At 38.9% G+C, this 126,898-nt stretch overlaps 5 protein-coding genes across 5 annotated transcripts; 2 read left to right on the top strand and 3 right to left on the bottom strand.

Moving 5' to 3' along the window:
• Nucleotides 1–8,408: 8,408 nt before the first annotated feature.
• LOC110171276 (transmembrane protein 198-like) lies at nucleotides 8,409–62,725 on the top strand. The gene is made up of 5 exons (XM_020936966.2): nucleotides 8,409–8,926; nucleotides 56,911–57,211; nucleotides 59,659–60,234; nucleotides 60,696–60,844; nucleotides 60,995–62,725. Exons 2-5 carry the CDS (start codon nucleotides 57,067–57,069, stop codon nucleotides 61,142–61,144), a joined length of 1,020 nt encoding a protein of 339 aa, XP_020792625.1. The 5' UTR covers nucleotides 8,409–8,926; nucleotides 56,911–57,066; the 3' UTR covers nucleotides 61,145–62,725.
• Nucleotides 62,726–66,241: 3,516 nt separating this feature from the next.
• On the bottom strand, nucleotides 66,242–75,841 carry mmp19 (matrix metallopeptidase 19). The gene is made up of 9 exons (XM_020937004.2): nucleotides 75,631–75,841; nucleotides 74,272–74,348; nucleotides 74,075–74,205; nucleotides 72,932–73,144; nucleotides 72,221–72,466; nucleotides 71,232–71,348; nucleotides 70,878–71,042; nucleotides 69,995–70,122; nucleotides 66,242–68,389 (listed from the first exon to the last, which is right to left on the bottom strand). Exons 1-9 carry the CDS (start codon nucleotides 75,724–75,726, stop codon nucleotides 68,159–68,161), a joined length of 1,404 nt encoding a protein of 467 aa, XP_020792663.1. The 5' UTR covers nucleotides 75,727–75,841; the 3' UTR covers nucleotides 66,242–68,158.
• A 10,615-nt stretch (nucleotides 75,842–86,456) lies between these two features.
• On the bottom strand, nucleotides 86,457–96,502 carry suox (sulfite oxidase). Its single transcript, XM_020937014.2, has 5 exons — nucleotides 96,401–96,502; nucleotides 93,552–93,634; nucleotides 91,891–92,050; nucleotides 90,646–90,942; nucleotides 86,457–88,361 (listed from the first exon to the last, which is right to left on the bottom strand). Exons 2-5 carry the CDS (start codon nucleotides 93,608–93,610, stop codon nucleotides 87,111–87,113), a joined length of 1,767 nt encoding a protein of 588 aa, XP_020792673.1. The 5' UTR covers nucleotides 93,611–93,634; nucleotides 96,401–96,502; the 3' UTR covers nucleotides 86,457–87,110.
• A 9,341-nt stretch (nucleotides 96,503–105,843) lies between these two features.
• On the bottom strand, nucleotides 105,844–113,606 carry mcrs1 (microspherule protein 1). Its single transcript, XM_020937002.2, has 14 exons — nucleotides 113,441–113,606; nucleotides 110,919–111,076; nucleotides 110,338–110,476; nucleotides 110,059–110,223; nucleotides 109,632–109,741; nucleotides 109,431–109,539; nucleotides 109,087–109,225; nucleotides 108,634–108,709; nucleotides 108,472–108,500; nucleotides 108,238–108,330; nucleotides 107,803–107,885; nucleotides 107,639–107,726; nucleotides 107,020–107,147; nucleotides 105,844–106,101 (listed from the first exon to the last, which is right to left on the bottom strand). The coding sequence occupies exons 2-14, from the start codon at nucleotides 111,074–111,076 to the stop codon at nucleotides 106,015–106,017; spliced, it is 1,404 nt and encodes a 467-aa protein (XP_020792661.1). The 5' UTR covers nucleotides 113,441–113,606; the 3' UTR covers nucleotides 105,844–106,014.
• A 1,814-nt stretch (nucleotides 113,607–115,420) lies between these two features.
• On the top strand, nucleotides 115,421–123,412 carry LOC110171319 (probable E3 ubiquitin-protein ligase TRIML1). Its single transcript, XM_020937020.2, has 4 exons — nucleotides 115,421–115,653; nucleotides 118,715–119,389; nucleotides 120,984–121,175; nucleotides 122,022–123,412. Exons 2-4 carry the CDS (start codon nucleotides 118,724–118,726, stop codon nucleotides 122,814–122,816), a joined length of 1,653 nt encoding a protein of 550 aa, XP_020792679.1. The 5' UTR covers nucleotides 115,421–115,653; nucleotides 118,715–118,723; the 3' UTR covers nucleotides 122,817–123,412.
• The last annotated feature ends 3,486 nt before the right edge of the window (nucleotides 123,413–126,898 follow it).

Below are 126,898 nucleotides of genomic sequence, written 5' to 3'. Positions count from 1 at the left end.
GGTAGCAGTAGTAGTATTAATAGCAGTAGAAGTAGTAGTTGTAGTAGTAGTAGTAATAGTAGTAGTGGTAGTGGAAGTAGTAGTAGAAGCAGCAGAAATATTAGTAGCACTTTGGTCAAACTTGTTTTTAAAGTATGTTACAAATAAAGTAACAAAAGTAATTGCTGTAGTAGTAGCAGTAATAGTATTAGTAGCAGTGGGAGTAGTAGTTGTAGTAGTAAAAGTAGTAGTAGTGGTAGTAGTAGTAGTAGAAGTAATAGTAGAAGCAGTAGCAGAAGTAGTAGTAGCACTTTGGTCCACCTTGTTGTTAAAGTACATTACAAATAAAGTCATAGAAATAATTGCTGTAGTAGTAGTAGTAGTAGTGGTAATATTAGTAGCAGTAGGAGTAGTAGTTGCAGTAGCAGTGGTAGTAGTAGTGGTAGTAGTAGTAGAAGCAGTAACAGAAATAGTAGTAGGAGCACTTTTGTCAACCTTGTTTTTGAAGTGTGTTACAAATAAAGTAGCCAAGGTAATAATTGCTGTACTACTACTAGTGGTAGTGATGGTGGTAGCAGTAGTAGTATTAGTAGCAGTAAGAGTAGTAGTTGTAGTAGTGGTAGTGGTAGTAGTAGTAGAAGTAGTAGTAGCACTTTGGTCAACCTAGTTTTTAAAGTGTGTTACAAATAAAGTAGCAGATGTAGTAAATGCAGTAGTAGTAGTAGTAGTAGTAGTAGTAGTAGTAGTAGTAGTAGTAGTAGTAGTAGTAGTAGTAGTAGTAGTAGTAGTAGCAGTAGGAGTAGTAGTTGTAGTAGTAATAGTAGTAGTAGCAGGGGCAGGGGCAATAATAGTAGAAGTAGTAGTAGCACTTTGGTCAACCTCATTGTTAAATTATGCTACAAATAAAGTAGCAGAAGTAATTGCTGTAGTAGTATTTAGTAGTATTAGTAGCAGTAGTAGTTGTAGTAGCAATAGTTGTAGTGGTAGTAGTGGAAGTAGTAGTAGGAGCAGCAGCAGAAGTAGTAGCAGGAACACTTTGTCAACCTTGTTTTTGAAGTGTGTTACAAATAAAGAAGCAGAAGTAGTAAGTGACGTAGTAGTAGCAGTAGCAGTTAAAGTGGGAGTGTAGGTGCAGTAGTAGTAGAAGCAGTAGTAGCATTTTGATCAAACTTGTTTTAAAATTGTGTTATGAATAAAGTTGCAGCAGTAATTTCCAAAGCAGTAGTGTAGTAGCATTAGTAGTAGTAGTAGTAGCAGTAGCAGTAGCAGTAGCAGCAGCAGCAGCAGTAGTAGCAGCAGTAGTAGTAGTAGCAGTAGCAGTACTAGCAGCAGCAGTAGTAGTCATAGCTTTTATCATTAGACTATTTGACCTATTTGTGGTTGCAGTTGCCAAAGAAATTTGTTCTTAAGTAAACTCTATGCATCTTTACAGCAGATTAACCCACTTACTTCAAGAGCCTCCTCAGGTTGTATTGGATAAGAGAAGCTTTATTTGTGCAACACACAAGTGTTGCAACACAAATCAAATTAAGAGACTAAATAGAGTAGAAATACACTATATAGGCCTAGAAAACTACTATGTTCAGTGAGTAGCCTGTGCGTACTTAGATTTTGACTTAGAGAAACTTTATTGATCCACAAGGGAAATTATTTGGATCTTTATCTAATGCAAAATTATGCAAAAATGGCAAACAAATGTGGCAAAAACAGCTATGAAAATGAAATGTTATATTTAAAGAGTTATATTAAGATTGACTGAATTTTGTTTTGCAAATACATCAGTTACTCCAAAAATACATGACTTAAAGATCCTGTCTTACACACATTTGACTTTTATGAGTCTTAGGTCATGTTAGAATGCTGTTACCTCCTCACAAACCTGGAGTTGTGTTTTGTTTCATTCACCAATGTTTGAGTAACACTTATTACCTATTGTTAGTCTGTGTAGGGGTAGTTTTCAAGCTACAATTATAGTTTCCTTTTACCTTTTGTTTAGCAGCGACTGCCAGTTTCAGGGCTGAAATTATCCACATAATTCTAGTGAAGGTGTATGGAGTGTATGGAAAACACAGTGGAGCACTTCCTCTATTACTACATCACATGACATGAGATGATAAATTAAACTAGAAATTGCACATAAACATACTGACAGCAAAGATTTCAAAAATTATTGCTATATTATGTAAAATTAAAAACTCTCTTAATCATAATGCACTTAAAGTATTATATTACGCTCTCGTCCTTCCATATCTTAACTATTGCAAGGAAATATGAGGGAATAATTATAAAACAAATGTCAATTCCATTTTCTTATTGCAAAAAAAAGCTATTAGAATTGTCAATAATGCAGACTATGCCCCAACAAATGCTCTTTTTATTAAATTAAATACATCAAAATTACATGATCTTGTTGATCTCAATACTGCAATTGTGATGTTTAAGGCACATAACAATATTCTCCCTCAGAGAATCCAGGAGATGTTCAAACCCACAGAGAGTGAGGACAGTCTGAGAGGATCGAGCCTCTTTCAAAAAGCTCACGTGAGGACCAGCCTGAAAAGTCGATGCGCCTCCATCAGAGGAGTTCATCTGTGGAACAGTCTGGATCAAACTTTAAAAGAGAGAAAAAAAGAGAACTATAGAGAAATACAATAAATCATATTTTACCTCATGAAACTTACAGATTAACTATAACCCTCAATTATACAATCTGTCTGTGTATTTATATACCAATAAGTATGAATACTAACATAACATGGTCTCTGTGTGTGTGTGTGTGTATGAATATCGGCATATATTGGATGCACTCAAAAGATGAGTTTTGTTTTGTTTTTTGTAAATAGTTCTGCCGTCTTGTCTCCTGTTCTATATGTTAATGGTGTTAGGCAAAATAAGTGTTAAAATTTCAGCCTAAACCCCTTCAGTCTGTAAAATACATAATTTCTGTGTTAAATCTTTGTAGTATGATGTATGATTATGTTAATTGACCGAAGAAAATAAACTTACAGTAAACTAACATCACAAGGTGGAGCAGAATGGTTTCAGTTTGAGAGAAGAACTCAGTCTAAATATAGAGGGTTTGCATGTAAAACATGTATGAATGAAACAAAACACACAAGTCCAGGCATGTTTGTATGGGCCTTTTAACGTATCACCAGATGTTTTTGAAGATCAGTTTCATTTTTACATAAACCTGCACCAAAAATTACATCTAAAATTGGGTGATCTGACTTTTATTGGCCAAAATAAACAATTCCAGTTATGTAATATCAGTGGCCTAAAACGTTGGCAAACATGTTTAATCTTTGCATAATGTTTTTTAATGAGATGCAGCTCCACACTGGGCAGAGCTGTTGTCATTTAAATGTTAACGTCTGGGAGTTGCTGTCGGGCCTGGGTGCAGCTTGCGTTGTCACCAGTTGCTGACCTTTGACCCCTTTATCAGTTGCTGCAGTAAATATGCAGAAACCAGAAACTCAGCATCTTTCAGGCCTCAAATACCAGTTCTCTGTGTGTGGTAATAGGAGTGATTTGTGTGTGTTGTCCACTGGTGGAAGGTAATGAAGTAATATTTTTTAGGTATCTGTACTTTACTGAAGTACATATTATAGTGGATAATTTTAACTTTTACTTCACTACATTTGAGAGCGTGTGTCTGTACTTTCTACTCCACAACATTTTAGATCTCGACTGGAAAGTAAAAAGTACTTTTGTTTATGATTTGAGACCTGCTGAAATGGCAGAGATTTATTTTTAGCATCTTTAATTTGATATTCCATCCCAAATTTGAGCAAACCAAACACACAAAAACACAAAACAGCTTAAAAAAAGAAAGAAAAATCAATTGAATCACTTAAAATCCACTAAACCTATTATCAAAATCATTACATTTCATCCTTTAATTGTTCTAAAACACAATACTTGTACCTTTTACTCTTTAAGTACATTTTTAAACAGGTACTTTAATGCTTTTACTTAAGTACATTTTTTCACGTGATACTTTTTTTGTCCCTGTATCTGTACTTTTACAGATAACAGTACAGTAACAAAACTGAGTACTTCATCCACTACTGTTGGTGTTGTCTTACTATTTATATTGTCTGATGGTGGTTTTCAGATTCATACTTCCAGATGGTGACAAGAGACAGTTTTTCCTATTATCATATCCAAAAGGTAAATTCACAAATGTTGAACCTGACCTTTAATACGAACGTTTTAGCAATTGCTGGTTTTAAGATACATCACACCATTCTGTAGGCCAATATTATTTAATACAAATGGGGGGCAGCTGCAGTTAAAATGTATTTTTTGCTGTTACATAGCAAGTTAATGGGTTTAGTCACTGGTAAAGATGGGACAAAATCTCGTGCCACAAGATCTAGTGCACACATACTAAAAATGATTTCCTCCTCATGCTTTTATGTTTGGATTAAAAAAACAGAGCACTGGGGAGTTACATTTTTGAGCGTAGTCCCAAAAAGCACTGCTACAGTAACAAAAGAAATATTAAATAAAGTAAATCAAAAATGGTGAGGCTATGTTGTGATCTCATCTGAACCTGGCTTGAGTAGTGCTTCATATTAAAACTGATGGCCAATGCACACAACTTGAAATATATATTTGCAATCATAAAACCCCTTCAGACTGGAATAGATTACCCACACCCTTAAGAAGTTTAACTTTTTTTCTGTTCATTTAAATTGCCTTTGTTTTCATCTCTCAAAACTCCTTGTTTACATTTTTGGTTTGCTTTTTTTCTTTTTCAGTTTGTTCTACTATTACTTTTTCATTTGTTTACATCATTGTTATATAATGTACTCTATTTTTTATAAATCAAATACTGCCGCAGGAGTTGAGGGAGCATGTCTGTCTTCTGTGTTTGTGTGTGTGTGTTTTTTTAATGTAAACCTGTAAGTTTTGTATTCTGTCTATTGTATTGGACTGTATTGTATTATGTATTACTAATATTTTGTGTTTTTTGGGCCCCCTCGACAACAAGATGGCACATCCCAAGGGGCATTTCTATAAAATAAATAAATACATTCCTTAAGATTTTAGTTTAGTTGAATCAGAAGTTTTATTTCCATTGTCAGTGTACAACATTCACAAACTAGGAGCTTACAGTATGGGCAGAGAAATGCAAAAATATCATTGTAAATATTAATTGTTGTAGTTTATGACTTTAAAGCCTTCTGCCCAGTTAAAGACTAAAATCTCTGCACTTTATTTTACAGTAAATGGTGTAATATAGGGTTTTTAATGGGTTTTGTCTTGACATGTTTTGTATATCTGTATTTATTATAATGTTTATTGGTATATACTTTGGCTTTTTTTTTTTTTTTTTTTTCCAACTGGTTGTGTGCTAGCCTATATACTGTAAACCATTGTTTTCCAAAGACTGGGTCGCGTCCCTCAGGTGGGTCGCAAGAGAATGTTTTTGGGTCGCTTTGTCACGATCTGCATGTAGGTCTGTGATATACAATTCTAGTTGTATTCTCCTCCTGCACCCGAACTGGAACGTGCTACAAAAACTCAGACAGGCCCGCCTATCTCATTAGAAATGTTGAAATGTTAAGACATGTTTTGTATAATTTCTAAACATTTTGTAATTATTTTACTGACTATTTTGTTCCAGTATTTTTGGTTCAGTTGAAAGTTGAAAAGAAAAAGAAATGGGCTTCCATTTAATGTCCAAATAGGCGACTTGTAGATCCTTTTATTGCTGCTTTGACTGTTTTTCATTGTGTAAAACTTGAGTAATACTAATTGTTCAGACACGATCACTCAGTCAACAATAAAATATCCTTATTAATGTTCAATAATGATCAATCCGCCTTTATTTTGTGATATATGAATAATGCCTATTGACTTGGGTCGTGAAGGTTTGTGACTTTTAAAATATGGGTCCCCAGAAAAAAAGTTTGGAAAACACTGCTGTAAATAAAGTGGGTTTGGATTTTGGATTGACATGTAGCTTATGTTTTCAGAGGTGAATATTATAGGCTATCCATGGGTTTCAGAATGATGAAAGATTAGGACTGTTGCCATAGCAATAAACAACACATAATATTGTATCTTTTGAATGGTAAAAAGTCCCCTACATAGGCTAATGACAGGAAACTAAAATCTATGAAGTCAAAACAAAATTACTAATGCGAAATTCTTGAATAAACTTTAAAGGGCCCATATTAGGCTATTCTTTGATCTGTTATAATGTCGTTTCCTCGTCACACACAGACCTGGAGTTTTGTTTGTTTCATTCACACAAGTTTAACACACACAAATCCTGGATATTTAGGCTGAGTTCTTCTCTCATACAAACAACACGGTTCCACTTTGTGATGTCATGTGGTAATACAGGAAGTGCTCCATACACCTTCAACAGAATAATTTGGATGATTTCAGCTCCAGAATTGTCAATCTCTACTGAACTAAAGGTAAAAGGAGCCGTTTACTTGACAATTATCACGACATGAGATGTACTCAAACATGAGCGAATGAAGCAAAACATAACTCTGGGTATGTTTTTGATCGGGGAGCAACTTTCTAACATGGCTTAAAGCTCCTAAGAGCCTAATTTTGCCTAATATGGGTCTTTTAATTTTAATGTAGACTATGTATTTTTTAACTGCCATTATTTATTATCAAGTAAAACTTTCATACTGATAATGCTAGGTTAAATAACTAAATGATTCTACTTTCTTTCCTTCTTATTCAATGCATAGGGTGAACTGACATCTCTGTCCCAGTTTTGAGCCCTGTGTCCCCTGCAGAGGTGGGTCCAAGTTGTTTTGCAAGTCTCAAATAAGTCTCAAGTCTTTGACCTCAAGTCCGAGTCATGTCCCAAGTCAAAGACAGGCAAGTCTAAATCGAGTTGCGAGTCACTGGCCCATAAGTCCACATCAAGTCCAAGTCGTCTACTCTGAGCTTCAAGTCATTTCAAGTCTTTAAACCAAAGTACCAAATATAGCTTAGATTTTTGCAATTTATATGAATTTTAAACTAAATTCTACAGATAAAATCATAGTATATTTATATATGAATATATAAGAGTTGTAGAACTTTTTTTTTTCCTTTTTAAATGTTTTGACAAGATCTTAGTGTGAATCATTACAGTCAGAATAGAAAGAATTCAGATTTAAAAGTGCTTCTCAAGTCTTCTGAAGTCACAGGCCTCAAGTCTGAGTCAAGTACCAAGTCACTGACCTTCAAGTTTAAGTCGAGTCTCAAATCTTTGTCCATTTTATCAAGTCAAGTCTCAAGTCCTAAAAATAGAGACTCACGCCTGACTTGAGTCCAAGTCACGACTTGCAAGGCCCCAGCTCTGGTAAAGAGAGTCATACATTGTCATATGTTTCAGGAAAATGCAGAAAAGCTGCTTGAAAATGACCAAAGCACAAAGAAAATGTGACTATACTGACTCACATGATGTTAGTCATGAATGGGCCGATTGAAAAACAATTTTCCTTACTTACGCACTCGTTTCACTGTTTTATTATTATCAACCAACACAAACCGAGAGTGTCCCAGTTTTTGATTTTGACAATGTGGTCACCCAACTACAAATATACACAGTAGCGGAGCAATTTGGGGGCCCTCACTATAATGCACAGTTTTTTTTTGTTTGGTTTTTTTAATATATATTTTTTTATATTTAAAAAAAATATATATTTATTGTCTGTTCTTATTGTTGTTGTTGTTGATTTTTGTTGTTTGTTTTTTCATGAGACATGCACGTCTTTATTTGAACTGGGGTGGATTGGAAACTTGTGTCATTAGTTAGGTAGCCTACTAGATAACCAGAGCTAAATTAGTTTTATTGTTTTTGCTAGTACAATTACATTTTTTGTTTACAATGATTATGATTGTGCTGTGATTATGTTCAAAATCAGGGTCAGGCTGACTAGTCTATTCTAACATGGGGATGCTTTCACAGTTAAAATAAATTTGACAATCAGATTCTATTTTGATGTTGTTGTTTTTTTTTTTGTTTAACAGTAAAATACTCTCATTTAATGTCATATTGAAAGAAAATCACATTGCTCTGAGGCCTGGGCCATTTGTGGCACTGAGGGCGATTGGTTAGGGGTCCCTCCAGGTTCGGGGACCCTAAGCGGCCGCCTACTATTGCCTAATGGTAGCACCGCCTCTGAGTATACACTAAAAGTAACCTATGTATTTGTACTTTGGGCCCATATCCAAGTGAATATATGCTTTCCCCTGTGTGTTTTGGAGAGAGAGGACGGTTCTAACTTGCTTCCCATTACTTCTCATAAAAAGTGAAAAGGTTGTAAAATGGATAGCCTATAAGCTGTTATTATGATAATTATTAGGTCGTCTCCATAGGCTAACCCGGGATCCTCCAGCCAGCCCCCTCCTTCCTCCTCCTTCCTCCTCCTCCTCCCCCCGCTCCCACAAACCAACGGCTCGGCTTGGATGGAGCGATCAGCCCCGCAAAGCCTCACGAAGGGGGAACCTCTCTTTTCTCTCCTCTGGTCCTCTTTTGTTATTTTGACCGCGTTTTCACCAACAACCCAAGCAAAGAAGAGAGAAAAAAAAGATTAAGTAGTAGAACAGGGGCGGCCTTTCGCTTCGATTCTCCCCGGAGGAGGTGGGACTCTTTCGGGCTTCATCGTGGCGTCAACTGCAGGACCTCCAGAAAAGTTCGCTAAAGTTTGGGAGACGCTGAGTCACACTGCTTCTTTTTCAGCTAAATTGCCTGACTCACAAAGATAAAACATGGTGTAATTTAACCCCACAATTTCAAGAAAGAGCCCGCGGGTAAGACGAGTTGAAAGAACCGGTTTTCCTTCGTCCCCTAGCCGCGCGGAGAGCCTGGATGGTCGGCTGTTTTTTCCTGCTTCACACGGCGGCTGCGGAGACTTGTCACGGAGGAGTGAACTGACTGCAAAACTACTTCCCAAGCAAGCTCCACACGGGCAAATAGGTAAGTTTTAAGCCACGTAAATACAATAAAAAGGCTATTCTTGGGTTTGATAAAAGGGAACTCAAACTTAACCCACTTCTAAAGATGTCATATGCTTTGAATACATTGTAAAGCAACTACAAAAGCCCATGTTAACCTGGACTTCAATGATTCAAGTCTTGGCTCTAAAAATTAAATGGGACACGTTGCTTTTGGGGTTTCATGTCTGCAAAATAAACCATACTGCAAAAAAGATTGACCCAAATTTAAGATATAAACACTTAAATCTATCAGAAAATGACTTAAAACTAGTGAAATGATCTGTCCATGCAGCAAGATCAAGTTATCTTAAAATAAATTACCTTTAGACTAGAATTAAGCTGTCTCAGAACTAGTAAGTAGATAATCAACCTGAAAACAAGATGAAATAACCAGATATAAGTTTTAAAATCTTGGCCAGATCAGAGAAATTTGCAGTGCAAGTAGTTAAGTATACATTTGTATCTGTGCATTAAGTGCGTTAAATTGGATACTTTTTACTTTTACTTCACTGTATTTGAGTGAAGATATCTGTATTTTTGAAAACTGGACTGACAAGTTAAAAAGTATTTTTTATTGTTTATTGTACCTGCTGAAAAGTCAAATTTAGGGTTAGTTCATAATTTGAGGAAACAAAAACATACAAATAAAAGTAGAAAATGATCAATTATTAATAACAAAATTCAGCACAAAAATTACTACATTTGAAGCTTTATTAGACCTCAAAATCTGCATGAAATACTTTAACTTTTTACTCTTTTAAGTGCATTTTTAAACTGTTACTTCAGCAGATTCAGCTTTTGCTTGAGCAGATTTTTTCACATGATACTTTCACTTGAGTGTTGTTTTGTTCCAGTATCTGTACTTTTACTTAACAAAATGGAGTACTTCTTTATTTTAGCCACATTTTAGCCTGATTCATCGTCTCTGTTTTAGCACGGGGAGGCGCAGTGATTTGGGATAATTAAGACATTATTGGTGACCACTCATCCACGTTTCCAGGTACTTGGACTCTAAAGAAGGTCAAAGGTTCAACTACTTAGCAGACTCAACAGGAGCTTTTCTTCTCACATTAAATAAGTTAATTACTAGTTTTGAAGTGGTTTTCATGTTGGCTGATATTTTCTGGAGTTGTTTCGGTCCAATTTTACACTTTATTTTGTGATAATTTGCTATTGTAGTGCAATAAAAAGTTGTTTTGTTCAAATTTCTGGTATATAATTTTGAATACGACAATGCCGGTTGTTTTAGACATAATAAAAAATGTAATTGCTGTATAATTTCAGTTTTATTTGAAGATAGTTCTATGCTGCTTTGAAAGTTGTGGTGTTGGCATGAGTTGAATTAGGTAGTCAAGTTCTTTTATGGTACTTTTGATTCCTGGTTTAGTCCTGGTTTAAGCCTAGTTCAGTCCTGGTTTAATCCAGGTTCAGTCCTCCTGGTTCAGGTTTAGTTTAGTCCTAATATATTCATGGTATATTTCTGACTTTAGTCCTGGTTCAATCCTGGTTAATTCCTTGTTTGGTGCTGATGTAGACCTGATTAGTCCTTGTTTAGTCCTGGTTTGGTTTTGGTTCTGTCCTGTTTAGTCCTGTTTTTATTAGTTCTGTTTTTACTTTGCAGTCCTGGTTTAATCCTGGTTCAGTCCTGGTTCCGTCCTAGTTCAATCCTGGTCCAGTCCTGGCCCAGTCGTGGCCCAGTCCTGGCCCAGTCCTAGTTTAGTGCTTTTCTCTTGGAACTTTGTTTTGGCTGAGTTCTGTCTTTCATCTTTGTTTGGTCTTATTTTATGATCGCTTTAGTCAGTTGGTCACATTTGTGTTCTTGTTTAGTCCTGGTTTGGTTTTGATTTTGTCTTGTTTTAGTTCTGTTTTTACTTTGGAGTCCTGGTCCCGTCCTGGTCGAGTCCTGGTCGAGTCCTGGTCGAGTCCTGGTCGAGTCCTGGTCCCGTCCTGGTCCCGTCCTGGTCCCGTCCTGGTCGAGTCCTGGTCCCGTCCTGGTCCCGTCCTGGTCCCGTCCTGGTCCCGTCCTGGTCCAGTCCTGGTCCAGTCCTGGTTTAGCACTTTTCTCTTTCTCTCTTCTTTGTTTTGGCTTAGTTCTGTCTTTCCCCCTGGTTTGGTCTTATGTTATGATTGCTTTAGTCAGTTGTTCACATTTGTATCTTCTTTACAAAATAGTTACTACCAAGTTGCTGTCAAAAGTTAGGCTGATGATATGATAAATAATAATTCTGCATACTCATTCTATATAGATTCCATATGGAGAACAGTTAAAAAATGTACAAAAACACTGGCATTTGGGAATCATTTTGAACTGCAGGAATCACCAACTTTCAGAAAATGTTTGAGGTCAAATCTACAGGGTTAGCACTTTTACACATGATAAAGATGTAAGATTGTATGATGAGTTGAATTTCTAATACCTAAAATCATTTCTGCCTTTGCAAATAAGGGTCCATAATTACAATATTCTCTGATCTGTGTTATGTAGTTTCCTCATCACAAACCTGGACCTGGAGTTGTTTTGTTTCATTCACACATGTTTAACTCACAAACCCTGCATGTTTAGGCTGAGTTCTTCTCCCAGAACAGAAAACACTCTGTTTCTCCTTGTGATGCCGTGTGGTAATACAGGAAGGAAGTGCTCCATGGTGTTTTTAAACTCCATACACCTTCACTAGAATCATTTGGATGACTTAAGTCCTGAAATTGCTAATCTTCACTCAACTAAAGGTAAAAGGAGCTCAAGATATGTGAAAAATCCCTCAGTCGTCCAGGTAGAATCCACGGCAAAGGAGAAATTCTATTTGTTGACTGGACAAAAGTTTATTGGTCGAATACGTTTTGCAGCTCATCCAAGCTGCTTCTTCAGTTCTGAGACAGTTCTGGGAGCTGCGAAATGTATTAGACCAATAAGCTTTTGTCCTGTCAACAAATTGAATTTCTCCTTTGCCATAAAAGGAGCCGTTAACTTAAAAACCGCATGACATCACAAGGTGGAACAGAGCATTTTGAGCTTTGGAGATGATGATAGACTAATAATAATAAAGGGTTTCTCAGACATGTGTGAATGAATCAAAACACAACTCCAGGTCTGTTTTTGATGAGGTAAAAGTAACATTATGATATGTCTTAAATCTCACAAGAATCATTTTATGTAATATAGGACGTTTATAGCCCCATATTCCTAATCAAATATAAGATAAACTTATACATATTTAGAATGGAAAAGCTGTGCGTCACCTTTATGTTATGTTACATTTACTTTATTGCATAACGCTTTTACTGAACATTTCTTCACCCTTCGCTTATGTGTAGACTTCTTTTGCAAACTGCATTTGTGAGTCAAATGCGTGTGTCCCAGGCTCGTCCTGTGGTCTCTGTGGGAGGGAGTGCCTCTGGGATACTACGAGATGACACCCTGCCCTGTCCCACATGCAGCCTGTAGTTAGCGCTTCTCCTTTAGGCTCGCCTTCTTCCACCCCCTCCCTCTCTCCTCCTTGCCATGAGAAAAACCTTTTTAGAATAGAGTGATACTTTCTTTTATGTGTGTTATCCCTCAGTGGTCCAGGTAGGTTCCATCGTGGTCCTTGGGTGTATAGCAGTCTATGTGCTCTTATACTTATTCTGATACAGCTCAAGATCACTCTAAGGAAAAGGAAAAGCTGGTTTCTGTCATTTCTGCTCAAATGAGTATTTAGTTTTCTTATCAGTTTGCATCTGGCTTTCAATACTTTTGACAAAACAACTCCATAGACATTGGGTTTCCATATTTCTTGAGGATATTGCGTTATGTTAATTTCCTGGAGACCGATCCTAACCTTAAATGCCCTGTATCTGATTTTTTCCCCCATGTATTTGAGCGAAATGTGCCTTGCCCCAGTACATTTATATTGTAAGCCAGCTGTGTACTGTCAACATCTATTTATGAAGTGTTTTATCGTTATTAATAGTAGGGGTGTGCAAAAATATCGAAATATTGATATATCCTATTGTTTAATGTGATGGTACTGTATCGGAGAGTGCTGTATCGATATATCGCCAAGAGTATTTTTTGGTGTATTTTACTAAATTATTTTCTTATAGTGCAATAGTTTTGTTGTTTGTTTAGAGGAAGGAAATTCGTTTATGCAACACATTTGACATTTTCACTGTTTTGAGGATTAAAATGTTTGTGTTTCATATGAACTTTGCACAAGAAGTGGTTTAACAAAGATTTTTATTTTCACAGAGACATGATTTAGCCTTTTTTTTTTTCAATTTGAAATACATCATATTGAATTTTAAGCTCACTGTATCGAGGTATGTATTGTATCGTGGTCTATGTATTGAGGTATGTATCATGTCGTGATCTATGTATCGAGGTATGTATCGTATCGGCAACTTCTTAATGATACCCAGCTCTAATTATCATAAAATGTGCGTGAGCCTGCTACTTCTGTCTGGCCTTCTGAAAGTTGAGAAAAGTGCTTATAAACTCATCATGGTGAATACTTAAGTGAGGAGTAACTCTGGACCACTGCAAACTGTTTAAAGTGAACTATTTCTGTTTCTTCACGTTTTTAAAGACGGTAAAAAAACAGATACATCGTCTTGAACCATAGTCACTACCTGAACGTACTTGAACCTATATCTGAACTTGAAATCATGTTGTTGATGTAATAATAAAGGATGTGTTTGACCTCCTCTGTCCGTTTGCACGCCAGATGGTTCTCCCCTTTTCAAAATGCACAGAGGAAGCCCTACCCTGCTCTGGGAGAGAGGGACGAGAGCGAAAGAGAAGAGAAAGAGAGAGAGAGGAGGAGGGGGTGCGGGGTGAGAGAGAGAAGACAGAAGAGAGAAAGAGAGAGAGCAAGAGACATGGGGAAAAGTAAGTAAGTAAGCGAGAGAAGAGAAGGAGTGGAGCAGAGGAACCGAAAGAGAGAGAGAGGGAATGTGACTGCAAGAAGAGATGGAGCGTCCCTTTTCAATATGCACAAAGGAAGCCCTACCCTGAGTTGTTGAGAGAGTGGGAGAAGAGGAGAGGGGGGAGAGGGAAAGAGAGAGGAGGGAGAGAAGAGTTAGGGGAAAGAGAGAAAGAGGAGAAAAAATGGAGAGTGAAGAGAGGGAGAGAGCATGAGGAAGAGAGGAAAGGGGAGAGAGGGAAAGAGAGAAAGAGGAGAAAAAAGGGAGAAAGGAGGGTGAAGAGAGGAGAGGGGAGAGAGGGAAAGAGAGAAAGAGAGGAAGGAGAGAAGAGTTAGGGGGAAAGGGAGAAAGAGGAGAAAAAAGAGTGGAGAGGAAAGGAGGGAGGGAGAGCGTGAGAAAGCGAGGAGAGGGGAGAGACAGCGAAAGAGAGAGGAGGGAGAGACGAGTTAGGTAGTAGAGAGAAAGAGGAGAAAAAAGGGGGAAAGGAGAGTGAAGATAGGAGGGAGAGAGCACGAGAAAGAGGGGAGAGAGAGAAAGAAAGAGAGGAGAGATAGAAGAGTTAGGGGGAAAGAGAGAAAGAGGAGAAAAAAGGGAGAGAGGGAGAGAGCACGAGAAAGAGAGGAGAGAGGGAAAGAGAGAAAGAGGGAGGAGTTAGGGGTAAGAGGAAAAAGAGGAGAAAAAAGAGAAAGGAGAGAAGAGAGGAGAGGAAAGGAGAGAGGGAGAGAGCACAACAATGAGAGGAGAGGGGAGAGAGAGAAAGAGGAGGGAGAGAAGAGTTAGGGGGAAAGAGAAAAAGGAGAGAGTGAAGAAAGGAGAGAGAACGAGGGGAGAGAGAGAGAGAGAAAGAAAGAAGAGAGAGAGAGAAGAGTTAGGGGGAAAGAGGAGAAAAAAAGGAGAAAGGGGAGTGAAGAGAGGAAAGGAGAGAGGGAGAGAGCACGAGAACAAGAGGAGAGATGGGAGAGAGCAAGAAGAGAATGCAGACAGAAGAGAAAGAGAAGAGATGGGAACAGAGGAGTAGAGAGAGGAGGGTTGAGGAGCAGGCAGCGATGAAAGATAGGCTTCACATGTTCTTTTTCACCCTCTGCCTTTCAATTAGTACAAAAGACAGCTGTGTGACCCTTTATTAGACTGAAACCTGTTTGAAGCTTCGTAAAATAACTTCTCTCCCACTCCACAAGCACGCTCTCTACATACTTTCTTCGTATATGAGGAAAACAGATCTATTGTTTAAGCAGCTCAAAGTCTACTGTGTCTGTACTGCTGTCTGCATGTAATTGGAAAGCGTTTTATGGTCCAAGAATCAGGAAATGCGTGGTATGCGAGTTGTTGTTAGCATTACAGTGACGACAAACTTCTCGCTGGTCTCTGAAAGTTGTAAAAAGTGCTTAGAAACTCATCACGGTGAATACTTAGGATGCTCTGAATGCATAAGGTAAGTGAGGAATAACTTTGTACCACTACACACTGTTTAAAATGGACTACTTGTATTGTTGTCTTTATCAAAACTAGAGCCCGACCGATATGGATTTTGTTGTGGCCGATATGAAACGGATATAATGGGAGTTGGAGCTGCCGATAGCCGATATATTCGCCGATATATTTAGTGATGTAAAAATTCATTGTAAATCTTGAATTGTTTAAAAAACTTAGGTTTGGCTCTAGTGGATTCTAAATTGGGTTTATTTTAGGCAACATTTATTGTTGTTCTGCCTCTTTACATCATATTTACATACAGTAGATTGGCCTAATGGCATTTTTGCATCACATTCTAGCTACTAGTGATGGGTATTCCATTTTTTTTTTTTTGAAAACCGGCTCTTTTGGGTCAGCTCACTAAAGCAGCTGGCTCTTTCGGCTCCCAAGCGACTCTTGAGATTGTTTTGTTGCAAGCAGGACTAAACCAAAACTGAACCAGGACTGAAAAAGGACTAAAACAGGACTAAAACAGATTTAAACCATGTGTGAAACAGGACTAAACCAGAACTTAACCAGGTCTGAGTGTCGGGACTCGGTTTCTATCTCTCTCCCTCACTCGTGCTCAAGATTAGTCCTGGTTTATTCATTTTATGCTGAACTGCAGCCAAATATGCACTTTTTTTTAATCCTGTGCACACGCATATTTCTGAAAGTTTCGTTTTCAGCCGCTGCTGCTGTCAAACTACGGGTCTACAAGCGGCTTGAAGAGAAAAAGTGAGAAAAAGAGAAAACACAGTTCCCAATAAGAAACATGCTCCCGTTGTTCGCTTCAAAGAGCCGGCTCTAAGAACCGCTTCGATCGCGACCAACCCATAACTCCTAGCTAGTAAACTATCGCTATTAGCCTTTAGCCGTAAAAACGTGCGCGCCGCGGTAATTAATTATATGCATAAATGTGGATCATTCACACGTCTATTCACAGCTCATTTACATATCAATACAGGTCCAGTAACAAATATACGGCCAATATAGTCACTTTACAATAGGCCAATAGAAAACAGCCTGTTTATGTGCAGGAGCTACAGCAGCTAATCGCTAACAAAACCTAAACTAGCTTCAAAATCGATGTATTTCCAACACTCTCCGCTCACACAGGCTCCTCCTCACATCACAAGTCTGCACTAATAAATGTCCTTTTAATCCAAACTCAAACAGATTGTCCATAAAAAGAATATAATCTCAGTGTTGCGCACGGCTGCGGGTGTAAACAAACACACGCGAGTGAAGTGAGGTGACTCTGTGGTGTGTTCAGGGACAGTACGGACACACACACAGACAAATTACACCGCAGATAAATACTGGTGCGGAGCCACATATGAGGACATTTATCTGTCTGTAAATTGGATTAAATGAACATAATGTAGAGAGTCTAAGCTTTATAACGAGGTATAACATGCCCACGTGAAATATCGGCCCATATCAGCAAGCATATCGGCCGATAGCCGATATGTCTCCAGGTGCCCATATTGGCCGATAATATCGGCCAGCCGATATATCGGTCGGTCTCTAATCAAAACTAATAAAAATGGCTTTCAATATTAATTTCCTGAACTAGAAATGATTGCCATTACAAACAGAATACGTCTTCCTCCTGAGCCCGAACTGCTCCATACTTTAGTCTTTCACTGACAGAGGACTGACTCTAGAGCTCTCCATTAAAAAGACCCAAACTGATCATTGACAATACATCCATCACAAATGTTGGAATTCCTGTCATCGCGCAATGCATATTGGGGAGGTTTTTCTGAAAAAGTGAGCATCAAATTGCCATGTTTGTTTTCCCAGTGGGATGCTATTGTCAAAGATGATCTTTTCAAGTCTTTTGAACCATTGTTTTTGTTTCTGGTTCTGATATGGTCATATTTTAGTTATGGGATTCGGACATTGTAATTGTGTGGCTGTTGGATGTCCTAAAAGCGGAAAACAGGCTTCGGAAGTTTGAGAACTCCATAACTGGAAAAGGGAATCAGATCTGTGTGACTGCAAACCTCTGTGTTTCACTTCCCAACGGAATAGAAAAACAGTAAAAAATGAAGGCGATGGGCAGTATTGATCCACAGGAAGGACCAGAAACCTTTGACTGCCTAAGAAATCATCCCGAGTTTGCAGCGAACATTTTGTATGTGGAGCACCATCAAAGCGGGATCCTGTTTGTTAAGTGAGAGGTACAGAAGACAAAACAGGCTGAGCTCATATTTTCTTGTTGGACTGGCTTTACAGTAACATCACGACTTGGTCGCTTTGCTTTTTAAGGTGTTTCTTGGCGAACAGCTGGTGCGTTTCGCTTTGGCGTTGACCTTTTAAATTTGTAACCAAGGTTGAGTGAGGGATCGGGATTTTGCTTTGATGGCGCTCCACATACAAAATGTTTGCTGCAAACTCAGGATGACTTCTTAGGCAGCCAAAGGTTACTTTTGGCTGCAGGAAGTCAGAAATTCATGATGCATGTATTAGCAATGAATGAATCATTCTTAAAGCTTACGCAAAACCGACTTTCAGAGCTTTCAACCATAATTGTCCCTCTCAAAGTTGTCCAGTCTACCCCCATTTGGCTGCCACCAGCACACGCCCACTGCTCAAGGCTACTTTGTTCTCCAATTTTACTTTCTTAATTGGTGATACTTGTAGGATTCTATAGTGTCGGGTAGTCATTTTGGTACAAATGAAAAAAAAAATCAGCATCTGCTACTCTCTAGTGTGAGCTATTCAGCTGAGTTGTGATGATGTTTACAGCAAAGTCAGCTCCTTTTGGAAACCGTTTTTTTAATGCGGCAGTCAGCGCACTTGCCTCTTTTATTAAGTCGTTTTAGATCAATTTTGCGATTTAAAATGTCAGCACAGTGATCTATATAGCAGACACAAGCACTATATGTCTTTATAATTGATTGCACAGCCCTAAAGCTCACCATCAAATTCTTGCTTTTAAGTCTGTTCAATTGATTGTAGTTGTAACGTAATCTTCTCCAAATGTAATTAAAGTCCATGTGAGAAACTACTAAAGCTACTGAAGTTTACTGGGTGAAACCTAAAACCTGGGAACAGGGTCACTGGAGAGGAGTCCATTGTCTCTGAGCACCACATAAACTGATGCACTCATGTGGACGTGGGCTACTCGGGCTGCGCTTGGACTTAAACACTGGTTATGTGAGATGTGACCAGGTTTGGCATTGAACTAAAGGACACACGCAGTATTTTAGGAGCCTGAGTTTCTCTCTGTGGGAGGTACTTTACTGTAAACTGGAACTTGACAAAGAGGGAAACTGATGCAGAAGCACCAACGGCCCTGAGAATCCAAACATTATGAACTATTGTCTTCTTTTTCTTTCACACAACTCAAGAACAGATAAAGTAGGGTGGGGCAATTTTCCATTTGATTTTGGATTTTTTTTACCCTTTTCTGTGAACTGCAGATAATTATCAAAACAAAAAAGATGTAAAATTGTTTCAGTTAAAGTGCAGTAAATAATGAAACTGAGCTTGTTTTGCTTAAAGGGACAGTCTGGAATTTTGGACATAGGACCTCATTTCCTAGTGAGCCAGAGTGTTGGAGACGTGTGTAGACACTTTTTAAAATATTCCATCCAGTCCTTGTATTTGCAGAGGTCGCTGGTGTTAGACTAGTGCATGTCAATGGCCATAGTTATCCTGCCACTAAAACAGTCTTACCCACTTCACAAAACACCCGAAGAAAATCTATTATTACACCAGACTGTCCATGTGAATGTCTGTGTTGATAGAATAATGTTTGAAATAAAACTAACCTTGCATCGCATGAATTGTCGCATGTTGAACTATTTTCTCATATATCAGTCCGCCACTGTCGAGCTTTCTATCAGGAAGTACAACTCGCTGCTGCTGCTGCTCAGACATAAATCCTTCAAATAAAAGACTGATTTTACTTCTAAAATTATTCCATCAACACAGGCCAGTCTGGTGTAATAACAGATTTCTTTCGGGTGTTTTGTGGAGTGGGTAAGACTGTTTTTAGTGGCAGGATAACTATGGCCATTGACATGCGCTAGCCTAGCACCAGCGACCTCTGCAAAAACAAGGACTGGATGGAATATTTTTAAAAAGTGTCTCCACACATCTCCAACACACACTCCAACTAGGAAATGAGGTCCTATGTCTAAAATTCCAGACTGTCCCTTTTAAATGTTCACTTTTGATGTGGACTGTAAATGGAAATCCCAGTATGAAAGCTAAAGCAGCTCAAGAATGTGATGTTTCTCCATTACACATACAGTATATTTAACCATGATCATTGCAACTCTATAATCCACATGTGTCTTTTTGAGTTGCTCCTGTGTGCATGTTGTCCTGCTGTTCACACTGAGTTTCCATTTGCCCAGCCCAGAGGAGTGTGGTCGTGTGCAGGTCGGGGAACTCAAACCGATTTCCTCTCAGACAAATCAATATAAACATAAAATCTAATTAATCTGTTTTTCTTTGCTACACTAAACAGTGTGGGCCTCTGTTGTGTTTGAGGGGTAAGGGACTAGGGTGGACATTTGGACACAACCATAGACTCATCATCATTAACTTCAGCCTTAGCTTCCTNGATTTAATATGAATCCAACTGGACATCTCTGCCATCAATCCCATACAATTTGGTCAGTTCTATAGCCAAGTTTACAGTTTAATGCACAAACAAAATCTTGAATCTTATGTTACAAGCAGAGTAAACCAGCAGCTATTCATTTGATTAAAAAAAAAAAAAAAGCCATTCCACAATTCGCACATGCAAAGCCCTGTATCTGATTTTTTTTTTTATGTATTTAGCAAAATTTGTCTTACCCCAGTACAGATAATATACGCAGCTCTTAACAAGCATATATTATAAAGAATTTCACTGTCTGATAATCAGGAAGTGCACTGTTTAAAATGCAAGCTCTGGCTCTAAAAGTTGTGAAAAGCTCTTATAAACTATCACGGTCAATAATTAAGATGTGGGAACGCATAAGGTGTGTGAGGAATAACAGTTTAAATGTACTACTTCGTTTTTCATGTTTCAGAATTATCATCAAATTGATAGAAAACAAACTCCAGAAAATCACAGAAGCCGCATGCCAAAAATACTAGGCTTTCCTTATAAATGAAAAATCTATGTTTCCATTTGACGGTGTATTCTTGCAGCAGGAGGAGAGTCCATAGGAGGGCCCTTCTACCGCTCCATTAGGGTTTGTGGTGAGAGCAGGTTCACTCGCAGACATGGACAAGTCTTGAGACACACTGTCTGGCTTCAGAATCACGGCTGGACTTTCAACTGTCAAAAGCCAATAATCCTACACTAATTTCACCTATAGTTAACCAAAGATTTGATTTTGGGTCTGTTTTTTCTGCACTCACATGTCAGGTCAATGGCACACAGCGTAATGCATTTTCGGTGCCAGAGAAGTTTTTACTACAGAAGTTTTCAGTAACATAGGCAAAATGAATAATTACAAAAATGACTTAATTAAAAATAGTGAAATAATAAAAACTTAACTTGAACTTAACTTGAACAACATAAAAAAAGTCTCCAAATATTAATTCTATCTTGGTCTTTGTTTTATGTGAGGACGTAGCTTACTGCGGACACAGCAAAGTACAGCTCTGACCAGAGGAAAGACAAGACATGGAAAATATTCAAGGCAAGCACTGGCCATAATTTGCCTGTAGTTGACCAAAGATTTTATATTTTAAGTTTGCTTTTTCTGTGAGGAGTTTGCATGTTCTCCCTGTATCAAATAGGTGGATCTTCAGCTAAGGTCGTCTGATTAAGACTGGCCAAATCTGGAGATGGGCCCAGGAGCGTGGCACTGCTCCTGACAGATTGCCCACAGAAGGCTGGGCCAATGCAGAGAACAAATTTCAAAGAGACTCAATGTTTGAGTTTTATTTCCCAACATTTGCCAGTTTACTAAAGCCACAGTATGTAACTTTTTAGCCATAAATGTTGTTATTTTGGCAATATAATCCACATAATCATTAGCTATCTTCATCAGGGTCTCAAACCTTTTACCCCTGGTGAGCTACTTCTAAAAATTAGAAGTGGCAGAGAGCTACTCCTTTTAGTGTTGTATGAAATTGAGCTGATATAACTACTCTTAGATGGGGTGTATTTAGATGCCTATAAACATAAACCATAAATCAACATATCAGTGCACAATATGAGACATTTTCTATGATAACAGACATGTGATTGATATTTTTTTTTTTTATTCAGTGTAATATGTTTAATTCCTACATCTTTGGCCAGCTACTTGGAATGGGGTGGAGATCTACTGGTATCTCCGAGCTACAAGTTGGAGAGCACTGATCTTCATAGAGAATGTTCCAAAGTATGGTTTGCACTTTCCAATTCCATGGAATCCTGCCGCCTCCAGAAAGTTACATACCGTATCTTTAAAAAAACAAATGCATGTTCCCCCAGTACTCATTGTACTTTTGATTTACAATTGATTATCCCTTTTATTTTGGACAGTTGGAAATGCCGGAACATTTCCAACTGTCCAGTAAATCACAAAAAGTGCTAATATCATAATGAGGTTTTTATATTAAAATAAACATCTCTGAAAATCTAATTCATCAAAATGAAATACAGTAACAACATCCAAACTGGAAATGTAGCATCATTTGAGTCTAATAACCAGTTGATAATGTATTCAGATGGTGAGTAATAGGCTGGCATAGCTTTGAGTCTTCCCCACAAAAGCGGCTCTGATGTGGGCACACACTGGGCCAAAGGCAAATCAAATGGACCTTTATTGAATTGAGATCATTTGGCTGCAGTGGGAGATGCTGAATCACACAGGACACTGCAGGAGGAGGAAGCTAAGGCTGAAGTTAATGATGATGAGTCTATGGTTGTGTCCAAATGTCCACCCTAGTCCCTTACCCCTCAAACACAACAGAGGCCCACACTGTTTAGTGTAGCAAAGAAAAACAGATTAATTAGATTTTATGTTTATATTGATTTGTCTGAGAGGAAATCGGTTTGAGTTCCCCGACCTGCACACGACCACACTCCTCTGGGCTGGGCAAATGGAAACTCAGTGTGAACAGCAGGACAACATGCACACAGGAGCAACTCAAAAAGACACATGTGGATTATAGAGTTGCAATGATCATGGTTAAATATACTGTATGTGTAATGGAGAAACATCACATTCTTGAGCTGCTTTAGCTTTCATACTGGGATTTCCATTTACAGTCCACATCAAAAGTGAACATTTAAAAGGGACAGTCTGGAATTTTAGACATAGGACCTCATTTCCTAGTTGGAGTGTGTGTTGGAGATGTGTGGAGACACTTTTTAAAATATTCCATCCAGTCCTTGTTTTTGCAGAGGTCGCTGGTGCTAGGCTAGCGCATGTCAATGGCCATAGTTATCCTGCCACTAAAAACAGTCTTACCCACTCCACAAAACACCCGAAACAAATCTGTTATTACACCAGACTGGCCTGTGTTGATGGAATAATTTTAGAAGTAAAATCAGTCTTTTTATTTGAAGGATTTATGTCTGAGCAGCAGCAGCGAGTTGTACTTCCTGATAGAAAGCTCGACAGTGGCGGACTGATATATGAGAAAATAGTTCAACATGCGACAATTCATGCGATGCAAGGTTAGTTTTATTTCAAACATTATTCTATCAACACAGACATTCACATGGACAGTCTGGTGTAATAATAGATTTTCTTCGGGTGTTTTGTGAAGTGGGTAAGACTGTTTTAGTGGCAGGATAACTATGGCCATTGACATGCACTAGTCTAACACCAGCGACCTCTGCAAATACAAGGACTGGATGGAATATTTTAAAAAAGTGTCTACACACGTCTCCAACACTCTGGCTCACTAGGAAATGAGGTCCTATGTCCAAAATTCCAGACTGTCCCTTTAAGCAAAACAAGCTCAGTTTCATTATTTACTGCACTTTAACTGAAACAATTTTACATCTTTTTTGTTTTGATAATTATCTGCAGTTCACAGAAAAGGGTAAAAAAAATCCAAAATCAAATGGAAAATTGCCCCACCCTACTTTATCTGTTCTTGAGTTGTGTGAAAGAAAAAGAAGACAATAGTTCATAATGTTTGGATTCTCAGGGCCGTTGGTGCTTCTGCATCAGTTTCCCTCTTTGTCAAGTTCCAGTTTACAGTAAAGTACCTCCCACAGAGAAACTCAGGCTCCTAAAATACTGTGTGTGTCCTTTAGTTCAATGCCAAACCTGGTCACATCTCACATAACCAGTGTTTAAGTCCAAGCGCAGCCCGAGTAGCCCACGTCCACATGAGTGCATCAGTTTATGTGGTGCTCAGAGACAATGGACTCCTCTCCAGTGACCCTGTTCCCAGGTTTTAGGTTTCACCCAGTAAACTTCAGTAGCTTTAGTAGTTTCTCACATGGACTTTAATTACATTTGGAGAAGATTACGTTACAACTACAATCAATTGAACAGACTTAAAAGCAAGAATTTGATGGTGAGCTTTAGGGCTGTGCAATCAATTATAAAGACATATAGTGCTTGTGTCTGCTATATAGATCACTGTGCTGACATTTTAAATCGCAAAATTGATCTAAAACGACTTTAATAAAAGAGGCAAGTGCGCTGACTGCCGCATTAAAAAAACGGTTTCCAAAAGGAGCTGACTTTGCTGTAAACATCATCACAACTCAGCTGAATAGCTCACACTAGAGAGTAGCAGATGCTGATTTTTTTTTTCATTTGTACCAAAATGACTACCCGACACTATAGAATCCTACAAGTATCACCAATTAAGAAAGTAAAATTGGAGAACAAAGTAGCCTTGAGCAGTGGGCGTGTGCTGGTGGCAGCCAAATGGGGGTAGACTGGACAACTTTGAGAGGGACAATTATGGTTGAAAGCTCTGAAAGTCGGTTTTGCGTAAGCTTTAAGAATGATTCATTCATTGCTAATACATGCATCATGAATTTCTGACTTCCTGCAGCCAAAAGTAACCTTTGGCTGCCTAAGAAGTCATCCTGAGTTTGCAGCAAACATTTTGTATGTGGAGCGCCATCAAAGCAAAATCCCGATCCCTCACTCAACCTTGGTTACAAATTTAAAAGGTCAACGCCAAAGCGAAACGCACCAGCTGTTCGCCAAGAAACACCTTAAAAAGCAAAGCGACCAAGTCGTGATGTTACTGTAAAGCCAGTCCAACAAGAAAATATGAGCTCAGCCTGTTTGTCTTCTGTACCTCTCACTTAACAAACAGGATCCCGCTTTGATGGTGCTCCACATACAAAATGTTCGCTGCAAACTCGGGATGATTTCTTAGGCAGTCAAAGGTTTCTGGTCCTTCCTGTGGATCAATACTGCCCATCGCCTTCATTTTTTACTGTTTTTCTATTCCGTTGGGAAGTGAAACACAGAGGTTTGCAGTCACACAGATCTGATTCCCTTTTCCAGTTATGGAGTTCTCAAACTTCCGAAGCCTGTTTTCCGCTTTTAGGACATCCAACAGCCACACAATTACAATGTCCGAATCCCATAACTAAAATATGACCATATCAGAACCAGAAACAAAAACAATGGTTCAAAAGACTTGAAAAGATCATCTTTGACAATAGCATCCCACTGGGAAAACAAACATGGCAATTTGATGCTCACTTTTTCAGAAAAACCTCCCCAATATGCATTGCGCGATGACAGGAATTCCAACATTTGTGATGGATGTATTGTCAATGATCAGTTTGGGTCTTTTTAATGGAGAGCTCTAGAGTCAGTCCTCTGTCAGTGAAAGACTAAAGTATGGAGCAGTTCGGGCTCAGGAGGAAGACGTATTCTGTTTGTAATGGCAATCATTTCTAGTTCAGGAAATTAATATTGAAAGCCATTTTTATTAGTTTTGATTAGAGACCGACCGATATATCGGCTGGCCGATATTATCGGCCAATATGGGCACCTGGAGACATATCGGCTATCGGCCGATATGCTTGCTGATATGGGCCGATATTTCACGTGGGCATGTTATACCTCGTTATAAAGCTTAGACTCTCTACATTATGTTCATTTAATCCAATTTACAGACAGATAAATGTCCTCATATGTGGCTCCGCACCAGTATTTATCTGCGGTGTAATTTGTCTGTGTGTGTGTCCGTACTGTCCCTGAACACACCACAGAGTCACCTCACTTCACTCGCGTGTGTTTGTTTACACCCGCAGCCGTGCGCAACACTGAGATTATATTCTTTTTATGGACAATCTGTTTGAGTTTGGATTAAAAGGACATTTATTAGTGCAGACTTGTGATGTGAGGAGGAGCCTGTGTGAGCGGAGAGTGTTGGAAATACATCGATTTTGAAGCTAGTTTAGGTTTTGTTAGCGATTAGCTGCTGTAGCTCCTGCACATAAACAGGCTGTTTTCTATTGGCCTATTGTAAAGTGACTATATTGGCCGTATATTTGTTACTGGACCTGTATTGATATGTAAATGAGCTGTGAATAGACGTGTGAATGATCCACATTTATGCATATAATTAATTACCGCGGCGCGCACGTTTTTACGGCTAAAGGCTAATAGCGATAGTTTACTAGCTAGGAGTTATGGGTTGGTCGCGATCGTGAAGCGAACAACGGGAGCATGTTTCTTATTGGGAACTGTGTTTTCTCTTTTTCTCACTTTTTCTCTTCAAGCCGCTTGTAGACCCGTAGTTTGACAGCAGCAGCGGCTGAAAACGAAACTTTCAGAAATATGCGTGTGCACAGGATTAAAAAAAAGTGCATATTTGGCTGCAGTTCAGCATAAAATGAATAAACCAGGACTAATCTTGAGCACGAGTGAGGGAGAGAGATAGAAACCGAGTCCCGACACTCAGACCTGGTTAAGTTCTGGTTTAGTCCTGTTTCACACATGGTTTAAATCTGTTTTAGTCCTGTTTTAGTCCTTTTTCAGTCCTGGTTCAGTTTTGGTTTAGTCCTGCTTGCAACAAAACAATCTCAAGAGTCGCTTGGGAGCCGAAAGAGCCAGCTGCTTTAGTGAGCTGACCCAAAAGAGCCGGTTTTCAAAAAAAAAAAAATGGAATACCCATCACTAGTAGCTAGAATGTGATGCAAAAATGCCATTAGGCCAATCTACTGTATGTAAATATGATGTAAAGAGGCAGAACAACAATAAATGTTGCCTAAATAAACCCAATTTAGAATCCACTAGAGCCAAACCTAAGTTTTTTAAACAATTCAAGATTTACAATGAATTTTTACATCACTAAATATATCGGCGAATATATCGGCTATCGGCAGCTCCAACTCCCATTATATCCGTTTCATATCGGCCACAACAAAATCCATATCGGTCGGGCTCTAGTTTTGATAAAGACAACAATACAAGTAGTCCATTTTAAACAGTGTGTAGTGGTACAAAGTTATTCCTCACTTACCTTATGCATTCAGAGCATCCTAAGTATTCACCGTGATGAGTTTCTAAGCACTTTTTACAACTTTCAGAGACCAGCGAGAAGTTTGTCGTCACTGTAATGCTAACAACAACTCGCATACCACGCATTTCCTGATTCTTGGACCATAAAACGCTTTCCAATTACATGCAGACAGCAGTACAGACACAGTAGACTTTGAGCTGCTTAAACAATAGATCTGTTTTCCTCATATACGAAGAAAGTATGTAGAGAGCGTGCTTGTGGAGTGGGAGAGAAGTTATTTTACGAAGCTTCAAACAGGTTTCAGTCTAATAAAGGGTCACACAGCTGTCTTTTGTACTAATTGAAAGGCAGAGGGTGAAAAAGAACATGTGAAGCCTATCTTTCATCGCTGCCTGCTCCTCAACCCTCCTCTCTCTACTCCTCTGTTCCCATCTCTTCTCTTTCTCTTCTGTCTGCATTCTCTTCTTGCTCTCTCCCATCTCTCCTCTTGTTCTCGTGCTCTCTCCCTCTCTCCTTTCCTCTCTTCACTCCCCTTTCTCCTTTTTTTCTCCTCTTTCCCCCTAACTCTTCTCTCTCTCTTCTTTCTTTCTCTCTCTCTCTCTCCCCTCGTTCTCTCTCCTTTCTTCACTCTCTCCTTTTTCTCTTTCCCCCTAACTCTTCTCTCCCTCCTCTCTCTCTCCCCTCTCCTCTCATTGTTGTGCTCTCTCCCTCTCTCCTTTCCTCTCCTCTCTTCTCTCCTTTCTCTTTTTTCTCCTCTTTTTCCTCTTACCCCTAACTCCTCCCTCTTTCTCTCTTTCCCTCTCTCCTCTCTTTCTCGTGCTCTCTCCCTTTTTTCTCCTCTTTCTCTCTTTCCCCCTAACTCTTCTATCTCTCCTCTCTTTCTTTCTCTCTCTCCCCTCTTTCTCGTGCTCTCTCCCTCCTATCTTCACTCTCCTTTCCCCCTTTTTTCTCCTCTTTCTCTCTACTACCTAACTCGTCTCTCCCTCCTCTCTCTTTCGCTGTCTCTCCCCTCTCCTCGCTTTCTCACGCTCTCCCTCCCTCCTTTCCTCTCCACTCTCCTTTTTTCTCCTCTTTCTCCCTTTCCCCCTAACTCTTCTCTCCTTCCTCTCTTTCTCTCTTTCCCTCTCTCCTCTCTTCACCCTCCTTTCTCCCTTTTTTCTCCTCTTTCTCTCTTTCCCTCTCTCCCCTTTCCTCTCTTCCTCATGCTCTCTCCCTCTCTTCACTCTCCATTTTTTCTCCTCTTTCTCTCTTTCCCCTAACTCTTCTTCTCCCTCCTCTCTCTTTCCCTCTCCCCCCTCTCCTCTTCTCCCACTCTCTCAACAACTCAGGGTAGGGCTTCCTTTGTGCATATTGAAAAGGGACGCTCCATCTCTTCTTGCAGTCACATTCCCTCTCTCTCTCTTTCGGTTCCTCTGCTCCACTCCTTCTCTTCTCTCGCTTACTTACTTACTTTTCCCCATGTCTCTTGCTCTCTCTCTTTCTCTCTTCTGTCTTCTCTCTCTCACCCCGCACCCCCTCCTCCTCTCTCTCTCTTTCTCTTCTCTTTCGCTCTCGTCCCTCTCTCCCAGAGCAGGGTAGGGCTTCCTCTGTGCATTTTGAAAAGGGGAGAACCATCTGGCGTGCAAACGGACAGAGGAGGTCAAACACATCCTTTATTATTACATCAACAACATGATTTCAAGTTCAGATATAGGTTCAAGTACGTTCAGGTAGTGACTATGGTTCAAGACGATGTATCTGTTTTTTACCGTCTTTAAAAACGTGAAGAAACAGAAATAGTTCACTTTAAACAGTTTGCAGTGGTCCAGAGTTACTCCTCACTTAAGTATTCACCATGATGAGTTTATAAGCACTTTTCTCAACTTTCAGAGGCCAGACAGAAGTAGCAGGCTCACGCACATTTTATGATAATTAGAGCTGGGTATCATTAAGAAGTTGCCGATACGATACATACCTCGATACATAGATCACGACATGATACATACCTCAATACATAGACCACGATACAATACATACCTCGATACAGTGAGCTTAAAATTCAATATGATGTATTTCAAATTGAAAAAAAAAAAGGCTAAATCATGTCTCTGTGAAAATAAAAATCTTTGTTAAACCACTTCTTGTGCAAAGTTCATATGAAACACAAACATTTTAATCCTCAAAACAGTGAAAATGTCAAATGTGTTGCATAAACGAATTTCCTTCCTCTAAACAAACAACAAAACTATTGCACTATAAGAAAATAATTTAGTAAAATACACCAAAAAATACTCTTGGCGATATATCGATACAGCACTCTCCGATACAGTACCATCACATTAAACAATAGGATATATCAATATTTCGATATTTTTGCACACCCCTACTATTAATAACGATAAAACACTTCATAAATAGATGTTGACAGTACACAGCTGGCTTACAATATAAATGTACTGGGGCAAGGCACATTTCGCTCAAATACATGGGGGAAAAAATCAGATACAGGGCATTTAAGGTTAGGATCGGTCTCCAGGAAATTAACATAACGCAATATCCTCAAGAAATATGGAAACCCAATGTCTATGGAGTTGTTTTGTCAAAAGTATTGAAAGCCAGCTGTGTCTGTCAACATTATTTATGAAGTGATTTCGTATTAAGTAGGTGTGCAAAATTCGAAATATTGAATATCATTGTTATTGATGGTACTTACGAGAGTGTGTATGAATATCCCAAGTATTTTGGTGTATTTACTAAATTATTTTCTTATTGCAATAGTTTTGTGTTTGTTTAAGGAAGGAAATTCGTTATGCAACACATTGACTTTTCTTGTTTTGAGGATTAAAAGTTTGTTTTTCATATGAACTTTGCACAAGAAGGGTTTAACAAAGATTTTTATTTTCACAGAGACATGATTTAGCCTTTTTTTTTTCAATTTGAATACATCATATTGGAATTTTAAGTCACTGTATCGAGGTATGTATTGTATCTAGGTCTATGTATCGAGGTATGTATCATGTCGTGATCTATGTATCGAGGTATGTATCGTATCGGCAACTTCTTAATGATACCCACTCTAATTATCATAAAATGTGCGTTGAGCCTGCTACTTCTGTCTGGCCTCTGAAGTTGAGAAAAAGTGCTTATAAACTCATCATGGTGAATACTTAAGTGAGGATAACTCTGACCACTGCAAACTGTTTAAAGTGAACTATTTCTGTTCTTCACGTTTTTAAAGACGGTAAAAAACAGATACATCGTCTTGAACCATAGTCACTACCTGAACGTACTTAACCTATATCTGAACTTGAAATCATGTTGTTGATGTAATAATAAAGGATGTGTTTGACCTCCTCTGTCCGTTTGCACGCCAGATGGTTCTCCCCTTTCAAATGCACAGAGGAAGCCTACCCTGCTCTGGGAGAGAGGGACGAGAGCGAAAGAGAAGAGAAAGAGAGAGAGAGGAGGGGGTGCGGGGTGAGAGAGAGAAGAAGAAGAGAGAAAGGAGAGAGCAAGAGACATGGGGAAAAGTAAGTAAGTAAGCGAGGAGAAGAGAAGGAGTGGAGCAGAGAACCGAAAGAGAGAGAGAGGGAATGTGACTGCAAGAAGAGATGGAGCGTCCCTTTTCAATATGCACAAGGAAGCCTACCCTGAGTTGTTGAGAGAGTGGGAGAAGAGAGAGGGGGAGAGGGAAAGAGAGAGGAGGAAAGAAGAGTGGGAAAGAGAGAAAGAGGAGAAAAATGGAGAGTGAAGAGAGGAGAGAGCATGAGGAAGAGAGGAAAGGGAGAGAGGGAAAGAGAGAAAGAGGAGAAAAAGGGAGAAAGGAGGGTGAAGAGAGAGAGGGAGAGAGGGAAGAGAGAAGAGAGGAAGGAGAGAAGAGTTAGGGGGAAAGGGAGAAAGAGGAGAAAAAGGAGAGTGGAGAGGAAAGGAGGGAGGGAGAGCGTGAGAAAGCGAGGAGAGGGGAGAGACAGCGAAGAGAGAGGAGGGAGAGACGAGTTAGGTAGTAGAGAGAAAGAGGGAGAAAAAAGGGGGAAAGGAGAGTGAAGATAGGAGGGAGAGAGCACGAGAAAGAGGGGAGAGAGAGAAAGAAAGAGAGGAGAGATAGAAGAGTTAGGGGAAAGAGAGAAAGAGGAGAAAAAAGGAGAGAGGCACGAGAAAGAGAGGAGAGAGGGAAAGAGAGAAAGAGGGAGGAGTTAGGGGTAAGAGGAAAAAGAGGAGAAAAAAGAGAAAGGAGAGAAGAGAGGAGAGGAAAGGAGAGAGGGAGAGAGCACAACAATGAGAGGAGAGGGGAGAGAGAAAGGAGGGAGAGAAGAGTTAGGGGGAAAGAGAAAAAAGGAGAGAGTGAAGAAAGGAGAGAGAACGAGGGGAGAGAGGAGAGAGAAAGAAAGAAGAGAGAGAGAAGAGTTAGGGGAAAGAGGAGAAAAAAAAGGAGAAAGGGGAGTGAAGAGAGGAAAGGAGAGAGGGAGAGAGCACGAGAACAAGAGGAGAGATGGGAGAGAGCAAGAAGAGAATGCAGACAGAAGAGAAAGAGAAGAGATGGGAACAGAGGAGTAGAGAGAGGAGGTTGAGGAGCAGGCAGCGATGAAAGATAGGCTTCACATGTTTCTTTTCACCCTCTGCCTTTCAATTAGTACAAAAGACAGCTGTGTGACCCTTTATTAGACTGAAACCTGTTTGAAGCTTCGTAAAATAACTTCTCTCCCACTCCACAAGCACGCTCTCTACATACTTTCTTTCGTATATGAGGAAAACAGATCTATTGTTTAAGCAGCTCAAAGTCTACTGTGTCTGTACTGCTGTCTGCATGTAATTGGAAAAGCGTTTTATGGTCCAAGAATCAGGAAATGCGTGGTATGCGAGTTGTTGTTAGCATTACAGTGACGACAAACTTCTCGCTGGTCTCTGAAAGTTGTAAAAAGTGCTTAGAAACTCATCACGGTGAATACTTAGGATGCTCTGAATGCATAAGGTAAGTGAGGAATAACTTTGTACCACTACACACTGTTTAAAATGGACTACTTGTATTGTTTGTCTTTATCAAAACTAGAGCCCGACCGATATGGATTTTGTTGTGGCCGATATGAAACGGATATAATGGGAGTTGGAGCTGCCGATAGCCGATATATTCGCCGATATATTTAGTGATGTAAAAATTCATTGTAAATCTTGAATTGTTTAAAAAACTTAGGTTTGGCTCTAGTGGATTCTAAATTGGGTTTATTTAGGCAACATTTACTGCCTCTTTACATCATATTTACATACAGTAGATTGGCCTAATGGCATTTTTGCATCACATTCTAGCTACTAGTGATGGGTATTCCATTTTTTTTTTTTTGAAAACCGGCTCTTTTGGGTCAGCTCACTAAAGCAGCTGGCTCTTTCGGCTCCCAAGCGACTCTTGAGATTGTTTTGTTGCAAGCAGGACTAAACCAAAACTGAACCAGGACTGAAAAAGGACTAAAACAGGACTAAAACAGATTTAAACCATGTGTGAAACAGGACTAACCAGAACTTAACCAGGTCTGAGTGTCGGGACTCGGTTTCTATCTCTCTCCCTCACTCGTGCTCAAGATTAGTCCTGGTTTATTCATTTTATGCTGAACTGCAGCCAAATATGCACTTTTTTTTAATCCTGTGCACACGCATATTTCTGAAAGTTTCGTTTTCAGCCGCTGCTGCTGTCAAACTACGGGTCTACAAGCGGCTTGAAGAGAAAAAGTGAGAAAAAGAGAAAAACACAGTTCCCAATAAGAAACATGCTCCCGTTGTTCGCTTCAAAGAGCCGCTCTAAGCCGCTTCGATCGCGACCAACCCATAACTCCTAGCTAGTAAACTATCGCTATTAGCCTTTAGCCGTAAAAACGTGCGCGCCGCGGTAATTAATTATATGCATAAATGTGGATCATTCACACGTCTATTCACAGCTCATTTACATATCAATACAGGTCCAGTAACAAATATACGGCCAATATAGTCACTTTACAATAGGCCAATAGAAAACAGCCTGTTTATGTGCAGGAGCTACAGCAGCTAATCGCTAACAAAACCTAAACTAGCTTCAAAATCGATGTATTTCCAACACTCTCCGCTCACACAGGCTCCTCCTCACATCACAAGTCTGCACTAATAAATGTCCTTTTAATCCAAACTCAAACAGATTGTCCATATAAAAAGAATATAATCTCAGTGTTGCGCACGGCTGCGGGTGTAAACAAACACACGCGAGTGAAGTGAGGTGACTCTGTGGTGTGTTCAGGGACAGTACGGACACACACACAGACAAATTACACCGCAGATAAATACTGGTGCGGAGCCACATATGAGGACATTTATCTGTCTGTAAATTGGATTAAATGAACATAATGTAGAGAGTCTAAGCTTTATAACGAGGTATAAACATGCCCACGTGAAATATCGGCCCATATCAGCAAGCATATCGGCCGATAGCCGATATGTCTCCAGGTGCCCATATTGGCCGATAATATCGGCCAGCCGATATATCGGTCGGTCTCTAATCAAAACTAATAAAAATGGCTTTCAATATTAATTTCCTGAACTAGAAATGATTGCCATTACAAACAGAATACGTCTTCCTCCTGAGCCCGAACTGCTCCATACTTTAGTCTTTCACTGACAGAGGACTGACTCTAGAGCTCTCCATTAAAAAGACCCAAACTGATCATTGACAATACATCCATCACAAATGTTGGAATTCCTGTCATCGCGCAATGCATATTGGGGAGGTTTTTCTGAAAAAGTGAGCATCAAATTGCCATGTTTGTTTTCCCAGTGGGATGCTATTGTCAAAGATGATCTTTTCAAGTCTTTTGAACCATTGTTTTTGTTTCTGGTTCTGATATGGTCATATTTTAGTTATGGGATTCGGACATTGTAATTGTGTGGCTGTTGGATGTCCTAAAAAGCGGAAAACAGGCTTCGGAAGTTTGAGAACTCCATAACTGGAAAAGGGAATCAGATCTGTGTGACTGCAAACCTCTGTGTTTCACTTCCCAACGGAATAGAAAAACAGTAAAAAATGAAGGCGATGGGCAGTATTGATCCACAGGAAGGACCAGAAACCTTTGACTGCCTAAGAAATCATCCCGAGTTTGCAGCGAACATTTTGTATGTGGAGCACCATCAAAGCGGGATCCTGTTTGTTAAGTGAGAGGTACAGAAGACAAACAGGCTGAGCTCATATTTTCTTGTTGGACTGGCTTTACAGTAACATCACGACTTGGTCGCTTTGCTTTTTAAGGTGTTTCTTGGCGAACAGCTGGTGCGTTTCGCTTTGGCTTTGACCTTTTAAATTTGTAACCAAGGTTGAGTGAGGGATCGGGATTTTGCTTTGATGGCGCTCCACATACAAAATGTTTGCTGCAAACTCAGGATGACTTCTTAGGCAGCCAAAGGTTACTTTTGGCTGCAGGAAGTCAGAAATTCATGATGCATGTATTAGCAATGAATGAATCATTCTTAAAGCTTACGCAAAACCGACTTTCAGAGCTTTCAACCATAATTGTCCCTCTCAAAGTTGTCCAGTCTACCCCCATTTGGCTGCCACCAGCACACGCCCACTGCTCAAGGCTACTTTGTTCTCCAATTTTACTTTCTTAATTGGTGATACTTGTAGGATTCTATAGTGTCGGGTAGTCATTTTGGTACAAATGAAAAAAAAAATCAGCATCTGCTACTCTCTAGTGTGAGCTATTCAGCTGAGTTGTGATGATGTTTACAGCAAAGTCAGCTCCTTTTGGAAACCGTTTTTTTAATGCGGCAGTCAGCGCACTTGCCTCTTTTATTAAGTCGTTTTAGATCAATTTTGCGATTTAAAATGTCAGCACAGTGATCTATATAGCAGACACAAGCACTATATGTCTTTATAATTGATTGCACAGCCCTAAAGCTCACCATCAAATTCTTGCTTTTAAGTCTGTTCAATTGATTGTAGTTGTAACGTAATCTTCTCCAAATGTAATTAAAGTCCATGTGAGAAACTACTAAAGCTACTGAAGTTTACTGGGTGAAACCTAAAACCTGGGAACAGGGTCACTGGAGAGGAGTCCATTGTCTCTGAGCACCACATAAACTGATGCACTCATGTGGACGTGGGCTACTCGGGCTGCACTTGGACTTAAACACTGGTTATGTGAGATGTGACCAGGTTTGGCATTGAACTAAAGGACACACGCAGTATTTTAGGAGCCTGAGTTTCTCTGTGGGAGGTACTTTACTGTAAACTGGAACTTGACAAAGAGGGAAACTGATGCAGAAGCACCAACGGCCCTGAGAATGCAAACATTATGAACTATTGTCTTCTTTTTCTTTCACACACAACTCAAGAACAGATAAAGTAGGGTGGGGCAATTTTCCATTTGATTTTGGATTTTTTTTACCCTTTTCTGTGAACTGCAGATAATTATCAAAACAAAAAAGATGTAAAATTGTTTCAGTTAAAGTGCAGTAAATAATGAAACTGAGCTTGTTTTGCTTAAAGGGACAGTCTGGAATTTTGGACATAGGACCTCATTTCCTAGTGAGCCAGAGTGTTGGAGACGTGTGTAGACACTTTTTAAAATATTCCATCCAGTCCTTGTATTTGCAGAGGTCGCTGGTGTTAGACTAGTGCATGTCAATGGCCATAGTTATCCTGCCACTAAAACAGTCTTACCCACTTCACAAAACACCCGAAGAAAATCTATTATTACACCAGACTGTCCATGTGAATGTCTGTGTTGATAGAATAATGTTTGAAATAAAACTAACCTTGCATCGCATGAATTGTCGCATGTTGAACTATTTTCTCATATATCAGTCCGCCACTGTCGAGCTTTCTATCAGGAAGTACAACTCGCTGCTGCTGCTCAGACATAAATCCTTCAAATAAAAGACTGATTTTACTTCTAAAATTATTCCATCAACACAGGCCAGTCTGGTGTAATAACAGATTTGTTTCGGGTGTTTTGTGGAGTGGGTAAGACTGTTTTTAGTGGCAGGATAACTATGGCCATTGACATGCGCTAGCCTAGCACCAGCGACCTCTGCAAAAACAAGGACTGGATGGAATATTTTAAAAAGTGTCTCCACACATCTCCAACACACACTCCAACTAGGAAATGAGGTCCTATGTCTAAAATTCCAGACTGTCCCTTTTAAATGTTCACTTTTGATGTGGACTGTAAATGGAAATCCCAGTATGAAAGCTAAAGCAGCTCAAGAATGTGATGTTTCTCCATTACACATACAGTATATTTAACCATGATCATTGCAACTCTATAATCCACATGTGTCTTTTTGAGTTGCTCCTGTGTGCATGTTGTCCTGCTGTTCACACTGAGTTTCCATTTGCCCAGCCCAGAGGAGTGTGGTCGTGTGCAGGTCGGGGAACTCAAACCGATTTCCTCTCAGACAAATCAATATAAACATAAAATCTAATTAATCTGTTTTTCTTTGCTACACTAAACAGTGTGGGCCTCTGTTGTGTTTGAGGGGTAAGGGACTAGGGTGGACATTTGGACACAACCATAGACTCATCATCATTAACTTCAGCCTTAGCTTCCTCCTCCTGCAGTGTCCTGTGTGATTCAGCATCTCCCACTGCAGCCAAATGATCTCAATTCAATAAAGGTCCATTTGATTTGCCTTTGGCCCAGTGTGTGCCCACATCAGAGCCGCTTTTGTGGGGAAGACTCAAAGCTATGCCAGCCTATTACTCACCATCTGAATACATTATCAACTGGTTATTAGACTCAAATGATGCTACATTTCCAGTTTGGATGTTGTTACTGTATTTCATTTTGATGAATTAGATTTTCAGAGATGTTTATTTTTAATATAAAAACCTCATTATGATATTAGCACTTTTTGTGATTTACTGGACAGTTGGAAATGTTCCGGCATTTCCAACTGTCCAAAATAAAAGGGATAATCAATTGTAAATCAAAAGTACAATGAGTACTGGGGGAACATGCATTTGTTTTTTTAAAGATACGGTATGTAACTTTCTGGAGGCGGCAGGATTCCATGGAATTGGAAAGTGCAAACCATACTTTGGAACATTCTCTATGAAGATCAGTGCTCTCCAACTTGTAGCTCGGGAGATACCAGTAGATCTCCACCCCATTCCAAGTAGCTGGCCAAAAGATGTAGGAATTAAACATATTACACTGAATAAAAAAAAAAAATATCAATCACATGTCTGTTATCATAGAAAATGTCTCATATTGTGCACTGATATGTTGATTTATGGTTTATGTTTATAGGCATCTAAATACACCCCATCTAAGAGTAGTTATATCAGCTCAATTTCATACAACACTAAAAGGAGTAGCTCTCTGCCACTTCTAATTTTTAGAAGTAGCTCACCAGGGGTAAAAGGTTTGAGACCCCTGATGAAGATAGCTAATGATTATGTGGATTATATTGCCAAAATAACAACATTTATGGCTAAAAAGTTACATACTGTGGCTTTAGTAAACTGGCAAATGTTGGGAAATAAAACTCAAACATTGAGTCTCTTTGAAATTTGTTCTCTGCATTTGGCCCAGCCTTCTGTGGGGCAATCTGTCAGGAGCAGTGCCACGCTCCTGGGCCCATCTCCAGATCTTGGGCCAGTCTTAATCAGGACGACCTTAGCTGGAAGATTCCACCTATTTGATACAGGGAGAACATGCAAACTCCTCACAGAAAAAGCAAACTTAAAATATAAAATCTTTGGTCCAACTACAGGCAAAATTATGGCCAGTGCTTGCCTTGAATATTTTCCATGTCTGTCTTTCCTCTGGTCAGAGCTGTACTTTGCTGTGTCCGGCAGTAAGCTACGTCCTCACATAAACCAAAGACCAAGATAGAATTTAATATTTTGGAGACTTTTCTTTTTATGTTGTTCAAGTTAAGTTCAAGTTAAGTTTTTTATTATTTCACTATTTTTAATTAAGTCATTTTTTGTAATTTATTCATTTCTGCCTATGTTACTGAAAACTTACTGTAGTAAAAACTTCTCTTTGGCTTACCGAAAATGGCATTACGCTGTGTGCATTGACCCTGATCATGTGAGTGCAGAAAAAAACAGACCCAAAATATCAAATCTTTGGTCTAACTATAGGTGAAATTAGTGTAAGGATTATTGGCTTTTTGACAGTTGAAAGTCCAGCCGTGATTCTGAAGACCACTGAGCAGTGTGTCTCAAGACTTGTCCATGTCTGCGAGTGAACTCTGCTCTCACCACAAACCCTAATGGAGCGGTAGAAAGGGCCCCTCCTATGGACTCTCCTCCTGCTGCAAGAATACACCGTCAAATGGAAACAATATGATTTTCACTTTATTTAAGGAAAGCCTAGTATTTTTGGCATGCGGCTTCTGTGATTTTCTGGAGTTTATGTTTTTTCTACAATTTGATGATATATTCTTGAAACATGAAAAACAGAAGTAGTACATTTAAAACTGTTATTCCTCACACACCTTATGCGTTCCCACCATCTTAATTATTGACCGTGATGAGTTTATAAGAGCTTTTCACAACTTTTAGAGGCCAGAGCTTGCATTTTAACAGTGCACTTCCTGATTATCAGACAGTGAAATTCTTTATAATTATATGCAGTTGTTAAGAGCTGCTTGTATATTATCTGTACTGGGGTAAGACAAATTTTGCTCAAATACATGAAAAAAAAATCAGATACAGGGCTTTGCATGTGCGAATTGTGGAATGGCTTTTTTTTTTTTTTTTTTTTTAATCAAATGAATTAGGCTGCTGGTTTACTCTGCTTGTAACATAAGATTCAAGATTTTGTTTGTGCATTAAACTGTAAACTTGGGCTATAGAACTGACCACATGTGTATGGGATTGAGTGGGCAGGAGATGTGGCCAGTTGGATTCATATTAAATCTATGTATCGTTCGTTCATTCGTTTTTCAAAATAAAACCAAGAATAAGAAAACGAAATAAAAAAACAACTATTGTCTTTATTATTTGTCTCCAAAACCAAAGTGAAAAAATGGATAATGATTTGTTTTTTCAGTTTTTGATTTTGTGTTTAAATGAATAAAGGAAAAAACGGATAAAATAATTAAACTGTGATGCCGGACTTTTGTGCTGCATATGAACTGAACCAGGACTAAAGCAGGACTAACCCAGGACTAAACTGGTCTCAGTCATGGTCTGGCCTCAGTCTCAGTCCTGGTCTGGTCACAGTCTGGTCCCTGTCTCAGTCCCGGTCTCAATCATGGTCTGGTTCCGGTCTGGTACTGGTCCTGGTCTTGGTCCTAGTCTGGTCCCAATCCGGTCCTGGTTTCAGTCCTGGTTTGGTCCCGGTCTCAATCATGGTCTGGTTCCGGTCTGGTACTGGTCCTGGTCTGGTCCCGGTCTCAGTCCCGGTCTCAGTCCCGGTCTCAGTCCCGGTCTCAGTCCCGGTCTCAGTCCCTATCTCAATCACAGTCTGGTCCTGAGCTGGTCCTGGTTTCAGTCCCGGTCTCAATCACAGTCTGGTTCCAGTCTGGTCCCGGTTTCAGTCCCGGTCTCAATCACAGTCTGGTTCTGGTCTGGTCCGAGGTTACGTCTGTTTTGAGTATTTTCCATCTGTCTTTGCTCTGGTCAGAGCTGTGTTTTACTGTGTCCAGCAGTAAGCTACATCACCATATAAACCAGAGACCAAGACAGAATGTAGTTTGGAAATCATGTATTTTTATGTTCTTCAAGTTAATTGAAAAATATATCAAATAAAAAAATATTTCAGTGAAAAATATATTTAAAAAATACATTTCTTGCTCTGTGAGTGAAAACCATATTTAAAAGTAGTTTTCTGGATTATGAGTAGCACCAGGACTATAATACTATGCAGACTAATGCAAAGCTGAATATGGCATTATACACTGACCCTGATCATGTGACCGCTCTCACAAGGGCCTGTCTTTGTTCCTCCATAAGTCCCTGTGTTGTGCTCAATGGGCTTTTTGTTTATGCTGAGACTGGCATGAAAAGAACAGATTATGAGGTTTCAGATGTTAAGTCACTGTGGCCTGGTGCCCTCCTGCTGGACTTCACATGCACGCACATGTTACATCAAAATCATCCAAATATGCGCTATTTTCTTGTTAAAAAGAAAATCTAAATTATACGTTATTAGTGGAGTAGAGTTACTGTAGAGGAGCTTTTAATCAAAATGGACTTTTCAGAGCTTTTAACCTCGTTATAGTTGTTTCCCCTTCTCATTGACCCTCTCAAAGTTGTATTTAGTGTCATTCATGCATGTTTGAGTAATTATTTGTCATCACCACAGACACTGACTCACTTATAGTGTTTTGTAATGTTTTATTTTTTTATCCTCCTAATGACAGTTCAGACAATAGTATGACAGTCCATTAATAAAGTGATTAAACATGCCTCAAACGTCTTGGCTGAGGTTCAGTGAAAACATGTAAAATAAAAATATCCAAAATCTCAAAAACGCTTTTTTAGATGCTTTGATTTTTTAGGGACTATATACTCGATATATATATTTTGCAACAAAAAAGGCAAAACAACAATGTATTTTTTCTATTCATTTGTATTACTCCACCATACCACAATTGTCTTGTTTAATACCAACCAAACCGGCATACACATCCAAGGTGCAAATCAAACCTAGAAATCTACTACTGATTTGTATGATTCCAACAGCCATTGGCAAGAACGTCTCCTCTACAACCTAGATTAAACCAATTCAATAAAGCCATCATAAATCATGGTACACTTGTCTAGAGTGAGCCTATATTGTAGCGCCTGCAGCCTCTTGCGTGTTGCGACAGTTTTGCATTGTAAGTCCGGTCTGTCTGGTCTGAAACGCTGACACAGATCTCAGACGGGTGAAGGAGGAAGTCTTAGGTCTGTCACACTAACTAGGCCACTATATTGACACAGACACTACCGTTCAAAAGTTTGGGGTCACCCACACAATTTTGTGTTTTCCATGAAAAGTCACACTTATTTACCACCATGAGTTGTGAAATTAATAGAACATATAGTCAAGACATTGACAAGGTTAGAAATAATGATTTATATTTGAAATATTTTTTTCCTTCAAACTTTGTTTTTGTCAAAGAATTATTAATTTGCAGCAATTACAGCATAGCAGACCTTTGGCATTCTAGCTGTTAATTTGTTGAGGTAATCTGGAGAAATTTCACCCCACGCTTCTAGAACACCATCCCACAAGTTGGATTACCTGGATGGGCACTTCTTGCGTACCGTACGGTCAAGTTGCTCCCACAACAGCTCAATGGGGTTTAGATCTGGTGACTGCCACTAAATAGTTCTTGCACAATTTGGAGGTGTGTTTTGGTCATTGTCCGGCTGTAGGATGAAATTGGCTCCAATCAAGCACTATCCACGGGGTTTGGCTTGACATTGCAAAATGGAGTGATAGCCTTCCTTATTCAAAATCCCTATTACCCTGATCAAATCTCCCACCTTACCAGCACCAAAGCAACCCCAGACCATCACATTACCCCCACTATTCTTGACAGATGGAGTCAGACATTCTTCCAGCATCTTTTCAGTTGTTCTGCGTCTCACAAATTTTCTTCTGTGTGATCCAAACACCTCAAACTTCGATTCATCCATCCATAACACTTTTTTCCAATCTCCCTCTGTCCAATGTCTGTTCTTTTGCCCATATTAATCTTTTTCTTTTATTGGCCAGTCTCAGATATGGCTTTTTCTTTGCCACTCTACCCTGAAGGCCAGCATCCAGGAGTCGCCTCTTCACTGTAGATGTTGACACTGGCATTTTGCAGGTACTATTTAATGAAGCTGCCAGGTGAGGACCTGTGAAGTGTCTATTTCTCAAACTACAGACTCTAATGTACTTATCTTCTTGCTTAGTTGTGCAGCGGGGCCTCCCACTTCTCTTTTTACTCTGGTTAGAGCCTGTTTGTGCTGTTCTATGAAGGGAGTAGTACACACCGTTATAGGAAATCTTCAGTTTCTTGCCAGTTTCTCACATGGAATAGCCTTCATTTTTAAGAACAAGAATAGACTGTCAAGTTTCACATGAAAGTTCTCTTTTTTTGGCCATTTTGAGCATTTAATTGACCCCACAAATGTGATGCTCCAGATACTCAACCTGCTCAAAGGAAGGTCAGTTTTATAGCTTTTCTAACCAGCTAAACTTTTCAGCTGTCCTAACATGATTGCTCAAGGGTTTTCTAATCATCAATTAGCCTTCTGACACAATGCGCAAACACATTGTACCATTAGAACACTGGAGTGATAGTTGCTGGAAATGGGCCTCTATACACCTATGTAGATATTGCACCAAAAACCAGACATCTGCAGCTTGAATAGTCATTTACCACATTAGCAATGTATAGAGTGTATTTCTGATTAGTTTAAAGTTATCTTCATTGAAAAAAACAGTGCTTTTCTTTAAAAAATAAGGACATTTCTAAGTGACCCCAAACTTTTGAACGGTAGTGTAGTAGTAACATCATGAGAAAGTTGATTGTCTGAAAACTCAAGAAAAATTGATTTATACATCATTTTCAACAAAAAGGTGAGAGTGATTAACTGAAAACTGTTGGCTAATACTAACCAGCTTGTGACTGTAATTTTATGAGAGAGAGTAACAGAGTAACTTCTGTGTTTCGTTGTATTTATATATTGCTGGTTACATTTTTTGATTCACTTAGAAAGAGACTGGGCTTTAAAGTTTTTGTGCCACTGGTCTAAACTCAGTTCAGTATTAGTTTTTTTATGATTCAGTATCAATATCACACATCAGAATTGTTACAGTTAAAACTCACTCTGGATTATAAGTCGCACCAGCCAAAAAATGCGCAACGAAGAAGAAAAGTCGGACCAGACTATAAATCGCACTTTTTGGGGAAATGTATTTTATAAAATCAGAGACCAGGAACCAACATTTCATCTTGAAAAGCAAGTTATAGTAATAACAATAGAACAGAGAACAATAGGCTGAATAGGTGTTAATATGTTAATGTAACATATTAACATTTATTCAGATAATTATAGCATAAACAACAGAACATAAGTTTACCAAACTCACAATCTCACTCCAAATCATTATATCATCCATAGAATTCTTCATCCTCAGTGTCAGTTCTGCGCGACCTCCGGAGATCATGAGGTAAAGGGAGCTCCGCTTCTTCTTCTGTGTAGCTGTCGTCAGACTCGGCATCAGTTCCAGTTAGAATTATTCCAGCCTTTCTGAATCCCGACATGATTGTTTCGGTGTCATTGAAGTCCAGGCTTTGTCGATTCATCCAGTGACTTCCAGGAAAGTTGCATGGTGCACCCGCCCGGTTCCCATGAAGCTGTGTTCTCCATCCTTGCATTCCGCCAGTCTCTCACAAGTTTCTCGCTCGCTCCAAACTTTCTTTCTGCTGCTCAATTACCGTTTTTGGCTGCATATTTCACTATTTGCAGCAAGACAGTGGCTTTTTATACAGGAGGCGTGCGCAGTAGAGTGCGAAGTGACAGCGGTACAGGAGTAACAGGAGCAGCAGATACTGACACACGAGCCTGGAGCGCACTCTCACAGCTGTTAGTCTGAAAATTTTAATATACAAGTCACACCGGAGTATAAGTCGCAGGAAACACCCAAACCATGAAGAAAGTGCGACTTATAGTCCGAAAAATACGGTATATGTTTTTCTTTGCAAAGGACATTCTATTAAATAATTTCAGCCTTTGCGATTTGATAATAGGGCCCACTCCCACTGCGATTTGGATTTGATTATGATTTATGATGTATTGTGAAGTTAGTGACAGTCCCATGGTCTGCTTTTGGGGGAAATAGTTTCTGGCATCAGCGTGTCTTCTGTGCCGAGTGGATCTAAAATGATTTGATAAAGAGCTGGACCACAATTGAATAAAGTGCTAATATGATCAGGCAGAAGCACACTGGATAAATGCCATGTACTCAGACTGGACTCAGACCGGATCAATACAAGAGAGGAAGCTGCTGTTCACTTTGAGACAATGGATCATCCACGACCCAAATAATAGTATCTCAACACACTGAATACAATATGAAGCATGAAAAACTGAAGTAGTGGTCCAAAGTTATTCACTACCGTATCTATTCCTATCATCATAATTATTCATGATGATGAGTTCATGCTTTTTCACAACTTTCAGAGGCCACTTCCTGATTCTCTGACAATGAAATGCTTTCAAAGTAGTTGTAGACAACAAACAGCAGACCTAAAGAGTGGATTTTACAATATATATTACACTAGGACAACACACATTTTGCTCAGTCTGGATACAGTCACTTTAAACATGCACAAAAAGCTACTGTAGTCCTGACCAAGCTTTAGGGATGCCACAATTAACTGGAAGTTGTTGTTTTTTTCATGTTTTGATCATGAATTGTTACCTGAACTATGCAAACTCTAAAACATATCCCTAACACCCTTTTATAACAAAGGCAGTGACAGTACTAAAACAAAATTTATAGCTATATGGCACCTGCTGTTTACGTAATGCAAAATTATTGGAGACAAGTAGGTGGTGAATTAAAAAAAGTTACATAATGCACATTTAAGGAGTTGTCATAAAATGCTTTAAAAAGCCATTAAACATCCTCCCGAAGCTACTCTGCCCGTAAGCAAAATCTGAAAGATCGGGTATGGGGTGGGCTCTGGAGCGATGTTTGACAGCTGACCGACAGCCACAACAATCGCACCGTGCAGACCATTGCGCTCCAGACTTTGAAACAGAGTGGACATTTGTGCTCGGATCACGCCATTTCCCTTTTCTCCAGACACGGCAAGACATCGCAATGACCGGCGGTGCCAGGTTGGGGCAGGGCTGAGAGGTGCTCCTCACGTCCCGCCTGTAGATGTCAGTGTCTGTGCTCGTCACGTAATAACCTGCATTTGACTCACTGGCAGCCGTTAGCCCATCCCTGGCCATTCTGACGAAGCCATTACAGACACGACTTCGACCAAAGTGATTTGATTTTTAACAAATATGCACTAAAATGATAAAATAAGGCCAGGGATAGGTATACATTTCTATTTTAGACCAATTTACACAACTAATCAGTTGAAAAAAGTGGTTTTGTTGAAAATGTTAAATTCAAACCGATAATTTATTTTGGGCCTCTCCATAGACACAAATTGTGCACTGTATAGATTCAGCCCAAGATCATTTAATCAGTTCAGATTCTAAACTCAACTAAGTATTTAAATAAATAACCAAAAGAATGAATTGAGTAAGTGAATAACCTGACCTTTATATTGAGTATGCTGGTTTCTTACATAAGCACTCAGTCACAGTTCAGGTCACACTGCAGAAAAGCCCACAGAGGTACAATGTGACTGTTATTACAGATCTCCACCACGGGCCAAACTCATTACAAGTGTGTTCCATCATTAGAGCCTCCTAAACCAATGACCTTTTAAAAGCACTTAGAACTCTCATGCAACTATTTACAACAAATACTACCACAGAAGTCAACGTTTAAAGATGCGCTATATTGCTTTTCTTGTGGTGGGCCTAAATTACAGGTGTTATTACCACTCAAAAATACCTTAAAAAGCAGCTCTCCTCATATCTGGTCTGTAGCATGGTGGGGTGGCGCCATGGAGATAAATTTAAAGTCATACTGTGGAACATACCTGGCCACGTAACAATATTTCCATGGAGAAAAGCAGCTGGCAGACTGTTGACCAAAGTGACATTGTGCCTCTTTAATGGACTATAATTAAGCATCAGAGCGAGATATACTACCAGAACTTCTCCAGGGCAAAGTCCGCTGTAAATAAGGACAAATCTAAAAAAAAACAAGAGACTAAACTGCAGCTAAATATAAAAATCGAACCACTTATTTTAACCCTTTCAGTGTTATTGCATTGACTTCTTGCCCAGTGAGTGATATTTTTAATGATATGGCCATAATTGTGTCCTGTTCACAGACACAAGGTCACTTCCTCTAAACCCCTCACCTACTTCCTGTTGGAACTACAGGAAGTGAGGCACTAGTTTCCTTCGCTTTGGTCAAAGGTTTAAAAGCTTAGGTTAGCTCTGTAATATCAATCTGGAAGCAGTCGTTTAACCTTTGTTAATAAAACAATATAGGTTTTAGCTGAATAAATGTGAATTTTTACTCTTTAGTTCACAATTTTACATTGCAACATTCTTAGAAATGTTGTAATGTTTGCTGATGGGCAGTGATGGGCAGATATTTCTCTTAATAGCTCCAAAATAGTCCTAATTTACTATTTTACTAGGTTAGCTGTTCATACTTCAGTCTTCAAGTGAACGTGAAATTTATTTGTATTTGAAAACATACATAACTAGTTGCAATTGAACAGAGATTAACAGGCTGAGTAGACGTTAATATGTTAACGTAACATATTAATAGCTCTTCAGATAACTATAGCATAAACAATATAACATAAGTTTACCAAACTCTCCATCTCACTCCAAATCACTAAATCCATTGAATTTTCTTTCATTTCTGAGCAACTTCGCGGCATTTTGTGTAGCTGTTGTCAGACTCGGCATCAGTTCCAATTAGAATTATTCGGCCCTTTCTGAATCCTGACAGGATGGTGTTGGCTGTCACTGAGGGTCAGGCTTTGTACATCCATCCAATGACTTCAGGAAAGTGTCCTCCTGGTTGCTGTAAAGCTGTGTTCTCCATCCCCACTTTCCGCCAGTCCCTCACAAGTTTCTCGCTCACTCCAAACGTTCTTTCTGCTGCTTGATTACTGTTTTCGGCTGAATATTTCACTACTTGCAGCAGGACAGCAGCTTTTTCTGCTGCAGACATGGGCAGTAGAGCAAAGTGACAGTGGTACAGGAGGAACAGGAGCAGCAGATACTGACACACAAGACTAGAGTCTCTCATTGCTTCAGTGTGAACATTTTAATATAAGTCGCACCAGAGTATAAGTCGCAGGAAACACCCAAACCATGAAAAAAAGTGCAACTTATAGTCTGAAAATTACGGTATGTGCTGTTTGACAACAGTCTCTTGCTATTTTTTATTGCTACTTATTTAGAAGTTTATTACTATTTTTTATTACAATTTTTTTTACTCTTTGTTTTTGTACTATACTGTGATGTGTGAGCTACTGTGTCCAAGTCATTTCCCTTGTGGATCAATTAAGTCTAAGTCTCCAAGTCAAACGATCTAATGTGTAATAAGTTAACTGTGTTTTATGGAAATAAGTCAAATTTTTCGTTCCTACACTGGTATCTGTAAATATACAGGTATCGGAACTAAAAAAGCTGGATCCTTCGATATTTTCCCTAAGTGGCTCTGTCCTGGACTGGAGTTGGAGATGGTCATGTGACATTTTTAGCCTGAATGAGCTGTATTTTGGGTCTCTGATGTCGTAAATTCTTCAAACAGGCTGCCTCTAAGTCTGCCTTTGGGTTTTATGACACTCTGTTGTTGTTTTGCTTAGAATTTATTTTTGTCATTTGTACATTTGATATGAGCCTCCATTTATATTGTGGATTTTTGTCCTGCCAGAGAGACCAGTGTCAAAAAATGTAAACTCTAAACATGCGCTATGCTGACTGACTCACTCCCTGTCTTTAGCCCCTTCTAAAGACTTACGTTTTCTCCTTGGCTTTTAACTCCAATTGAGGGTTGACTATTTACCATTTGTCAGTGTTTGTTTTGTGTTCTCTTGAATTTGTGTACAGCACTTTGGCCTCAAGTTGTTTTAAAGTGCTCTAAATAAACCTGAGTCTCTGTATTTGAGAACTTGAGAATTTAAAGGTGCACTTTGTATGTAACTTTTATGTTTAGGTGTTTAATTTTCAACAAAATGATAATGCTAGACAGTTTGTGACTGTAATTTGATGTGTGAAAGACTTAACAGCACAAGCAGCTCCAGATACGTTCTTTATGGTCAAATTGTGTTAAAATAAAGCTCAGATTAAAGTCTAATTGAGCTTCTGACAAAGTAGTGCCTTTAGTTAGCATCACACCCCCAGGGAATGACGATGATCAGATGTCTTAAACCTTTTGAAATAATACCAGCTTGACTCCATGATGTTATTGCTTTGCCTTTGGAGCAATAAAAAGCCCTGTCATTCAAATACATTTATTGCCAAACTGTGAAACATTCCAAGCAAAGCAATAAAATCATGGAGACAAGCAGATGGCAGACAAAATGTTGATACTTTGCAGTGAACTCCTGCTGTGAAGGTTCTACATGTATCTCTATGGTAGAATATTCATCAGTTACATCAGTTACTATTAGGGCTGGGTGTCGTTAAGAAGTTGCCGATACGATACATACCTCGATACATAGGCCACAATGCGATACATACCTCAATACAGTGAGTTTTCGATTTGATAAGATATATTTCAAATCGATTTGATACAGTTCAATAATAAATAAAGGCTAAATCATGGCTGTGATAATAAAAGTCTTTGTTAAGCTACTTCTTGGCAAAGTTCCTATGAAACACAAAACAGTGAAAAAGTCAAATGTGTTGCATAAATGAGTTTCCTTCCTCTAAACAAGTAACAAAACTGTAGCTCTGTAACAAAATAATTTAGTAAAATATACCAAAAAATACACTTAGTGTTATATCGAAACAGCAGCCCACGATATCAATACTGTATCATCACATTAAACGATAGAACATATCGATATTATGATATTTTTGCACACCCCTTGTTACTATGACACAATGCACACATAAGAAAACACATAAAACAGTGTCAACAGTCAGTAAACGCAATAAAAAATACAACATTTATTCAAACAACACATTTTGTTCAATGTGAGTGTTCATGGTCCTCAACACAAAGATGATTTTATGTTTGAGAGACTTATTTAACAGCACACCAGCTCCAGATATGTCCTTTATGGTCAAATTGTGTTAAAATAAAGCTCAGTCTGAGCCTCTTTAGTTAGCGTCACACCCCCAGGGAATGATGATCAGATGTCTTAACTTTCTTGAAATAATGACCATATAGCGCTTGACCTGCTTAAGCTCTTTTCTCCCAAACCGTTTTTCTGCGCCCGCTGTTGTCCAGATGTGCGCCACTCCGCTGACGTGACTCGTGTGCAGCTGTGAAACTGGTACATTTGAACATTTTACATTGGAACATTCCTGAACAACGCCGCTGAGCCAAACCACAGTCTGTTCAGCTGCCCTGAGCCGTCACATCCAGGAGCAGAGGCCAGGCCGGGACCACACATGCCCGGGCGCGGGGTGAGGCATGTGGGGAACCCGAGCCTGACACTCCCCTGGTCGGAGCAGCTGGGCAGTCACACCCCCCTGTTTGTTCAGGGGAGGCTCTGGTTCGAACGGCCTAAAGCCAAAGGGCAGAGCGGGGAGCTATGTTAAACCAACACAGTTTAAGATAACAGTAAGTGAAGAGGTAAGTGGACAAGAGGAAGGATTGAAATCATGTTTTTGAGCGTGGACAAAAGATATAGATAGTGTTTGTCAGTGTTCTTAGCAATTCTGTTTTACATATTTAGCAATTTTTATATTTTTGGATAATGTTCAAAAGATCACAGGCCTTTAACTCAGATGTGACATTTGTTGAAAAGTAGCTCTAATAGTAGACATTTTATTGCCCTTATAAATGAATCGATTTGTTATTAGATTCTGATTACATTAAAAAGTTGAATTAACAATTTAAAGTAGCTGAGCAGAAGTCAAGGATTTGTTTACATTAGGAGCTACAAGGACTCATACATAATTTTCTTTCCTTGTATTTGAGCAAAATGAAAAATAAGTCTTGCCCCAGTACAGATATTTTGTATAGCAGCTCTCGAGGTCTAAGTAAGTCCACTCTGCTGTCTGCATCTGATTATAAAGCGTTTTATTGTCTGATAATCGGGAAGTGCAGGTTAGCATGCTAGTTGTTGTTGGCTTTGCCGTCATAGCAAAACTTTGTACGGGTCTGAGAGTGTGTGAAAAGCTCTTTAAAACTCAAGCTGAATAATTCATGTTCAGAATGCATAAGGTAAATGAGGAATAACTGAATCACTGCTAAATGGTAACAGTAAAAATCCAGTACAGAGCCTTTAAATCAACATTTGAAACCCTATGACTTGTAGCTCAAACTCTATGAACAGTTGGTGTTTGGGGCCAGTTCATATTTTCTGCTGTACTTTGAACATATCCTCTCTCTCTCTCTCTTGCTTTCCTCTGCTGGTCTCCATGGAGCTCACTGCTGTCCCACTGCCATCTTTGGTCTCCTCCTCGTGTCACTACAGGGCACTGCTCGGGCCCCTCTCTTTGTCCTGGAACTACATTCACTCTAGTTTCCCACAGAGAAGAGAGACATGAGAAAACATGCAGTCTTACTGTGAGTGGGTTTGACTCTCCACAGATCTGACCTGTGACTTGCTCAGGTGTCACCTGCTTGTCTCCATGGAAATTTACAAGTTTAAAGTTGTCATTCTGTGGAGCAGCGTAACGTCTTCAGTAACGTTGTAAACTTAACCGGGATCATAACATGAGTTCTAAACTCATAAACAGTGTACATTATTCTGTCAGATGGACAGCCTTTGTGGTTTTCCGCATATATTTGTTTATATTTTGTGTGGTAAGTTGTGCAGCTTGTGGAGAGAGGGAGAGGAATCATTAGAGGGACATTGGACACCAGAGTGTCCTGTAAAACGAAGCAGAGGTGTAGGTGCATTACACTCTTTTAACAGCTTTAAATATTAAAGAAGTTACTCGCAAAGTGTCTCGCCCAAGGACACAACAACAGTATTCCCTGGTGAGCATCAAACTTTGAAAACTTGTGTGTCATTTGTTTGGACAATGTGCATCAAATCTACATTGAATCCAGTAGGTCTAGGAGCTCTTAAAGAGTCGATACTAGGGATAGGCATGATTAATCGATTAATCGATAATTGATCATTAAGAATTTCATCGATTACGTTCATTTTAATCGACAAACCGAATGTAGGTTGCTGTGCGTAGCGTGACCAAACAGGGGTCCGTACATGTAGCTCTCTGCACTCAGAAGGAGCGAGCAGACACAAACATTCGGTCAGTCTGCAGCGTACCAAAGCACAAATGCGTATTTAACGATGATTTGTACAAAAATTCCACGCTTTCCGTTGTGTTCGGGACAAGTGGGAGTCCATGTGCACAGTGTACAAAGCAGGAACATGTTTCGGTGTCCAGTGGGAAAAAGCTTTGCCAGGTGAGAGTCGCGCAATGTCGATGACCAGTCCCCACCCCCCGTACAGTGTCCTGGTTTTGACAAACGCAAATATGGTCACACTAACCTGTATTCCACTGAGCCATGTCTTTTAATCCAACAGAAATTGACCGCATCAGCGACACAAGAGCTGTAGTTTTATCTTCGCTGAGTTGATGCAAATTAGTGATGCGGTTTTAAGTTTCGTTTCTGTGAGAGTTGCGCAAAACTGAATTAAACACATTATAATCTAAAACAGATTGATGTGGCTCTAGAGTGGTTACTGTTTATATGTCGTAAAGTTGAATTCATTTATGCAGATTAGTAGTGCAGATAGTAATAATAATGATGGTCATTTTAATATAAAAACGTTAATGATTAATCGATAATCGATCGTTAATTCTTCCGACGATCGATTAAGAAAATTTAATCGAATGCCCATCTCTAGTCGATACCTGATTATTTTTCTGTGTACCTGAGCAAAATGTTTCATGCCCCAGTACTTAGTAGATCTTGAGATCAAAATAAGTATGCTCTCTTAGCATGCTGGTTGTTGTTAGCTTGACCATGATGGCAAAACTAGCCAATCGGAAAAACGCAGAGTCAGCCCATACGAAAACAAAACAGAGGGTGAAAAATACACTACACTAAATGCTGGTAATCTGAGGTGAGGGAAGTTTGAATTTGTTCTAAATAACAGGTGACTAATGAGATAACTTGTTCCCAGTGTGTGTATCCACACATTTGAGTTTGGCCTGATCTGCACCTGTGTGGTCATGTGACTCCTGGTATAAACATAAAGAGGATTGGGCTCCTCTGGACGAACAGGAACTTTCCCAGCTCATTGTTTCCAGGTGAAGTCAGTGGAAAAGGAGGGACAGAAGAAGCACGTGTCTCTTCTGCTCCTCCTTCAATGGCTCAAGATATGTCCAGCATTACCCACAAAGCACTTAAGGACCTGTATTTTTGTTAGGAAATTAGACTTGGACTAACTTTATTGATCCACATGGGAAATTACTTCATCTTCAAATACAAAACATAAGAAGATATTATATTATACATTTTCTTTTAATTAACCTAAGATCTGTGTCAAACAGTGTCATTACCTCCGCCAAGGAGGTTATGTTTTTGCCGGGGTTTGTCTGTTTGTTTGTTTGTTTGTCTGTCTGTTAGCAACATAACTCAAAAAGTTATGGACCGATTTTGATGAAATTTTCAGGATTTGTTGGAAATGTGTAAAGGAAGAACTGATTTCATTTTGGGGGTGATCCGGAAGAAATCCTGGATTCTGGATCACTTTGAAATTTTAGTTAACATTGTGGTAAATGGGGCCAAAAATTTTGTTTCTCAATATCTCGGTTTATTATTGACCAAACCCCATGAAATTTGACTCAGGGATGGACAATGGGATCCTCTTTCATATTCCAAAGGCTGATCCGGATCTGATCCAGAAGACTGATTTTATCGCATTTATATAAAAAATGGGGGTAGTCCTTGGCGGAGGTCTGCGCTCTCTGAGTGCTTTTCTAGTTTATATTTAAGATGCTCTATATATACATATATATATATATATATTTATTTTTTTTATTTTTTATTCTCAAAATAGACTTAACTGTGTAACTTTCAGTGAAGGGTCTGCCATGTGCTTGTCTCCATGTAAATGTTATTACTTTGGCTGGAATGTTCCAAAGTATAGCATTGTTACCTATCTCTATGGTGACACGCAGGTTGTGTCACAAAGCCTCGTCACACTCACAGGGCAGGTCTGTGGAGAGGTGACCCCTCTCACAAAAGAAGAAAAATGCATGTTATTAAAGTTTTTCATGGGCAATAAAAACACCCGGAATAGAAATACTATAGACATGTTTAAAGCCATACTTGCGAACATTCCAGTGACAGGAGGTGATTAGAAAAGTTACATAGTGCGCCTGCCACTTTTAAATGAGCTTTTATAACATAGAGTTCTGCAGGTTCAGGTCTACACTCTAGGGTAATTACCTTTAATTGAGTTCTTTATCACTTTCTACAAGATTTAGTTATAGAGTCTCATTTTCAAGCAGGACAGAATTTTAAAGCAGACCTATTATGCATATGGTAAAGAACTTTTTAGAGCCTTGAATAGTTTTTATTTACACTCTTGAAGTTGTATTTAGAGTGATTCTTGCATGTTTGAGTAATCTTCTTCTTCTCCTGCTCTCTACTTACTTTGTTCTAGTTTTGTTTTTCTTAATCTGTGATAGCAATAGTAGTAGTAGAGAATTTGGCAGTGATTATAAAATATCCAAATGATAGCATAATGATCCACAGGTGTCATAGACTATAGATTATAACTTTATATCAGACTAAAGCACAATATGTCTCTTCTTTAATGCATTTGGTCATAAGTATAGGAAAATGTTGTAAGTTTGAGTGTAACATGATCTGAGCGTGTGATGAGGTCATGAGGGAGTCCTGCCAGAGCGTTCAGAGAGACCCACCCATGGGCCCAGGACCAGAGCAGAATAAAGCCTTTAGATACAGGGACAGAAGACAACAATGAGAGGACAGCTACATGTGGGTTTGTGTGTGGGTTTCACATCACAACAGCCTGTATCCCTGTACTGTTTCATAGAATGGCTTCACGTCAGGGTGCATTACACTCTATTAACACAAGAAATTCTTGGTCCACTAAAGACATGTCCTGCTGATCCATTAGCTGACTAAAAATGACAAACAAAAGCTCTCAAAACTATTATGTATCTCCATGTATATGACCCAAAGTGCACTCGCAAGACTAACAAGACTACAACTGCAGACGGAGGCCATGCAAAAATAACTAAAAACAGAAAAGTACTAAGAAACTGTGTATTTGCATAGTATTGTAATGATTCACTCCCAGATGTTCAGCTAGCTCACTCCACAACCTTTCCTCTTTGCTTTTGTACAAATAAATCAAATTTAAATCACAAATTTAAATAAGATAGTCAACTAATACTATTTTTGGTCAACCAAGATGTCATTGACCATTTAACTAAGGGACTATAGCCCTAGTTCTCGTGACACCACACTTTATAATAACTAGCCTTAATAAAGCATGAATAAAGTCTTAATTCTTAATAAACAAATGGTTTATTAAAAGGGACTTGTGTAAACTTAACCTTTTATGTGCTTTTAAACAATGTTATTATAATGTTCCCTGATTATTTCACTCAGGGTTGTAATGTGATGGCTCACAAAATTTCTGTTTTCACCTACCCCGTATTTGGCCACGGCTCTGTAATTACTAGTGATTAAACCAAAACTTCAGATTTGGGGCAGAGGGCAGAGAGGGGGCAAAGGGGTGGGCTAAACAAGCTGGTTATCGTTTTTATTTCATCACAGATAAACTTTTCACAATAACTTCAAAAGCTTCTGGTTTTATTACATCCCAAAGGACTTTATTGTTGTCAGTTGAAAGGACTTTAAGCCATAAGATGAATGTGACAAATGTGTGCTGTGCACCCAATCCCTAACAAAGAATCACCAGGTTCAAGTTATTTAGGTTAGACAGGCCCCTGCCCAGCTTTCCATCTGTGGTCTTTTATAACTGGATACTTTTACTTCTTAAATAAATACACATATTTTTGACATGTTCAAGTTAATTTTGTTGACTCTCTACGTTTCATTTTTTTGGTGCTTCACTTGTGTTGGTTTGGCCCTGTTTTAGTACTAATGTAGATTTGGTTTAGTCCTAGTTACCTCTGCCAAGGAGGTTATGTTTTTGCCAGCGTTTGTTTGTTTGTTTGTTTGTCTTTTAGCAACATAACTCAAAAAGTTATGGACCGATTTTGATGAAATTTTCAGGATTTGTTGGAAATGTGAAAAGGAAGAACTGATTTCATTTTGGGGGTGATCCGGAAGAAATCCTGGATTCTGGATCACTTTGAAATTTTAGTTAACATTGTAGTAAATGGGGCCAAAAATTTTGTTTCTCAATATCTCAGTTAATTATTGACCAAACCCCATGAAATTTGACTCAGGGATGGACAATGGGATCCTCTTTCATATTCCAAAGGCTGATCCAGATCTGATCCAGAAGACTGATTTTATCGCAATTTATATAAAAAATGGGGGTAGTCCTTGGAGGAGGTCTGCGCTCTCTGAGTGCTTTTCTAGTCTTAATCTTGGTTCAGTCCCGGTCTCGTCCCAGTCTAGTCCTGGTCTAGTCTTGGTTCAGTCCTGATCTAGTCTTGGTTCAGTCCTGATCTAGTCTTGGTTCAGTCCTGATCTAATCTTGGTTCAGTCCTGATCTAATCTTGGTCTAGTCTTGGTCTAGTTTTGGTTCAATCTTGGTCTAGTCCTGGTCTAGTCGTGGTCTAATCCTGGTCTAGTCCTGGTCTAGTCTTGGCGATCTAGTCGTGACCTAGTTCTGGTCTGGTCTTGCTTCAGTGCTGGTCTTGTCCTGGTCTAGTCCCAGTTTTGATGTGGTGATTGTGCCCTGTGAACGCACCCTTAATGCATGAATAATGAATAAAGTAGTGAGCTCTCTTGACACCAGACAAAGCCCATCTGGAGCAGAGCAGAACATAATACTGGGCCCTCCCTGAGTCTGTGACAGCTGTAGTCAAACTGGGCCTCAGATTAATATAAGTGACATATGGACACAACTTTTGGGTTAATCCTCAGTGTTCAGTCTCAAAATGATGACTCTTCACTTTTTAAATGACCTATATTCTCTGTGGCATTTAGCTGTCACAATGGTTTCTTTGTCATAAAATATACCTGGAGTTTTGTTTCATTCATGTATGTTTGAGTTATGTTTGTATCTAATCCTTCTAATTTGTGATGTCATTAGGTGATAATCCAGGCAATGATCATCTGGTTTTGCTACTTATATATACTGTATACTATTACTGTTGAAACTTGTAAACTTATGGGATATCAATGTCAAGGTTTCCAAAAAGCAGTTGAAAGCCTAAAGAGATGAGACTTTAAAACTGTGGTATGTAACTTCTGGTGAAGCGTCCGCCACGTTCTGATGGAGATTTTATTGCTTTGTCTGGAATGTTCCACAGTATGGCATTGAAATTACCTGTGTAAGGTTATGTTTACACTGAAACGAATCACTGTATCACCGCATCGCTGTATCACAATATCACCATATCACCTTATTGGAAACGATTTGCATCCAGACACGTTGTTTCTGTGTCCGCAATCAAAGCCTTCCCTGTCCACACAGTAATGCGAAACCGCCTGAAGTGCTAGTCAAATGACTAGGCTGGCGTCATGTTGTCACAACGTCACGTGAGTGGTAAAAACAAGGAAGTGGAGCACCGTGTCTGAAGTTGCTGCAGCTGATTTCGAGCCGAGGAAGATGTCAAGCGTGAAAATGGTCTTTTCTACTAGCAAGTAGTTCTAGCTCTGCTGTTTCCCATTTGTCTATGGTTTGTTTAAACTGTTTTCTGCAATAGCATTACATGACCGATGTCACGAACCCAGCAAAGGCGCAAGTCACAGTGACGTGGTCTAATAAGGACAGCAACTAGAGCTCCTACGTCAGCGTATCAGCGTTTTCAGGCGCTCACACAGTGCCGGATCAGATCCGTACTCAGCTGAATTCGTGGGAGCTGGAGGAAAACAACTCGAATACGTACTAGTGTGGATGGGGCCTAAGTGTTTTTCTAGTTTTTAAAAAAAATCAAGCATTCTTATTATCTATGTATGTAAAGAAAAGCATGAAATGTGCCTTAAAGTGGGACTTAACACCTAAACACTGCACACAACTTTATTTCATATAGAGCTGCTGAACTGGCCAATACCTGGAGAGGCGGGGTCTGGGAGGATAAGGAATTGGTTGGGATCCTGTGATTGGCCTAATGGGTATCCACACTTCAAACTGTGCCCCTGTAGCCCAGTTCTAGTAATCAGAAACCCCTGGTTGTTATCAGAACAGTCATGCGTGATGTCACCTAGTACTTGACATTGCCCTAAAATCGCCAAAAAAGTACTAACTGTACACAATGATATTAAAGAGCATACACACAGTTTAGTAGCAGTTGCTTTAAACTTGGGAAAGGTTTTTAAGGAGACTGACTTGATGGTTCCTCTTTGTCTTTTCTTTCAGTCGTCCGTCGCCCAAATGGACCTGAGATAACGCCCGTGCTCCCTGCCCTCCTCCTGCTTTTCTACCCCACCCCTCTTCCCCCCCTCAGCCCTCTCTCCCTTCTGCCCCACTCTCTCTCTCTCCCTCCTCTTTAGCCCCTTCCCCTCACCTGGCACAATGTCCGACACGGGCTCCGGCTCCGAGGGTCTGGGGCCGCCCGCGGTGGTGGACTGCAGCCTGGAAATCGAGAGGAAGTATGACGTCATCCCGGCCGTCATCTGCTCCATGTGCTGCCTGTTTGGGATCATCTACTGCTTCTTTGGTGAGGACCCATGGAGTGTCAGACACAGGCCTTGGCTTCATTACGTATTCATGTGATGACGGAATATGGAAAAAATCTGTCAAATTTAGGCCTCTCACGTTATCAAATGGAGCACAACAGTGACTGTCTATCCCCCGCTTCTGGAAGTAAATTTCTCATTCATTTCCCCATAGACTTTCTGAATGCCATTATGCCACTGAACACAAAATCAATTCTGTACAGCACTGTTAATGGACATGAGCGGCAATACATAAAACACTTAGTCATAGAAGTGATTTATTCATCCTCAACAGCTCATATCTCCAGACATGTAAAAAAAAAAAAAAAAAAGTTCCTCACTAGTACAAAGAAAATGTACCACAATTAATATTGACCCCCAAACTTATTGTTAATTAGAAGTTAATAGTTAATAGTTATAGAGTTAATAGTTAATAAAAAGTTAATAGAGTAATTATCATGACAGGCCTATTCAAATTCATAGAGAAAAATCCCTCACACCGTCTTACTTGCAAATTATGAGATTTATTAGGACAAACTGTGCAACGTTTCTGCACTAGGCCTTCATCGAGCAGGATTATTCTCTTGGACTGCTCCCTCTCCTCCAACGCACCCGTCTCAAGTAATTGATGTGCAAAGTCCTCAGCCTTTTAGGCCTAGTAAAATTATAGTCGCCCATTTTGGTTTATTTTAAATGCCACTTTTCTAGTGGAGGGTCTGCTACCTGCTTGGTTATGTAGATATTTTATTGCTTTGCCTGGAATATTCCATAGAATGCCATTATATTTTCAGTCAATTTTATTTATTCATTTACAAGTGTTTTTATTGCTCAAAAAGGCCTTGAACATCATTCTTAAGTGTGGTCGCCTTTCCACAAATCTGACCTTTAACTTGGCCTGGCATCACTTCCTTGTCTCTATGGAGATAGATATAGATCCACCTTGTATTTATTAAAATACAACTTTTTAAATTGTAGGCAAAGCAATAACATCTCCATGGAAACAACCAGGTGGGAGATCCTACTTCTGAAAAGTTAGAATGCACCTTTGACACTACATGAGACACAGGAGATTTAATTCTGTGCTGTGGACAGTACATTATCTAAATAATTGGTGCCTTTGTAATAGTGACAGTTGAAATAGTGATGAATGTTGCAGGTCTGACCTTATGACTTGTTCACGATGACATAATCACACATGGAGACAGAGGAGGTGTAAACTTCACTGGAGTTTAGTTTAACTTACAGCACAGAGACTGAAGACATCTGGAGCTGTTCAGGAGAATGAGCTCACAGTTTACTGACGTGTGATTGGTCAAACACAAACATGTGACTCATGAGTTTTAAAGTTTAACTGTTGCCGTCAGAACAGCCTCAGCTTCTCTAGTGTCATCTTATTTTCTCTTCCTGCGGACGTGCTGGACTGTAGTGCTGCTCTTAAGCAAAACATGTAAAGTCAATTTGAATAAAAATCTACAGAATTCATACTTGGTGCTGATTGGATGTAGGCTCACATGTGATTGCAAAGGGAATTAGATAAATAGAATCAGCAACAATTCACTGATGCATCTAACACAGCTGCATTCAGTTCAGGTTGAAATTTAAGATGTTTTGTAACTGATTTGATGCCTTTTTGCAACTGGTGATATACACAACCGGTCAAAAGTTTTAAAACATCACACTTTTTCCAGTTTCCTGTTGACCAAAACGTATTCTAAACTTCTGATTCATGAAAGTGTCCACCTTTGGCAGATGTAACAGCTGAACGCACTTGTGGCTCTTCTTCAGAAAGTTCTTCCCAAGTCTGTTGCAGAAGTTCCCATAAATGTGCGGCACTTGTAGGTTGCTTCATTCTTCTGTCCAGTTCATCCCAAAACCAGATCGATGGGGTTTAAGTCTGGACACTATGCTGCTGGACACTCCATGTTTTCAAGTTTAGCATCTTGTTCTTTTTTCCTGAGGTAGTTTTGGCAGAGCTTGAACTTGTGTTTTGTATCTTTTATGTTTTTCTACCCTCTGTCTGTTCAGTTCTTACCTTTGCACCATTTCAAGCTCTTCATTGGACTTGCACAACTTGAATTGCATTAAATAACTGGAAAAATTAGGGTGTTCTAAAACATTTGACCGGTAGTGTATATGCAAAATTATAATATCACAAGTTGAGGCTCTGGGGAAGACCCAGGACACGCTGGAGGGACTGTATGTCTCAGCTGGCCTGGGAACGCCTTGGGATCCCCCCCAGAAGAGCTGAAGGAAGTGTGTGTGGAAAGGGAAGTCTGGGCCTCCTTGCTCAGACTGCTGCCTCTGCAACTTGGAGTGGAAGAAAATAGCACGTGTGAATGAGGGTCACTGTTCTGTGTTCTGACATTTTGTGCCCTGCAATTTTCTGGGAACTGTGTGAGTTGTCTATAGTAGTCTCCCTCTCCCTCACCTCTCCTCTCTCTCTGTGCAGGGTACCGGTGTTTCAAGGCCGTCATGTTCCTGTCAGGCCTGATCTTCGGGTCAGTCATCATCTTCCTCTTGTGCCATAAGGAGCATGTCCTGGACACTCAGCTGAGTGTGGAGGCCAGTGCGGGCATCGGCCTGGGCATCGGGCTGCTCTGTGGCCTCGTCACTATGATGGTGAGGAGCGTGGGCTTGTTCATGACCGGCCTCCTGCTCGGGCTTCTTCTCGCCCTCGCCGGCTTGCTGGTCACAGAGCAGTTCTACACCCCCACTACCGTCTGGGTGCCTCTGGGGGCGCTGTTGGGCTCGGGGATGTTGTTCGCGGTGCTCACTCTCCAGTGGCAGAAGGCGTTCACCATGTTGTCCACGGCAGTGTTTGGAGCGGCCATCATGACGATCTGTGCAGATTACTTTGTGGAAATGTTGGTTCTGGGCACATATGTGTATGAGTGTCTGCGTCTGTCTCCCCGCACCCCGCTCTGCTGGTACAGCTGGGTGATCCTGGGCATGTGGCCCACCCTCAGCCTCATCGGGGTCCTGGTGCAGTGGAAGCTCACGGACGACAGCTTCTCTCACACTGAAGGTCAGGGAATGCACTTAACACAAGGAATGAAAGAACATTCCATTAAACAAAAGCAAGTTTTTCATATTTCTATATTATACATTATATCTCATAGATATAACATTTGAATATATGGTACACTGCCTAACTTTTCTAGTTTGCCACCTACTTGTGTCCATTATTTAATGTTTTTGTTGTGATTGTTGTTCTCCTTTTTGAACTACAGCTTCTCAAAAGGTGTAGCTCACTACCTCTTAACCCCCTTTGTCCACATATATACACATGAAAAAAAATATCACAAGATCATCATCTTTTGACACCAGTTGTCCCATTCCCTTTAAGAATGCATGTTTTTTCAGGGTATCTTTGGTCAATAAAAACTCCTATAATTAAATAAACGCTAGATAGGTCTTATAATCATCAGAAAAGTTACACAGTGCACCTTTTAAATGTGATTCAAATGTTCCTCTCTGTCTCCACAGTGGTGCTGAGCCGCAGACAGAAGCGTGTGCAGCTCATGAGGATCCGAGAGAAAGATGCTAAAAAGCACCAGCAGGGGGCAGCACAGGAGGGCACCTACCGCCGCAAAGCTACACCTGTCAAACGCTACGCAGGGGACCTCCTCGCTCCGGTCAGTACAAACACAGGGACTGTCCAAACCCACAAAAAGAGCAGAGGTTTTTTGTCCTGCTGTAGTCACCACTATAGATACATATCCTTAAAGTCTGTTAGAGATTTTATGACTGTAATATTGAAGCTGTTTCCTATTTTGTTTCTCCAGAGTTACCTGCAGAGTCTGAGGGACAGGCAAATGGGCACTGGGACGTCTCTGAGCAGCATGGGCACCTCCAACCACACCATGATCGACCTGGACTACGACACTGGCTCTACTGCCCCCCTCACAGCTACAACCCCTGTGGTCAGAGTGTGAACTGCACCTCCAACCAAACCATGATCGACCTGGACTACGACAACGACTCTGCTGCCCTTTCACCGCTACGACCCCTGTGGTGAATGTAAGAACTGCAGCTGCACCATGATCGAGGTGGACTGCAACACCTGCTTCACCACCCTCCTCACAACCACTCCCCTGGTGGTCAGAGTGTGAACTGCACCTCCAAACACAGACCAGATATTCTCCTGAGTTTAACTTTCCATCCATTTAAATTTAAGAGTAGTAATTCAGAAGTTTTTGCTTTTTTCAATGGAAGATGACTGCAGAATGACTGGACTATTTTGTGTTAAGAAAGGTCAAATAACCACTGATACAAGGATGTTTTGATGATGATTCAAAACTATGAGACTGAAATACACTGCCCCTAGTGATCTCAGCTCCACAACGCACAACTATTTCTGTTCAATAATATGTTACTTATAGAAGCTCAAAGAAGAACATTTTTTTTTTTTTTAAATCTCCATTGAGTAAGTATGGGAGCAAACTTGAGTTGAAGAGGACCATGCTCTGAAAAATTGTAATTGCTGCAATTTTTTAAACCACTACGTTGGGTTATTCTGTGGAAGAAGTTTTGGTTGCTTTTTTTATACTAAGTTCCCTTTACATTTTGCAGTAAAGCACAAGATGGCGACAGTTAGTTTTTGTTATGCAAGTAAAAGTACAAATACAGGGGCAAAACTATTAAGTAAAAGTATCACATAAAACACTACTTAAAAGCAAAGTAGTAGTAAAAGTATTGAAGTACAGTGTTGTATAAATAGGTTAAAATGCTCTCAGCAAAAAGGCGATATACTTTTTAACTTTAAAGGTGCATTAAAAAACACCAGAAAGTTCCGTAGTGCATCATTAAAATATCCAGGTCGAGCCTCTTGAGTCGCTTCATAGTTAAACCACAACCTTAAAATAACAAGGTCCTCCATTTCTTGTTAATATGTATTCATTCAATACATAACAGCTGAGCCTTAAAGGTGAACTATGTAACTTTTCAGGTCCACCTTCTACTCGTCTCCATGGATACCGTAGCCCAGTATGTCCCACTATATCGATTCATCTTGCATTTATTTAATTACATCTGTTTTTATTGTTAAAGAAATACCTTGAAAGCATTAACATCTCCATGGAGACGAGCAGACTGCATACCCCCCAGTAGAAAAGTTCCGTAGTGCACCTTTAGTTTAGTGTTTTTGTTGGTGATATTGAGTTTGTCTTGAAAATCTCTTTGTTTGATGCTTTTCTAAGTCTTATTGGTTTAACTGTGTGCTTGTCATTCAAATACATGTGTGAATTTTGCATGTGAGTTACGTTTAGGCATAGATTTGTTCTTAAAAATGCAAAAATAGTAACAAAAATGAAGAGTTAGCTAGTACCAATTGCAGTAGCGTGTGTGTTCTAAATATATTTTAATTTAATTTATGTAACGAGCAAATACAAGGTAGTGACGGAGCATGTTTTTTTTGTAGATTTACTGTTTAATTTTGTTTCTGATATTTTTAATTTACAGGAGCAGTGCACTTGTTGCCCAACTTTGTACATATGTGGATAGAAATTTCTAAAAATAAAAAGTGTTTGATACAAATATTTCAGAGTGGACTTGGATTTTGGAAAACTGAAGTGAATGCAAACTAAAACGCCATCTAAGAAATTGACCCTATCTCACAATGGTCCTTCATTTCATTTTGCACATCAGGAAGTGAATAGGGATGTCATAGTGAGTGAATTAATACTAAATGTCAAATTCTACAAGCCTGCAATTATAGTTGACCCTATTTCACAATATTTATTTATTTATTTATTTTACTAAAAATTACATCAAACTCACACTTCTGGAGTATTAATGGGCCTATCTTCCAAATAGAAAGAACGTGGTCATTATGGCAAACCTCATATTCAATATTTTTTTAGTAACCCATGTCTTACATTAACATTGAAGAATTGGACTACACTGTAATTTTAAGTGTTTAAATCAGGAGTGTCAAACTTCAGACAAAAGATTCAAAATTAAAAACTGGGACTAATTCGTGGGCCAAACTAAATATTTATTGAAAATTTTCAACAACACCTGCATGTTTTCTCTTCTTTCGAGATATGTAATGTTAAGCCTTTTCTTATTAAAATAAATGTTTAATAAAAGTTTTGCTTAAACATTAAATCAACAACAAGCATCATATAAAATAATAACATTTTAAATAAATAATGTCTCTATAGTCTATCTGTAGCTGGTGGGCAGCTCTAATACATATTTGATATATTTGATCTCCCGGGCCAAATATAATTATAATCGTGGGCCAAATTTGGTTCCCGGGCCTGAGTTTGACATGTCTGGTTTAAGTGGTAAAAATACTATGTTCAAAATTTCCACAAAAAAGATTTGCCATGTTAAAACGGGAAGTAACAGTAGCCAAAATATTGTGTTATTATATCGTCAAAGGTCTCACAGTAATATCATGGACCATCACAATATATATCGAATTACAAGTCTCTTTGCTTAAATGGTTAGTTTAATTAGTTTTGGAATTCAGCAATTCCACCTTGAGATGTCAGCAAGCAGTAGTTTTCAAGTTTTCAGCTAGCTTTTACCTTTTGTTCAACAGAGATGAGCAATTCCAGGACTGAAATCGTCCAAATGATTCTAGTGAAGGTGTATGGAGTTTAAAAACACAGTGGATCACTTCCTTCCTGTATTACCACATGACATCATGAGGTGGAACAGAGTGTTTCCTGTTTGAGAGAAGAACTCAGTCTAAATATGGAGGGTTTGCGTGCTAAACATGTGGGACTGAAACAAAAGACGACTCCAGGTGTGTTGGAGTTGTGATGAGAAAACAACATGATAACATAGATCAGAAACTAGTGCAACACGAGATCTTTAACTATTGAGAATGTTAGGTGTAGGTGAATCCAGGTAGCGGTAGATTTTTTCACATCATAGATAGATGTCTCTGGGGAAGAAAAGTTCTTTACATAGATCCATTTGTATTCTGATCAAAAATGAAGTGACTTAACACCAGTCCCAAACCTTTTACATTTTTCACCTCATGTCCCCCACAGCAATGAGGTCATGGGTGGGATTTCCTCCTCATTTCCATGGCGATATTAATGTCAACAAACAGAGCCTGGGGTTATGTCACAATACTGCATATTTCTGTATCAGTTTAGCCTCAAACGCTAACAAGCTTACTCCATCATAACCACAGAACATGAAGCCATAGGAAAAAGTGATGGATGCTGATGTCTAGTCAGATTATCTCGGCTGTCCTTTACACTCTGCAATTCAATTCTATGGTTAATTTAGTTTGCACAATACTGGGGGAGTGCAAATGTCTTTTCCATCGCTACCAATTGAATCTGACGTGTGGTATGCAAACTTCAAAGTCACGTGCAGTCTAGTCCTGGTTTAGTCCTGATTCTTTTCCCTCTTTGAAAGATGGTTTGGTTTAGTCTTGGTTTACAACTGGTTTTGACCTTGCTTATGAACTGCAGCTTAATCCTGGTTTAGTCCTGGTGTAGTTCTGGTTAAGTTCTGCTTTAGGCCTGGTTTAGTACTGTTGTAGTACTGTTGTAGTCCTGGTTTAGTCCCTGTTGAGTCATGCAGTGTTATCCTGGTTTAGTCCTGGTTTAGTCTGGTTTAGTCCCAATATAGTCCAGGTTTAGTTCTGGTTTACTCCTGGGTTAGCCCTTGTTACATTCTGTGGTTTAGTCCTGGTTTAGGTCTCGTTTAGTTCTAGTTCAGCCCTTATTACGTTCTGTGCTTTAGTCCTAGTGTGATCCGGGTTTAGTCCTGGTTTAGTCCTTACATAGTCCTGGTTTAGTCCTGTTGTGGTCCTAGTTTTGTCCTGGTTTAGCCCATGTTACATTCTGTGGTTTAGTCCTGGCATAGTTCTGGTGTAGTTCTGGTTTAGTCCTGGTTTTGCCCTTATTACGTTCTGTGCTTTAGTCCTGGTTTAGTCCTGGTTTAGTGCTGGTGTAGTCTTTGTTGAGTCATTCAGTGTCATCCTGGTTTAGTCCTGATATAGTACTGGTTTAGTCCTGGTTTAGTTCTGGTTTACTCCTGGCTTAGCCCTTGTTAAATTCTGTAGTTTAGCCCTGATTTAGTCCTGGTTTAGGTCTGGTTTAGTTCTGGTTCAGCCCTTATTACTTTCTGTGCTTTAGCCCTGGTGTGGTCCTGGTTTAGTGCTGTTGTAGTCCTAGTTTAGTCCTGGTTTAGCCCTTATTACGTTCTGTGCTTTAGTCCTGGTTTAGTGCTGGTTTAGTCTTTGTTGAGTCAAGCAGTGTCATCCTGGTTAAGTCCTGATATAGTCCTGGTTTAGTAGCCCTGGTTTAGCCCTTGTTATATTCTGTGGTTTGGTCCTGGTGTAATCCTGGTTTAGTTCTGGTATAGTCCTGGTTTAGTCTTTGTTGGGTCATGCAGTGTCTTCCTGGTTTAGTTCTGGTGTAGTTCTGGTTTAGTCTGATTTAGTCCTGGTTTAGTTTAGTCCCTGTTGAGTCATGCAGTGTCATCCTGGTGTAGTCCTGGTGTAGTCCTGGTGTAGTCCCGGTGTAGTCCTGGTTTAGTCCTGTCTTAGCTCTTGTTATATTCTATGGTTTAGTCCTGGTGTAGTCCTGGTTTAGTCCTTGTTGAGTCATGCAGTGTCATCCTGGTTTAGTCCTGGATTAACCCTTATTACATTTTGTGGTTTAGTCCTGGCGTAGTCTTCATTTAGTTCTGGTTTAGTCCTGGCTTAGCCCTTGTTACATTCTGTAGTTTTATCGTGGTTTAGTCCTGGTTTAGTCCTGGTTTAGTTCTGGTTTAGCCCTAATTACATTCTGTGGTTTAGTCCTTATTTAGTTCTGGTTTACTCTTAAATTAGTCCTTGTTACATTTTGGTTAGTGCTGGTTTAGTCCTTGTTGAGTCATGCAGTGTCATCCTGGTTTAGTTTTGATGTAGTCCTGCTTTAGTCCTGTTTTAATCCTGGTTTTGATTTACAACTGGTGTTAATCTTGATTTACAACTGGTTTGTCCTGATGTAGTCCTGATTTAGTTGGTTTTAGTCCAAGTGTGAACGCAGCCTTTTCGCTGAATGCTTTACCATATGTTTGGAAGAGTGAATCATATCTTTATTGTTTGGGTGGAACATTATTTTATCAACATCAATGCAACCTTCCCTTTAAGACACTCCATTACATTTCACCAAAGGAATTAGCACCGATAATTAAAGACACGTGTCACTGAAGAGAAATGGATAATTTCACAAACAAAATGCAAAACAAAACAATAGATCAACATTTGCTCAACATTTGGAAGTCAAGTAAGGTCAAGTAACATCTGCTTTTTAATATGAAGTTATACAGATTTAAAGGACAAAATCTTAAACATATGAACATAAAAACCTCATATTTTCAAAAGCTGGAACACTAATCTAATCTGAAGGAGCGGTGCAAGAAACACAAATGTTCAAATCATTTCATATTGTCACTGTAAAGCTTTTGTCATTTGTAGACCAACTCACAGTAAGAAGAATAACCAAAACTTTTACTCAAGTAAGAGTACTGTTAAACTGTGCAATATTTTACTACTCTGACAAGTACAAATTCTTTAAAAAGTAACTCAAGTAAATGACTGACTGTAATCTACTCCACACTCTCTTCACCCGGACACATGACGTACACCTTTTCTAAAGCAAGATGCAAATGTTTGTCACTCATTAACCATCGAGACCTGCTGAAACGTGTTCAAACTGAAGCTTATCCTTATGCAAAACAAACTAAACATTATTATCATTTGTACTTCCCAACAGTCATGTTTGCAGGTTTTTAATTAAATGCCGTTGTAATGAAACAGACACCTAAGACAAATCGGAGTAGATGCCCCAAAGTGTTGATCAAATTTCAAAGCAGTTCAATGAGGTTCAGGTTCAAGTCTTCCAATAATTTATTCTAACTTTTTTTTTTTTTTTCCTAGAATTTAGTTTGTTTTTATACCTGTTTCAGTCACTCACGTACAGCCTTCCCTTCCTTAGAGTAGACAATACACCAAGACAAGGGTTTTTTTTACTCTCACACACCTGGGATACTGTTGGACTTTTCCACTTTTAGGAAGATAACCTCAAAAACCTGTGTGCGTCAGCTGAGTAAACACGTCTCTGTAACAATATTTGACAACTAATATACTAATATAAAATACCTTTATTTAGTTGAAATCCCTAGTGTGATGTCATCAAATACAGAGCTCTCTAAAATAGAACTCTCTACTTCAGGGATCTTCACCATGTAGCTCGGGATCTACCTGTATCTCTCCACCCCATTCCAAGTAGCTCACCAAAGGATTTCTGAATTAAATGTACTGCGCTTAATAACTGAAGTCTGATTAATTACCTTTGTAAATGTATCTGTATTGATACCTAAATTGTGCACTAATAAATGAATAATGGTTTATGTACCCTGTCCAAAGCATGCCATAGCTCTTCTTGTTTCTCAATTTCTTGTGGCAACTAAAATAAGCAGCTCTCTGGCATTTTTGTTTCCTGAAGGTAGCTCATCAGAGGTAAAAGTTTGGAGACTCCTACTCTACTTAATATAACTGTGAACATATTTTTAAACTTTTCTTCACAAATTGCTTCTTGGCTGATGTAAAAATAGAACTGATATTGACAATTAACTAAGTCAAAATGAGTCAGAATCATCAAAATTTGCTACACTACAACCCAGTAAGTGTGGGAGCATAGAGCTGACATAGATTCATCCAGCAGCCCTATTTTTGCACAATTATGAACCAAAACTAACCCAGGGCTTTTCTCTTTGTACTCTCAAGATTGAATCAGGACCGCACATCTCAGCTACTAATTTATACTTTGATTTAAAACAAACAAAACACATGAGCTCAGTTGTCCCTAATAATATGTCCACCAAACGCATGTCCAGGCAAGTCCCTTTGGTCACTGCTGCTTTTGTGGCTTGTGTAGTCTTATTGCCATTTCATAAAACAGTCTACAGCGCCCTCATGCGGTGAAAGTCTAGCACCGCATCCACCTCTCTCTTTTGCTGAGCGGATAGCCTCGGTCCACTCGCAGCATTTCGTTCACTCGCCAGTAGGAGTCGCCCTTGAAGAAGAAGATTTTGCCGTTGGTCCACGTGAAGGCTGCGTCTGGGTTGGGTGGGACTCCAGAAATGAGCATGGACAGAAGTTTGGGGTACATGCTCATGTCGTTGTACTTCAGCTCGTCCCACTGCCAGTGATTAGAGCCCTGAGAAAAATACTTGAATTACTTTGAAGGGTAGTAGTAGTTGTTGCAGGAGTAGTAGCAGTTCTATTTGTAGTAATAGTAATAGTAGTAGTTGCAGTTGTAGTAATAATGGCAGTAGTAGTAGCAGTTGGAGTAGTAGTAGTTGTTGTAGTTGTACTAGCAGTTCTACTTGTAGTAATGTTACGGCCCCAGGCCTTAGTTCTAATATTTCTGCAGAGTTCTCTTGATTCCTGCTGCACGAGCCCTGGTCTGTGATTGGTGGGGCAAGTCCACGCCCACTTCACCTGCAGCCACCTCCCCCTATTTAAGGAGATTGCCAGCACCTGTTCGGGGCTGCTGGCCTTGGTGGCCCGTGTGCCATATTGTTTTGTGTGTGTGTGTAGTTTTAGTTTTGTACTTTTTTTTTGATTTGGTCACTTGATTCTGTTTGTGGGCTTATGTGGTTTAATTTGGGGAACTTGTGTTTTAGTTTAGTGTGTGTCCCTAAGTTTTACCACTCGTTTTTGTGTAAGCCTGCGTGACCCCTTTTCTGGCACACAACTCTGTTTATTCTGTATTCCCAAACGAGCTGGGTTGTAACAAGTAATAATAGCAGCAGTTGTAGTAGTAGTAGCAGTAGCAGTTGTAGTAGTAGTAGTAGCAGTAGCAGTAGTTGTAGTAATGGTAGCAGTTCTACTTGTAGTAATAATAGCAGTAGTAGTAGCAACTGTAGTCGTAGTAGTAGTAGTTCTTTTTGTAGTAGTAGCAGTTCTACTTCTACTGCCAGTAGTAGTAGTAGTAGTAGTAGTAGTAGTGGTGGTGTTGGTGTTGTTGCAGTTCTACTTGTAGTAATAATTGCAGTACTAGTAGAAGTTGTTGTTTTTGTTGTCGTTGTAGTAGTAGCATTTCTACTTGTAGTAATAGTAATAGTAGTAGTAGCAGTTGTAATAATGGCAGTAGTAGTAGCAGTTGAAGTAGTAGTAGTAGTAGTTGTTGTTGTAGCAGTTCTACTTGTAGTAATAATAGCAGCAGTAGTAGCAGTTGTAGTAGTAGTAGCAGTAGTAGCAGTTGTAGTAGTAGTAGCAGTAGCAGTAGTTGTAGTAATGGTAGCAGTTCTACTTGTAGTAATAATAGCAGTAATAGCAGCAACTGTAGTCATAGTAGTAGTAATTCTTGTTGTAGTAGTAGCAGTTCTATTTCTAGTGCTAGTGTTGTAGTAATAGTAGTAGTAGTAGTTGTTGTTGTAGTAATAGTAGTAGTAATAGTATAGTAGTAGTAGTAGTAGTAGTAGTAGTAGTAGTAGTACTAGTAGTAGTAGTAGTAGTTGTTGTTGTTGTTGTTGTTGTAGTAGCAGTTGTAGTAGCAGTTGTAGTAATAATAGCAGTAGCAGTTCATAAAATTGAACTGGATAGTAGTAGCAGGCCTATTGTAGTACTTTGTCTTAGTATTCAGAGTGATACCCCAAAATACCCACCTCTTTATTCTGTCATTCCCAGTCTCTCATCACAAATGTATCATATTTAAATCACTGTACTTCTGTAATTATTACCAACACTAAAACATACGACTTTATGTTTTCTCGTAATATTATATGTAGTACTATTGGTAATATGACACATTTCTTACTTTGATAAATACGAGTTTCTTGTTCTTCTCGAGGTAAAGCGCTGCATCGATGTTGGCAGGGATCTTCTTCACTGGTTTGGGGTACCCATAATCCAACAGGAAGTTTGTGTATCTCCAAACTGTATTACCTGTAATGAAAAAATAACACACATTGAAATAGTCCAGTGGTACACGTACTACTGATGGTATGCAAGCTTTTTTTGTAGCACTTAAACATTTATTCAATTTTACTGTTATTTTGTATCTATGTTGTAATGTTTCCTCATCACAAACAGACCTGGAGTTGTGTGTTTTGTTTCATTCACACATGTTTAACACACAAATCTCCCTCTCAAACTAAAAAAACTCCATTCCACCTTGTGATGTCATGTGGTAATACAGGAAATGCTCCACTGTGTTTTTAAACTCCATACACCTTCACTAGAATCATTTGGATTTCAGAGCTGGAATGGTGTCTACTGAACAAAAAATTAAAGGAATTTGAAAACTACTGCTTCATGACATCACAATGTGGAACAGAGCATTTTGAGCTTTGGAGACAGACAGATTAATAATGCAGAATTTCTCAAAAATGAATGAAACAAACCACAACTCCAGTATGTTTTTGATGAGGTAACAATATTATAAATCATGAGGGAAATGTCAGAACAGGTGAGTTTTTAGTGATTTGAAGAGCTGCAATAAGTCCAAGTTTTTGTGCTTAGTCCTGAGGAGACAAGTGAGGAGATGTTTCAGTCTGATGAGAGGAGTGAGGAGGTGTTTCGGTCTGATGAGAGGAGTGAGGAGATGTTTCTTTGGAGTTTTTGGAGGTCGGTTTCAATAATAAAACTACTCCATCTCATTAGCTAACTGTAAAGTAAGTATTAACTATAAAGAACGTCACCTTTAAAGAAGTAGGTCTTGTTGGTTCGTTGCGAGTGCACAGCGGCGTTCAGGTTTCCGGGCAGCTCCTTCCACAGACGGTCAATCCTGATGGGAACATTGTGTCCGAAATCAGAGACGGTCCAAACATAATCTCCACTGAACGCAAAGGTCTTCCTCCACGGACCTGAGACAAGGAAAAAATGTTTAATGCCATACTGTGGGACATTCCAGCTAAAGCAACATTTTGTCCATGTAGATAAGCAGGTGGCAGACTCTTGAAAAGTTACATAGTGCCAGATGCAAACAAAACACATGTATTAACAACGTAATGAAGTCTTCACTCTGGTGTTATAATGTTGTTGCTGTGAGTTACCGAGCATGATGGCGTCCAGTCTGGCTGTGCAGGGGTCAGGGACGCGGCCGGAGCTCGGGGTGGGGGCAGAGTACATTGGAGGAGTGGGGCTGGACAGTGGACTGGGGATCCTCTTCCCTGGAACACAAACACTCTGATTATTATCACATCAGTGTTGTGTGTTGTGAAATAAAACTACTACTACTACTACTGCTACTACTACTACTACTACTACTACTACTATGACTATGACTGCTACTACTATGACTATGACTGCTACTACTACTACTACTACTACTACTACTACTACTAATGCTACTAATGCTGCTCCTATGACTACTACTACTACCACCACCTCTACTGCAACTGTAGTAGTAGTAGCAGTAGCAGTAGTAGTAATAGTAGTAGTAATAGTAGCAGTAGTAGTAGTAGTAGTAGCAGCAGCAGCAGTAATAGTAGTAGTAGTACTATCAGTAGCAGTAGTAGTAGTAATAGTAGCAGCAGCAGCAGTAATAATAGTAGTAGTAGCAGTAGTAGTTGTTGTAGTTGTAGTAGTAATAGCAGTTATAGTAGTAATAGTAGTAATAGTAGCAGTAGTAGCAGTAACAGTAGCAGTAGTAGTAGTGGTAGTAGTGGTAGCAGCAGTAGTAGCTGCAGTTGTAGTAGTAGTAGCAGTTATAGTTATAGTAGTAGTAGTAGTAGTAGTGATAGTAGCGGTAGTAGTAGTAGTGATAGTAGCGGTAGTAGTAGTAGTAATAGTAGTAGTAGCAGTTATAGTAGTAATAGTAGCATTAGTAGTAGTAGTAGTACTAGTAGTAGTACTAGTAGTAGTAGTAGTAGTAAGATAGATTACTATAATATTATAATGGAAACTCTTTTAAAAAGGCATCACTCATGTCTGGTCTATGAAACATTGCGGTTGTGATTTTCTCGTCTGATTGTTGCCATCAGATAAAATGTGTCATTCTTTTCATTATTCCAAAAAACAGAGCTGATCTACACAGTCGTACCGTACAGAGCCTGGATGCCTCTGATGTCGTCTTGGTGCAGTTTAAAGTTGAACCTGTATCCGACGTACACGGGGGCCATGAGGGCGCTCCTGTACTGAGAGTGAGCCAGACCCAGAGCGTGGCCCACCTCATGAGCTGCCACGATACGAAGGTTTGTGCCGAAGTATGAGCCCTCGGTCCAACGCTCGTCTTCATCAAAATGCACCACACCCGACTCTGGGGCCTCTGCGTGAGCTAAGACACGACCTACAGAAGAGCGAGAGGAGACAAGTTCATAAGATTATTTTATATCAGAAACAGGATCCAGTTGTTTGAAAATACAATCTTGGTATTTCAGAAGGCTTGGTGACATCTTCTCAGTGTCTGCATGAAGACAAGACTGTTAAAACCATACTTTGGAACATTCTTGAGTTGTATGCATAATGTGGAAAGTTCTAGGTAAAGCGAGAACATCTCCATGGAGACACAGAAGCAGCTCCTCAGAAAAGTCACATAATGCATTTCTGGCCAATAAAACTGAGGTCTTCTTTGTGGGAAATGAGTCTAGTCCTCTGATGAGGAGAAGAGCTTGGAGTAGACCCACTGCTCCTCCAATTGGACATGAGCCAAATTAACTGGTCCTGGCATCAGTTTCAGAGATACTGGAACAAGTTTTATTTTTTATTTATTTATTATTAATTCAAGTTCATATTTGATTACAAGTCCACAGACCTGGTCCGTCGAAGGGCACGGGGCAGAGAGCATCGTTCTTGTGGAAGGAGATCTTGATGTCTGCACGTCCAAACTCCACCTCTCTGAAATTCAGTGCCGCCACGTCGCTCCAGTATTTAAACGCTGCTCGGAAAGCTGCGCGCACCTCCGCCTGTGGCATGTCTGGAGTCCAGGACATGATCCTGTACGTCAGTGAGCGCTTCCTCCAGCGACCTACAGGGGGAGCGAGAAGAGGGAGTGAGAGTGATGTGAGGCGGACTGTTCTTGTTTCCTTCTTCTAGAGAAAGGAACTAGAGGAAAGGAACTAAAAAGACATATCCAATATCTGTTCTGGAACAAGAATGCAAATAAAATCTGCAAGCAGCATTGAATGGTCCTAGTGGGCCATGTTAATGGGTGGTGCTAACTTATTGTTGTAAAACCAGTAGTTCATTGTGAGTCTGTTCAAAGTTTGTGAGCATCATGTATCTGACCAATGTCTGTGTGCATGTTCATTGAGTTCTCTATTATAATGGAATATAGTTCTTTCAACAGTCATAAGCTCCTGCACTAAGAAACAGCTCTCAGTGAATGGGCTGGTCTGAAGATCATGTCTAATTTGCTGTTTTGAAGAAAATATTTTATTTTTATTTTATTTGAGACAGCACACAATTTTTTGCATTTTACCGTGCTAATTTCCACCTGTAGTCCCTGGACAAATTCATTGATTGATTGTATTTAACTGACCTTGACTATCAACTGTTCATGGAGACCTGTAGCATGTTTTGGGTTGATGGGGGAAACCGGAGCACCCGGAGGAAACCCATCCAGACACGGGGAGAAACATGCAAACTCCACACAGAAAGGCCCGGGTGACCCAGGGATCAAACCCGGAACCTTCTTGCTGTGAGGCATGAGTGCTAGCCACTCAGCCACCGTGCCGCCAAGATGAAAAGTTCGTCACATAACTGTCAAAGAGAAAAGGGAACAGGAGCTTGCAGTATTTTCATCTCCACCAGGTTTTCAACACTTAAGCGATTAATGTTACTGTTGTTGTGTGCTTGGACAGGACATTGTGTCTTTGAGTGTGGAAAAAGTCACTTTACAGCTACATTTGAGAACATTTCAGATTCATTGTTGCACATGCAGATATGTGTGACTCACCCATGACCCTGTACTTGTGCTGTTTCTGGTTGAATGTGTCTTCAATGCCACAGCGCGGACTCCTCATCACCTCCAGAGTTTGTTCGTCCGGTTCTCCAGTAGGGGGCAGCTCGTTCGCCCTCTGAAACACCCTAAACACAACAGTGTTAGAATGGGCTTGGATAATAACACAGTATGTGTTGCATGTGTGGTTTTACTTGAGAGCTTCGATGATGTCTTCCAGGTTGTTGGGGTCGGCTGAATCGGCCATGTAGCCAAACTTATTGAGATAAGCCTGGAGAGGAAAACACTGATAAATTTAGATTTAATGTCTATGAATTACAAAGTAACTGAAGTGGGTCTACTGAATGGAAAGACTGGGCTTTAAGTATTTGTATTTGCATGAAATTATACTTTTCATGTTTTGTTACTTAGTTTTAGAGCACAAAACAATATTGTTACTGGGTATCTGTGCCGTTATTGAAATTTTTCATGGATTGGATATCTGCCGAATATATCGGTTCAGTCGATATCCTATTTTATAAATATACTGCAGTAATAAGATGATTTACTGACCCCAAACCTCTCATAATACTAAACTTGTATTTTTTCACAGCTGTTCTGCAGGTACATTAAATAATGATTTCTAATAACATTTATAAAACACATTTGGATCATTTTTACTGTCTGCTGTTTGTGTTTAAATGAAATATATTTTCTTAAAGATTCTTAAAGTCAAAGTATCAACATCGGTATCATAACCAAAAAGCTGGATTGGTGCATCCCTTCTGAGTTTGGTGGGATAATATTGTTTCTCTGTTGTATCCCCCTGTATAAAATATTCAGTAAAGTGACTCTGTGAAGAAAATACAGGAAGTAAAAACATACTGATGAGGAAAGGAATAAAGATTGTTGTGTGACCAGTCAGTCCTTCCTCTTTTCTCTTACAGTGCTGTAAAAGTGTGCAGATTTTGACTGTTCAGGATAGAATTCCACATTTGTCAAGTTGTAACTTGTAATGCTTCTAATATTACCAGTAGCAGCTGAGGTATTTTTCATTCTATTGTGCAGCCCTGTTTTTCATTTCACTTTGTCATTTGCATTCGTTCAATTAGTGTTTTATTGCTCAAAAATAGTTTGAAAAACATGGATTCTTTCAGTGAGTGTAAACTGCACTCGATTCATTTTTGTATCTGGAGTAATGTGACATACGAGTCTGGCAGAAGCACATTATTCCTTTAATGGGAATTTGTAAAAGGGGGTGGGGGAAGCATTACTTCTCTCCAATCCTTTTCGGAATGATTTATTTTAAATGTATTTTTATTTTATTTTGGGGATTATGGTTGTTATGAGCAATGTAAAAGAATTATCTTTATGTATCTGTTGATTACTGCATAATAATGCAATTTATCATTTAACATTTACTGCATGATAATGCAATTTACCATTTATGGAAATATCCAAGTAAATTTATCTTCATCAATGGTGAAAGATAAAGCCTTGACGCCTTTCCACAGATCTGACCTTGTAGCATGCAGAGAGCACCTTTAACACATAAACATTAAAACCACATGTACCTTTGCTTCCTCCAACTCCGTCCATGGCACCACAGCGGAGAAAGCCCCAGAGACTCCAAGCAGCAGAACCAGCCTCAAAAATCCACAAGAACCCATGGTTTTAGTTCCTCTCCTCTGTCTCTCCTTCACTCTCTCTTGCTCTCCTCTTTTCTCTTCTTCTGCTTTGGGACTCCCCTGTCTTCTTCTCTCCCTCTCCCTCTGCAGACTGTTTGTTCACACAGATCTGGGCCAGTTTAAACCTCGCAGTCGTGACTCAGAGATGACCCATGTGTGAAGAATGAGCTTACAACACACAACAGCACAGGCCAAAACCTCTGCACCATACAGCTGTTTAGAAAGGCCTGTTTATGAGACCGGTAAAAGAAGGGGGATTTTCAACTAGTAGTAGTCATAATAGTAGCAGTAGCAGTAGTAGTAAATTACAAAGGTAAACTTCATTCTCTGCATTTAACCTATCGTATATTGCTGTTGGGGCAACCTGGAGCTGGAGGATTTGACCTGTAGTGCATGGTTTCAGTAGTAGCAGTTGTAGTTGTACTTGTACTTGCAGGAATAGCAGGAATCAGAACTAACAGAAGTCTCAGGAGCAATAATAATAACCCAGTAGCAGAAGTGAAACCATACAGATGTTCAGATGGAAGCAACTTTTATGAGAAGCAGTAAAAACAGAGGTAATTGTAGTAGTAGTTGTTGTTGTTGTATTAATAATAGCTACAGCAGGTGTTCCTATAGTAGCTGCTGCAGTCATAAACTACAGTAAACTACTAATACACTAAATACTTTTACTATTACTGTTACGTTGTTTTGATTGCACTGAGATAAATGGTTTTTTTGGGGGTTTTTTTTTTTGAGCTTATACGTAGTTATTCCATGATCGGTATTGAGAGGACGCACAGTTGTGACTCAAATAAAACTACTACTACTACTACTACTACTACTACTACTACTACTACTACTACTTCCACTGCTGCTACTCCTACTAATACTACTACTAATGTTGCTGCTGTTACTGCTTCTCCTACTAATGCTGCTGGTACTACTACTACTTCTACTACTACTACTACTGCTACTACTACTGCTGCTACTACTACTACTACTACTTCTACTACTACTACTACTACTACTGCCGCTACTGTTACTACTGTTACTACTGTTACTACTACTACCACGACTACTGCTACTGTTATTGCTGCTGTTACTGCTACTACTGCTACTACGACTACTACTGCTACTACTACTATGACTACTACTGCTACTTTTACTACTACTACTGCTACTGTTATTGCTGCTGTTACTGCTACTACGACTACTACTGCTACTACTACTATGACTACTACTGCTACTTTTACTACTACTACTGCTGCTACTGCTGCTGCTACTACTGTTGCCACTACTGCTACTACTACTACTTCTACTACTACTACCACTGATGCTACTGCTACTACTACTACTACTACTGCTACTGCTACTACTACTAATATTACTTCTACTGCTGCTGCTGCTACCACTACTACTGCTGTCACTACTACGACCACCAGTACTACTACGACCACTGCTGCGACTGTTACTGCTGCTGCCACTACTGCTACTTCTATTAGTACTCCCACTACTGCTACAGCCACTGCTGCTATTGCACCTACTACTACAACTGCTACTACTAGTACTGCTACTACTACTACATTTTTGGAGTACTGTATATGTAGTTACTTTCCATCATCATCATCATACAGAGAGAGTGTGTACATTGACACAGAGTTGTGACGGAGATAAAGCGAGTGCACAGAGGCGGACTGTGTGTTTGTGCCAATCGGACAGAAATAACTGAAACCACAGCTCACACCCGACCTCCAGATTCCCCTGTTCACCCACGCGCCAACAAACTTCAGTGGGCTCAGATACACTCATGTCTGCACGGGGAGTCTGTCAAATGAACCAGATGCCCTTCCTACAAACAGATAAAAATGTATTAGAAGTGAAGTGTCTTGCTTATGGACATAACAACACACTACAAATAGTATTTCATTGTGTTAATTAGAGATTTATGCAGAAAAACATGTGTAACTGTGTAACTTTTCTGTAGGCATCTCCATGGAAACCGGCTGCAAGTGACACCATCAGGCCAAGATACAGGTCAGATCTGTGGAGACTTATTTTGTTAGTGATATAAACAGCTGTAACTGAATAAATGACTCTCAATAAAGGGGTTGTGGGTTTGACTCCTGCTCTCCCTGGAGTGTGCATTTCCTACCTGTGTTATTGCGGCAGAGTGGTTATCCTGTCTCAGTAAGTAGGTTGTGGGTTAGATTCCACTTTCACCCACTCACGGCAGGATGGATCCCGATAAAGAACCCACATCTGTTCTCAACATGTGTCGATGAGCAAAGCATTATGGGTAACAGATGTTTGTAAGGACACTGCTCATAAACTCATGCTTTGTGTAAAGGCTCCTTGTATTTTCCAATAGCAGAAAAAAGTTGTGTTTAAACTTCTGTATTTAAACCTACTCTATAAAAGTGAGTCTCTTGCATTGGTGTAAAGATGCACTGTGTAACTTTTCTGCTGGGGGATCTCATCTCCATGGTGATGTTACTGCTTTACCTGGAATGTTGCACACTATGGCATCAGACCTAACTTTCTTGCATTTTATTCATAAAAAAAAAAAAAAAAAAAACATAATAAAACAATCATTCCAACAGTGAACAGGGTGGCCTCTCCACAGATCTGACCTGGAGAAATCATCTGCTTGTGTCCATAGTGATATATAAGGCAAGTTTATTGTTTTACTCAAAAACATTCCAGGGAAAGCAATAACATCAGCACGGACACAATCAGTTGGACCCTTCAGCAGAAAAGTTACATAGTGCACCTTTACAGAAGCAGATAAAGTGCTGGTGGTTGCAGTTATCTTAAAGAGCATTCATAACAGTACAAGTAGTAGTAGCAGTACTTGTGGTTCTCATCAATCGATCAAACTTTATTTATAGAGTGCTTTTCATGCAAAAAAAAAAAAAAAAAAAAAAAAAAAAAACCCAACCCAAAGCGCTTTACAGTGATTAAAAACAATCCCACATCACAAAAACTCTGGGTGTCTATTGTTCTCAAAGTGTACACAGCACACTTTGTAAAGCTCCAAGTCTCTCTGAGATGTTCTCCATACTGCGCTCCAAGGCCAAAGTCCCATCCAGTCTGCGATCAATGACCGTTAACTTTTCCATGATGTTTTCCAACATGCGGTTTGAGGCAGCCCAACTTTCTCAAATAGTGCTCATAGTCACAGTTAATGAGGTCATAGTTTTACTTCCACTTTCAGTTAGACCAGACAGCCAAGTGGGGAGCTGAAGAGCTGCCTCAGTAATCGGAACTTTTTGAAAAATCAGGTCATGGTTCTTATTAGGTAGATGTCTTCTCATTGTAGTATCTTGTAGTGGTACCGTATATAATGTAGGTATGTAGAATAGAAAAAAGAGTTAATAGTGTCATTGTAAAAGTAGTAATAGTAGTAACAGTGTTAAGAAGGTATAGCCAAGACTAGTACATGGCTGTGGTAGGCTATGGCACTATTGTTTTCAGCATCACTAATTGGCACAGCAATAGTAAAAGTAGCAGCAGTAGCCTAAGTACTGGTGATAATTGTAGTAGTAGTAGTAATAGTAGTAGTAGTAGTAGTAGTAGTTTTGGACATATTGATATCAATGTTATAAAATGCAGCCTATTAATCAAGGGCTTTTCAACATTTAAAACATATGATCCCGTATTTTGTTCTAATTTTTGCATCATTATGGCAACGGTCCTTGTTCATCATTCTGAAGCTTGACATTGGTTCAATAATAGCATGAAATGAGGAACTAATGGTCTCTCTCTGCACTAAACTTGCCTTTTTTGGACATTGTTATAAGACTTTTTAAATGATTAATAATGCGGTTGATGCACAAACCACAAAATGCTTAAAATCTAAATCAAAAATAGTACGAGGAACTTCTGGTCAATTTTTGGTTTATGTTTTGGTGAATAATGATGAGCTTTTATGTTTAGTTCTTACCACCACAGTGACAAATCCGATTATCTGCTGACACTGTCCACTAACGCGACTCATCTCCAGCTGCTTCCTTTGGGAATACTGGAAATGAACCAAAACTGCTGTGAGGCCGAAGAAAGAGGAAAGAGATAGAGAGATGACAGGATGCAGTGAAGAACAGAGAGGAGAGAGCTTGACAATAAATCAACCACAAACATACTCAGCAACTTAGGTGTTTTTGTTGATATCAGTGTACATCAGCCAAGCTCAAACATGGCCGTCCAATCAGATTTGTTTATTTCAGTGACGCACGTGAAATGAAGGAGCTCATTGGTCACACATATTTTGAATAAAGTCAAATTTCTCTCACCTCTGATGAACAGTTTACTGCTTTGCTCATTGATTCTGCAGAAATGGGTGATGTTTTTCAGTCCCCTATTGATATTTTTTTCCTTTCTGTTTTCCTCATGAGCAGCCATATTTGTTTTGATGCGGATGCTTTCCCTTGATTTGCTAATCCACTTGTCAATCACACCCATCTGAATTCAGGGAGATTCACCAATGACCAGACTCGCAGCTTTTTAAAGTACAGATTCCAGGCCTCAGCAGCACCTCAGAGCAGCTCATAAGTTTCAGAAGTCCTATGTAGTGAATGAAAATGCGTTGAATTGGACAGTGTTTTTGAGCATCTTAAACTGTTAGACTAGAAAAGAAAGAACTCAAGGTACTTTATTGTTCTCATATTTGGAAATTTGCCCTCTGCATTTAATCCATCCTTCAGTGCTGCTGGGGCACCTCCTCAAGAGTAGTGGGCAGCACATGGCGCCCCGGGACCCATCTTGAGCTAGTCTTGCTCAGGACTACCTTCTCTGCAGGATTTCAACTGTTGCAGATGTTTAGGTTGATGAGGGAAACCGCAGTGCCCAAAGCAAACCCACCCAGACACAGGGAGAACATACAAACCCCACACAGAAAGGCCACTCTGTACAGTGACTAAGTGGCCAGCAGTGGTTTGTCATAGAATCAAAGACCATAACTCCACCAGTGAAGGATCAAATTTTTTCCATTAAAGGAACACAGAGTCTGCTGACACTGTCCACTAACACAACTCATCTCCAGCTGCTTCCTATGTGTATTGTAATAGCCTGGATAGCAACCTTAGCAGTTTCAGAGGAACAGAGTCAAGTTGAGCCAATTTATAGTGCAGATCTCCAGTGCATTTATTCCATGTTCAGACAAAAAATATAAAAATATTTACAGAAGTCACAAAAGGTTAAAAACAGGCATGGCAGTCACCTGAGATGTAGCATCTCGTTTGCGAGGGGGTCCTAATGCATTAACAAAAGCAGCATTTACAGAAGAGAAAGAAAAACAAATCAAAACAGAACAAAAGACAGACAAAGACAACATTCACACAACACATAACACAGACAACATTCATACTTTACAGTCCAGGATCCTAAGGTATACATACATCTCTCTGATTTTATCATCACCACACTAATATTTGTAAATGAGTGAAAAAAAAGCAACTCTATGTGCAACAGAAAGTACATAGAACAAAAATGTATTTTTATCAAAAACAGGAGCAAGGTGTTTGTAAGTGTCTGAAGACTGATGCCTTAAAATGGTGGATTGATGTAATTGATCTTATTGAGGAGGGTAAGTTGTTCCATTCATTTGGAGCTTTGAAGTTAAATGCTCTTTGGCCAATTTCTTTTTTTATTATAGGAACACTGAAAAATAATTGTTCAGTGTGACGTAAATGATATACTGATCTAAATGGAATCAAAAACTCTTTTAAATAGGGTGGGAACTTTGAGTAATAACATTTAAACACAAGTTGCAGAAAGTGTAGTGTTAATATTTAAAAGTTAGCTATCAAAAACAGTGCCAAAAATATTCAATTACATTTAACTACAAAAAATATATATCTTTATTTAAATTAGCAGTGTTTAATGACCAATTTAAAATACTAAATAGAAAAAGTTAAAATCTGTGCTTCCCTCCTCCCAACAACATGGTTGGCTGCCCCGGAACCTTCTTAAGGTGCTCCAGCTCCCCGGGGACTCTTTTGGCCGTAATACCTGAGGCAGACCACACCAGAGGGTTAGTACAATTCATTTTCAACACAATTACTTAAATTTAAATGCACTTATTCCTTTTACTTATTTCCTTTTCTTTTACAGGTAACTTCACAATCTGCACATCAGTTATTCAATAAACACCTTTCAAACTTGTTTCTGTTTCTTATTATCTTACCTTTTAATTAGCCCTAGGCCCATGTAATGGACTGGCTACATTACAGTTTTACTGGAAATGAACCAAAACTGGTCTGAGGCCGAGAAGAGAAATGACAGGATGGAGTGAAGAGTAGAGGAGATAAATCAACCACAAAAATAAGATTGCATGTAATGTTCCACAGTATGACATGAAACTTATCAACCATGGAGACCAGCAAGTGATGCCACGAGTCAGATCAGAGTTGTTTTTCCAGTGAGTTTTTTGCGCAATGAAAATACATGTCATTGAAAAGTGACATAGTGCAGCTTTAATGTTTTGCAGGGGATTTTATAACTTTGCATTTCTAATATTCACTGACCTCATTTTATTAAAGGAAGTGTATTTTTTGCCAGGTTTGAGTCACACTGAGTCACTGGTTACATGCGTAAACTGCACTAAAACACTTCCACTCCCATGCAGGGAGTTGACCAAAAGTGAATCTGATTTCTACATTGACTGTAAAACAACCCACCAACAAACACGTAAGGGTGACTTACAAGGCAGTGTCCACACTTTTGTAATCTGTTTGCATCTTTTTCAAGTGTTTTTACTACTGTGGAAAATACAGTCAATATTCAGATTTTGTATGGCTTCAGATGTATTTCTATATCCCCCACATCTAAGCAAATGAGGTGAAGAGTAGGGAGAGACATTCAGCAAACCAGCACAAAGTATTATTACTGTCTCACATTCGAAACAGTTTGCAGAGGTCCAAAGTTATTCCTCATTTACCTTCTGCAGTGTGTGTCCTCACTATTCACCACAATGACTTTATAAGCACTTTTCAGAACTTTCAGAGACCAGTGCAGGGTTTCGCCATGACAGTAAAGCTAATTACAACTAGCATGCTAACTATGCACTTCCGATTATCGGACAGCAAAACACAGTACACAGCAGATTTATTTTGACCTCAAGTGCATCTCATACATCAGCGTACAGACCTTTTAACCTGAATGTGACCAGTTGTTTGATATGGTGGTATGCAATTTTATTTAATACAATTTATGGAGAGTAAATGTCACTTATTGGCTTCACTGATCAAAACAGCACAATATAGTCACTTCCTTATGGTTTTGACAATACTAGAAGCTTTATTTTGTGTGACCAAATTTCAGTCAGCTTGTTTTTAATTATGGGGCAAAAATTGGCCGTAGTAGATGTTGTGTGTTTTCCAGTATTTCCTATTAATGGGAAACACTGGAGAACACACAATTAATGGGAAACACAACATTAAAATTGAGACAAAATTGGGACTAAACACGAAGCTAAACCAGGCCAGACTTCCTGTGGTTTTCATCTGGTCTGGAAATATGAGTCAGTGACATCTTGTTTCTTGACTAAATGGCCGTGACTAAAACTTATTATACAAACACACAGCTGGAGAACGGGGAAATAACCAAACCAGTTAACTAATACTTGATTTACTCAGAAATAAAAATGAGGAGGACTTCCTTTTGTCCACCATCTGAATAAAGAAAATATGGATATGGATGTGAAGGCAAAGCTGTAATTCAGTCTGAGAAGAAATTCACAAAAAACTAATTGGACTAAACCAAATCTCATTTATAGTGATCAGCTTTGACTAGGGATGGGACAATTAACAATAATATTGATTATCGTGATAAAAAGGATAGACAATAATCACTTGTGGGACATTTTATATAATTGTGATAATTGTCAACAAAGATAAGCCACCGTGGTGGCTGAGTGGCTAGTACTTATGCCTCACAGCAAGAATGTTCTGGGATTGATCCCCGGGTCACCTGGGCCTTTCTTTGTGGAGTTTACATGTTTCTCCCTGTGTCTGGATGGGTTTCCTCTGGGCACTCTGGTTTCCCCCACCAACCCAAAACATGCTACAAAACAGCTGATAGTCAAGGTCAGTTAAATACACTCAATCAATGAATCTGTCCAGGGACCACAGGTGGAAATTAGCACTGATGCTACAACCTGATGTACAATGCATCTCTCCTATTAAGGTAAATGCAAAAATTGTGCACTGTCTCAAATAAATAAATAAATAATCTCCATAAATCATCAGAATGTGCAGAAAACAGATACTTATCCCTGATGTTTTCTTGTTTTCACTTTCACCAACAAAGTACAACACTGCAACAGTTGATTAAATATGGAACCTAATCATAATATTCAAATGATCATTATTCATATCCATAACATTTTTAAACTGTCAGCAACGTTTAGAATTATCCTGTTTATTAATTGCAATTATCTTCTAATCTATCCAGTCACTACTTTTAGGACTTGACATTTGACTTGATAAAATACACTAAGATTTGGAACTTGACTTGGATTTGACGATCAGTGACTTAGGACTTGACTTGAGCCCTGTGACTTGAAAAGACTTGATGCTTAGATTAGTTGACAAATTAACTGTTATGAAGCACTCTTAAATCTTAAACCCTTTCTGTTCTGATCGTAATAATCCACACTGTTATCTAGAAATGTAATAAGGAAAAATGATAGTTTCTACAACGCTTATATAAATACTCATATACTATTACTTTTTAAGAAAAATTTAGTTTAAAAATGATATAAATAGCAAAAATCTAAGGCTAAACTATATTTGGTACTTCGGTTTAAAGACTTGAAATGCTTTGAAGCTCAAAGTAGATGACTTGGACTTGACTTGGGCTTATCAGTCAGTGACTCGAGACTCGACTTGGACTTACTTGAGACTTGCAAAACAATAACTTGGTCCCACCTCTGATTCTATCTATACAGTTTCCATCGTCCCACTGGGAATATAATCAATCTACTCTCTATCAGACCTTCCCACTAGACACCGGCTGCACCTATTATTATATTTATCCAAATAATTCAAGTTGGATTTGAAATGTCATGTTTCTCTGAGCAGTGCCTTTTGCCACTCTTGCCCAAGGACACAACAGCATTCATCTGTGGGTCTATAGATCTGACACACGAACCGCCGATCTTCAGATGAGTGGACAAATACCCTACAGTCTCCTGGTGAGCCCTGCGTGTGTTTGTGCTCTAAAAGTTCAAAGACACATTGAGTTTGAGCTGGGTGCTTATGGCCTCGCCTGATAAAAGGGTTTGAAGGACTGTGTTTTTCACCATTATCTGATAAGAGTTATTCTAGTTTCGTGTTTCAGTAAATACACACAAACCTTTGTTGTACTGTTACTTTATTATAACAAACATTCAACAATGGTTTTAAACTGACTCAAAACACTTTTCATTGGCACATGACACATTTTCAAAAATCTCCTTCTGCAGAAAAATACTGTTTGTGTACCATGTGTGAGTGAGTGAGTGTATTATAATACCATGAAATGAAAGAAATAATCACAATAAGATATACCAGAAACACATTTTTCAGTAACCAATACACAAAATTTAAAGCTGCACTATATAACCTTTACAGAGGAGGGTCTGCTACCTGCTAGTTTCCATGAAGAGCTTGTTGTGTTGTTTTATATGTTCCAGAGTATTACATTAAACTTCTCGATCTCCATGAAGACAAGTAGGTAACTTCACCAGACATAGTTAAAAGTCAGATCTGTGGAGAGGCGACCCCTCTGTCGGCTATAAAAACACCTGTACTTGAATAAATATAAGACAGTTACGTTAAATGCCTTACAAGCAGATGATGGAGGCTCTACCAGAAAAGTTACGTAGTGCGTCTTTAAATAAAATAAGATATATATTTGAAAAGTTGCCAAAAGTTAAATTTAAGTTGTGATTTACAGCAAGTGACTGCAATCACATGATTGTATAGAAATGCAACTGAATAAATAAGAAATCAGATTAGAAGGTATAATGAATAAATATTAACATTTATTCTGATTGTAATATTTGAATTGTGATTCCATAATTAAGTGGTTTTCCCAAAAAAACATTTTCCTTCATGGGACAGTACATTTTAAGTTAACATCTGGCTACTGGAAGCAACTTCCAGTTTGTGAAGCCCTGCTTTAATCCATAGAAAAATATCACACATCTTACTCATTTAAAAATATTAGCTAAAAACAAATAAAAAATAAGACACATGTGCATAATATGTTGACAATACGTTTGTGCGACTATAGCGTTCAATCCGTTTAGCTCCCTGAACGGACAAGCTCCAAATGACTTTTAGTGTCTGCAATAAAATGTTGACTTCCAATGTTATTTTATAAAAACCATGATCTTGCTTGTACTCTTTAGGATCAAGCCTTGAAAATGTTTACATCATCTTTGTACCAAATACACAGAAATAGTATTTTTTCTAAGCTACCATCCTTAATTAGACTGGCTGACCCATCCATGTTGCAATCTCACATGTCACCACTAGATTTCTACATTACTGCTGTGTGATAGAGTACCAACTTCGGCCTGACAGAAGAAGAGCAGAGAGCACAGGTGAGTCTGAACAAAGGCCAGGTGAGAGGTATGGATTGTAGCTTTGCCATTTATTATATTATATATATATATATATATATATATATATATATATATATATATATATATATATATATATATATATATATATATATATATATTTTTTTTTTAATTTATTTATTTATTTATATTTAAAAAGCCCTTCTATGATATTTAGTATTATCTTGGTCTCCTTTCGAACAGAATATGTCAAACACAACAAAACAAAAATACATACAAACTCAAACATGTGAAGAGTACAGTCCAGCAGAGGGCAGCGCCTTTGTGACATCCTCCAAAATGCAGGATTAGTGAAACATGTGAATAAAACAAACACGAGTCCAGGTAGTTGAGGTGACATGAGATGAGGTGACATTATAAAATCAAGTTATGCTCAGTGTTGAGAAGTAAATAGGTGTACCGAAAATCTGCTTCAGAACACTTATGTTGAGTAACTATTCCAGTACAGTTATGCTTTCATCTGGTAGTATTCACAGTTGCTTTCTACACTGTGGTATATTGCATCGTATTATTGAGGAAAAACAAAAATAAAAAATGAATTTCCTGTCTCCAATTAGTGACAGGAAATGCACAACATATGATGAAATAAATAAAGCTGTTTTTAACTCTACGTTGTGTTTCTACACTATAATTTAAATGCAGCTCAATGTAAAAGTACCCCAAGTATTCTTAAAGCAAGTATTCACTAGTCTGTATAACTAAATAAATACATTTCAAAGTATTCTTCCAAAAGCTGGTTATGTTGCCATGTAAACTTAACTTATTCGTCGTCATCTTCTTCTTCTTCTTCTTGTATTTTGACTTTCACTCTGTGCCAGGCGTTGCTTAAAACTCCCCTTAGATTCCAAATGGGTAGAATCGAATCCGGCTGCATGTTGTAACTACTGTCCACCGCTTTGCACACGACCTCCATCTCCTCCGTATCCGCTGGCAACGGCACCGTCAACTCCCAAAGCTTCCACGCCCACGCCTGACCGGGAGGGGCCGTCGTGACTACGTCGTCTTGCGGCTTATCCGAGCTTTTCAACTGCGCGATTTTCCACGTTTTCCCTCCGTCTATGGAAACGTCGACTCTCACCACCTCCCTGCCTCCTCCGCTCCACGCGTACCCTTTTAAAGTAACTTCCTCGTCGCTTCGGTCCACTGTCGCGCCATCTGCTGGTACCGTTATCGCGGACTGAATTGGTAACTCTTGAATGGCAGGTGCGGTTTTGTAGTCGACTGTATCCCAATCCGTACATGGCGAAAACCCTTTATAATCATTTTGTTGCCAGTGACTACTACTTTCTACGTCACTAATGATAATCTTGCCGAGCCATTTTACATTCCGAGCACCTACAGTTCCCGGGACGATAACGCGAATCGGAAAACCATGATCTAGCGGTAATTCCTCCCCGTTCATTTCGTAAGCAAGTAAGCAATCGCCGTCTTCACTAACAGCTTTCCTAAGTGGAATTGACGCTCCGTAAGTCGTTCCTCCTACGTCTTGGTCCAGGCCTTCGAACTGAACGTGCCTCGCCCAGTTCGCGTCATCGGAAGTATAACCGGCGGCTAGCAGGACATCTCGGAGTTTCGCCCCGCTCCAGGTCGCGTTCCCGATCGCGCCAATCCCCCAGTTCAACCCCTTAACGTTCTTCACTTTGTGCATATCCGACCGTCTGTTCCCCGCGCACTGAATAGTGGCGGTCACTGTGTGCTTGGGAAATTTGTTCTTCAGTTCGTCCAAAGACAGCGACAGCCCGCCTCCTCTTTCGCCGGTGGGTCCCGGGATTTCGATTTGCAGCTTGTAGGTTTTGGGATCGACGCGAGGAACGGGGAGGTGGTTGCGTTTGAAGAAAAACAAGTTGGGGGTGACGTAGCTCTCGGTGAGGATTTCGGGAGGAGGTTCGGCGTTGAATGGTTTGAGGTTGTTGATGCGGAGGACAGGGTGGCGTTCGGGGTCAGAGGAGAAGGGGTCAGACTGGTTTAGACTCTGCTGCTTCTTCTGGTCCTCAGCTCTCAGCTCCCCCACCTGGACAGAAGAAGAATATGAATTTATTATTGCTTTGTTATTAATAGTTTGCTCTGGAATTGCAGTAACAGTGTGCTGACTGGTATTATAACAGTTAAGTTTATCAATATTCCATTTGTTATAACCAAATTAAATGTTAATTTTGAACAATTTCATAATTAGTGCAAAAAAGATGACTGCTGAAAACATGACAATGCAGCTCTCTTAATTGTTTGTAGTAAACAATAAGCTGCGGTTGAGTTTGTAGTAAATTGAGGAAAAAAAAAAATTTGGCCCCATAGATCAGCAGAGTTTATTGGCCACTGGTTTCCCTGGATGAAAAAAAAAACACCAACTTATGGGTCAATTTCTAATTAAGGACAAATACTGATCATGTTTAGGGGTGTGCAAAAATATCAAAATACTGATATATCGTATCACCTAATGTGATGATACAGTATTTTTTGGTATATTTTAATTATTTTCTTACAGTGCAATAGTTTTGTTGTTTGTTTAGAGGAAGGAAACTTGTTTATGTAACACATTTGACATTTTCACTGTTTTGATGATTAAAATGGGTGTTTTTCATATGAACTTTGCACAAGTGGTTTGACAAAGACTTTTACATCACAGCCATCATTTATGTGACTATACCAGCTTGTCAAAGCCTGATCCCATCAGATCTCAGAAGCTCAGCAGGTCCAGGCCTGCTTAGTACTTGAATGGGTGACACTGGGAAAATCAGGTGCCAGAGGGGGGCGCCAGTCACAAAAACTGTTGTTGTGTCCTTAGGCAAGACACTTCACCCACATTGCCTAATATGAAAGTGGTGTGTGTGTGAGTGATGGTGGTGGTCGGAGGGGTCGGACGGGCCGATGGCGCTGATTGGCATGTCAGCCGCGCTTCCGTCAGTCTGCCCCAGAGCAGCTGTGGCTACAATAGTAGTTTACCACCACCAGGTACGGAGTGACGGTATAATGCTCTGTAAAGCGTCTTTGTGACAAATGTCTGTAAAAAGCGCTATATAAATAAAATACTTATTTAAACATTATTTTTACTTAACCGTATCGAATCAATTTGAAATATAACATATCGAATCGAAAGTGCACTGTATAAAGATACATATCGTATTGTGGCCTGTATATCGAGGTATATATCATATCAGCAACTTCTTAATGATATCCAGCCCTAATCATGTCTATACATATAATATTTAACTATACATTGCGTAACGTTTCTGATGGAGGGTGCTTATCTCCACAAAAAGGTAATTACTTTCAAGCCTTATTCTGAAATATCCAAAGTAAAGCAGAGACTAATCCTCGAGTCCTCTCACTGTAATAATGCATGTTTTTCAAGATATTTTCAAAGATGAGCACACAGTTATTCCCCTGGGCTGAACCTGGTTGCTGTACTGGTGCAAACAGCAGCTGTCCTCCCTCACAGACAGTTCATGTTTGGGTTAGACACATTGGCCGCATCCCATTTCTTTTCACTCCTCAAATCCCAAACTCCTTGATTCCTCTCATATGTCAATCACGGCCAGAGAGAAGAGGGAGAGTCAACTGGAACCCACTTCTCTCCTCACTGGATAAGACTTACAAATAAGAAAATGAGGAAACGAGGAGCCAAGTGAACAAAAATGGGATGCACCCTTTGACTGTAGCTACGACAACAACAGCAGCAGTGGCCATATTTAAAAGGTCAAACTTGGGTAATATTTACACAGCATGTAACGTATGGTTCATTAACTTTGTACTAACAGTAACTTCTATGGTAGTTATTGTACGGAAAGTACATAGGAGTAAAACTGTACAACGCTTTTATTCCAATGACATAATCCAGGAGGAATTATATGGTTTTATTTTGGCTTTTCCACTGAGGTTCTATCTGCTGACACTAGTTTAGACCTCTACAGACATGTTTAGCTGTTCATATTTCAATCTTTTCTAAAATGTTATCACCGTTGGATGTGTTTAAAGGTGTACTATGTAACTTTTCTGGTGGTTCTAGCTTTGCCTGGACATGTCTATTTTGCTTCTATTCAATGAGAAATCTTTATTGATTGCAACCTTACTGTGAGCAGGGTCACCTCTCCACAGATTTGACCTGTAACTTGAGCTACTGCTTGTCTCCATGGTGAACACTCCACCAGAAAAGTTACATAGCGCCCCTTTAAAATATGCACCGTGAGCCAAATATTCATTAAAAATATCAACCAATAGAGAAATCATAGAGAAAACCTCAATATGTTTTTTTAGACATTGTGGTAAATTAAGTATATTCAGATACTGGTACTACTTGCCTTGTACTCTGACAGAATCTCCAGCACATGTTCTTGGTTGTGGACAGCATACAGGGCCCAGAATGGCTCAACAGCGCCTCCTGCTGCCAACATGATTTTGTTTCCTCCAGGATGCATGGCCACAAACTCAGTGATGTCGTAGACGCCTCCTTTAAACGTGACCCACACTCCATCCTGCAGAGAGCGGTGTCGAGAAACCTCCTCCTGACTGAAAATCGGCAACGAAGAAGAAGAAGAAGGTGAAGAAGGGGAGAGGTTATCGACCGGCTGTCCAGTGATGGCATCAGCTTTCTCAGCCTGGAAAAGAAATTAGAAAGAGATCAAATGATAGTATACTGTGGAATCAATTAGGGATGTAACAATATCCAAGTCTCACGATACAATATTGTCACGGTTTGAACCTCACAGTAAGATATTTACTGCGATATCATGGGAAAGCTCATGATATGGTGGGGAGGCTCATGATTGGGGATGTAACAATATCTAAATCTCTTACTATATGTACACAATATTTCCACAATATACATTTCACGGTACAATATTTATTATAATATTTTGTGGAGACTAACAAAACCGTTAATATGCTTCTTTTTCCTTTCTTTTTTTTAAATGCCATGACAAGACTTAATCCAAAGCACTAAGACTTAAAAGTGCTTAGTACTGTTCTTTCTTCATGTAGTTACTGAAATGGAGCAAAGGATCCTGGTCTATGTAGTTCCCTCTGTCTTTTTTAGCCACTGCTGCACCATAACTCTTAAATTAAGCAAAGAGACTTGTAATTCAATATATTGTGATGGTCCACAATATTATTGTGAGAACTTTGATGATACGATATCATGATATTTCACTTATTGTTACTTCTTTAGAATCAATACAAACAATACTCTTGTATTTGTATTAATGTAAAAATAATATGAAATGTTTGTTGTAATAAGTGTGAAATGTTCAGAAATACTACAAGGATTAGTATTCCTCTTTATTCCTGCTATACTATTATAATGTAATATTTGAAACAAGCAATATTGATCTAAAACAACTAACATTTAAACACTTCAATTTCTTCTTGTGCTACTTTAAATGTCACAAGTTCAAATGGGTAAAAGATTAAGATTTTTTTTTATGACTTTGTGTATATCCTTTTACTGTTGGTTTATTATCACTCTCTCAACTCACAAACTTTCTGAATTTTTGTCTGTATATAATTCCTGGATAAATATGTAGACATGACACTTGTATCGTCCAGACCTTGTGTTGGTTGAGGGCGTAGACCAGCACTGCTCCGGTCCCAGCCAAGAGTCCAGCCACAGCCTGAGTCCAGCGCCTGCTCCATCTGAACTCCGAGCCTCTGTGTGTGTCACTGCTGAAGTGAGCGGCGCAGGGGGCTAAGGCGGGAGTCACCGGGTGTCTGAGGAATCAACATTTACAACAATATTAGATATGGAATATGCACTAAACTGTTAAGAGCTCTACAGGAACTGGTAAATGAAACTGACAAATGGAGATGGTAAAAATGAATCAGAGGCACAGGAAACATTGTAAACATTATAAGATCATAAAAAAATTATGATTAATTATCTTATTTTTTCATTCATTTCAATCCAATGCACTCCACTTTATTTCTATAGCACATTTCACAAACAAACAGTTTCCAAAGGGCTGCACAAATGCATACTAATAAAAACAATAATAAAACAATAAAATAAACTTCTAAAATAATCATACTAGTCTCAAAATAATAAAATCAGTAAAATAAAATAAGAGCAAACTCATAGAATAAGAATAAATAAATAAAACCAATAAAATACATTAAAAATAAGGACTACACAACTCACGCGGTATTAAAAGCCAGAGAATAAAAGTGGGTCTTAAGACGAGACTTAAAAAAATTTATTTAATACTTTATGTTGAACATTGCAGACTAAAGAAAATGTGTATGTTCAAAAAGAAGTGGGAAGAAGTTTTAACAACTTATGTGAAACAATAATTTACACATTGTCAAACATAAACCTGTTACGGAAGAATATTTTTATTATCAGTCGTATTTTGTAAAGCACTTTGAATTACTGTGTGAATAGTGCTATACAAATCAACTTGCCTTGCTTTGCCAATGATGTGTTTTAATGATTTAATGTGTATGAATGATATTTTAAAAGCTACTGTGAGACTCATAGATGTCAAGACAAATGCAGGATATTCCAATCGATCTAACAGCAAACTAACTAAATAAGACAAGAACTACCGATAGGGCAGATATCATAACTTGTTAGCCAGATAACACCCTGGATGCAGTCTGATTAGACTGTGCAGCGTTCCAAGAGGCCTGGCTCCTGTGCACCAACGAAGAGGCACCAAGTCTAAATCACTGTAGCCTCCCACAATAATTTGCATATAAAAGTATATGCAAATTGGAATGGAAATGTCAGCACAGACTCCTTGTATAAGTATGACTTTCTAATATTGAAATAAGCAGAATAACAGACTTTATTTCTGTTTCAAGTGTAATTTTTATCTAAGCAGACACTAATGAACACGTAAGGAAAAGGTTGTTTTCCTCAACACATGTAATTGTAAAGAGACTAAAAAAGAAATTAGTATGATCAATTCTATTAATTCTGAGTTTGAGTTAGAGTAGGTGATCATAATGTTATAGTAGTTGTAATTAGGGATGCACTGATCCAGTACTGACACAGCTCTGTAACACATTTGGATCAGTTTTGTCTTATTTTATTTTAGTTTAAAAGGAAATAAATGCTATTTTTAGTCTCTGTACTGGTATGAGTTGATATCAGGTGTTGACAGATACTTAAAGCTATAGCATCGAAATCGGTATTGGAACTGAAAAAGCTGAATCGGTGCATTTCCTTATAAATATATTTCCTTTGTTTAATCTACATTTTTAGAGTTACCTGTAAGAGTTGATGGAGCAGAGCCGGGTCAGGCGGGAGCAGCGTTGGAGCAGCAGCATTTCATTGAAGTTTTGAGGTTTTATCTGAACAAAATCAAACAAAACTATTAGAATATATGCCGACTGTAAAAGAGTCAGCCAGTAAGTAGGAATGGTCCCCCACTGCCCTTAAATACATAGCAAGTACACTGCCTTTGTGTCATTTGGCAACACCTTCATTTTATTGATCATTTCTTCTTGTCTGTATGAATGGGTTTTTAATTTTTGACAGCGTAAACATTACATAATCAAGGGTGTGTTTTGAAGTAGCAGATAGGCTGCCTACTGTTATCACTGTATACTTCCCCCACCAGCCCTTCCCTTTCATTTTCCATTTTCCTCTTTCTTTCTCAGTCAGGCCACTTTTCAGGTTTCAAATTTTACATCCAGGTTGGAAATCTTTACATCACGATTGGGAATTCTATAACTGATACGTAGCAACCCTGATGCACAGAGATTATTATTGGACAAATAAAAATGATGAAAAAAACACCTTTATTTTGTTGAAATCATTTTTAAAGAATAAGAAAAATGTGTTTAGTAAGTATAAATTGTGCCGAAATTTTGGACAGAATTCTCCCCAGTGTGGTGTCATCAAAATGGAACAGATTTTTCAAGTTTTCTACACAAGATGCTTCTTGGTTGGTGTAAAACTATGATTTATATTTACAACAAATATTATAGCATCAAATTGAGTAGAAATTAGAGAATCATCAACACATACGTACTTTAATTAAGTAAAAAATATACTGAAATTTAAGCTGATTAGCCACTTTTACCTTTATACAAAACTTTATTATTGGAGTAGTATTTTAAATATTAATTAACTTTCTTTAAAGGTGCTTTATGCATTTCTTCTGGTGAAGGGTCTGCCTGTTTGTCTCTATGTCACTGCTTCACCTAAAATATTTCAAAGTATGGCATTACATATGTTTTTAAGCTAAAACACCTAAAAACATTTTCTTATTTATTTATTTGTAAAGGGACAGCAAATATGAATGAATATTTAAAATGTAAATATGTAAAGATTATATCCAGCGTGACTAATTTCCATCTTCAGTCCCTCGGCAGGTTGGTGTAAAATCATCTAGAGCACAGAGAAAAGTACAGCAACAATCACACAAAAGTACACAACACCAACACACTCACTGTACACTCACTATAGATACAACAACATGTATTTTGTGTATTGTGAGCAGACTTGCCTCTGCACAGATCTAACCTGTGTAACTCTGCCGTGGTTGCGTCACTGCTTGACCTCACAGAGATAGAGAAGTTTGAATACCAAACTTTGGAACATTTCAGGCAAAGTCTCCATGGTGATGAACACACACATCAGAAAAGTCCCATAGTGTGTCTTTAGTATTTTAATGGCACAACTGACAGACAGCCATTTTACTAAACCAGATCATTTCAATACATTTCTTGAAGTACGCACATGTTTGACTAATTCTTTATTATTTGCTTGTCTATCTAGTCAAAGTTCTGTTCCACCTGGTGATGTCATGAAGCAGTAGTTTTCAAGTTAACAGCCCCTTTTACCTTTAGTTCAGTAGAGATAATTCCATACCAGAAAAAGAAAGAAACAAACAAACATACAAATAATTCTAGTGAAAGTGTATGGAGTTTAAAAACAGTGGAGCGATTCCTGAATTGCCACGTGACATCACAAGGTGGAGTGTTTTCTATTTGAATGAAAATTTTCATTTTTTTATCTATTTTGAAAGAAAAAAAAAGAAAAAAAAATTTTAGGATTTGGGTTTTAAACATGTGTGAATGAAACAAAACACAACTCCATGTATGTTTCTATTGAGGAAACAACATTAAAGGGACAGTGCAGAATTTTGGGCATGGTGATGGACACTCGCATCAGAAAAGTCCCATAGTGTGCCTTTAGTATATTAATGACACAACTGACAGACAGCCATATTACTAAACCAGATCATTTCAACACATTTCTTGAAGTAATTTAAATATTTTTGCAGTACTTTCACTTCTTCTACTAGTAACTTATCTAGATGTTTTACCTCTTGTGGCCTTGTTTTTCTTCTTTTTTTCCAGGACAATAATTACTCTGACCCTAAGCATCATCTGTTTACCATAACTTGCTGTTTTCTTTGTAGACACCTCCTCCACCCAACCAGAGACTACCGGGGCGCTCCACCCAGCCAACCAGCTTTGGGGGAGTGTAACCGGGGGAGAGATGGGCCATGTGCACCGCTGAATGTTAATAAATCAACACTTAAAGTAGTTTTTTACCCACAAATCAACGTGTGCATTGCAATTCCAAAGTTTCTAGCGTTAATTTTTGCACGTTTTCAGGCAATCCTAATAGTGTTCCTAATAATTTGGCCAGTGCCGTAAAATGTTTGTTATCTCAACGTGTCACGCTTGGATGTGATTAAGATTAAGAAAGGTTATCAGAAATTCGCTACTACTTGGAGCCTTATCTACGCGTCATAAAATAACAAAAAATAGATTAAACTGTATAAAAAAAAAGTTAAGATATTAACAATACGTGGTCAAAAGAAAGTCACCCAAGATGCTTACGTTTTCACTCGCTAAATTTACGCACTAAAAACAAGTCCTATCGTTTCAAACCTAAGTAATGAAACGTAAACGGCTTAAAGACTACACAGAATGAACATAAATTAACTATAAGAGAGCATTGTTCGAGATATTACGAAGTTACTTAACGCTAACCGCACCTAAAAACACTGGCAAAGGATCAGAACGTTTAAAACAGTCAAATCAGGCTACCGGGACAAATAAGCGGTTAGATTCACTTGTGTTTGTGAAAATGTTACTCACTTATTCATGAAGAATCCCTGGATAGCTCCTAAAAGTGCAGTGTCCACGATGTTAAGGCTGCCCTCTTCGGTACACACATCATCGGAGCGTGCGCAATGGCTCCAGGACGCAAACGCATGACGCAGAGGGGAGGACAGAGTACTTGTTATTGGCTGCTACTAAACAACACTGCTTTTTTTGTATTTTTTAATCATTTCATAGTCATATGTTTGTGAGAGAAGACCCAAAACGATAAATTCACTTAAGTATTTTTATATGAAGTGTTAATTGCGATATTACGCAAAATGACTCTTATGAGGTTTAAGCCATGTTACAGTGTTGCTTTTTCATCAAAAACATACCCGAAGTTGTGTTTTGTTTCTTTCGCACATGTTTGACTAATTCTTTTTTATTTGCTTGTCTACCTAGTCAATGTTCTGTTCCACCTGGTGATGTCATGAAGCAGTAGTTTTTAAGTTAACAGCTCCTTTTACCTTTAGTTCAGTAGAGATAATTCCATATCAGAGAAAGAAAAACAAACAAACAGACAAACATACAAATAATTCTAGTGAAGGTGTGTGTAGCACTTCCTTGCCAAATGACATCATAAGGTGGAGTGTTTTCTATTTGAAAGAAAAACAGCACACAAAAATTTGTAGGATTTGGGTTTTAAACATGTGTGAATGAAACAAAACACAACTCCATGTATGTTTCAGGTGAGGAAACAACATTAAAGGGACAGTTTGGAATTTTGGACATAGGGCCTCATTTCCTAGTGATCCAGAGTGTTGGAGACATGTGGAGACACCGACACCATGCACGAGCAATCAGGGGTTAACAATATTATAGAAGAGTGGTTTAACTCCACATTTGGGTCGTGGAAAAACATTGTGTTATCCATATTCACATCACTGCTTATTTGCATAAGTGTGTTTGTTTTATGTGGGTGTTGTTGTATTCCATGCATACGCTTGCTCCTATTAAGAGTTTTTGACAGGATGTTTGAGAAAATTGAAATTCATGTAGCTGAAGAATGTGAAGCATTACTAGCTAATTTGAATCTGGACTACACTCAAGAAGAAAATTCTGTTTAGAATATGCAAAATGACGAGGCTATAGAAAATCTGCTTAGAAGTTATAGTACTCTGAGGTAACGCAATATTGATAAACAGGAGGGAAATGTTAGAGAATTCATATGATATAAATGTATTTCTTTGATTTCAGTATTAATCATTAAAGTGTTACTCATTTATATATGTAATTCTTTCATTAAAGTATTAATCATTTAAAGAGTGAAACATTTAAATATTAATCATGGTGTAATCAACATTGCTTTGGGTCTGTTTTGGTTCAGGATGTACGTGACATGAATGACATTGTCAACCGATTAAGCTAATCTACTATGGGCGCCAACGATTCTGGGTTTGTCCCATCTTATGTTAAAACTAAAGGCCTTGGGTCATTGTCTATCTTTGGGATATGTAATCAAGTGTGAAATGGGAGGGTGGTTCAGTTGACGATTGTTAGTTATAAGATAACATGTGAAATGTATTGTGATGTCATCAAGTATGTTTATCTGTGAAAATGATTCTCAATAAAAGTGTGACTTGGAGAGTTGTTGAGCAGAGTAGGTCAGGGAGCTGACAGACGTTTGTTCACAACTCTCCTTGCGCAAGTATACTTATAACCGTCTCTTTCTGGTGTGTCTTTATTAATGTATTTTAATGTCTTTTGGGTAGAATTCCCTGACAACACTTTAAAAAAAATATTCCATCCAGTCCTTCTATTTACAGAGGTCGCTGGTGTTAGACTAGTGCATGTCAATGGCCATAGTTCTCCTGCCACTAAAAACAGTCTTACCCACTCCACAAAACACCTGAAGAAAATCTGTTATTACACCAGACTGTCCATGTGAATGTCTGTGTCAATAGAATAATGTTTGAAATAAAACAAACCTTGCATCGCATGAATCATCGCATGTTGAGGGACTATTTTCTCATATATCAATCCGTCGCCGGAAGTACAATAAATAAATTCAAGGTTGGTTTTATTTCTAAAAGTATTCTATCAACAAAAACATTTACATCGACAGTCTGGTGTAATAATAGTGTGTAATAATAATAATAATTTGGGTGTTTGGGGAGTGGGTAAGACTGTTTTTAGTGGCAGGATAACTATGGCCATTGACATGCACTAGTCTAACACCAGCAACCTCTGTAAATACAAGGACTGGATGGAATAAAAAAAAAAAAAAAAGTGTCTCCACACGTCTCCAACACTCTGGCTTACTAGGAAATGAGACGTCCGCAGCCAATATATTTTGCAGAACATCTTGAACTACAATCCAGAAATGCTGTATATTGGGGCGGTCCCAAAATATGTGAGTTTGGTCACCCACAAGTCCACAGTTCCTCCAACATCTGTCACTAAGACTACATTTTGAAATAGAAGTTTTCAGATGCTTAATTTTACCTTCCAGTCAAACTCCTTCCAAATTTGACTTCCCACCCTCTATGACGACCAGAACAAATACTCTCCCAGGTGTCATCATCCAAGGTCACGTACATTTCCATTTCCCACTGTTGTTTTATATGATTTGTGTTATCAGGCCCGTCCATCTAGTCAGGCTGGTGTCATTTCTCTCCAGCGACTAGGTCAGGAATCGGAATACATTAGACCAGGGGTGCTCACACGTTTTCAGCATGCAAGCTACTTACAAAATGACAAAATACAAAGCCAAGCAAACTGCACTGAAACACTCTGTGCCCCTTTTTTGGACCCTCACCCACAGTTTGAGAACCCCTTCTTTAAGAGAACTTCCTCTGGCACTTTACACAAAACTGTGAAAAAAGTGAAGGAAGATTTTTAAACCTGTTTTTTAAAGTTCCAAACTGGAGTTGCATTCTTTTCTGGTTTTGCAGTGATATTTACCAGCCTCTGCACATTTACCAAACCAAACGCACATCGTGACAAACACAGATGCATTTGTACACTTTTGTTAGACAAACTTCAGCCAAATGTGGCAGTAGGTCTGTTCTGTAGATCTGCTCTATGCTGTAGACCTGCTTTGTGCCAACACTGTAACACAAATTTAGACTTGTTTTTGCTTCACGTTTTGTCTTGCTCTTCTAATCAGCGCACACTGTGGAAGGGGCTTGTTTTCTCTGTACGCAGGAAGGAGCGAGAGCGTGAAAAGGTGAGGGGCGGCGTGCTGACGTGAGGCAGATGGACAGGTAGGATGTTTAGGAAGTTTAACCTGCCCTGTGATGCACGCTGGTACACGAGGGCACATGCTGTGCATAGGGAGCGTGTGTATTTGTGATGTGCCTGTAGAGTCTCCGCGGGCTGCACTGAGCGCACAGGCTGCACTGAGACGGCCCACACGCTCCTGTGCCCCGGTACAAAAGTCGCCAACAGCAGTGGCCGTAATGAAATATGATCGCACTTGTTGAGTGTCAGACCTTGAGTGAGAGACAAGACAGAGTCCAAACGCGATCGAGTCCGAGACGAGTACTAAGACACGGCGATCTACCCACATGACCTTGGCGATCAACTGGTAGATCGCGATCGACGTATTGGGCACCCCTGCATTAGACAGTTCGCAAAAAACCCTGGAAGAGCGAGTTCGGGCACCAGCCAATCAATGAAGAGCCAGACATTCTATGTTGGTAACGATTCCTGAGATTGACGATTTAAAGCCAGAACAAAGAAAATGTTTGTGAATTTTTTTCAAGGGGAAAGACATTATTGTCCTTTTTCCTACAAGATTTGGGAAAAGCTTAGTATACCAGTTAGTCCTGTTAGTGGCGCTTTACATAAGTCACGACTCATGACCATACAGCATCGACTGGTTAAATGAAAAAAAAAGTACCCGCCTACTGTTGAGTGAAGGAATTTTAACACTGTGAGGTCAGATGGTTTCTACGAAGTGAAACTGGCTGATGCATCAGGCTACCTTCCATCAACAATTTTTGGTAAATCTTGCTCACTTGTTTTTTCAGTTCACCAGAGTTTTCAAGAAGATAACGAAAATATGAAATGAATGTATTTTAATTAATAAAAAACATTGATTGCTAGATGTATACGTTTACTACCGTATTGTGGAACATTCCTGGTAATGATCTTAATATTTTGGTGCCACAGAACAATGTCCAAAGCTCAAAATGCTCTGTCCCAACATCTGCAGAGTGGTATATGGAGTTTAAAAACACAGTGGAGCACTTCTTGTATTATCACATCACAAGTGTTTTCTGTTTTTCTCAGTCTGAATATGCAGGATGTGTGTGTTAAGCAGTTAAACATGTGGGAATGAGACAAAACACATCTCCAGGTATGTTTTTGATGATTAAAAAAATGTTATAACATAGAAAATTGCTATGCCCAATGGGAGTCGACATTGCCATAAACGTCCTCTCAACAAAGTCAGCATCTCCCATGCATAAAACAGTGAGTTGGGTTTGATAATGGAATGATATCCTGAATGCAGCTGTATACTATAGACATAATAGATTACTCAAACATGAATGACCCACTCTTATAAACAAACAGAAAACATTATCACTGATTTAAATTTTATTTTAATGCAGGCCCATTTTTAAATCCTGGATTAGTTGATATTTCTGTAAAGGCCTGAGGTTTCGCAGTGTGAATTGGACCAGTTTTCTTGCAGAAGCCATAATGCTGCAGGCTGATGATGAGGATGAAGATGCTGTCTTGGATCTGGAGGTTTTCCTTGATTTTGTTAAAAATCTTCTCCAGATTGACCCAGAGAAGAGACTGACTGTTGAGCAAGCCCTGACCCACCCATTTATAACAATGGAACATCTGATCTACAGTGACAGTGAATATGTCCAAGTTGTTCACAATCTTATGGCAGTAACCCTGAGGGCCTCCAGATCTGCTCCTGTGGAAAATGGAGCTGAAGGAGATCCAGAGCAGAACCTACAGACCTCTGCATCTTTACTTGAGAGGCCAGGGTCCTCTCTGACCTATGAAGATGTGAGCTCCTCTCCTGAGTGCAATAACGTGTCCTCTAAACACAAGCACCTTGAGGAAGCCTACAATGTCTCATGTTTCCAGATGGACCAGGGGGATAAGGTGAACTCCAGTCTGAAAGAGGAGCACACAGGTGAACCTGAACAGGCTGAGATCACCTGCTCTTCAGAAGAAGCTGACTGGCTTGTGGAGGAGAATAATCTGTGTATGGATACAAATATCTCTCACCCTGATCTGCTCGCGGACAAGGAGTCTGTCCTGTTCTGGTTTGAGATGGGCCAGACTGATGAGGTGAGCTCCAGTCTGAACGAGGAGCAAACAGTTGAACCTGAACAGGCTGGTATCACTGTTAGTGACTCTTCAAATGATCTCAAGCACGAAACTGCAGATAGTGTGCACAAGAGCGCCTCCTTCTGGTCAGCCATGAGGAGAAGGTTTGGACGTGTCATAGCACGTATACGCCAAACCATGACCAGTGAGAACTGTTTCTCCACCTCTAGGAGGCACTAAAGGTGCCACTGTAGACTTATTCAAATAAAAATGTGTTCATTAGCAATACAATTTTTGTGTTATTTATTTATTTATGTTTGTATTTTATAAATAGACAAATATTCACTACACAATATCATAATCTGTAGCTTTTTTATATCAGTTATTTTGGGGGAACTGGGACTACTACAAAGAGTACTTTTGGACCATGTGATAATTATCTGCAAACAGAACAAATATTACTCCATATTATGCTAAACCGACTATTCAGATATACAATATTTTGATTTATTTTGTATCGGATTGAAACAAAAGAGTGTTTAGAGAAGAACTCAGCCTAAATATGTAGGGTTTGTGTGTGTCAGGCATGTATGAATGAAACAAAACACAACTCCGGGTCTGTTTTTTGATGAGGAAAGATTATAACATCGATCAGAAAGTAGTGTAACATGGATCCTTTTAAAGCGTAGATTTTGAGCACTAAAAAGGTAGACTTAATACTAATTACTAATACTTTTTGCCCCGAATAACATAATGCATCTGATTTAATACAAGTCAGATCCAGAAATATTGACATCTTAGAACTTATAGATAATTAATTCACCTTCCCATGTATGTACACTCCCAAGAAAATAAAGACACTTCTGAGTTTATGAAGAAGTGAACAGTTGTGTAATCAATTTGGTTTTCTAATCTAATGTATTTGTGTGAGTGTGTGTGTGTGTCAAGTGGGGGTGGAGACTAAAGGCTAATCAGAAACTAAATAAACTGCAATTGTGTGAGTAGCAAAAAATAAATTAATTAATCAAAGTACAATATGTCAAATCAAAAAGTTCTTTGTGAATAGTTGGCAAGTTAAAAAGTTTTGAAATAACGTCTGATTTATGTTTTACAGTTATGATGATTGAAAGAAAAAGAGCATGTCATTTCCACAGATCCTAACGATGCACTGTGCAATTTTTCGTTTGAGGGTCCGTCACCTTCTTGTTTCTGTGGATATGTCATAGCCCTGCTTAAAATGTTCTGTAGTATGACATTAAACAGCTCTACCTTATATTTATTCAGTGTTGGGAAGGTAACTTTTAAAATGTATTCCACTACAGATTACAAATTATATACCCCAAAATGTAGTTTGTAACATAATCCATTAAATTACTTAAAACGAGTAACTTAATCTGAATACTTTGGATTACTTGATTTGCTGTAGAGTGAAGATGAGGAAATCTTCACATAAGATGTTTTGTCTGCTTAAAGAAAATAAAAAGCCCAGACTTTACTTAACCAGATTAAAAATATTATTGATAGAAGAGGAGGAGACACAGTCCGCAAGGCATGGTTTAGTCCTGTTAAATCCTCGTCTAGTCCTGGTTTAGACCTGGTTTTAGACCTGGTGTAGTCCTGGTTTAGACCTGGTTTTAGACCTGGTGTAATCCTGAGTTTAGTCTTGGTTTAGTCCTGGTTTAGATATGGTTTAGTCCTGGTTTTAGTCCTGGTTTTGTCTTGGTGTAGTCCTGGTTTTAGACCTGGTTTAGACCTGGTTTTAGTCCTGGTGTAGTTCTGGTTTAGATCTAGTTTAGACCTGGTTTTAGACCTGGTTTAGACCTGGTTTAGATCTAGTTTAGACCTGGTTTTAGACCTGGTTTAGTGTCCGGCAATGAGTGGAATTACCAAAAAAAATAAATAATAAAATTAGTCATAATTTGTACTCTGATTACGTAACTCTGGTACATGTAATCTGTTACTCCCCGACACTGTATTTATTCAATTACAGATGGTTTTATTGCTCCAAAATTCCTAGAAAAACAACATTCTGATTGTGAGTGGGGTAGCCTCTCCACAGATCTGACCTGCAAGTTGGTCTGGCTTGGTCTCCATGGAGATAGAAAGGTTTAATGCCATACTGTGAAACATTCCAAATAAAGCAATAACATACAGGTATCTATGATGACAAGCATTTGACCGACCTCCACCGGGAAAAGTTACAAAATGCACCTTTATCTTAATTGACGAAATTAAACTTTGACATATTTTTTATCGCGTGAATAGGCCATCTAATTTAGCCTATTAATCATGATTAAACCAAGCCTAGGTGTACCCAAGAATTCTGATTATCCAACAAAATTTAACTATGGATTCTACAAAATGATGCCATGTAAATATACAAGAATGTGAACCCAACACATAAGAAAATATATTACAAACATGCTTTAAAAAATCTTCAGACATTTTTTCCTCAAGTGCCTTAAGGTCAAAAAGAGGGCAGGAAACACAACACTGTCCTCACACAAAAGGAGATTAACACACTCCTTGAATCAATATTTCACACTTTATATTGTTTGTTCCTGTGGATTTGTACAATGTGGTGCAACAGCTCTGTGACAGGTGAACAGCCCTGCCCTGCCACAGTGAGGGACAGCTCTTCAATCCCTGTAAAAAGGGCCCACTCACGCTATTTCACATCCATATTATAACATTGTTCCGTCATCACAAACAGACCTGGAGTTGTGTTTTGTTTCATTCATACATTTAGCTCACAAACCCTACAGATTTAGGCCAAGTTGTCCACCTTGTGATGTTATGTGTTAATGCAGGAAGTGCTCCATTGTGTTTTTAAACTCCATACACCTTTGAGAGAAAGAGATACCTTATTGATCAAGAGGGAAATTCAAGTTTTGGCTACAGCAACACTTCCACTGCTCTTCTCCGTGGCCTTTGCGTCTCAGTCAAAGGTCTCAGTGCAGTTTAACAGAAGGACTGGTCAGGGAGGGTCAGCAGATCTGTGTCAGAGTAGTCTGAGGAAAGGAAGAGTTAAAAGTGTCCAGCAGTGTCCAGGTGGAACCAGAAGCATCAGAACATCAGAAAACAGAAAAGACGTCACTCTTCCTCTGCTCTGGTGGTAGCTCTTAACTTAAAAACTAACCCTTCATGATGGATGATGAAGGTGGAGAAGAGCATTTTGAGCCTTGAGTAATCCTTTATCATCTCCAAACATTTGAGCTTTAATCCTTGTTATCAAAAACATACCTGGAGTTTTTGTGTTTTTGTTTCATTCAAAAAAACACACGAGTCCATTTCGTGTAATGTAAGGAATGAGGGAGTTTCATTGGGTTGTTTCTGCTCTAGTCCTGGTTTAGTTTCATGCGTATTCGCACATTAATTCAATTTCTTGTCATACTTTTTATTTTAACTTTTTACTCTTTTTTACTCTTGGTTTGGTCCTGTGTTAGTCCTTATCTTGTTCAGGTTTAGTTTCTCGTTTAGTTCCCATTTTCAGGTAGTAAAAGTGTGGATGTGAATGCTTCCTTAGTTTATAACACTTCAAGAGAGTGAATTATACTAGAGGTCATATATTCTGAAGCAGATAAGGGTGAATATTTGATTTAGAAGAGTAGTTCTCATATACTTTAACAGCATTGTGGTTCCTCATATTACAATTTATCCCTCACCAAACATCAGGGTTTAATCAACGTAAAGCATGCTTACGCACTTTTGTACATAGGAGAGTCTACTAAAATTTAAAACTTGATTTCAATACCAAGGAATTCACTCAATACTGGATAATAAAGTGTAATTTTCTACACAAAATATTTTTTTCTTTATGAGGTTCTTTATGAGTTCTTTCCTTATTATCACGACGTCTTATATTTGTTCTAATAAAGCTTCAAAATCATACTAAAATGTTCAAGAAAGCTAAAATTTTGTTTTGATGTAACTTTTTAATTATCGATACCTGCTCAATTGAGTATCTCGTTTCAATATTAGTTTTAGTATAGATTCAATTCCTGATACTTTTGACCCTAGTAGGTAATCAATTAATTTCATACAATTTATTCTATTTTGGGTCTTGAAATATACAAGTCTTACAAGTTGGCATAGAAAACCTCACATTCATTCACTTTTTAAACCCAAAAATTCATATTTCTTTTCTGCTTGGCTTTCTTATTTTTGGCTAATAATAGACTCAGAAATTAGAGAAACAATTTTAATTTCTTTAAAAAGTTTTACTACAGAATATACAGACAGATACATAAGGTGAAAAATTGGCCGACCCAGAAGCCTTCTACAACATCAACAGAAAAGTCCAAACCGGTTTATAATTGTAACTCAATCACATCCATTACTTCACATTTCAGCGCCCCCTGGTGGTCACTTCACTGCTGGGCGATTTTGGCCGCCTCGGCTTTTATTAGAGATATGAGCTCCATGTTTATTAGGAAAACGAACCGCAGACCTGCAATCTGGACAAAACGACAAAAAAGAATGTTATAGTCTAAAGTAATAAGGTCTGTACAACTGGTTTAGTCCCGTCTGGGATTGTGTACGGGTTTTACTGTTTAAATTGTACAAATTATGTTTTTGATGACCTGACCATCTGACCAGACAAAGCTCTGAGACCTGCAGTCATCTGCAATCTCTGGCACACCCTACATGGTCCCACCCCCCAAGTTTTGAACCACTGTTTTTAGACCATATAAGGACAGTCCCACTTATGTCCTGAATATGTGATGGTGGTTTGGGTCTGGTTAAGGAATCTAGACAAGTTCAAGTGTAGTGAATCCTGATTTAAACCTGGCCTAAATCTGATTTTGTGCTGACATCATTTGGTTTTAGTTTAATCCTGGTCCCTGGTTTAGACCTAATTAGTTCTAAAGAAATCCTGGTTTAGTCAATGTTTAATCCCATTCTCATAGTAGTTTAGAAAAGGGATCAGCTGGTTCAGCAGTACAGGCTTTGTGTTGTTTAGTCTTTTGTCCTCACTTGGTAATGTTATTGGAGTAACTTAAATCGTGATATTGAACTGAACAACAGGTCTAACCCTGGGATCAGACTGCAGCTGGTGCAGCTCCGGTCTGGTGACCTCAGGTATTCCTAATAATAAAGGAGGTGCTGCGTGCGGAGGTACTGCAGCTTAATTCCACTGGAAATCTGTTTTTACTGGACGTCAGAGCCCACCGTGCCTTTACTTAATAAATAACTTTAATAAATAGTGATCACATGAACACTTGTGCATGCAGCTTCAAAGGCAGCGAGCACATCTGCACGCTGAGTGTGAGTGTCACACCACCACAGACACAGGAGTCACAGGAGTCACACTGGAGCGGGTGCCCTCTGAGTGAGGTATAATGCGTGCATGTAGGAGCAAGATCTGGACTGACCTCCACCACTGAGTTGTTGTTGAGTTTCCACTTGTTTCCAGATAAAACCGGTCTTCCATCGATGTAAATGGGCCGCCGTCCCTCATTCACAATGAAGAAATCTCCATTATTTTTCAATTTAATAATACCTGAAAGATCAGAAACATAGATTAATTCTAACATGATAATGATCATCTTTGCAATACAATAACAGTGAACCCAATGCACAATGCAGGAAAAAAGTCCAAACCAAGTACAATGATTGAAAAATGAACCTTAAAATATACAGAAAACCTTGAAGGCTGTGTTGTTATACTTGCACTGCTTTGTGAGTGTCTATATGTTTAGGTTACTTCCCATTTCCATTCAGTAATGTACAGATACAGATGAGGGATGTTCATCTTGTACAGTTGTTAAAAATATGATACTAGGATACAAATCAAATCTAGATACTCAATTGGACAAGTGTCAACTGAAGAAAACAATGCACATAAATAAGACAAAACTGAACCTTTCTGAATAATTTTAGAATAGGCTAATGTATATCAGAAGAGAATATAAACCACTATTATTTTGTGTCGTGTGTACATCTTATTTAAAAATGTGTTCATAAATGTGATTATTGTGAGTGCATTATCACCTTGTTTCCTGGATATCTTCCAGGCCGGACCCTCCAGTGACAGGTCCACGTCTATCTGTTTGTCCTTTGTAGCTCTGCCCAGTGTAATCTGCACAAAGATAATGACAAAGACGTATTTAGAGACATGTCCTGAGAATCACACAGACCTTGTTTTATGGCCTCACCTCTCTGGATCTCATGAGGTAGCGCACCATTCGTCCTCGTAAAGCGGCCAATGTCTGGTTATCAAAATCTGGCATGCTCATTCCTGTAAAACAATATCTCCATTGAGACAAGCTCATAACAAACCCACACTAATGAAATGTTAAAGGAACAGTACGGAAAATTCTGCAGGTGGCATGTCTGCATGATAGATTTCATGGAAATAGAAAGATAGATTATATCAGAGCCATACTTCGGAGCATTCTCCATGGAAATATGATACGTTTTATCCCATACTGTGGAATATTATAGCCAAATAAGACTCAGATTTGTGGACAACGCAAATTTTGTGAAAAAACAAACAAAACCAGCTTTAATTTCAGTCTATTTTTTGGTTAAAGTTACATAATGTGCCTTTAATATTAGCCTCATTCCTGATCAGTTGTTTGAATAATTACCTGTGATGTTATCCACTAAAACCTGCCACCGCGGCAGCTCCTGTTCCAGCTGTCGAATCTCTCTTTTCTGGTGACGGTCAGAAACCATCAGTTCTGAAAAACAAGCCAAGCAAATGTAATATTTAATTGTGGTGACTATTCTATAATTATAATTTGATTGTCCATTTAATTGTATCATTCTTTAGGGTGATGGAGATTTTCACTAACTGAACTACAGGGGAGGTTATAGCGTACCATGTTCTAGCGCTTCGTCTCTGCTTTCTCTGTGAATAAGACATACATTTGGTCAGATAGAATCATGTGCAGAGTTTCACACCAACACAACTACAATAAAACATGTAAAACTACTATACTTTTTACATGTATGGATGAAACTGAATAACGAAGCTTTCTTACTTTAACTTGACGTCATCGATCATCTGTTCTGCATCTGAGAAGTTGAGGACCTGGTCTCCTTTAGGCAGAGGCTGAACTGTAACAAATGTAATACTCAAGTCAGAAAAGAGACCAGACAGTAGTCTAAGGTCCAGACTAGGGCTACAACAATTCATCAGAATCAACTAATAAAACAATAGCTGTGATTTCATCAGAATGTGTCACGATTTGGGGATTTTTAACAAAAATACTCTTGATTTAGAAGAAGACACCATTGGGCATATTTTAGGTAACTGGTCAAATTTGCGAGAAGAAATATCCAAGACACAGTAGAAATAATTGCTGACTAAAATAATTGATAGTGGCAGCTCTCATCCAGAACACAGTGCAGACCATAGTCCAAAGCAAAGATCCAAGACCAGAGACCAGATCAATAAACACAATCAGATTAGTTTGATTTCTATTGAGTCGTACCACTCTGGTCGTCCAGTAGGTAGTACTGTTTGAGCAGTTGCCAGTGCACCAGCAGACTCTTGGGAGAGCGAGACGGGTGAAACACTCCAGGATGCTTATTCAAAACGTCCTGGAAGACGTCTAGTTTGGGCTGACTGGTCTAGAAACAAAACAGAAATACAACTGTGAAATAACAACCCAAAAAAAAAAAAATTCCCACTGCTATTAGATTGATGCCATTACAATATATTACATCATGACCCTTTCCCACTTCAAAATAAAGTTGCATCTATTATTTAGTGAACAATAAAGTCATTATGGTTAGTTGATATATAAATACACAGACTCATTTATAAATAACTCACTGATCCAATCTTGGCCAGCAGAGCCTCCTCGCTCTGACTGAACAGGGCTTTGCTTTGAATGGCTGCGATGGCCTCTGGGTGGAGCTGCCTCATCGCCTGCCAGGCAAGTCTACATGTGTAAAAGCAGAGCAAGTACTTTAAATAAAACAATACATGATTAAAATAATTTGAATACACTGAATGCAGTAACTATGGTCTTACTTAGAGATGACCGGGTCGTAGAGCAGAGAGTACCATCTTTCTTTGATTTCTCTCAAAGTAAATCTGCAGCTAAACTTCACACCCAAATGAACTGAGGTCAGGTCTGTTGTCTGCACACAAACACAAAACAAACATAGATAATCAACACTGGTTAAGACATAGTATTAAACTAGCATTATTTGGGTGACAGTGGCTCGGGCTCTGAGATAGTGAAGAACAGTTAACAAGACTATCTCTAGCTGTCAGAAATCAACCGCCAGCACCAGCTCAGTCCCCTCCTCCCAAGTGAGGCAACGTTCCAATATCTCAAATACTAAAAAGTAAACGTACAAGAGTGGCTTTGGTTCTTTAATCAGAACACACTGTCTTTTCAGGCTGGGGCCGGTTGGTATTATTAATATTTAGTGAGATAATTGTCCCTTCAGACCTGTAGCACGGCGTTGATGAGCAGCAGGTCGTCTGTGGGTTTCCACCGGCCCAGGTCTTTGGTGACGTGCATGGGCTGTTTGCTCTTCTTCACTCGTTTGGCCATCGGAGGTGGGTTCAGCATCATCGTGAGCGGTGAAGTGAGAGTCGCACCTGATTTTGTGAGCTGACAAAAGAAAACAAAAATAGTTTATAATCTAAATTGTATTATGCTTTTCTAAAACAGACATTTCAATCTTACAGTTTGTAATGTGACCTAACTAAGGCTGTAATGTGCTACCTTTTTCTTTTCACTGGACGAGGACTCGTTGCCCGGACAACGCAGTGGCTCAATAAGTGGAGACCCTTTGACTCGAGTGGACGACTTCACCAAACTGCTCTCCACCAACTCATCATCAAACTTCTTCCTCTTTATTGATCTGAGAATAACAAATCATGGGAATATTAGTTGATGTCTTTTTTTAAGTACCGGTAAATATCACAAAAATGGTTGGTAATGAATAAGAGCTATCGTATTTACATAAGGAAGTTTAATTCCACTAAAGTTAAATGGGTGACCACAAACAACTATAAGTGTGAAATGGCAATCCTTTTCATTAGCGATTGGCTCCACAAACTTGCCATATTAATCATATGTTGCCTAGTGACACCACTTCCTGAAAAACCTGAAACCAGGTCAACAAATCTGCAACATGACAGTTAAAAAGTTAATTCTCCCATAGTATGCTAATCTGTCCTCCAGCTCAATATTGAACTACTAATATCTATGAACACAACCTTAACTGAATAGAAACATTATTTTAACTAATTTTAGTATCAATATGAGTGATTTATACATACATGTGAACTGATGTTCCAAACCTGGAGGAGCTTCTGCGTTTGGGGATGCTTCCTCCTCCTCCTCCGAACGTTTGTGTGGAGGATCGTTTCAGGTCTTTAACTACGAGAGACTCTTCATCCTCTGATCGGCTCTGAGCTCCGGTCATGGCTGCTCCCGCCCCGGGGTCACCTGCCTGCATCTGAGGAGACACACAGTCAACATTCAGAAAGGACATTCAGTGTAAGGCTGCACGACCTGTAGGGGAAAAAACTGTAATTTTCCTGAGTATTGTTATTCTGAATAAATTTGCAATTTGTGTTTAGAAAGAAGGATTCTGTTGAGAGTGCACTTTGGAAACAAGTGCTTTAATACTGAGAGAAGACTGAAATATGAACTGATAAACTAATGTAAAATTCCATGTATTTCAGAACATGTTTGCAGAAGTGAAAAGCACCCATACAAGATTTTTCAGTTTGTTCTTTTCAGAGGGCATTCTATTCTATCCTAAACCACTTCCGTCTTTGCGGTTTGATAATTGTGCCAATTCAATTTTGATTAGATTGTGATATATAAGGCGCGGCAGCTGCAGTCCTACTTTACAAAAAAAAAAAAAAAGAAAAAACAAACCTATGTGTCAACATTAGACTTCTTCAAACATGTAAACACTGACTGATCGTACTGTAGATGTATTGTGTAGACGTAAATGTGTTGTGTTTGACTCATGACATTTGGCTTGATGATCATGTTGTTGATGAATTATATTTTAGAGGATAACAATACTGATGAATTTGGTAAATGTACATTTTAGGAGATACTGATGACAATTAAATGTTTAGAAAACAATGATGAGTCTGAAATCTTGTATTTGTGGAAATTAGAATGAATGAATTTTGATTGTTTTAAATGTTTAATGTTGAATTGGATTGTGGTTACTTTAGACACTGTTAATAATGAAATGTTGTTGCTAGAATGTCAATAGTTTCTTTAATGTATTTTGTACCCGCCTGAAAGACTGCACATGGAAAGGAGCTGCAGCTAAATCTGGAAGTTTAATGTTTTCTATGTACTGCCCTTGTTGTTTGTTTGACAGTAACAGGCAATAAAATTATAAATAAAAAATTGCCAACACGCACACACAAACACACAAATACATCCATCTGAAAAAAAAAATGAATTTGTCGTCTTCAACTAACTGTATCTACAAAAAAGGCTTAACATAGGATAACTACATTTTCAAATTTCCAAATTGGGACACACCCGGGTTGAGATAGTTGGTAAAAATAAAATTGTGAAAAGAGCGTGTTACATTGTGTGTCAGTCATAATCTGAGACACTTCTGACGCTGCATTTTTTAAAACGTTATGGTCATTTGCAAACACAGTTTTTTGTATTTTGGCTAAACAAATGACAATGTGTGCTCTTCTTTACTGCTGGCATTGTCAAACTAATCAGATTAGTCAAAAATTGTGATAGTCCTGGTTTAGACCTGATGTGGTTCTGGTTTAGTCTTAGTTTAGTCCTGATTTAGACCTGGTTTAAAATTTATATGGTCCTGGTTTAGTCCTGATTTAGACCTGATGGAGTCCCGGTTTAGTCTTAGTTTAGTCCTGGTTTAGATTTAATGGAGTCCTGGTTTAAATTGGATATAGTCTTAGTTTAGTCTTAGTTTAGTCCTGGTTTAGACCTGATCCAGTTCTGATTGAGTCTTTGTTTCAGTCCTGGTTCAGTCCTGGTTTAGTCCTGGTTTAGTCCTGGTTTAGTCCTGGTTTAGTCCTGGTTTAGTCTTGGTTTCGACCTGGTTTCGACCTGATGGAGTCTTGGTTTAGTTTTCCTGGTTTAGTCCTGGTTTAGACCCGGTTTAGACATGATGGAGTCCTGGTTTATTCCTATTTTAGACCTGCTTTAAATCAGATTGGTCAAAAATAGGGTCACCTGGGGCATTTCTTGTATAAAACTGGGACAAATCAGTGGTTTTGTATAAATCTGCTGGGGCAGGGGACGCAGGACTTAAAACTGGGATTGTCCCGGATAAACAGGAACGTCTGGCCACCCCATCTTAACAAAAAATACAATAATATTTAATTAATCTTTAATTTTCCACCTTGTAATGTTAGAATAATAAAAGCAAAATATTATTGGACGTGTTTCCTATTAAAATACTAGACTTTTCATTTTTAAATGATTCACGCATCCCAAAATGGATAGTTCACAGAATTTAAAAATCATGTGTAAAATAAATATCTCTAGATCAGGCTGACTGCTGAGGCTTTGTTTACATGTAGCGGCTAATGCTAATGCTAATGCTAACGCGAGCACTTGTAAAATCGGACGCATCAATATTTCGCTTTTGGTGCTATTTAGGTGACTTCTGTCGGTGTTAACTCATACACAGACTAGAATACGAGCTGGTTTGATACGTTCGTGCAACAGAGTGAAATAATTCAAGCGCGAATTGTTTTTTGCAAATAGGCACTAGAGTTAGCATTAGCCTTGTTAGCATCAGAGCACCCTAGCGTTAATTGGATACATAAAATCAGTTTCGTTACAACGGCTCGTAACCTACCTTTACTCTGTATTTTCCTCGTTTTGCTTGACTCGCTGGTGTTGAGAAAAATGCGTTCCGCTTGATCTATACGTGCGTTTTTATCTTAGTGTTGTGTGCTGCTACATGGCTAACGGCTAACTAGTGTGGAGTGTTTGTGTGGTTCTCTGTGCTTCATTATCGTCCCCGTGTGGTGAGGGGTGAGAAGACTCTGCAGTGCTGGAGCCCACCTGGCCCTTGAGCTTGAAATGAATGCTTTTTGTCAAAGCAAGTGCACTATACAACTTTTCTGTTGCATGGTTTACTTAGGACAGTCCCAGTTTTAAGCCGTGTGCCCCCGTCCCAGCAGATTTATCTTAAACCAGTGATTCGTCCCAATTTTATACAAGACATGTCCCAGGTTTCCCTATTTTTGACTAATCTCATACATGCCAAACAGTAAAGAGAGGCATACACTGTCATTTGTTTAGGTAAAATACAGAAAAGCTGCTTAAAAAGGACAAAAACACACAGAAAATGTGACTCTATTGATCACATTAATGCAGAGTGCAGAACAATTTTCCTTAATTATGCACTTGTTTCACAGTTCTATTATTACCAACAAACCCAATTTTTTTTTATTTATTTAGAATTTTGAAAATCTTGTCACCTTAATTTTTTTTTTCCAAAGTATGGCATTAAACCTATAGTCACAATAACAAAGCTACTGAGAAATATTGCAATAAATCATATATGTATTTATTTCATAAAGTATAAAAAGACCTCAACAGTGTCACAACATCAAACATACAAGAAATTAATGAAAAGGAGCAGAAAGAAGAGTAATCTTATGTTATCTGCCCCCCCTTCCCTTTTCAAGACAGTACATCAACACAGGTAGTTACTTTAAAACATTTGAAATCAGTACAATTCAAGCACAATTATTAATCAGTTGCAAACAGAAATCTTCACTATATTGAAACTACTTTATACCATTAACACAAAGCAGGATAATCCCAGTAAAGCAATTTGTAAATAGACAGTATCATTAAAAGCCACAAGCTGAATGAAAGCAACAGCAGAATGAAACAATATTTAGACACAGAAGTTATTTATTCAACCCTCTACAGCCCAAATTTTCCTTTAGTACATAAAAATAGCAAAAATCTCCCCACTATTACAAATAAACTGCATGCACGATAACTATTAAGCTCCAAAATATTGAACGAAAAGTCAACAGAGGCCCACTAGTACTTATCATGACAAGCCTAATTAAACCTACATTTCTCCATAGAGGACAAGCAGAGGACTCCAACAGGACATATTACAGATCAGATCTGTGGAGAGAGAGAATGCATGTTCTTTAAATTATTTTTGAGCAATAAAAACATGAAATTGTATAAGTGTAGGATGAATATGTTAAATGCTACATATCAAGCAAAGCAATAACATCTCCATGGAAACAATGTGGTGGCGGACCCTCTACTCGAAAAGTTACTTAGTGCATCTTTAATAAATTAAGAAAAATTCAAAGACTAATGTTTAAATACAGGCTACCCATCTGCCAGTAATTTGGCACTTCCCGAATGAAAGAATGAATGAATGAATAAAGGGTGGAGGAGATAGGAGGAGAGGGAAATGCAATGCATGCAAGATTAATCGCAATCAAACTGAAATCACATTTGGCTGAATACAATTAGCAAACAGCAAAGGCTCCACTTTTTGGAAGATTGGACTACCATCATTTCCTCCACAAACTAAACATTTGGTCTTATTCTTCATGAAAATCACTAATGCTGTAAATAAGAAGTAGTAGAAGTAGTTCTGAAATGTGATTCTAATAGTCCACACACTCCTATGTTCTCCATTTCAAAGGCACATGGGTCATAGCTGAAGATAAATAAACTGTTTTTCTAAATAAATAAATAAAATAAAAAAAACTATAGTATGACTCACCTGGGGTTTCACATACAGAATACAAATGAGGATACCACTATTTACAGGAAGTGCCCTGCAGCTTTTTCAAAGAAATGTCAAGATGGAATGAAGGTGGAGTGTGTTGAACCGGTTTGCCAGTTCATACAAAATAAACAAATCTTCCGCATAGCTGCTTTATTTTGATAGACCCTACCTGGATACCTGGACGAGATGTGACTTTCACAATCAAAAGTAAAACCACCAGAGGAGAGTGGACTAAGGCTCGGTGCGTTTGTTGTGCAGTTCAGAATCTCTGAGCACTTCTGAGAGTCAAACCTGTGAGTACAACTTTAACATTAAGGAATCTGCTTTAAGATATTGTTATGTTTGCATCACTGGCATTTTAGACATTGAATACATTTATTTAATATTTTAATTATACATGTGCCCATAGTACACTATTTTCTAATTAGTTTTTTTAGTAACCTGCTAAACTTACTTGAAGTGATTTCGCTGAATAGGCTACTTTTGTACTCTTATTTAGTTTGATCCCTACTTGAATAATATTATATGTTATGCTACTCTTATGGGCAGACTTGACAACAGCTTTTGGCTTCTCACCAAGAGGGCATGACAGTTTTCTTTGGGAATAGGTCTTCTTCAAATAATATCAAATGATCACATGATGATCAATGATCAATGAATCACACTGAAGTTGTTCCTGAAATAATAAACTTAATAAGCGTGTAAGCAAATGTGTACAATATAATGTACATGTGGACCTTAAAATGACACTTAGGCTTAGGTCTGACATTTCTGCTGGAACGACCACCTGCTTGTCACCATGGATACAGAATGCTACTGGATTGCCTGGAATATTCTGTAGTATTGCATTAACAGCTTCATAGAGCGTTATCAGGCCATATTGCAAGTCATGTCTGCAGAGAGGTCATTCCCCTTACAGTAACACTAAAATAAACATAGATAAGATTACATGTTACAGCTTACGGTCAGTGAAACACAACAGGAAAAATGATAACATCTCCATAGAGACAAGCTGTGAAAAGTTCCATAGTGCACCTTCAAATGGTCCATATGGCACTATTTTCTTATCTATGTTATAATGTTATTTCCTCATCATTAACATACCTGGAGTTGTGTTTTGTTTCATTCACATGTTTAACACACACACCCTGTGTTGTGGAAAAAATATCTCTTGATGATAAATAATTAATCCATTTGCGAAGCCTGATGAGTTTTTGGAATACAGACCAACCTCCTCTCCTCCCCAGCAGTATGTTCCTCCAACGTCAGACCCCTCTGAGCATCCCAGCTCTGAGTCTTTCGAGCATTTGAGATCTGAGTATTTCTACAGAAATGCAAGTTACATACATATCAAAGCAGAATGACACTTGTCTCACAGGCTGGTGCTAAGCAACTGTTAGGATAAATAACTAGGCTTAGGTGGTGTATAACTACTGCTATGATGTAAATGATGTACTGCTATACAGTTATTGATGTACTGCTATATTTTATTATTGTACTATTATAATTCACTATACAATGACCCAAAAAACAGGGACCATATTACAGCTGAGGGATGCACAGATAGAATATCTTTTACATGAACTGAACCTATTTCTATCTATATGTCTAATCAATTTACTAAAGGACTTATTGATAGGGCTATGCTGACTCACGACTCATCACCCTGATCAGACCAGCAAGATATAAGGGGAGTGAGATGAATCTGGGGGATCCTTGTCAGAATCGTATAAGATTGTGCAACGTGCCAAGAGGCCTGGCTGGTCTGTGCACCAACGAAGAGGCACGAAGTCTAAACCATGGTCAATTCCCACTATAGTTTGTGTATAAAAATCATTGTATAGGCGTAAATATTCAGTCTCTGCATGGGAATGTCAGCACAGACTCCTTGTACAAGTATGACTTTTCTAATATTGGAATAAGTAAATGATCTGGACTTTATTTCTGTTTCAAGGGTAATTTTTGTCTAAACGAACACGTGAGGAAAAGGGTTATTTTCCTTAACACAACTTAATATAAATTTGAAGACAACTAAGACAACACACAGCTTCCTGTAGGGTGGGGACAGTTGTGTCTGCTGAGCCTTTACCCATGTTACTGACTGGTCTGGTCTCAGGTAGAAATCACTTTCATTTACACAAAGACAGATTGAGAGAAATCTTCCCACAATATAAATTTCCATCACACCTGCATGTTTAGGCTAAGGTCTTCACTAAAATAGAAAACATTTTGCTCCACCTTGTGATGTCATGTGGTACAGGAAGTGCTCTATTGTGTTTTTAAACTCCATGCACCTTCACTACAATCAATAATTCAGTAATTTCAGTGCTGGAGTTACCGGTCTCTATGGAACTAAAGGTAAAATGTTGCTGTTAACATGAAAATTACCACTGCATGACATCACAAGTTGGAACAGAGTATTTTGAGCTTTGGAGATGTAGACAGACTCATAATAGCCTAAAGGTTTACTCAAGCATGTGTGAATGAAACAAAACACAACTCCAAGCCTTTTTTTCACAGAAGCCGAGAGGGGTCACAACAAACGCAAACGCCGCAACAAATACAAATGCGACAACACAACAAAAAGCCACAACAAACAAAAAAAGCCACAATGGAAATGACCGCAGGACTCCATTTTAATGCAAACACCACAACAAATACAAATGCCACAACACAAACACAAATGCCGCAACACATTAAAAAGCCACAACACATCAAAAAGCCACAACGGAAGTGACCGCGGGACTTTATTTTCCGAAGAACTACAACGTGAAATGAATAATGATAAAACAATAAATTACTTTTACTTACGTTTCCAACTTCTCCGTTCCTTTACTTTTCACGTTGTAGTTCTTCTTCTTCACTTGCCGCTTGATCGGTCCGTCAGAAAATAGAGTCCCGCTGTTACTTCCGTTGTGGCTTTTTAATGTGTTGTGGCTTTTTAATGTGTTGCGGCATTTGCATTTGTGTTGTGGCGTTTGTATTTGTTGCAGCATTTGCATTAAAATAGAATCCCGTGGTCATTTCCATAGTGGCTTTTTAATGTGTTGTGGCTTTTTAACGTGTTGCGGCATTTGCGTTTGTGTTGTGGCGTTTGTATTTGTGTTGTGGCGTTTGTATTTGTGTTGTAGCGTTTGCATTTGTTGTGGCGTTTGCATTAAAATAGAGTCCCGCGGTCATTTCCATTGTGGCTTTTTTTGGTGTGTTATGGCTTTTTGTTATGTTGTCGCATTTGTATTTGTTGCAGCATTTGCGTTTGTTGTGACCCCTCTCGGCTTCTGTATAAAACTCACAAGAGTCAGTTTTTGTGTAATAGTGTGTAACTGTGTATTTCACTTTCTCTTTCCCCCTCAGTGCGCAGTTATGGCCACGGCCGTGTGTCAGCTGTCGGAGCTCCAGTTCTGCTGCTCCATCTGCCTGGACGTGTTCACTGACCCCACTTCTCTCCCGTGCGGCCACAACTTCTGCAAAGCGTGCATCGAGCGCTACTGGGAGTCGCGCAGAGTTGGTTTTACATGTCCCTACTGTAAACATGTCTTCCCAACCAAACCAGAGCTCAAAGTCAACATTTTTATCTCGGAAATGTCCAGGCAATTTAAGCACTCAGTCAAAAGCAAAGATTTGACGCAACAGGAGGCGAAACCAGGTGAAATCTCGTGCGATGTTTGCGATGATCCCAAATTAAAGGCGCAAAAATCGTGTCTGAATTGTTTGGTTTCTTACTGTGACGCACACCTCAAACCGCACCAAACCGTACCCGCGCTAAAAAGACACACCCTCACAGAACCGCAAAGAAACCTAGAGGGAAAACTTTGCCCTGAACACGGTCATGTCCTGGAGCTGTACTGTGAGAACGACGACAAGTGCATCTGTTCGCTGTGTGTGCATTTCCACAAACGGCACAAGGTGGCGCCACTGAGGGAGGTGTCTGAGCAGAAGAGGCTGCAGATCACCAGCACCCGGACTGCGATCCAGAGAATGATCCAAACGAGACAGAACAAGATACAGGAGCTGCGCCGCCCTCTGGAGGTCAGTAAGCATGACAGAAATGGTATTAAAGGAGCATTATGCCATTTTTCTGGTATCTGTTGCTATGGAGATGGTGCTTTGATTTCTTTCATTTCCAATTTTGAAAGCATCCAGTTATATGATGCCTAAAAGGTCCACTACCCGCTTCACTAGAAATATTATTGCTTGGTCAGTTCCAAAATATGGCATTAAACTTATTTATTGCTATAGAAACAAGCAGCTCCTTAAGGTCAAATGACAGGTCAGATCTATAGAGAGGTGACCCTGCTTCAGTCAAAAGTAATAAAAACCCCTCTTATACATGCATCACAACTTTGAACTTCCGGTCATCGTGCAATTCATACTGGGAAGGATTTTCCAAAAAAGTGAGCATCAAACTGCCATGTTTGATTTCCCAGTGGGATACTTCTATTGTCAAAGTCGATCTTTTCAAGTCTTTTGAACCATATCGCTTTTGTTTCTGGTTCTGATATTGTCATATTTTAGTTATGGAGTTCAGACATCGTAATTGTGTGGTTGTTGGATCCTAACAGCAGAAAACAGCTCAAGAAATTTGTTTGTGAACTCCATAAATGCAAAAGGGAATCAGATGTGTGTGACTGCAAACCTTCATTCAAACTGTTTCCCTTCCCAATGGAATTGAAAAATAGTGAAAGGTGAAGGTGATGGGGAGTATTGATACACAGGAAGGACCAAAAAGGAAACCTTTGCCTGCCTAAATCATCCCGGGTTTGCAACATTTTGTGTCATCAAAGCAAAATCCCGATCCCCGCGATCTTGGTTACGAATTAAAAAATTCAAAGCGAAAGGCACCAACTGTTCACCAAGAAATACCTTCCACTGCAAAGAGACCAAGACTTAATATTGCTGTAAAACCACAAGAACAAGAACGTGTGAGCTCGGCCTGTTTGTCTTCTGCACTTCTCGATTAACAAACAGGATTTTGCTTTGTTAGCGCTCCACATACAAAATGTTCGCTGCAACCTCGGGATGATTTAGGCAGTCAAAGGTTTCCTTTTTCGTCTTTCCTGTGTATAAATCCTGCCCATCGCCTTCACCTCTCACTATATTCCAATTCCGTTGGGAAGGGAAACAGTTTGAACAGAGGTTTACAGTCACACACATCCCTTTAGGATTCCCTTTTGCATTTATGGAGTTCACAAACTTCTGAAGCCCATTTCTCGAGCGGTTTTCCGCTGTTAGGATATTCAACAATTATACAATTATGATGTCTGAATCCCATAACTAAAATATGACAATATCAGAACCAGAAACAAAAGTGATATGGTTCAAAAGATTGAAAAGACTGGCTTTGTCAATAGACGCATCCCACTGGGGAAACAAACATGGAGGTTTGATGCTCACTTTTTTGGAAAATCTTTCCCAGTATGCACTGTGCCGGAAATCCGAAATTCGTGATGCATCTATTGAATAAATGCAAGATAGATAATTTAATTTAGCAACATTTTAGGTAAAGCAATAACATCTCCATGGAGACAAGCGTGAGGCACAGTTACATGGTGCTGCTTTAAAGCTACCACATGTTTATGTTGATGTTGCAAACAAATTTTATTAAACCTGTTTTTCATTGCAGTCTCCGAGCGCAGACTCTGAGCTGTCGGAGGGCCTGAAGGTCTTCTCTGCTCTGAAGGGCGCTGTGGACCGAGCGCTGGAGGAACTGTACCAGGAGGTCAGTGAGAAGCAGGAGTCTGTGAAGGTCCAAGCTGAAGGTCAGATCCAAGAAGTGGAGAAAGAGATTGCTGAGCTGCAGAACAGACTGTCACAGGTACAGTATGATGAGATATCATCATCACAAACACACCTGCACTTGTGTTTGGTTTCATTCACATATGCTTGAGATTTAAGGGCAATAGTTGATACACTAACAAGTGCAAATATCAGCCTAATATATCGGTTTATCTCTGACATTTATCAAAAGGCTTTAACAAACAACTTGTAAATGACAGTATTCTCTTTGTAGGGTGTTTGTGAATATGTAATACACAGACACTTTTGATACTTTGCAGCTGATGTCATGGAGGTGAGATGCTAACACAAGGCACTACTGTCTAGGGTGACCATATTTCCGTTTGTGAAAACCCGGACACCTTACCGAGGGTGGGAGGTGGGGCCTCAACATTGAACTACTCTCACCCCGTAACCTGTGCACATGGCCTCCCACTTGTCCCGACCGGGATGGAAAACAGAGAATTTCTTGTACAAGTCATTGTTAAATGCACATTTGTGCTTCGGCATGTTGAAGACTGACCGAATGTTTGTGTCTGCTCGCTCCTTCTGAGTGCACAGAGAGCTACGCGAGCTGCTCAGTTTAATGGCCCCAATGAAAGGTCATGAAAACCCGGACATTTGCATCACTTTATGAAAAAAACCTGGACGCCCAGGACAGGATGCAAAAAAAACGGACGTCTGGGGAAAAATGAATGTTTGGTCACCCTAACACTGTCAGAATCATTTAGACTTTAATCTGTGCTTTATTTGAACACAATTGGATCAGAAAGAGCTGATTTAGTTAGGAACTAGAACAGTTTGAGATTATTTGTGTTGTTAAACACATTTTGTATCTCCCTTAAATGACTTCTGTTTTGACATAAACCTGCCATGTCTCTCACAGGTGGAAGAACTTTCCCGATCAAACGACCATCTCCAAATCCTGCAAAACTACAAGAATCTGCGAGTGACTCCACGAATGAAGGACTGGACCAGCGCTGGAGTCAGTTCACCAACGTTTGAGGGAATTGTGGTTCGAGCTTTGTCTAAACTCGAGAAAGAATTCACCAAAACAACCCAAGAGATGTTTGAAGAAGAGCTGAGGAGAGTGAGGAGATTTGAAGCTCTGGTCACACTGGACGGAGACACGGCACACACTCAGCTTGTAGTGTCCCAAAATGGCTCCCAAGTCAACTACAGCATCGAACAACGAAGAATACAAAACAGCGTCAACAGATTTGAAGATTTCTTTGTTTTAGGAAAGCAAAGTTTCACGGAAAATTTCTACTTTGAGGTGGAGGTGAGAGGGAAAACAGACTGGACTGTAGGAGTGGCCAAAGAGACACTCAGCAAGAAGGGAGCGTTGAAACTGGACCCTCAAAATGGCGTGTGGGCGATTGGTTTGAAGGATAAAAACTACTTTGCATGCGCCAAACCGGAAATCCCTCTCTTTCCAAAGGGTAAACCGGAGAAAATGGGAGTGTTTGTGAGCTATGGAGAGGGCTGTGTTTCATTTTATGATGTGGAGAATGCAGCAGTGATCCACTCCTTCACTGGGTTCTGTTTTAGAGAGAGACTTAAGCTGATCTGCAGTCCAGGACACTACTCTTATGGGAACTTCGCTCCTCTGGTTGTGTGTCAGAATGCTCCCAGTGCACGAAGGATGACATGGCCAATGCAATGGGCCACTATAGGATAAATTAGAGCTTCTCTCACAAGGGACAGACCATTCTGATTACACTGAAATCATTAAAATATTGTTTTTAGAATACATAGGGCAATACAGATCACTCATGGATTTCAGGGGAGTTGGCAACATATTGGTTCCTGTTTTTATACGACTTTTCACTGATTTTAACAGGAAGAGAGAGATATTAATCTGCTGAAATGTGTATTGCTGTTTAATATTCAGTTTAATACTGATATTTGGATTTGAATTAATGCATTTTTTTACTTGTGTATTCTTCTGTGTGCAGTTTGGGTCTGATAAAAATAAATAAATAAATTAAATTGAATAAAATAACTAATAAATGAACTGAATGACCCATCAGAGCAGCAGTATGTCAGATGTCCATAGACAACACCGAAAGAAAGACATTTGTCGGGAGATGAACAAGTGAATGCACCTCCTCTCAAGTACCACACAGAGTGCACCTGCATTGCACATTATGATTTGGAATTTGAACAGTTATTTTTATACTATGTTTTGTACTTTGAGCTATATTTTCATACTTGTTTTCAAGGTAGACAGTAAACACAGTTTTTATAAATCAAAATAAATGTACTTAAACTGCATTGGGGTGAAATCAATATTTAATGAGATCTATCTAATAAAATAATATCTGTCTAATAAAATTGTCTATACTTTTTGTGTCAAGCAGTATTTATAAAGAAATCTCCAGGTGGAATGAAGGTAGAACATGTTTTGTCAAGTCTTAGCACTTTTTTTTGATAGGCCTTTCCTTAACTAGAGACGAATGGACAAAGGTTAAGTGCATTACTTCTGCATTTTAGAATCTTTGAACCCATCTGAGAGTCAAGCCTACGAATACTGTGTACAGTAAAAATGTTAAAATCGAGTGCAGTTTTTAGTTTAATAATGTTCATCATGTTTTATTAGTAAAAAGTATCTTTGATGAAGGCTGATAGACGATGACTGGTCCTTCGAGCTGACCACGTCTGGGACAACGAGGCCTGTCCAAGTTTATGTATGTGAGACAATACAGATACTGAGCACGCCTGGAAAGAATCACTGTGTAACACATCACAGCAGCCATCATGAGACGCTTCTGACAAAGACTGAAGGGACCATCGAAACATAAGAGAATACATTATCATCTCTTATCTATATTTTCTAATGTGAATGAACAACTAAATGCAAAAGATAATTTTTTTTCTTCAACAGATACTGTTCGCAAGAGGAGCAGAAACAAATCTTCTTCGATCAAAACTTGTTGAAAGTTGACATTTTATGTAGATTATAAGGATTATAGTTAGTGAATGAGTTTTGAGCATAGACTGTATATATAAATGGACATAAAAAACCTGCTGGCCACGACATAGGAAGTGGACATGGGTGTGCTTTTGGCTCTTAACCTCATTAACCTGCTCTACGTGATCCTGGGGTTTTTATTTGACTTTTTTTTTCATAAATCAATTCCTTTTCCTAATATGGAACTCTGCTCCAAATTCACCCTTAGAACAGTTTGCCTCGGTGAACTTTATTTGACTGGAGCTGAATCCCTCACACTCCCTTAATCCACTTATACTTAGACTGAGTGTTAGTTCAAGATTTTTTTTTATATAGGAGGCAGATTAAACAGGATTCAGCTGGAAACTGAATCTGTCTTTATATAAATAGTTTGTAGTACTTTTCTCTGCATAAATAGCACTTTTTGCATGAACTCCTGTACAGGTGTAGTCCTGTGAGTGCAGTCTGGGTCAAATGAATAGAGATATGCAATAGTTATTTAAAACCACAATGTGTAACGTTTCAGCCAGAAAATAAAATAAAGCATGTTCTTTTCATTTTGGTTGTGTTTATTGCACTGAAAAAATCATGTCTTTATTCTGAGTGGGCTTGCATCTCTACAAACCTGACTCTTATTTGGCCCGGAGGAGGGTCTCATCCTGCTTGTTTCCATGGAAATGTTGTTCCTTTGGCCATAATCTTCCACAGAACATATCTATGTCCATGGAGAATGTTCTGAAGTATGGATTTAACTTTCTATTTCCATGGAATCGTGCAGAAAGTTACAACTCAAACTTTAAGATTTTGTCGTTATACAATAAACCCGTAGTAGTAGTAGTCCCAATATACTTTACTCTTATTTGAGTAATTTCTAGAACTGATACTTTGTACTTTTACAATAAAACCTTATTCAATGTGTTTAATCAGCTTAAGTGTACTGACCCTTCATCACCAAATACCACACAAGAACTTTACACTTTGTGTTCCTAGAAAACCTGAGAGTACACGTCCCATTCTACTCTGAAAAGTATATTTGATTTGTACTGCGGGCATGGAGTAAGCAAATATTTAGAGGTACGCTATGTATCTTTCTTGGTGGAGGGTCTGCCACTTGCTTGTTTCGATGGAGCTATTATTGTTTTACCTTGAATATTCCACAGTAAACAAACCAATCTTGCATACTGAAATACCTTCTTAAAAAACACTGCATTCTTATTGTGCCCAAAGCCTCCATTCCACAGATCTAACCAGTAACTAGTAGTCACCAGTACTGTGGAACATTCCAGGCAAAGCAATAACATTTCCATGGAGACGAGCGGGTGACAGTCCGTCCCTCCCTTAAACGAAAGATGTAACTTGTTGCAAAATGACAGAAAATGACGACAACAAAACAACAAAAAATTCTTGTATAAAATTTAATGCCCTAAAAACAATAAGAGATACAGTTCAATAAATATATACACACATAACAAACTTAAAAGGTTCACAAAATCATCACACAAAATAGAAAATGAGTTGCATTGTCTCAAGTTACAATTTTAACCCTATTATTTACACAAAGAGTCAAAAAGTGTAGGGATCTATTTTAAACAGCTGCCATTTGCAAAAGTGATGCTTTTTTTTAAATACAGGTTTGATTCTGATGGACCCTGAAGTTTAACTATAAAAGCCTGTTCAATTTGACAAGGGGGAAGATAAAACATGAGGTAATAACACAATATTTAAATAACAGAACATTGGAATTGTAACAAAATTTGTTTAAGAATGTACACTGATTTTGGAAGACATAACATTTGCAAGAGTTTGATGGAAAATGGTGTGCTACTGTTCAATAACACATTTACTGATTTATAACGAAAGATTTCAGTTATTTTGAGCTGTTAGTGTGTGCAAGCCGCTCATGTTCTAAACCTATACACTGACTTTAAAATGTATTTTCAGTTGGTTGCCATTTTCCAAAAAACATCCTGCTGATTCATAGATTCACATAAATAATAAATGTACCACCAAACTGACCACTGCTTAGGAAACTGTTGCTATTACAACTCTGTAAATAAGTGGCCTACAGTCTATTTGATAAAAACACATATTATTATTAATAGCACCATTTGAAAGTATAGAGAAATGTATGAATGCCTGTACATTGTAATAAAATGAAATTAGAAAATCAGTTTTAAGGAACTGTATGTAAGATTTGGATTTTAACCTTCATAAACATGACCTAACTGTCTCCAGATTCATGGGAAACATGCTCAAATCAACTTACTGCTCACCCTTGTATACTGCACATCTTTGGCGCAACTACAAGAAAAAGAGTTTGCAGAGTTTGATAGTGACATATAACGACTCTTTGAGAATATTACTGAAAGTGCCGAGGTTCTGTAGCACCAGTGAAATGTTTGTAAATTTTGATGTGAGACCCTGTGTTGTCATAATCAGATGTTGTATTTATTCATTTACGTGTAGAGCAATGAATCTGAGCAGTCGAATCTTTGAAGCTCTAGTGTGTCCTGTGAGGAGCTCTGGCAGATTCACCTCTAAGCTGTGGAGACACTGGCGCTCTTGTTTGTATACATTATAACATGCACTGTATTTAACTTTTTTATTCGTACTATTATTTTTTTTTATACTATGAGCCAGATATCTCGTGTTCTTAATAAAGATTGAACTGAACTTACTTTTACTGGTAATTGTAATGCTGATTTATTCTTAGCCACACACAAAAATTGACATAATGGCCAAGTTGTTTAAGTTATAATTTGGTCTTTTGGTTCTCAAGATGATGATCCAATCAGAAATCAGAGCGAGAC

Source organism: Boleophthalmus pectinirostris, unplaced genomic scaffold (genome assembly GCF_026225935.1).
Source record: "Boleophthalmus pectinirostris isolate CB_2022bp ecotype Guang Dong unplaced genomic scaffold, ASM2622593v1 HiC_scaffold_3, whole genome shotgun sequence".
Lineage (NCBI taxonomy): Eukaryota > Metazoa > Chordata > Actinopteri > Gobiiformes > Gobiidae > Boleophthalmus > Boleophthalmus pectinirostris.
The sequence above is the reverse complement of the archived record's forward strand: the minus strand, read 5'-3'. Positions and strand labels throughout refer to the sequence as shown.

Bases quoted from the DNA above. Each gene is read 5' to 3' on its own strand.
- LOC110171276 (XM_020936966.2), top strand. From the start codon at position 57,067: ATGTCCGACACGGGCTCCGGCTCCGAGGGTCTGGGGCCGCCCGCGGTG. The intron at 57,212-59,658 runs GTGAGGACCCAT...CTCTCTGTGCAG, and splicing joins GATCATCTACTGCTTCTTTG to GGTACCGGTGTTTCAAGGCC. The intron at 60,845-60,994 runs GTCAGTACAAAC...TTGTTTCTCCAG, and splicing joins CAGGGGACCTCCTCGCTCCG to AGTTACCTGCAGAGTCTGAG.
- mmp19 (XM_020937004.2), bottom strand. From the start codon at position 75,726: ATGGGTTCTTGTGGATTTTTGAGGCTGGTTCTGCTGCTTGGAGTCTCT. The intron at 74,206-74,271 runs GTAAAACCACAC...TGTTGTGTTTAG, and splicing joins GACATCATCGAAGCTCTCAA to GGTGTTTCAGAGGGCGAACG. The intron at 73,145-74,074 runs GTGAGTCACACA...CTCCCCCTGTAG, and splicing joins GCACAAGTACAGGGTCATGG to GTCGCTGGAGGAAGCGCTCA.
- suox (XM_020937014.2), bottom strand. From the start codon at position 93,610: ATGCTGCTGCTCCAACGCTGCTCCCGCCTGACCCGGCTCTGCTCCATC. The intron at 90,943-91,890 runs GTCTGGACGATA...TTTCTTTTCCAG, and splicing joins ACGCCCTCAACCAACACAAG to GCTGAGAAAGCTGATGCCAT. The intron at 88,362-90,645 runs GCAAGTAGTACC...TCTTCTGTCCAG, and splicing joins AGATTCTGTCAGAGTACAAG to GTGGGGGAGCTGAGAGCTGA.
- mcrs1 (XM_020937002.2), bottom strand. From the start codon at position 111,076: ATGCAGGCAGGTGACCCCGGGGCGGGAGCAGCCATGACCGGAGCTCAG. The intron at 109,226-109,430 runs GTGAGTTATTTA...TTTTGTTTCTAG, and splicing joins TGCTGGCCAAGATTGGATCA to ACCAGTCAGCCCAAACTAGA. The intron at 107,727-107,802 runs GTGAGGCCATAA...ATCTTTGTGCAG, and splicing joins ACCTCATGAGATCCAGAGAG to ATTACACTGGGCAGAGCTAC.
- LOC110171319 (XM_020937020.2), top strand. From the start codon at position 118,724: ATGGCCACGGCCGTGTGTCAGCTGTCGGAGCTCCAGTTCTGCTGCTCC. The intron at 119,390-120,983 runs GTCAGTAAGCAT...TTTTCATTGCAG, and splicing joins AGCTGCGCCGCCCTCTGGAG to TCTCCGAGCGCAGACTCTGA. The intron at 121,176-122,021 runs GTACAGTATGAT...TGTCTCTCACAG, and splicing joins TGCAGAACAGACTGTCACAG to GTGGAAGAACTTTCCCGATC.